The following is a 144,179-nucleotide window of genomic DNA, read 5'->3' as shown; positions in this document are numbered from 1 at the left end:
AAAGAAGCCTAAAAGTATTTTTCCACTTTTGTGTTATAGCACTTAAAAAATAAAAAATTGTAGGAATCAGGTCAAATTAAATTAAATTAAATTAAAAATTATTTCATTTCATTTCATTTAGATATCCTGATTTTTAGCCATAACAGCCATAACCCTTAATACCTAAATATATTTACAAGGAAAAAAAATAGTAAAGGCAAAATAAATACAGTAAAGACATAACATAAAAAAGACTGGACTAAAATAAAAAAATAACCATAAATTAACTAAAATAATTTGAGAAATAGCTAAATAAAAAAATAGACAAATAAATGAGAGCAAAAAATAAAATAATAGAAATTATTTCTCCCCTTTAATACCAGTTGCTGTTGAATTATTCATGATTAGATGGTCAGATTAGTCACCTTTACAACGATGTAGAACTTGTAAAGTTGGTGCTTCTGTGGAAGGATCAACATGGTTAAACATGAGGGAAGCTCCCTAAAAAAAACACACAGAAATCCTCTTTAATTTTCATCCAAGAGATGTCTTGATCATGTGAGAGGTGCAGATCGTTACAGTCCTGGATCATCAGAGTGGAAATAGAAACTGGTTGTGACCTAAAGCAATCATCCTCAAGGTAGATGGCATGCACGTCAGGACCGAGGTTATCAGCCTGATGACATCTGAACAAGATAAATGAGGCTTTTTTCTTTATTTTGTTCACTCAGATGGACTTTGGTGGCAAAAAATTTTATGCAGTTTTTTTAACTAGAAGTTAAAAACAAAATGTGAAAGAATCATGAGTTACTTTGGAAGCCACATTCATCACAATCTGGCCTCCAGTGGGTCTGCCCAGTTAAATAACAGCATAAAAACCTATAAGTAATGAAAACTTCTAATTCTTCCTATTGTTTTAGTGCAAAGAAGAACAAGCACATTATCAAAAAAACAAACAAAAAAAACTGAAATTATATTCAGTTATACATTTACATATTTTATTTACTTTATTGATTTACACATTTTGATATTTTAATTGTATATATCTGAAAATGATAATCTATATTTTTCTAAATGTCAATATATGAATGTGTTTATAAAATAAAATTTTCAATTTTTTTATTTTATTTTTATTATTTTTATTTATAAAGTTTTATCACTTTTTTAAACTTCACATATAAAAAATATTTTATGTTTTCTTTAATCTATTTTACATATTTACTCATTTATAAGTATATTACAACTTCCAGGTCAGCATGGATCTATAAAACCAGCAAACATTTAATTCCATGTATGTGGAAGTGAAAAATCCAGGAATTCATATGATGAGCAGAGTAACTTTTCCTGAAGTTATTTTAAGTGTACATACGTGTACATGTACACACGTGTGTATTAATCCTGACCACCTGAACTGACTCACGTCATCATACAAACTCAGGTCATGTCTATTAGGCCAGAAAGAAAGAAAAGATGGAACCAGTTCTCCTCCTGCCCTGGAAATGTTTTACATTTAAACAGAAAACATGAAACCTGGAAACATTAGAAATTACAGTTACTTTTGTAATATTACAGTTAATGTCTTCTATGTTATTTTCTTTACTAAATTCACCCTGCTGGCCTGGGTGGAGGTGTGCTGATTTTGGCCCCCAGGCCGTATGATTGACACCACTGATCTTCATCATCTACACCACCAACATCTCTTTCCAGCAGCTTATAACCCCCAACTTTCTTCTTCTTTCATCTCCACAGCAAAGCCCTGAACAAAATGTTTGCATACAACCACAAGCAGTCAGAGTGGAGGGAGATGGCGGCCATGAAAACACCCAGAGCCATGTTCGGAGCCGTCATCCACAACGGCAAGATTGTTGTGGCTGGTGGAGTCAATGAGGAGGGCCTCACTGCCACGTGTGAGGCTTACGACTTTACAACAAACAGGTAGGAACAAATCATGTCAAATTCTTTATAGATGATTTTAATCCCATCCAAATAACATCCCCACAGCATGATGCTGCCACCGCCATGCTTCACTGTGGGGCAATAGGTTGGTGCCAGACATGACGTTTCCTGATGGCCAGAAAATTCAGTTTTAGTGTCCTTTTAGCAGAAGATTTTGCCCAGATGTTTCCCACATGCTTTGTTTTTTCTTCCATACCTTGTCCTGTCCAGCATCACATCAGCTCAAGGGCAGTGAATATGCTTTTGTGACTTGAGAAAAAGAGTTTATTGATTTTTATTCAGAAATAACCATTTTTCAGATTTGATGAAATATTGAACTGAAAATTACAGCTAAAGTGATCATCTAATGTAAAAAAGCAAAGAAAAACTTGCCAATGATATAATTTATCAACAGTTGTTGATTAGTTGAAAAAACTGTTTTTATCCAGGTCATCAGTTTTATCAGAGTTTCTTCATCAGTATTGGCTGTTTAACTTCAGTCATCACATTTGGTATTTTTTATTTTTATGATTAATTTTAAAATAAGTTTTATTGATTGATAATTATTATCTAGAACATGGTGGAGATGATTTAGAACAGCATATAGAAAGAAGTATGTATTATATGCTGTATTTACTGACCATTGGACATCTGGTGTTTACCCAAGGGAAAGTCAGTTAACAGTAAATATTTGCAAACATTGGCTCTTTATGTAAGGATCGGACATTTCAGGCATATAAAAACTCACAAATGGTGATTAATCTGATTAAAAACTTTTATCATTTGACAGCCCTAGTAAAACACCTCCATTCTCCATGGAGGCAACATTCAGGGGTTGCTCCAGTAATGATGTGTGTATTCTCAAGTCCGTCCATAGAAACACCTGGCTGATCTCTTCCATCTGGCTTCTCCACATTCCGTGGTCATAACGGAGAAATGGTGGATGTACGGGGCTTGTCATGCCGTGTATGCATTACTTGCATTTTTTTTGTTTGTTTGTTTGTTTGTTTGTTTGTTTGTTTTGTTTTTTAAACCTGTCCTGTCCAGCATCATAGCAGCAGAATGATAGTCTAGTTGCTGTATTGTGCTGAACAAATTTGCTTTGCCAAGGGGAGGCTTATGGGTAAGGCTCCTCCTGATAATCTGTTTCATTTATTTATTTATTTACTTTGAGTCATGGAATCTATGTAATCTTGCTGGACCTGATCGGAGGGGACAGAAAAAGAAGGAAGACAGCAAAAAGAAGCAAAAGGGAAAGCAGAAAGAAGAAAGAGGAGACAAAAACACCACGGACAGAATTCAACGACCCTTCAATCCACACTATCACCAGACAACAAACTGCTACATTTATATATAAACACACCAGAAATTTTTCACAGAAAAAAATCACCAAATCACCCCTATGATGAGGAGAAAGCAAGAAACAAGATTTCCCTTGCCCGGACGTGGGTCACCGGGGCCCCCCTCTGGAGCCAGGCCTGCAGGTGGGGCACAGAGGCAAGCGCTTTGTGGCCGGGCCTTTTCCAATGGGGCTCGGTCGGGCTCAGCCCGAAAGCGTGACATGGGCCTCGCCTCCCGTGGGCTCACCACCTGCAGAAGTAGCTATAGGGGTCGGGTGCATTGTGAGCTGGGCGGCTGCCAGAGGCGGGGACCTCGGCGGTCTGATCCTCGACTGCAAAAGCTAGCTCTAGGGACGTGGAATGTCACCTCTCTGGCGGGGTAGGAGCCTGAGCTGGTGCGCGAGGTTGAACGGTTCCGGCTAGATATAGTTGGACTCACCTCAAAGCACGGCTTGGGCTTTGGAACCACTGTCCTTGAGAAGGGCGGAACCCTCTCCCATTCTGGAGTTGCTCCCGGGGAGAGGCGCCGAGCAGGGTTCATCCCGGTGGACGAAAGAGTAGCCTCCCTCCGCCTTCAGGTAGGGGGACGGGTCCTGACTGTTGTTTGTGCTTATGCACCAAAAAGCAGTTCAGAGTACCCACCCTTTTTTGGAGTCCTTGGAGGGTGTGTTGGAGAGCACTCCTTCCGGGGACTCCCTCGTTCTGCTGGGGGACTTCAATGCTCACGTGGGCAATGATAGCAAGACCTGGAGGTGCGTGATTGGGAGGAACAGCCCCCCCAATCTAAATCCGAGTGGTGTTTTGTTATTGGACTTCTGTGCTCATCATGGACTGTCCATAACGAACACTTTGTTCAGACATGTGCACTTGGCCCCAGGACACTCTAGGCCGCAGTTCGATGATCGAACTTTGTAGTCGTGTCGTCGGACTTGCGGCTGCATGTTCTGTACACTCAGGTGAAGAGGGGGATGAAGCTGTCAACTGATCACCATCTGGTGGTGGGTTGGCTCAGATGGTGGGGGAGGATGCCGGTCAGGCCTGGCAGACCCAAGCGTGTTGTGAAGGTCTGCTGGGAACGTCTGGCAGAGTCCCCTGTCAGAAAGAGTTTCAACTCCCATCTCCGGCAGAGCTTCAACCATGTCCCGGGCGAGGCGGGGGACATTGAGTCCGAGTGGGCTGTGTTCCGTGCCTCTATTGTCAAGGCAGCCTGCCGCAACTGTGGCCATAAGGTCGCCGGTGCCTGTCGTGGCGGTAACCCCCAAACTCGTTGGTGGACACCAGCAGTAAGGAATGCCGTCAAGCTGAAGAAGGAGTCCTTTTGGGCCTTTTTAGCCTGTGGGACTTCAGAGGCAGCTGATAGGTATTGGCGGGCTAAGCGGAGCACAGCTTCGGCGGTCACTAATGCAAAAACTCGGGTATGGGAGGAGTTTGGAGAGGCCTTGGAGAATGACTTCCAGACGGCTTCGAGGAGCTTCTGGTCCACCATCCGGCGGTTCAGGAGGGGGAAGTAGTGCGCTGTCAACACTGTGTACAGTGGGGATGGGGGGCTGCTGACCTCAACTCGAGACGTTGTGAGGCGGTGAAGGGAATACTTCGAAGACCTTCTTAATCCCACCAACATGTCTTCTGATGAGGAAGCAGAGTCTGGGGTAGCTGGTGTTGGCTCTCCTATCTCTGGGACTGAGGTCGCTGAGGTGGATAAAAAGCTCCTTGGTGGCAAGGCCCCGAGGGTGGATGAGGTCCACCCAGAGTTCCTTAAGGCTCTGGATGCTGTAGGGCTGTCTTGGCTGACACGCCTCTGCAGCATCGCGTGGACATCAGGGACAGTTCCCCTGGACTGGCAGACTGGGGTGGTGGGGGGGAGGGTGTGCTCCAACTACAGGGGGGATCACACTCCTCAGCCTCCCCGGTAAGATCTATTCAGGGGTGCTGGAGAGGAGGTTCCGTCAGATAGTCGAACTTCAGATTGAGGAGGAGCAGTGTGGTTTTCGTCCCGGTCGTGGAACAGTGAACCAGCTCTACACCCTCTTCAGGGTCTTTGAAGGTGCATGGGAGTTTGCCCAACAAATCTACATGTGCTTTGTGACTTGGAGAAGGCATTCGACTGTGTCCCCCGGGGACTCTTGTGGGGGGTACTCCGGGAGTATGGAGTGCCGGACCCGCTTGTAAGAGCTGTCCGGTCCCTGTACGACCGGTGTCAGAGCTTGGTCCGCATTGCCGGCAGTAAATCAGAATCATTTCCAGTGCCGTTTGGACTCCGCCATCGCTGCCCTTTTTCACCGATTCTGTTCATAACTTTTATGGACAGAATTTCTATGCGCAGCCGAGGTGTTGAGGGGATCCGGTTCGGTGGCCTTAGGATTGGGTCTCTTTTCTTTGCAGATGATGTGGTTCTGTTGGCTTCGTCGGGCCGTGGTCTTCAGCTCTCACTGGAGCGATTCGCAGCCGAATATGAAGCGGCTGGGATGAGAATCAGCACCTCCAAGTCCGAGAGCATGGTTCTCAGCCGGAAAAGGGTGGAGTACTCTCTCCGGGTCTGCAATTGGGTCCTGCCCCCAATTGCAGAAAAAGTATGTCTTATTGTATAAACCCACTGGACAACTCAGTGACTGTGTCAGCATGCAGAGGATGTTAATTGCGTTAAAAATATTATCACAATTACTTAAATTAGTTACCGCTGTTAACGCGTTATTTTTTAAAGCCCTAATCGATATACATAAAATACACTCACATCACCTTGTGTCACAAGCAGAGCAACGTCTGATGTTGATGTTTGTGACGATGATGATGATGAAGAGGAGGAGGAAAAGCTCTGCCAAATGACTGCAGCACCTACATTTTTACCTTCAATCATCAGAGGAGGTTGTATGCCGATACTAAGTTAACCAGCCATGCTTGCATACAGTTGTTAACCTCTTCACTACCTTTGTCACTTTACTAGGGTTGCCTCAGCATACAGGAAGTGTTGTTGTTATAGCCAAGCTCTTTCGAACACAAAAGACACTTCACATTAAAAAAAAAGCAAATGGAATTAAAACTATGCAAGACAACAAGATAAGGTGAACTATGTTGTCATCAATATTTTCAAGTTTTCAAGTTTTTTCAAGTATCAATATTTGTTTCAAGTACTTTTATTAGAAATAAATGAATAAATAAAAATACTCCCAAACAGAGGAGTTTGTTGGCTCCTATTTAATTATTTAGTTAGTTCGATATGTACATAATTATTTATTTATATTAACTTCATTTTTATTTAAGTGATGTAGACTAATTTTAAAATATTTTATATTAATTTAATGTCTTTATTTATTTATTTATATACATTTTTAAACTGATTTCTATTAATGTATTTATTTATTAACATACAAAAAATCTCCACACAAGTCTTTAAAATCAACTATATAAAAAACTCTTCCCTCACACGGCCTCCCATCTCTCTTGGGTAGACTTGGTGGCTGTTCATCTCCAGCTCGGGTCCTCTACCAGAGTCCTGGGATCTTGAGGGTCCTCCAGTACCTTAGCTGTTCCTTGGACTGCCCTCTTCTGGATGGAGATGTCTGATGGTTCTCCAGGTATCTCTTGGAGCCACTTCTCCAGTGTGGGGGACACGGCCCCCAGTGCTCCAATGGTAATGGTACTACTGTTGCCTTCACCTTACAGGTTTTCTCCAGGTCTTCCTTGAGTCCTTGGTGTTTCTCCAGTTTCTTGTGTTCCTTTTTCCTGATATTTCCATCATTGGGGATGGCTGCATCCATCATTTCGACTTTCCTTTGCTGCTTATCCATGATCCCACCTCCCAAGGTGGTGAAGAATGAGAGGGCTAAGATCCTGTGGAACTTCCAGATACAGACCGACAAAATGGTGGTGGCCAACCAACCGGACATAGTTTCCCATTGTGACCTAGGGGCCTCCAGTCCATATTCTGCACAGATGTTTCTGTACACTATGCCAGCTACTTGGTTGTGGCATTCCATGTATCCTTTGCTTGCCAGTATCTTGCACTCTTCTGGGAGGTCCTGGATTGTTTCAGGGGCCTCTGAACCTGGGGTCCTGCCTGGTGTGGTAGATCTAGGCCTCCATTGCCCTAGTACTCAAGGCTGGCTCCTGTAGGACTTGTTCATATCCAGGCATATCTGAGGCATTCACTCCGTGCTTCATCCCTTGGGTCCATCTTCTGGATGTATTCATGGTGCTTGAATGTTTCATTTTGCATAGTGGCCCTGATCCTCACTAGTCCTCGGCCTCCCTCTTTGTGCTTGGTGTATAGCCTCTGGACTCTGGATGTGGGGTGAAACCCTCTATGCAGGAACAGCTTCCGTGTTTGTCATGGAAATTATAGGCAATTGGCAAGACAACAGTAAAGGAGAGGTTCTGCAGGTGGTGACCACAGACCACTTCTCAGTTCCTATTCTTTCTGGCTGATGTTTTGGTCACTTTTGAATGCTGGCGGTGCTTTCACTCTAGTGGTAGCATGAGACGGAGTCTACAACCCACACAAGTGGCTCAGGTAGTGCAGCTCATCCAGGATGGCACATCAATACGAGCTGTGGTAAGAAGGTTTGCTGTGTCTGTCAGCGTAGCGTCCAGAGCATGGAGGCGCTACCAGGAGACAGGCCAGTACATCAAGAGACGTGGAGAAGACCGTAGGAGGGCAACAACCCAGCAGCAGGTCCAATAGCGCTGCCTTTGTGCAAGGAGGAATAGGAGGAGCACTGCCAGAGCCCTGCAACATGACCTCCAGCAGGCCACAGATGTGCATGTGTCTGCTCAAACAGTCAGAAACAGACTCCATGAGCGAGGTATGAGGGCCGAAGTCTACAGGTGGGGGGTGTGCTTACAGCCCAACACCATGCAGGATGTTTGGCATTTACCAGAGAAAACACCAAGATTGGTAACTTGGCCACTGGCGCCCTGTGTTCTTCACAGATGAAAGCAGGTTCACACTGAGTACATGTGACCGACTTGACAGAGTCTGAAGACGCCTTGGAGAACGTTCTGCTGCCTGCAACATCCTCCAGCATGACCGGTTTGGCAGTGAGTCAGTAATGGTGTGGGGTGGCATTTCTTTGAGGGACCGCACAGCCTCCCATGTGCTCGCCAGAGGTAGCCTGACTGCCATTAGGTACTGAGATGAGATCCTCAGACCCCTTGTGAGACCATATGCTGGTGTGGTTGGTCCTGGGTTCCTCCTAATGCAAGACAATGCTAGACCTCATGTGGCTGGAGTGTGTAAGCAAGATGAAGGCATTGATGCTATGGACTGGCCGACCGTTCCGCAGACCTGAATCCAACTGAGCACATCTGGGACATCATGTCTCCATCCACCAACGCCACGTTGCACCACAAACTGTCCATGAGTTGGTGGATGCTTTAGTCCAGGTCTGGGAGGAGATCCCTTAGGAGGCCATCCGCCACCTCATCAGGAGCAGGCCCAGGCGTTGTAGGGAGGTCCTACAGGCACGTGGAGGCCACACACACTACTGAGCCTCATTTTGACTTGTTTTAAGGACATTACATCAAAGTTGGATCTGCCTGTAGTTGTTTTTCCACTTTAATTTTGAGTGTGACTCCAAATGCAGACCTCCATGGGTTAATAAATATGATTTCCATTGATAATTTTTGTGTAATTTTGTTATCAGCACATTCAACTATGTAAAGAACAAAGTGTTTTTTAAGAATATTTCATGTATTCAGATCTAGGATGTGTTATTTTAGTGTTTCCTTTATTTTTTTATTATTATATTATAATGAGTGAAAATTTCATGATAAGGTATTGTTGGAAGGATCATTATCAATAATACATTTCAACAGTAGGAGTCTGAAATGCAATTTATATAAAATAAAGGATTATTTAATGCAGAGCAAAAAAAGATTTAGTGTAATTGCAGTAACTGAAACATAGTTAAAAGATGGAGAAATGGATGAAGTTCAGATAGAAGGATATGAGATGTATTATTTAAATAGGGAAAATATAAAGGGTGGGTGGGTCGCTCTATTTCTATGTGCAAATTTAAAATGTAATATTGTTGGCAATATGACAACTGCCGTCAACAATATTATGGAAATTCTAACAGTGGAAATTGTTGGTGAAAAACTAAAAACATTATAATCAGTTGTGTTTATTGCACACCGGGCTCCTGTGTTCAGTCATTTACTGATAAAATCACTCAGTTGTTTGATAGGATCTATAATAAGTGTCTAAAAAATTTTTCATGTTCTTTGAGCGTTCTGCTAAAAGCTATTATGTCGTCAAGAAACACGATGACAACGGCTTTCTCCATAAGTCGCTGAAAAGTGGCAGGAGCTCCTGTAATACCTGCAGCATTCTTTCAAATTGATAGAGTCCCAGGGGGCAGATACAAGGAGTTTTTTTTCCTTATCCTCCTCTGACATGGTCATCTGACAGTATCCACTCCAGAGGTCAAGGACTGAAAACCATTTGCTGCCTGAAAGACAATCTAAGGCACCATTGATGCGAGAGATGGTATACTGGTCTGGGATGGTACGACTGTTCAAGGTTCTTTAATCAATGCATATTCTTATTGAGCCATTCTCTACTAGTTCCAGGCTGACCACTAGTGTTTTAACCTTATATTGCTGCATTCTGTTTACTTGCTGTTTTGCACGTTATAAATTACTAGTTTAAGATTAAAGGTACTAAGTTGAGGTTAGTTAATTAAAATGAGGTGCTTGTGTTTAGGAAATGTCACAGCTTCTATTAAAAGAGAAACAAATGAAGTGAAAGCAGAAACGTTTTCTGTCATGTGACTGTTCTGGTTCACATTGTGTCTCCTCAGGTGGGAGCCTTTTACAGAGTTTCCTCAGGAGAGAAGCTCCGTCAACCTTGTTAGCAACGGAGGCCTCTTGTACGCCGTGGGCGGCTTTACCATGGTTCAGATGGAGAACAAGGAAGTGGCTCCCACAGAGGTCACTGACGTCTGGCAGTAAGTCTTCCTACGTTTTGGAACTGATGCTTTGGGACGTTGTGTTTGGAAATGTGACTCTGCTCTTCCTTTTGTTAGGTATGAGGATGACAAGAAGCAGTGGACCGGCATGCTGAGGGAGATGCGCTATGCTGCTGGCTCCTCCTGTGTGTCTATTCGACTCAATGCTGCAAGGATGCCCAAACTGTAGACACACCAGCTTCTCAAACACTTCATCCTCCAGTAACTATCCTCTGAACTCATCCTGCTGCCATTTACCACCACCTTTCCCACAATATAAAAAAAAGAAGTCTTGATTCGGCTGATCTTTAAATCTCTGTTTACATCATTTCTATTTCTTCTTTTGTAAAAAATAAACATTTGTACTTCGTCTTCTTGCAGCTGCTTTTGTTTTGTTCAACCTTTAGAAAGGTGACCTTCAAAGAAACGAATGGCATGTCAGCTTCAATTTATGGCTACATTTCGTGCAAACAAGGAAATGAAACTCCATTAATACTAAACGTCAGCTTGATTCTTAAAAACAGGACATGCATTTGTACTGAAGTGATAGTAGGAGACTGCACATAAAGCAGCACAATCATACCTAATATAAAAAACTGAGGTAGACATGTATATATTTGAACCCTGACAGTGAATAAAATCTATTCACACTGAATTTTAAAAGTGCTTGCAAATCATTTTCCATCATCAGGACAATTAAACTATGAAACAGAGGAAATAACACTGAATCTTCATAAATTTACACTTGTAGCTGTATACAAGGTAGGGTGTGTAAATGAGGATTAATTTTCCAAAGAAAAGATGGAAAAAAGATTAATGAAATTAAACGTCAGGAAAGATGAAGCTGAAGGCAGCCAAGCTTAATTTTACTATATCTATATCCATATATATATATATATATATATATATATATATATATATATATATCAAATCATCAATAAATCAATAAGCCTCAGAAAGTGACGGAATACCACAACAGAAAAATGACTTTGACAAAACTGGAGCTATATGCGGTTCAGTACGGCAGTGTTTTAACTGGAATAGTGTGGATGCGCGTGGTGGGGGATTGATCTAAATATAAATAATATTGATAGCGTTGGTATCTATATCAGTCGATACTACTGCAATAACAAAGATACTTTAATGTGGCTTGAAAACTGTCAGAATCAGTAAGAACGCCAAATTCCCATTTTTATGGTTTAATAACTTTGTTATTTTGCTTTTAAGAATTTAATGTTTTAGTTTTACTATTTAATCTCTGCATTAACCTGCAAATTTTGACAGCTGTTTTAAAAATTATCAATATCGACTATATAACCCTTCATTATCGGATCAATACCAAATCTTGCATTATTATTATTATCACAAAGATGCTGGAAAAGCTTCCGTCTGTTTTTAAAAACAAAAATTATTTAGTCTCTGTGTGGATGTGGACTACCAGGAAGTGGCATCTTTAAAAACAGCATTTATCTGCTTATTAATTCATTTTCTTTACTAATATATAGTTAGCATGTTCGCAGTAAGCATGTATAATTAGCATTACATTCTCCCCAAGTGGTGAGAAAGAAAATGACTAAATAATGATAAACTTCCGCTTCAGTAACTACATTTATTTTCCTACATTTGTAATTAAAAAGACTGAAACTGTGACTTAAACTTCCTTCAGACCAAAGTCTCTGTGGATTAAATTTAGCTCAGCAGTGTCACTCTGAGAGAGAAATAACAAAGACCTTAAATAAAAAGAATCACACATGAGTTTAATTACTAGATGAAATCGTTTTATTGCTGAACAACCACTTCTTTTTCCAGCTACTAATTAATCTGAAACCTTATCTGTTTACATGAAGTGAACCATCAGCTCAAGCACGACACCAGGAAGTTCGTGTGCCTGGATTAGGTGACACACAAAAGTTTATATTCAGGCAGAAATATGCAGGAGTTTCCCTCCTGGGTGTGGAAGGTTACAAGGGGAATGTGGGAGGGATGGAGGTGAAAACACTGACAAGACCCTGAAGACAAGCAAGCACTGATGAAGACTCTGTAACTACAAGTGAGTAAAATATATTTTTCAGTCTTTACCTTTCAGAACTGTCACATTCTGAGTGGTTTTCAGAAACCAAACTATTGTCGTGGAAACAACCTTCTTTCCCACTGAGTTGGTTAGATTGCTTCTTTCTTACCTCGTCTGGGTGTCTGTCCGGCTCTCTCCTTCCTTCCTCTGGTAGTAATTGCTGCAGACAGCTGAAGGATAAAGAAATGATGATTTGTTGCAGCCTGTTTTTTTGCTTACGCAACGTTTTGAGGGAGCTGTGGTTTCATAGTAGTCGACCACTAAGTGGAAGGTGGGCCTATGAGTGAATGTGTTTTACGTGGTCAACAGTATTAAATAAAAGACTGTATGAATGCAGTTCATTTACCACACATTATACATTTTAGGCTCTTTGTTACTACCTGCTTGTCACAAAGACATATCATTTGTTCCCATTTCTTTAGTTTCATCTGTGAAAACCAGGCATGATCAGAAAGTCTGACAGACAGAAAACAGGATTTTAGCAGCAACACGGTGATTCCCAAAGACCTGGTAGCTGGAAACTTGGCTTATCTCAGCAAGGAGGCAGAAACTGGACATGTGGAGAACAAAAGAAGAAGAGTCAGGACCAAAAACTATCTACAACAGATGAAAAGGATCTGAAATTCAGCAAAGACCTGAACCAGGACCTGGGAGACCTTCAGCTGATCCAAAGCTTCATCAGTAATGGTCTCCATGGAAACGTGGTTGTCAAAAAGCCATTCTTAAGGAAGGGAAACAGAGAGAAAAGGCTGAAGTAGATCACATGAGACAAAAACTGGACTGAAGATCAGTGGAAACAGGTCTGATGGAGGGACAAATCCTCTCCAGAACCCGGACCTTAACGGGTCTAATGGAGGGATGGATCCTTTCCAGAATCCAGATCTAAATGGGTCTGATGGAGGGATGGATGCTCCCCAGAACCCAGACCTCAACGGGTCTGATGGAGGGATGGATCCTTCCCAGAACTCAGACCTCAACGAGTCTGATGGAGGGACGGATCCTCCCTAGAACCCAGACCTCAACGGGTCTGATGGAGGGATGGATCCTCCCTAGAATCCAGACCTCAACGGGTCTGATGGAGGGATGGATCCTCCCCAGAACCCAGACCTCAACGGGTCTGATGGAGGGATGGATGCTCCCCAGAACCCAGATCTCAATGGGTCCGATGGAGGGATGGATCCTCCCCAGAACTCAGACCTCAACGAGTCTGATGGAGGGACGGATCCTCCCTAGAACCCAGACCTCAACGGGTCTGATGGAGGGATGGATCCTCCCTAGAACCCAGACCTCAACGGGTCTGATGAAGGGATGGATCCTCCCCAGAACCCAGACCTCAACGGGTCTGATGGAGGGATGGATGCTCCCCAGAACCCAGATCTCAATGGGTCCGATGGAGGGATGGATCCTCCCTAGAACCCAGACCTCAACGGGTCCGATGGAGGGATGGATCCTCCCTAGAACCCAGACCTCAACGGGTCTGATGGAGGGACAAATCCTCTCCAGAACCCGGACCTTAACGGGTCTGATGGAGGGATGGATCCTCCCTAGAACCCAGACCTCAACGGGTCTGATGGAGGGATGGATCCTCCCTAGAAGGAGCCATTCCTGCTTTGTTTTATGCCAGATCACATGTGAAGTGACTTTTTTTTCTCAACCAATCAACAGATTGCAGTGTGTCCAACTTTACCTTTTTGGGTTGGGTTGGTTAGACTGGTACCCCAACGGAAGGAACTCAAAAGGAGAAAGTGACAATTTTTGAAAAATTATCTTTTTAACCTCTTTTGTCCCAATTCTCAAGAATGAGTGATTATATCACTAAGACCTTCTTTTAATGCCTAATTTAACAATAATGAAGGGTTTTAATTTTCTATGCTAAGTGTTGGGGAAATTTCATATTTTTCCCTTTATTATATTGTGTCTACTGATCACTCTCTTGTAATCATTTTTCACTTCAGAACAGACTCATCCTTGACAGAGTAACTTTTTGCCTCAACACTAAGTTTCACCAAGTTTAACTTACTATCAAGCCAAAGAAAGAACCAAATCTTTTAAAAGGGGCCAAAACTTTCCACCCTCAAATCCAGCAATATGATTAATGTAAATTAAACAACAAAAAACAACAAACCTTCTTTCCATTTTAGTATATATTCCTGCAGTATTTATTCTTGTTCTAATAAATTGTCTTTCATTGTCACCAGGACTCCAATATGGCCTCCATCAGTAACTGCACTGATGTGGATGGCCTGATGAAACTCTACTACCTACCTGTCGCATACAGCCTCATCTTTATTGTGGGCCTGGTGGGAAACATAACCTCCATCAGCATCTACTTAACAAAGTTACGTCCCTGGAAGAGCAGCAGCATCATCATGGTCAACCTGGCTCTGTCCGACCTCCTCTATGTCCTCACTTTGCCCTTCCTGGTCTACTACTACAGCAACAAGGAGTCATGGATACTCGGCGACTTCATGTGTCGCTTGGTGCGCTTTGGCTTTCATTTTCACCTTTATGGGAGCATCCTCTTCCTGACCTGCCTAGCTGTTTTTCGCTACGTGGTGGTGATCCAGCCACTGAGGGCAGCTCAGGTGCAGCAGAAGTCTTGGGGCATCATTGCATGCTCGGCCGTCTGGATGATTTCCGCTGTTGAAATCATACCAATGTTTGAAATTATATCCTTAAAAAATGAGAACAATACCTGTTTGGACTTTGCTAGCACAACCACATACAGTTGTTTGCAGCACTATGGCTGGGTACTCACTGCTTTAGGGTTTGCGCTGCCCCTGCTGGTGGTGTTTATTTGTTACATCGGTATTGTAAAACAGCTGGCAAAAGGTCCCGACCCAAGCAGATCGTACCGGATGCGAGCCCGACGCATCACTGTACTCATCCTGGTCGTCTTTGTCATGTGTTTCCTTCCGTATCACATTTTACGTGCATTGTGGATAGAATTTCAAATGAATACAACAACTCAATGCACGAAGCGCATCGTGCATGCAGCATATATTTTCTCCAGGCCTTTGGCTGGACTCAACACGCTCTTTAACCTGGTTTTGTACACTCTCTCAGGTAATAAATTCAGGAGGGCCTTCCTGAGTGTTTTATACTGGGAGCAACAAGGCCAGGTCACTCCTCCCCCTGCCCATCATTAACAAGGCAGGTAGTGACAGACTGGATGCATGACATCATGTATTTCTTCCTCATTCTTTGGCACACAGTGCAGACAGCCTGGAAAGTGACTCACTCATGCTCGGAAAGGTGCATGGCCCTGTGAAAACAGGCCTGCCTATCAGGCATGACTCAAGTGTGAATACAGTGTGCACAAGTTAAAGCTGAATTATTTCCTTCTTAGCAATAAATGAATTAATGATCTGACTGGAAGTCTGACTTACCTGACAAACAATGGATTATTTTGTTTGTAGCTTTAAAAGTAGTTTCATTTTGTTGGCCTAAAGCTGACAGTGAGTTACATTTAAAGGGTTTTTCTTTCATTTCCAAGTCGAATTTCTGGTAAAAAAAAAACAAAAAACACCAGTAAATAACCAGATGCTTTAATGTTGTGTTCTAAATTATCTATGTATGCTGTTTTTGTTTTTTTCTAAATAATCTATATGAATGATAATGAATATGATTTATTATTATCAAAGGTGATGATTTTTTTGTCCTCCTGACCTGCCACCTCATCACAGTAGGGGAGTTTGCATGTCCTGAAGATAGGAGCTATATTGTTGGTGGGTTTTACAAACCGGTCTCTAGAGGAGGGACCAGACAAGGCGTGGCTCAACAGACTCCTATGATGAGTCAAATCAATGGATCCAGGTTCCCTTGCCCAGACGTGGGTCACTGGGACCCCCTCTGGATCCAGACCTGGAGGTGGGGCAAGGAGGCAAGCGCTTAGTGGCCGACTGACTGAGGGACAGCTTAGTCCACCAGGCTGACAGGATGCAGAACTTTCTCCCTGCTCTGCCCCCCTTCCACACACCCTGGACTCTGACGCCCCCCATCAACACTTTAACATTTTACACCCTCAGGATGACAAGCACACAGCCACTTTAATCCCTTTAACCAGACCACAAGCTAACTCAATCTTCTTTTCTTGCACTATAACCATAAACATATATTGCACTGACTGCCTTGTCTGTTTATTATTGTGTTTTATTTATCTAGAAATAGTACTTGTTTTGTTTGTTTGGTTTATTAGCTTACATTCTTGTATTTCATCACACCAAAGTGTGAGAGATAATTTCAATTCTCTGACCTGTACATGCTGCAAAATTGACAATAAAGCTGACTTTGATTTTGACGTAAGATTCATCATAGAGACAGTTTACAGAACAGTTCAGGTGACATTTATTATAAATTCATATTTTGTCAGGTCTGATTCAGAGAATATAGAAGGAAAGGTTTATTTATTTATCTGTCCCGGCCCACACTCCTTACCAGGTGGTGGCGGTAATGCACCAATATAAAGTTACACCAGAAGAAGAAGAAGATATTGGAGCATGCTCAGTAGCTTCTGCAGCATATTCATGGGTTCAGTAAAGATGTTTATGAGTTGCAAACACAGAAATGAAACAATGATATTTTCAGTTTAATTCAGTTTGAAATGTGTGTTTTCAGAGCCCAAAAAAGAAAAGTAGGACACATAAACTGATAAAAACTGTTTCATTAAACAACACAAGGTTTTAAAGGACAAAGGAGATGTAATAATGTGAGTTGGGCCAGTGAAGAACACCTGAAATGTAAGTAGGAATTTTCATTCACCCTTGTTTTGCTCACACAGTACATTTTATTGTCTCGTTTTAGTTTCTATTTGCAGACGATATTTTACTGTTGCTGATGGAATTTTTACACTCTGGACCTTTCTTGTGATGTTAGTTGTGAGACTGAGGTGTTTGTCAAATGGTCTCTGGTAACTAATATGCTTTTATCCTGTCTGAAAATGGTCAAATATATTTGGGGTATGCATTAATTTTATAGAAATTAATATATTTTGTCCACATTTTCATGCTGTGGCTACTTTAAAACCAGCTAGCAGCCTTGCTAGCCTCCTGTGTAAATTAAACTGGCTCATGTAGTGCTAGCTTAGTCAGCGCTAAGCTAATCCTTGGACATCTTCATGGTGTATTTTCACCTCCAATCTTGACTAATGGAGTTGATGTGTTGTCCATAAATACACTCATTGAGAACTAAATAAAATGGACCTTGAAGCAGACTGGAAGCCAACGTAGAAGGATGGGAGTGATGTGGGTACTCGTTCTGGTCCCTGTCAACAGTATCTGTAGTGGTGCTAAAGTGTCCATCGGGAGATTAGTGTACATTTTCACATGTATGTAGTAATCCTGACCACTTGAACTGACTTACCTCATAATACAAACTGAAGTTAGGCCTGAAAAGACACAAGGTTCACCATTTCTTATTTTCTAATGTACCCTCTGGAGTTTCTCCAAGTACCCGAAGGACAACGTGTACCTCCATTTGAGAAACACTGCTTTAGAAGAGTAATCCATAGCTTTATTAATACTCAGCTGGATTATTACAACTCTTTGTATAAAAGGTCAGTCGGGCTGCAGTACGGACGAGAGAGCACATTCCCCCAGTTTTATCCATGCTGCACTGGCTTCTTGTCCATTTTAGAGTTTATTTAAAATTCTTTAAAACATTTAAAATTTTTAAATGGTCTCACTTCCTCCTTCCTCTCTGAGTTGCTGTACTCCCGTTCCCGGTTGCTCAGGTCAGATGACCAGCTTCTCCTGTGTGGACACAGGGTAGAAGCTCAGAGGGGAATATGGATTTTGCTGTTACGGCTCCAAAATTGTGGAATTTGCTGCCATTACAAATCAGAAAAGCTTCTTCTTTGGCTGTTTTAAATCTGATCTTAAAATCCACCTCTTTTGTTAGGCTTTCCATCCTGTGTGAGCTTTTACCTAACTTCAAATTTTAGATATCTTTTACATTTACTGTTTCTAAAACATTTTATTCCTTTGGTCAGTGGTTGCTGCTATTTTTAAAGTTTTCTTTGCTCGGTGGTCTGTACGGCCATTAAATACGTTGTGGCTTTTCTTCTTTGTTTCTTTTGCTGATCACATGTTAGCTGTACTGCTCAACACTGCCCCCATGGTTTCCAGTGGTACTGCTCAGTTTGCTACGTCTAGCTATGCATTTGCAACTCTCTGAAACGGATTATTGTAATGAACATGGCGCATAAATGAGTCTTTAGTGGTTGTAATAAAGTATTGTTACCAGGTGCTGGTTTCACTAAGACAATCACATGTTGAGAAGATAAACTATAACCCATCCTTATCAAGGGTTTTTTTTAGTGTATGTGGTCAATCATTGAGGAATTTTTCATCACACCTTCAGAACATACTGACCATTTTAATAGTAGCCTGATAAAATATCTGGGAGGAGTTTGTTCAAATGCCAAAATGGCATCTTAGAACCAACATGGCCAACTTCCTGTTGGTTTGAGCCATTAATCCAAAGGATTCTTCACTTGCCTCGGCATGTAGAATACATGTACCAAATTGAATAAAAATTAATGAGGTGCAGTGACAAGGCTGCAACAAAAGGTGGATGTGGAGGCAATTCCCCCCAAATATGTCTGAGAACCCTAAAATACGTAAATTTATACATTCCCATGGAGTAGTATGCCAACTTTGAGTTTTAGGGCATGTTCAGGCCCCCGAAAAGACATTTCATTTAGCATAAAAAAGATTCTGTTTGCATTCAGTTGGCCTTTGGTGCTCAGCCGTGAATATCTGAGAAACAGCTTAAAACAGGTTGTAAAACAGTTATTTAAAGCCCTTCACTAACAGAGAAAAAAAAACATTGATGCTTCTTTCTTACTTTGAGAGAAAATATCCTAAATGATCTTCCTGCACTGGCAGGAAATTTCACTGGATTATAGTCTGAGTCTTCTCATGATAAATGTTTTATATTACAACCGCTTATCTTAGCCGTGTGTCCCAGAAACCAGAACAACAATACTAATAAAAAGCAATCATCCCAGCCTGGCATCTCAGAGGTTCTGCTGTCTGTGGAAATTTGTTAAACAAGATTGTTTTTCTGCCGCGCTGCGAACGTCGCTCGGGCGATGTTTCTGTTTGTAGAACGAAGGTGTCCAGCTTTTTCTATTTTCAGCTGCAGCAGACTCGCGTTCAGTTGAAGCTTAAATGATCAGTTTGGAAGCAAAGAGCCCTGTAATCAATGTCCTGATGGTAGAAATACCCATGTTGTAGAAGTGATGTAGAAGTGCTGAAACCAGTTCTGACAGCCTGTCCTTCAGGCCCACTGCTCCCCATTCCTTTAAAACACATGAAGCTTACAGATGTTTATGAGAAAACAAGCACATGCATGCACATGTGCAGCAGAGTCCATCAGATACAAATTAACATCAATGGATGCTTCATATTTTTTATTGAACACATTTCCAACCTAATCAGTCATGAGGAACAAAAACACACTGCAGCTTGCCAAGTTTGTGCTTTGATGCTCTGACGGGGCCAAACACCACAAGATTTCACTGATCAACACAGCGTTAGCTCACAAACATGACACAGGATCCTTCAGCAGGGACCTGGACAACAAAACCGGTTCAACATATCCAGGGTTTCTCTAATTGATCTGGTTTAACTGACTGACAGCTAAGTGGCACCACCACGCTGGTTATTAATTTCCACTGGGGTTTTCTGGCCATGTGTGCATTCATGTAAAATATGCAGAGATGACAACGGATCATCATTCCAGTCGTATATTCCTGAAAGGCTTAAAAACACCCAAAGCAGGAAGGATCAAGAATTAGTAAAATAATAATCCATTTAATCAACACGAATTAAAGCAGTCTGGGGATTTATTGTGAATGTCATGGTGTTGAAGTTATATGCATAAAGAGCCATGTCACTACTTTTTTTTTAAACCTAAACCACATTGGTCCTGCTTACATGGCGCTTCCATGCAAAACCCAATGCAAAAACGCAAGTAGAAAACAATGTAGTGGGCAAGCCCGGCCTGAAGTGGGCAGTAAAACTTTGCAAAACCTCATCAGACCTGAAGACATAACATCCCCTTGTTGGTTATCTAGCGCAGACTTTTCCAAGGGTTAGATTTTTGGGAACAACTAGCAGATGTTATCTCTGCATTTTCACTGATGGCATAAATTTTACACAAAAATACAGGTTTTGCTCTAAGAAACCAAAAGAAGACGGATGTCGTGTTGTTGTCGTCTTGCTGTTTGCGGGTATAAACAACACCTGAGAGCGCAAACGCAAGATGACGTGACAGATGTCATCGTCACTAAAAGGTTCCCATTCATGAGGAAAACTTTACTCTGTAGCCTGTTCTCAACCTTTGTGGTTTTGTCCACCCACAACTCTGTTACCGTGGAAACGAGACGCCAAAACGCAGTAAAACTTAAGCGGGGCCTTAAACTTTCAAATCTGGCCTGAAATATGGCACACCACGTAGATTCATTAAAACACACGAAGCCCTAATTCTATTTGTGGAAATGGAAATTGGAGTAATTGAGTAGGATGTCGTTACTCATTTGAGTCAATCTGCCTTTTACATCGACTTCAATGTAGAAAAAAAAGTAGAAAATTAGCTGACATGTAAAGACTGCTAAACTAATAATATATGGAGGTGTTTCCCTCTTTAATCAAGAGTGTAATTGTTTCATTTGACAGCAAGATTTCTAGTTTTCAGGTTTATAAATATCATCTCGCTCTCTCAAAACTCTGCTCGCTCACTCTTAAAGTCCCCTCTTGCTTTTAAATATATCATCTTCCTTTTAAAACTCTGCTCCTCTTCTCAAGGTTGCAGGTTCTAATCTCCTGCGCTTCAGCGTGGTCTCTTTCCCTTTCACTTGATTAAAGATGGGAAATACCCCATAATAATAATCTAAATATTAAAGGATATAAAAGTGATTAAATGTTATTTTCTTTTTTTTCTGAGACTAAAGTCTTTGAAAAGGCAGATTTTTAAATGTATCCAAAAGTAGTTAAAAAGCAAGTTTAAGTGTTATTTTACTGTCATTTATTATGCATATAAATTCATATGTGCTAAAGTCTTTCGTTAAACATTAAAACCTTCCTACAGGTGCTCTTGATGATTGTCTATTGTGTTTTCTTATAGAGGCCGTAGGATGTTTTCTGTTTCTTCACAGGTGAAGCAGCTGTTTATGTTTTATATCTTTCTTTCCCCTCTTTGTCCTTTCTTTTGTCCCTTCTGTCAAGCCCAGCATTAATATAAATTAACAAAAAACTCATTTAAAAATAAAAATAGTATAAGTATAAGTATAGAGAGAAGCCGTACATCCAGAAAGCTCCTCTCGGCACAACATGGCAGCTGGACCATCATCCTGCTGTCATGATGCTGGACAAATGCTAATGTCTTTTTCATGTCTAAGAGAAAAAATCTGGTCTGGAGACGGGGCTTTTACATGTGCTCGTCTCTTACGTCTGGAGACGAATTTCCAGCATCAGTTGCCATGGTGATGCAACCCGCTAACAAGAGATCCAGTTACATCATAGGTGTCACACTTCGGTCCTCGAGGGCTGGTGTCCTGCAGGTTTTCATTGTTTCCCTGATCTAACGCACCTGACTGAAATAAATGGGTTATTGTGAGGACGTTTCCAAAGAGCTGTTGGATCCATTTGTTCAGTTGTGTTGGAGCAAAGAAATAACTAAAACCCTTGAGGACTGGAGTTTGACACCCCTGAGTCACATTATCTTAAATAATAATCCAGAGCTGAATCTGAAGTTATCTTGATGAGATGTTAACCCTGCTTCGTGGTCCAGGCCCCAGAAGACTAATTTGATAGTGGATTAAAATGAGCTTTTATTCTGAAGCATTTTACCTTTTTTTCCCCAGATATTGTAAATTTTACCAGAATTTATAGATTTTTTTGCTTCTTTGAGAACATTAAAGCACTTGCTAACAAATAAATAAATACATTTTACAACTATAGTGCCAAAAAAAGCCATAAGATTAAAAAAAACAAACAATATATACAAAATTTTCCTGTTGCCATGAGAAATACATCCATCATAATAAATATAAAGACACAGTTCGGCAGTCCAACGAAGATGCTATGAGGCGATGAGGGCTGGAGGTTTTTGTGGAGTCACAGAGAATAAAACACATAATCAACCAGTAATTAGTCAGAACTGGAGTGTCCTCCTCACCACCGCACCACCTGGCTACTGTAGTCCTCTGTTGTGACTACCTCCTCCAGCTCCTTCACCTCCTCTTCCTCCTTCTCTGCTGCTCCTCCCAGTCTCAACAGCTGAGCCAGATAATTCCTGTGCAGCTGCTGCCTCTCCCGCCGCCTCCTCAGCCGCTCCTCCTGATGCTGCCTCTGCCGGTTGGACTGGTAGCGCTGCAGGAACAGCTCTTTGGCGTACTCGTACAGCTCCATGTCGAGGGCGTTAAGCCCCTCGATGCGCCACCGCACCTTCTCGCTGATCCCCACACTGGCGGCGCGCGTGCTGTTGATCTGGGTGAAGGCCCGGATGAAGCGCAGCCCGAACGTCCTCTCGAACAGGTACTGGGTCTTTCGCTGGAACTCCGTCAGCCCGAAGAAAGCCATGTTGCGCAAGTTAGCCTTGGCGCTGGCGAGCAGCACACGGCCTCGCTCCAGCTCGCTCATGGACGACATGTTGTAGCAGCCCACCAGGCTGAGGTCGGCCAGCATGCGGACCTGCCGGTTGTTGGCGAGGTTGGACGGGCAGTTCATGAAGTCTGCTAGTGGCACGCCCGTCCAGTCTTCGCCGCTGTAGCAGGCAGGAAGCTCATCCTGAGTGGGAGGACGGCCATCGCACATGTGAAGGGCAGTTTTCCACGTAGCTCCACGCTGGACGTGCTTCCACTCGCTGAGATAGCGCGACACAGGGTCGCGTAACATCGTGATGTAGTAGAAGTTCCTGCAGAGACGGATAAAAATACACAAGTTCATGGTACACAAATATTCAGATTTAAATTTAGAGGAAAAAATAAGAAGCAAATGTAGAGTTATTCTTTGAGAACTCCTCTGACAAACGTTCTACCTTTTCGTAATAAGGATTTATTTTATTAATTTACTGATGGATTGATTTTCTTTTGGTGTCTCCAGCACCTTTCCCATCTGTGGTTCACTCTGATCTGCCAACCACTGAGCTTCAGAAATTGCTGTGACCTGGTGGCTCAGAAAGCTTTCAGCTGACAAACACAGAATTTCTCTTATCTGTGGAGTTCAGCGACAAACAGAATCACTGAGGAAGCTGGACGAGCAGAGGCAGAAGAAATTCAGCTATTTTCGTTTCTTTCTTTTTCAAACCAAGACGAAAACATTGACAAAAGGAAAATTGAAAATCTTCTGTGCACTGATCAGTGTGACCTCACGATATGGTACAGAAATCACATTCATGGGGGGTTGCACATTTTATTTCTGGGATTCTTCAGAGCTGCAGTCTTTCTGGAAGGTTTCAGTCAACACAAAAAAACAAACAAAAAAAAAATGCAAGCTTCAAGGTCGTTTTACAGCATCGTCTCTCTAGAAAATGAACTTTTAAACCCCTAAATGCCACAATTTATTTACACTTATTAAAAAACTAAATAAGTGAAAGATGAGGAAAAACATAATGAAATAAAAATAACATAGAAATAAATAAATAATAATAGTAATAATAATAATAATACAAAAAAAATTGTAAGCTATTGTTTGCCATCTGTGGTCCTTTTTTCTTTGTTTTTTTTAATTTACTTATTTATTTTTTTTTTTGTTATGTAAACCAGACTATAGCAGCTGAAGCTTTTAATCCCAGTCAGCATGCAGACATGATGTTTCCAGGACAGCCTCAGACTTCAGAATATGAGGCTAAAAAGATGTAAAATGAATGTATCAATAGATACGCCAGAATAAAGACCGACCAAACTGCAATGAACTGAATGAACTCTTCAGATTTTCAGGGTGAACAACCTGCACACTGCAGTTGCTTCAGCTGGAAAGTAGAAAGTGGATTTTTTTTTATATTCTCGCTTTTTGCTCTGCGATCAACTGAAGAAATAATTGATTGCGTGTTATTTCGACCGAAGCATGTCAGACACTTCATTAAGACTTAAATTGTGTCTGCTGGCAGAAAATAACTTATTATGTCTCCTATAAAACCAATGCAGCTGTTTGGAAATTATTCTAAAGGTTTCAAGGCGTCTGATAATGAGTAATAACATACACAACCACAAGTCAGATAAATTTAAAATTTCTTTAAATTCAATGTGCAGTCATGTAAAATACTTGTGGAAGTACCTGTAAATTGTCAACAGGGTGGTTGTGGGGAGAAGATTGTCTTTTAAATGGTCAAAACTTTATGTATATTATGAAGGTTATAGGACAATCTGCAGCTATGCAAGACGCCACTACTGACCAGTGCAGACAGGCCAGTAGCAAATACCTTCCATAGTAATGGAAACCAGAAGATGGCCCATAAAGAAAAAAAGTGCTTGTTTGGAGAAAAGAAGATATTACATGTGCAACACATTAAATAAACTGTTAGCTTTCTGTTGTTACTGCCGTTTACCTAGTCGTGCCCTCGTTTGCTATCCTCTTAAGCTACGGTTCTTTTAGGGGTTTCTGCTTGACAGTGACATGCACAAAAATAATTTAGTATTTCACTGCGGTTATAAACTCTATGCAAACCATCTAGGTGTCAAAATAAAGCTAGCACTTGTGAGATTTCATCAGAGGTGGAAGCATCATCAAAGATGACACTGTGTTAAGGGAAGTGATATTTGGAACATAGGAAAAAATCTTCGCCCAAATATTTTTTTACAATATTTTAAATGCATTGAAAATTTGCTATAATAGACAAAAAAATAATTCCAAAGTAGCTAAAAAATGGACAAAAACCAAAAACACCTTAAACAGTTGCATAATATGGTATGGTACCACTCATAACTCCTGATTCAGCCAGCTGATTTCCATGATTAATTCCTCCTATTAATAGTGTGATCCAGTGGAATTATACTGATATCGCCATGGTTACGTCCATCTCACCAGTCATCAACGATAAGGAGGGAAAGATCTATGATGCAGAATGACTGGCACCTGTCATCGTCCAATCAAATCCATGTATCTAGAAGAGAAAACTGTCATTTTGCCCCCAAAGCGCAATGACAAACGTAGTTTCTTTACTTAATGCGGTTTTATCCCGGTGGATAGAAGTTTTAGAGATAAGACAGGATTTGTGAAGAGTGTTTTACAAACTTAAAAAAGTATTTCGGCCTTCTTCTGCTTGGTCATAGCAAAATGAAATCGGTGAGATTCGTGCTTGCAGTAGAGATGTTGTTTGTTGGTGTTCATGCCGTCGGGTGGACACTGAGATCCATAATTTGTGTTTACATATTTTTGTGGATTCTGTTTACCTGCTTTTAAAATTTTGTTTTCACTGGTTTTTGGTGGTGATATAAATGGTTTAAATGAGCTTTTAGCCAGAATTCTGTATTTTCTGTGGATACCACACATCTATATTAGCATTACAGACGTGCCCAGAGGTTAACCCTTTAACATCGGTACCTGGAGGGTGCAGGGCCCAAGAGGCTTTGCTGAGCAGCAATAAGTGAGATCTCCTCCTAAGATTCTTGGTGGTTTTTCAACAAGTTGAATTGGGCCAAAAAAGAAGTCACATTAAATTTCTTCGGACTCCTGAGCCTTATCAGAAAATTATGAACCATAGATGTTGAATGATGTAAAAAGACAACAGGCAGTAAATTCTGGACCTGGTTATCTCTAAAGGGGTTGATATTTCCTCTGTTGCTGTCACTGACTTGGCCTTTTCTGAACATTTTTGTATTTTGTTTGATTAACTGATCACTCAGATTGTCCAAACAAGCTGCTTCCCGGTTAGAAGAATCATGAGCAAACAGAAAACACCAAGCAGAAACACCACTGTGGTCACCAGCCTAAAAGGAGAACTTCAAATTCAGTCTGAGCTGTACAAACAAAGCCTGCGTAACTATAACAGTAAGCTGTGCAAAACCAAAGAGCTGCATTTATCAACATTTCTCTCTCTGTTTGCTATGATTGAAAAACTTAAAAATCCTCCTGAACAGTTCAGCCCAGAGCTCCTTTCCACTGAAAAATGCATCTGATTTGCCAACTTTTTTAGCCAGAATTTAAAACAATTAGAAACAAATATTAATGCCGCATGGTCAAACAAGAAAAGTAGTCTGTGTCTAAAACCTGGAAATTTAAAACAGTTGATTTAAAAATCCTACAAGAAACAGTTTAGCATTTGAAATCAACAACATGCACTCTGGACATGATACCATCCGACTTATTAAAAACAGTTTTTACCTCAGTAGAAAGTGGTCTACTGATAGTTAACAGCTCACTGGCATCAGGCACTAAATATAGCTGCCATTAAGCCCCTCCTCTAGACGCCTCTATATCAACAACTATAGACCAGTCTCTGACCTCTTTTATGTCCAAGATTACTAAGAAAGTTGTGTTTCACCAGCTGTATGACTTTAAATAAAAGTGGAAACCTTGATTAAATTTCAGTCGATCTCCAACCTCATCACAGCACTGAAACAGCTGTTAAATGAAAAAAAAAAAGAAGCAAATGTGGAATTGTGTTAAATTTCATTAAGCTGAATACTGACTCTGGTCTAGTATCGGTCCTGGTTCTGCTGGATCTCAGTCCTGCGTTTGGTACTGCAGATCACAGAATCCTGTTGCACAGGCTGGAAAATTGGGTTGGACTTTCTGTAGTGGTCCTTAATTGGATCAGGTCCTATTTACAAGGTCGGAGGTATTTTGTTAGGATCGTCTGCTATGAATCTGAGTAAATAGCCATGACTTGTAGACAGGGTCCGAAATTAACACTCGCCAGGCACCAAATGCGATTAATTTTTCATTTGGCAAGTAAATCTCAGAGGGCTATCCTCCAAATAGCGAGTAAATGTTTGTACCAAATTAGTCATGTTTTTCAGTCTTCCTTTTGGTGGATTTCTTCTTTATGTTCCTCTCTGTCTGCATGTATGAACGAAGCGCACGTCCACAAACATGCACTGACGCAAACACTCACACGTGACACGAGAACGCGCTGCACTGTTTCAGTTCTGTTTACCGTTTAGTTCAGGCTAATGAAGCAGGTAAATATGTGGAGATTTTTAGCCGGAGCCGGCAGCTTTCCAAAAGAAAGCTCAGTGAACTGGAGGATAAATCAGCAGCTTACAGCCCCAACCAGAAAGTTCAGCGAAAAGTGATGGTTTGGATAAAGCGGCGCCTTCTGTCTGTATCACGGCCCGGTTCTGCTCGCTTCTCATGCGCCAACTGTAGGCGGTAACACACCTGCCCGTGCCGACTGTAGGCGGTAACACACCTGCCCGTGCCGACTGTAGGTGGTAACACACCTGCGAGTGCCGACTGTAGGCAGTAACACACCTGCCTGTGCCGACTGTAGGCGGTAACACACCTGCGCGCGCCGACTGTAGGCGGTAACACACCTGCGCGTGCCGACTGTAGGCGGTAACACACCTGCGCGTGCCGACTGTAGGCGGTAACACACCTGCGCGCGCCAACTGTAGGCAGTAACATACCTGCGCGCGCCGACTGTAGGCGGTAACACACCTGCGCGCGCCGACTGTAGGCGGTAACACACCTGCCTACACCTGCGCGTGCCGACTGTAGGCGGTAACACACCTGCGCGTGCCGACTGTAGGCTGTAACACACCTGCCTACACCTGCGCGTGCCGACTGTAGGCGGTAACACACCTGCGCGTGCCGACTGTAGGCGGTAACACACCTACCCGTGCCGACTGTAGGCGGTAACACACCTGCCTACACCTGCGCGTGCCGACTGTAGGCGGTAACACACCTGCGCGCGCCGACTGTAGGCGGTAACACACCTGCGCGTGCCGACTGTAGGCGGTAACACACCTGCCCGTGCCGCGCTGTCAGCACAGCAGCACTCATGATAGACTGACGTGATGTTAGCCTGTTAGCTTAGCTTAGCTGTTTTCAACCTGAAGGGTGACGACAGCTGCATAACGGGCGTGACATGACTCCGTCTGTCAACCGATTAACTTATCAATATAATAATAATAATGATACTTATTATTGTATTGATCAGTTATTAAGTTCATTATTATGATAAATCAGCTTTTATGATTATTGATAAGCAATTTATATTCAGTATTACTGATTTGTCATGAATCAGATTTAGCTTTAAATTTATTCATTATCAATTTTTGTTAAGTTTATTTTTTAAACAATAAAATAAAAAGCAAAAATCAGGGAGTATGATCCCACCAAGGCTGTAATGCTGTGGCGCAAGGAATGTGAGGAGCAGGAGGCCAGACGAAGAGTAGAGAGGGACGAGTCTGATCAGGTTTTAGTTCATGAATTCAGACATTAACACTTTATCAAATAAAATCATTTTTCTTGTTGCTATTCTTTAATGTTGCTGTGACTTCCACTTTAAGTTTGGATACAACAAATCATAGTATTATAGAAAAAAGATGTGTGTAGAGGAATGTGTGTAAAATAATTTAATAATTTGGCCAGTAAAAAATATGTTTGGCCAGTGGATTTTTTCAAACACCGGTCAACTTGGCCAGTGATTAAAAAAGTTAATTTCGGACACTGCTTGTGGAGTCCCCCAGGGTTTAGTTCTTGGACTTCTTCTGTTCAACTTGTGAATGCTCCCTTTGGGTCAAATATTACAGAACTGTAACATTAATTATTATGTTGAAATGGGAGAGTATACATAAAAAATCTGTTTAATGTTTACATTAATGACATATTTGATGTATCACAATCACTAAAACTCGTACTATTTGTAGATGACACCATCTTCACCGTCTTTAATAATTATAATGAACTTGTAACCACGGTAAACAAGGAATTAAACAAAATGAAAAGTGTATGGATAGTAATAACTTATTATTTAAGCAAGACTAAGGCACTGATGTTTGGAAACTCTACAAAACCACAGATTATCATTGAAGGTGTCTAAATTGTTGAAAATGTACATGAAAATACATTTTTAGGAGTTATAATAGACAGTAAATTATTATGGCAAGCCTACGTCAGACCAAAAAACCAAAATCTCCAAAAACCTCTCAATCATATAGTCATATATAGTCTCAATAAATAAAGTGCAAATGTACTTTAATGTAAATGCTCTGTACTTTTTGATGCTCTTAAGTACCCATACTTCACTTATTGTGTTGAAAATGTGGGGAAATGGTTACCAGTGCGCATTTAATCCAATAGTTGTACTACAGAAATGAGCAGTCCTGATTATTCATGAGGTTGGGTTTCTAGAACTCACTCATCAGTTTATTCAATCTAAACTGTTAAAAATGAATTATCTTGTAGCGTATTGAACATTAATAACACTATTCAAAGTATTTAACTACCCAGTAATATGCAACATTTTTTCACAATTCGGGAGAGTTCTTATAAATTTAAAAGACATGAAAATTTCCCTTAACCAAAATTTCAAACTACTTGTAAGCATTTTTGTGTGACCTTATGAAACATTAAAACAGTCTGAAGATCCAACACAAGCAATGCCCAAATATCTATAGATTTAAACTACTATATAAATGTATGATTTGGTCACAATATAAGGATGGACTTGTTCTCCACCGTTAGTGGTATTGTCATTTCTTACCTTATTGGTACTTAATTACCATTTAATGTAAATAATGGTTGGTTGTTACCTTTGGCTACATCACCATGAATGTACCTTGCTTCTGTTTTCACATATTTTGGTTAATGTACATTATATTTTATGTCTCTCAAATTTGGTAAAAACTGTCAATACTGTTGCATAAATTAATGTAATCTGGTGAAGGCCTTTTGGTCATTGTCCTGGTTTGAAGATTGGGAAACAGGTGTGAGTATTGAACTTATTATGTAAAGCTATTGATGAGATTTGGGGTGGGATTAAATAAGTTCTCTTCTTTCAGCTCCATTTTGAGCATTAAGGATTTGCATTTATTCTATAGAGTGAAATTTGACTGTTGTATATCAGTTATGTGTCATAAATGCTCAAAATAAAAATGAATGAATGAATGAATGAATGAATGATCGATCAAAGTTATGCAGATGATACACAACTTTATGTGTCTCTGTCACCAGATGACTGCAGCCCAACAGACTTACTGTGTCGGTGTGGAGCAAATAAACACCTGGATGAGGGAGAATTTTCTACAATAAAATGAAGACAAAACTGAGATTATTCTGTTTGGTAGCACAGAGAAGAGGGTCAGCACTGGTAAAACTCGGGCTCTTAAAAGCACCGACCAAGTTCATAACCATAGAGTGTCGATAGACTGAGATCTGACTTTCAGCAGCCACATCAAAGCTTCACTAAGAAGCTTTTTACCAGCTCAGAAACATCAACAGAATTAAAAGTTTAGTCTCCCAGAAAGACCAAGAGAAACTCATCCATGCATTCATCTCCAGTAGACTGGATTACTGTAATGGTCTTTAACAGGACTTCTTCAAAAGAGCATAAAACATCTGCAGCTCATCCAAAATTCTGCTGCTGGAGTTTTAACCAGGACTAAGAGATCTGAACACATCACACCAGTTTTGGCTTCCTGTCAGTCACGGAATAGATTTTAAAACCCTTCTGATCGTTTACAGATCCCAGAACAGTTTAGGCCCAGAATACATCTGTGATGTGTTCAGAGAATATAAACCTAGCAGAGCTCTTAGATCCAAAGACTCTGGTCCAGACCAGAGTCCAGACTAAACATGGAGAAGCAGCATTTAGATGTTATGCTGCAAATAAGTGAAACAAACTGCCAGTGGAGATTAAACTTTAACCAAATGCTGACATTTTTAAATTCAGGTTAAAACATTTATTTTCTCCTAAGCGTATGCATGATACCATATTGCTAACTTTTAACTTATCTTGCTTTAAATGATGTTGTAAGGCAGTTTATGACTTTATTGTGATTTTTGCTATTTGTTATGGAGTTATCTGTTTTGTATTACTTTGTTCTTTCTTTGGGTAATAGCATTTTTTAAAAATGGTTTACCATGTTTTACTCGAATGTGATAAATTACATGAAAAGTGATCGATAATCATCAATTAAATCCCTCATTATAAATCTGCTGTTTAGGAGGTAAAAGTTGTAACTATTTCATTTCATGGCTAAACTGAGGAATCTGATTGAGCGGGGATGTTATTGAATGAAGAGCGCACAGCCAAACGGCCTTAAAAGGTCCACAATTTAGCAATTATAGCCGGACAGTTGATATCAATCAACTGTGATATATGCTTAAGTGAGTATTATGATGGTATCATGGCAGAACACACACTTGCAGGCAGACACACCACCCGGAGATAATGGCCATCCACAGTGGAAACTAAGTGAATTACCCATCCATCTTTCCCGGGTTGAACAGACAGCTCTAGATGGATGGACACGCATGAGCGGCTCACAAAAGAGCCCTTTGTTGGACTTCCATGAAAACAGCTCAGTCTTTCCTCCTCCTGTGCCTATCATCTATCTGTACAGCTAACCACAAGACAGCCGGATCAATACATGTCCATGCAAAGCTGCCGTTTTGCTTGTGTGCTTTCATCGTGACTTATTGACAAAGAGCAGCAAATGTCAAAGCTCTCCTCTTACTCGTGTCAGGGAAAGACGCAGGGTCACGTTAAGAAGGTCAAGAGTAATTCCTCGTTGGATGTTTGGCTGAAGTCTTCTAATGCAGGAAGTTTTTAACAGCATTGTTTAATTAGAAAAAAGGGAAAAATACAGTAAGTGTTCATTCAGGAAAAGCAACACCTGATAATTTACTGTCTAACCTGCTGTATACAGCAGTCAGTTCACTTTGAAGACAAGCATTGCTCCAAACATGGTCATCAGTAAAGCTTATTTTTACTATTTTAAACAACTAAAACCACAAAACTTTTGAGGTTTTAGGTTGACGTTAGATTGTGGATTTGTACTCTAAGTTAACCCTTAAACTCCAACAGTCAGCATGCAGACATGAAGTTTCCAGCCTCAGCTGTCAGATTATGAGGCTAAAATGATGTAAAATGAATGTATGAATAGATGTAGCAGCATAAAGGCCGACCAGAAGAAGAAAGCAGAATTTATTACTAACAGAACTTTGTAGAAATAACACACAGATCAGCAGTGACCAAGAATTTTCTCATCTCATCGTTCTCTCAAGTCTTGGCTTTCAGGATGAAAAATATTGGCATGGAAACAAACATTTAATCGACGTTGTTGACAATAAAAATAGTCACCAACGAATTTAACAGTCGACTACTGACGGCAAAAGAAAAGGGGGGAAAAAAACCTACAGAGTGAGACATCATCTTTTTTCCTATCTCTGCTGAGAGTTACACATGTGCAATAACGTCCACCAGGGAAAAATATGGCAGCGGAAGACGTCAAAAGTCTGGGACTACTTCACATTAAACTTAAAAAGTAAATTAAGTACATGTGAGATTTGTACAAGCGACGTTTCGTACCGTGGAAGTATGTCTGCAATGCGCGAACATTTAAAGAGGAGGAACGTCTGACTTAAGGATGAGTCACACATGACATACTGTCATGTAGTTAGTTATCATTTTTAAGACGCCTTTTTTTTTATGGATATTTGGTTTGTATTTACTTTTTCTGTTATCAGTATTGGGTTAATATCGGCAGCAAATGAATAAAGTGTCCATCTTGTCTTTTCAGTTGGTACATTTAAACGACCTCATGCAAGATTTAAAAGCTGAAAGTGAAATACGTTGCCATTTAATAATTATGAAACACATAATCCGATCAGTGGGCGGCTGATGTGATGATGGCTGATGGGGCGGCAGTGGCTCAGGCAGTAGAGCAGGTCGTCCAATGATCGGAAGGTCGGCGGTTCGATTCCCGCTCCCGCAGTCATCTGTCGTTGTGTCCTTGGGCAAGACACTTAACCCTCCTTGCCTCCAGTGTTGGCATCGCTGGTGTATGAATATGTTGGTGATGGTCGGAGAGGCCGTAGGCACAGACTGGCAGCCACGTTTCCGTCAGCCTGCCCCAGGGCAGCTGTGGCCACACAAGTAGCTTACCATCACCAGGTATGAGTGAGGAGTGGATGAATAATGGATTCACACAATGTATAGCGCTTTGGGTGCCTTGAAAAGCGCTATATAAATCTAATCCATTATTATTATTATTATTATTATTATAATCCGATCAGTCGACTAATCGACTGTCAAAATAGTCGATAGCTGCAGGCATACTAACAACAGAAACTATTTCCATGTTTCCTCTTTTTCCGCATTTCCAGTTATTTCTGTTAGTATTTACCTGCTATCCTCACAAACTTTTTAGACACACATAGAACTTATATTATGTTTCACATGTTTTCCCCATGTGAATCACATGTGAATTAAAGCTCATTTACAAATATAGTTCACATGTGTTTCACATATGCGTTTCAGATGTAAATCACATGTGGCTGACACGTGTTTCACATGTAAATTGCGATTTTCACATGTGATTCACAAATAAACTGTGTGTACACCACACGTAAAACATGTGATTTACACATGTGAATCACATGTGAATTAAAGATGTTTTACAAAGGTGTTTCACATGCTTTTCATTAACTTTTTACTTGTAAATCACATGTGGCTGACACGTGGTTCACATGCAAATTGCGTGTTTCACGTGTGATTCAGACATAAACCACATGTACATCACATGTAAAACACATGATTTACACAAGGAACACATGTGGTTCACATGTACATGTGTAGCACATGTGTTTTTCTGTAAGAGAGTCCAAATCTGACTTCCTAAGTTAACTCTAAGTGAACATGTGCAAGAGCCACCGTGAAAAAACACAAGCAAAATCACCGTGAAGAGACGGTGCAATTCTTCCTAAAGCTAAAGTTAAATCAACGTGTCGCATTTAGCTTCCGATCAATCCCACGATTCGTCGATACCCCTCTTGCAGCCTGTCACCTTTCTCCACACAGTAGAGCTGCAAACACTATTGATTGTGTCTCACCATTTCTCCCTGATTGTCTCTCTCACTCTCTAAATCAGCATCAAAAAAAGCTACAGAGGAAACTAGCAGCAGTAGATCGATATCTGCCTTGTTAATTCACTCACTGCCTTCAAGGACACCATCAGACTGATGATAAAAGCCTTGATGGAAACTATTTATACCACTGAAGAAGCAGCCACACAAAAAGGACGTGGATCCGCCATAATCACATTTAATTTATCCTTTTAAAAAAAAGAAAAAAATAATTTGGGATGAGTCTGAAAAACCGCCTCATTCCTCAGTCTCGACCTCATCCTGTTTCAATGAGCTCCATCAGTGAAGTATCCACTTTCCAAACCATTTCTATTAGAGGACATCTGCAGATCCACATTCATAAAGCTGGAGTTTCATCCTCTAAAAACCTAAAGAACCAAACCAGCTCATTTGTGAGAGGACATTGAGGCTAGGTTCACACTGCAGGCTAAAGTGACCCAATCTGATTTTTTTGCCCCTATGCGACCTGTATCTGATCTTTTCATGACAATCTGTCTCTCCTCTTTTGTAAGAAGGAGGAATCTAGTTGTTCATGGTTCTTACCAAAGTTTTTATGTTTGTTTGTTTGTTTGTTTGTTTGTTTTGTTTTGGTTTTTTTTTTTGGTTTTTTTATAGGACCTTCTCTAACACAGTAGCTGGCAGGTGGTAGACAGAGTTTATACTTCAGCTATGCAGGGGCGGGTCTAGAAAAGTTTTGAAGGGGGGCACTGGCCAGGAAAAGGGGGGTACAAATGAGACCTTTGTGTTTTTAGCCACATCATCAATTTCTTCATCAATATCAGCTGTTTAACTTCATTTGTCAACATCTGGTGGTTTTATAACAGATATGTGAGATGATGATATGTGAGTTCTGCATTACGACCTAAAACATGGTAGAGATGATGCAAAACAACATATAGAAGTACATTACATGCTGCATTTACTGACTTTTGGACATCTGATGTGTACCCAAGAGAATCAGTTAACAGTAAATATTTGTAAGTATGCAGTAAAAATGTGCAAATTTCAGGCATGGTTGTGAATGGTGATTAATCAAGATTAATTAATTTGTAAGCTCATTCATTTGACAGTCCTAACATATATATATATATATATATATATTTGTATATATATTTACATATATTGATGCATCCTCACCCATGCACAGCAAATTTACTGACTTATGTACACAAAGAACAGATTACAGTCTTCCTCAGCCTTAATCGATACCAGCTGTATACTCTCTTTTGCAGAGCATAACCCAGTTGATCCGAATTTCAGCAGCTGATAGCTGGTGCAGAAACACAGATTTATAGGGAGAGAGTTGATGAGAAATGAGATGCTATTTCTGGTGATAAAAGAAACGCCCTGGGGATGGAGGTGTAAAGACCAGGGAACCGAGGACTCCACCAGAAAGACGTTGTGTGCAGGCAAGTGAAGGCGTGAAGATGTGATGGAGCAGTGAAATGAAATCATTCATGTTCAGTCTTTCAACAAAGAACCTTCATTTGTATCTGCTTTTATCAAAAAGTTGTCAAATTCTCTTGTTGGTATGCTCCTCTTGAGTTCCTTTAGTTCTTTCAGTTATCAAAACACACCCACGGCATGCACAGCATGGAGGCCAACCCTACACAAAACAACCTGGCATGTGCAGCTTTATACGCTTTACCGTCTTAGCCTTAACCTTCGCTTGATATCTTAATCTTTTACGGCTTTGTGAGGTGTCAACCATTCTTCTAGGTCAGCGTAGATATGGGGAGTATAAATGGAAGATTGCACTCTGCAAAGGTCACATCTACCCACACACACAAGCAAGAAATGTCTAAAAAGGAAATCCACTTTTTAGAGATGTGTGAAGGTCGCCTCCTTCTCTGAGCTGCTTTGAAAGTAGTGATTGGATTCCAACTTTTATCTCCATATTTGTTGATTTTAAAAAGAGATGCACTTGATTCTTACTGTACCATAAAGTAGTTTAGCTTCTGCGTCAAACGTCCTCCAGAAAGTCTGGCAGCATCAAAAAGAGAGGATGCAGCCTGGTATCTGACACACAAGCTGTTCTTCTGGTCAATCCGGTCCACAGGTTTGAGTGCAAATCCGGACGCCTGGATTATCACCCTCCTGCCCCTCCTTGGCAGTATAACACAACCTGTTTTAGACTGTCCCTAATCTGTGTAAGAAGTGTGGAGATTACCAAGATATCCTGAATATCCCTCAGTTCTCAGACAGGACACTGCTTTCTGTCCTGAAGCCAGCATGCTTGTGTGTTTGCTTTCTTTAAATTTATTTTACGTCTACCATAACATTATTTTTTTTAACCATTTATAACCCGAGGTTTCCCAGGTGGGGAACAGATGGGGCCAAAATGGGTTCAAAATGGCCATTTTGGAGGCCTGAACTGTCTTTACTAAAAACCCCTCGTCCCTTTATCAGAGCTGGTCTTTGAAGAAATAATGTTCACATATTGTTCTATGATCTGAAAGAGGTTTAGAGCCACAGCTGCATCTCCAAAGAGATATTCAGATTCATCCTGAAAGGTTTTTTTTAAGGCAAGCCTGCAACTTTTTTCATTTGTGCTATGTGCCATCTTCATTTAATCATCACCAGTAACACATATACTGATATTTACACATGATCTGCTACTGTAGTAGATAAATTACTTTTGTGACTGGTGAAAAATAAGTGTTTACTGAATCTACAGTTATGATTGCAGCCTGGGATGGTATACATCGTTCATATCTCAAGAATCTTAGCTTTCTAATGGTGTATAACGTGTGGAGATACTACTTGGAAGAGAAACTGAAAAAAATACATATTTATTTGTCACGTCCCGCCAACTGGACATCTGGTACTAACGGGTTAATGAATCTTAGAAGTGTTCCCTTCACTATGAGTCCAGAAATATTCAGGTAGACCTTGTGGTTGCAGAGATATCCTTATTTTATTATGGGTATGCAATAGAGATGCATCGATCAGCTTTTCTGAGGTTCCGATCTGATGCTGACTTCTGAAATTTGGATATCGGCCGATAAAGATATTTTCCAATGAAAAATAGTTGTTTTTTTTTACGTTACTGTAATTATTGCTTTTTTTATTGTGTAAGACTAATTGAAAGACTAAATTAATCCAATTTAAATGTTTTCTAAAATAATTTATAAGAAAAAAACCTTCTATAGTAATTCAGTGTTTGTAGTTGCTTTATAATCTTACTACCATTCCTGAGAAGCTGCTGATGATAGAAGTGATAGCACCGGAGTTTTAAGGGTTAAACCGACAAACAGAAATGACTGGAAAAGGGCAACGTTATAATTAGGGGGAGAAAGCTGATGAAAACCTTTATCACATATAAACTTTTCTTTGGTAGCTGAAAGTCATTTTTGCTGTTTTAAAAATTTAATCTATCAGCTCAGACCTAAATATGTAAAAAAAAAAAAAAGGTAGTAAATAGCTGGCTTTCATATGCCTGCACACAATGCCCAATTACACTTTTGTTTGTTCCATTTTTCTTCTGTTTGCTATGTCTAATTTTAGTTACAAAATAACAAACAATGAGGGATTTTAGTCTTTGATATTTTCAACTAAATGTGCTCATATTTTTATTTTTGGCCACAAATCTCTGTGGTTTATTCATACAACGCTGCCAACTACAAAACACGTCCACATCGGCCTCCTTGCAGTAATTACTTGTGGGATTTCACAAAGTTTTCCCACTGGTCCTCCTCAGATGGTGAAGTGTGTCAAGACAAGCGGAACGTGCAACAGCAAAATCACTAAAGCTGGGCTTAGAAGCTTCAGAAATCATTATAGGGAACGCAATTTGGCTATATTCATTCCAGTCATGCTCCGGTTTGCACCTTTAACACGAGCAGAAAGCAGACGACTATAAGTATTCAGAGACTATAACCGAAAGACATCAACAAAGACAAGTAAGAGAAGAAGAAGAAATATGTGTTGCTAAATGACTTCATAACTCTAATAAACAGAATGTAATAATTTGCAAATATCATCAAAATTTCATTGAAACGTTTTGCTATTTCATGATAAATATATAATTTTTAATCTAATGTGTGCAATGTGTCTCAGAAAAGTGGGACAGGGTGATATTTACCATTTAACAGAGGGGTAAACATTACCTGGACTCTGTATCAGAGATGCAGGCTTTTGACCTAGGTACTAATAATAAGCAGGATGGTCCATGCACGATTTAAAAAAAATCTAATTTTGTTGTTTAATCGCAGAACAGTTTTCCAATTTACCCTTAATTGTGTTGTCATTGACATTTCAGCTGACATTATTTTAATGTTATCTCTGAATTTAATAGCACTATAAGGTTTATAAAGAAAATATCACTATTTAATTTTAGAGAATGATAGAAACAATACTTTATAAAACACAAATTACTACCATCACAGACTTCTGACTTAAATTAGCATATGTGACATAACAGATGATATAATGTTAGACAGACGTCATTGACAAGCTGGTGCTTTAACACATACCCTGAGATGGAAGGACCAAATTTCTCATGTCATCTGTGGTGGCCAGATCAACGTCACGTAAGCCAGTTTTTATTTATTCCTGCTCAGCCTGCATCACAATATCAGGCTGCATCAAAGGAATTCCCCCAAAAGGCCTGTACATTCACCCTTTTCTTAAAATAAAACTGGTGTTGGGCTGTACATCTGCTTTTCCACCCACAAGATGAGACGAATCAAAACTTGAGTCTAGAATCAAACTCAGTTATGTTCGATGTCTTTCTTTTAGGTGTTAAAAATGTTTTTAAGAGAATTTAAATTTTGGTTAATGACAGTTACAACATGTAAAATATTTATTTGTACTAAACAAACTTAGTATTTTAATATTATTTTACAAACACTCATAAGGAATGCTATTGCAACTTAATGTTGACAGTAAACAGCAGCATTAACTTAGCCTATAAAGTTAAAATACTTCAGTAAGTATGATTGGGTAGCAAACATGGTATATTCCAGAATTACACTGACGCTAAAATGTTGCAGTACTTGTCATATGGGACTTTTATGACTTCATAATGAATGCTTGTTGTAATAGTTGTAATAAAATATCCAAAGGTCAACAAATCTGAACTCCTGTCCATCAATCCAATGTTAGAATGCCTGCAGCCAATGTTGATGTTAGCTTATTATTTCTTTTATTTTCTAGCATTAAAGAAAAGTGGGATTTATTTTATGTGAAATGTAAAGAGTTTAAAAATGATTTAAACTTTTTTCTCCCACAGGTAGATTAATGTAACACTAGAATAGTTTGGGAACCTTTTGGCATATTAAACAGAGAAGAAGACTCAAGAATATGCTAATGGTAACAGTGAAGAACAAGTGTAAGAGGAAGAAAAAAAAGACAACTTTTAGAAAAAAAAGTTTAGCTCTTAAGCATATTATCCTAAATTAGCTTAAAAAGCTTTACTAATCTACTATTTATTATAATCTCCTCCCTGAGCCGCCACCTTACCGCGGTGGAGGAGTTTGTGCATCCTGATGATCCTAGAGGCTACGTTGTCGGGGGTTCATGCCCCTGGTAGGGTCACCCATGGCAAACAGGTGTCTAGGGGAAGGACCAGATGAAGCGCGGCCCAAAAACACCCCTATGATGACGACAAACCAAGGACCAGGTTTCCCTTGCGTGGGGTACGTGGGTCACCGGGGCCCCACTTTGGAGCTAGGCCTGGAGGTGGGGAATGGAGGCGAGCGCTTGGTGGCCGGGCCTTTGCCCATGGGGCCCGGTCGGGCTCAGCACAAAAGGGTGACATGGGGCCCCCCCTTCCCATGGGCTCACCACCTGCAGGAGGGGCCAGTGTGAGCTGTGAATGTCATCCCTCTGGCGGGGAAGGAGCCTGAGCTGGTGCACGAGGTTGAGCGGTTTCTGCTAGATATACTTGGACTCACCTCAACGCACGGCTTGGGCTCTAGAACCAACCCCCAAACGTGTTGGTGGACACCAGAAGAAGGAGTCCTATCGGGCCTTTTTGGCCTGTGGGACTCCAGAGGCAGTTGATGGGTATCGGCGGGCTAAGCGGAGCGCAGCTTCAGCAGTCGCTAAGGCAAAAACTCAGGCATGGGAGGAGTTTGGAGACGCCATGGAGAATGACTTCCGGATGGCTTCGAGGAGATTCTGGTCCACCATCCTGCGGCTCAGGAGGGGAAAGCAGTGCTCCGTCACCACTGTGTACAGTGGGGATGGGGCTGCTGACCTCGACATAGGATGCTGTGAGGCAGTGGACGGAATACTTCGAAGACCTTCTCGATCCCACCAACACGTCTTCCGATGAGGAAGCAGAGTCTAGGGACCCTGGTGCTGGCTCTCCCATCTCTGGGGCTGAGGTCGCTGAGTTCGTTAAAAAGCTCCTTGGTTGCAGGGCCCCGGGGGTGGATGAGGTCCACCCAGAGTTCCTTTCTATACTTTAGAGCTAAACCTTTATCTAAAGTTTAGTTCTTATACTTCTTCTAATACTGTTGATAATTATACAAATTGTGTTAAATCAGTATTTATACTTATACTTTATTTTCGTACTGTCTCACCACCTCGATCATTTGTTAAGGCCTCAAAAAAGGCCAAAAGCCAGTTTGACAAGGCACACAGATCTTGAAAAATTATTATTGTGAAATTCCCTGTGTCTTGTCTCAGTGTCCCTTCCTTTGTGTAGTTGAGTTGGTTCCTGTTTTATTTTAAAGTTTCTGTTGGTGCTTTAAAGACCTAATAGTTCCTGCTTTGCTGCTGTACAGACTCTTCCTGCTTTTGCTCTCCCTTCTGCTGCATTCTTCCTCTTTTTATTTAGATTTTTACACTGATTTTTCCTCTTTTTTACCTACAAACCCACCCACAGTAGTTTTTTTAAACCTATAAGTTGCTGGGACTAAAGAATTTTTTACCAGAAACCGCAACATTTTTCATACCTCTTTTATCTGCAGCGCTCCACAGCTGAAGCCTACATGTAGCACTCAGCTAAAGTTAAGTAGCTTGGAAAGGTGCTAACGCTAGGCAAACTAGCAGGAAGATGCCTTCCATCTCCACAGACAACTACCAAGACCTATTTAAGAAAATAACAGCGCTGGAGGCAAAAGTTTGTCGCCTTGAAGTCAATATTGAAGTAAATGGACTGCATGGAAATTAAACAACCTTGTCATTGGCCCACAACAGCGGAGGTGAGCAAGCTAACAGATGGCTAAGAAGCACAGATAACATTACTAAAAAAAGAAGCAGCAACAGGTTCAGGAAATACACTGTGTCCATTGAAAACCAGTTTAAACACCATGATACAGTTTAATCCCATTAGCAGCAAAGATCTAGACGATATCATACGTGAGTTGAACTCCTCTTGCTGCTTGGACATCCTGCCCACAGGCCTTTTCAAAAAGGTCTCAAGAACTCTGGAGCCAGATCTGTTACAATTGTTAACTTATCTTTAATTTCAGGTGTCTTCCCAGAACTTCTAAAAACAGGTGTAATCAAGCCTCTGCTAAAAAGGGACAATCTAGAGAAGACACAAATGAGCAACTACAGACCGATTTAAAATCTTTCTTTTATAAGTAAGATCATTGAAAAAGTCGTTTTTCATCAACTACATGACTTTTTAACACAAAACAACTGCTACGATGTCTTCTAGTCAGGTTTTAGACAGCACCACAACACTGAGATGCTCTGACCAAAGTCATTAATGACATATGTTTGAACACAGACGATGGAAAAATGTCAGTCTTAGTCTTACTGGACCTCAGTGCTGCATTTGATACAGTCAACCACAATATATTACTTAAATGACTGGAGAACTGGGTGGGCCTCTCTGGCACTGCACGACTCTGGTTTAAATCTTATTTAGAGAACAGGAAGTACTTTGTGTCAATAGGTAACTTTACATCTGAGCAGACAAGAATTACATGTGGAGTTCCCCAAGGTTCCATCCTGGGGCCTCTTCTGTTTAACATCTACATGCTCCCACTGGCACAGAAAAACAACATTAGTTACCATAGCTACGCAGATGACACACAGATTTATATTACAATATCACCAGGAGATCGAGGCCCCGTACAGGTTCTTGGTAAATGCATTGAGGAGATTAATGACTGGATGTGTATGAACTTTCTTCAGTTAAACAAAAATAAAACTGTGGTGATGTTTTTGGAGCCAAATAGAAACGATTAAAAGCTCACCACAGAGTTTCAGTCTATACACCTAAAAACCACCAACCAGGCCAGAAATCTGGGTGAATTGATGGACTCTGACCTTAACTTTAAGAAACACATTAAGGGAATTACAAAATCAGCCTACTATCACCTTAAGAATATATCAAAGGTAAAAGATCTGATGTCTCAGCAGGACCTGGAAAAACTAGTCCATGTTTTCATCTTTAGTCGGCTTGATTATTTTAACAGTGTCTTCACAGGTCTACATTAAAATCAGTTAGAAACCTGCAACTTATTCAGAACTCTGCTGCTCGATTCCTCACTAAAACCAAGAAAGTGGACCACATCAGTCCAGCTCTGAGGTCTTTACACTGGCTGCCTTTTTGTCAGAGGATAGACTTTAAAGTTCTGCTGCTGGTTTATAAAGATCTGAATGGTTTAGGACCAAAATACATCAGTGACCTCTTGACCCAGTATGAACCTGCCAGAACCCTCAGGTCATCTGGATCCAGTTTATCAGTCCTCAGAGTCAAAACCAGACATGGAGAAGCTGCATTCAGCTTCTATGCTCCACATGTCTGGAACAAACTCCCAGAAAGCCTCAAATCAGCTGAAACACTCAGTTTATTTAGATCCACCTGTTCTCTGCTGCATGGACTAGTTTTTATTTAGAGTCCAGATCTGCATTTAGTTCATTTACGACGAAATCTTAATTTTTTTCCTTTTCTGAGCTGTTTTTATTTAATCAATTTTATCTTTTTTAATCTTTGTTTTTCTAATGCACTTGTATTTTTTCTCTCCACCTGCACCTTGCTGTAATGTTTTTATGTTTTATGGCACTTTGAATAGTCTTGTACATGAAATGTGCTATACAAATAAATTTGCCTTGCCTTGCCTATAATTTTTTTTACATTTTGTTACTCCTGGGTGCTATTTAATGGTTAAATCTGCACAAAATGAGTCAAAATGAGTCAAAATGAGTCTTACGTCTTGCTGCTATGTATGTGGCAAAATATTGGTTGGTTCCACCAAATCTCACTACAAGGATAATTGAAAAGTTGGCAGCTCTGATTGTTATGCTGTTTACTGTGAGACTTTGGCATAGCATTAATAATCATATTATTGTTTTCGTAGTATTTTGCAGGGGGTATATCATGACTTTGATCATCCAGTCAATGGATAACGATCCAACATTTACCATTATAATACAACTTCTGCCATCGTATGATTATGATTGGATTCATTTCAGGAGCCAAAGACTAAAGACGCAGTACAGAACTTTTTTAGATTTTCTCGTTGAGGCGCCCCTATCACGCAAAAATAATCTACTTTGTCTGTTCAGCTCAACAGGCACAATAGTCACAATTTACTTGTCTGTGATTTTGTTTGTATGATTAAAAGTCATCAGGGAGTGACTCTGACTCAAGAGGTCCGGAGCTGGACAAGCTAAAAGTCTTCCAGTCCAAGATCAAGCCTTTTAAAAAATACCTAGGAACAAAAAAGAAAGAAATATATGACAGATTTTTAGTGTGGTGACAGGAATACTGGAGGTGCTACAGTCAAACATTCCAGTTTAAGTGTCAAGGCGGTTGTAAATGAACTGACACTGTAATGTCTAATATATTTGGAGCAGTTTCTATGATTTCCAACCAGTTGAAGGTCACATCCTTGTTGTCACATTTAAATTTTCACAGCATGTGATTGTCAGCAGCCTGAAATAACTTTGTATAAACAGACATTGACATCATTATCAAAAAAGGTAAAAGGACCCTTTGAAGGGTAACGTTTCCTCAGAGAAAATATTCTTAACAGATTTTTAGAGAGAATTAAGAGAATTTTTAAGACTGTAACCTAAACTTGCAACAACCTGTTATTCTGTTTTTATTAAACATGAAATGCTTCAGCTAAAAAAAACTATACGTTTAATTAAAATCTTCAGTAATATTAACATTTATAGACCTAACTGACAGAATAGCTCTAACCAGAGACAGTGGTGTCAAATATACGGCCAGCAGGCCAAAATTGGCCCTCCAGAGGTTCCGATCTGGCCCGTAGGAGGAATTTGGTAAACATGAAATTTACAAACTGTCATTTTATTAATATTACTAACTTTTTACCTAATTTTCCCATGAGAGGTGTCATTTTTTATCTTTAAATCTAAAAATTTTCTAAGGTGGATAACTTCTATCTTTTCTATCTTTCTTACTTAATAGATGTGTTTCAGTTTGTATTGACAGCTGGGCAACAACAGGACTGAAAGTAAGCCGGTACAGTCTGGACCACTAAAGGCAGATATATGCTCGTGTAGCTGCATCACCGCCGTAGGCTCAGCGTACTCCACACGCACCTCTTCCAGACCTGACATGCACCCCTGATACGCAGACGGTTACGCGGTGATTGGTCGGTTTGGGATCATGTCTTGCAGGATATCTGGGTCTTCTTGCTGAATTTGTGTGGTCACCACCGTTTTTAAAAACAATAACCAGTGGATCAAGTTGATGAGAGGCTGATCAAATTATTTCTTCGTTGTCTTCCGCAAGCTAATAAAAATACTGAACCATACTGGACTCCATTGTTGTTTTAAAACCGAATATATATATATATATGTATATATATATTCTTATTTTATTTCACAGCTCCTGTCCACTTCAGATCAAACATGTGGCCCCTGGACTGAAATGAGTTGGACACACCTGGTGTAGAATAAACCAAACCTAATAAATCTCAGGTCGGGTTGCATTATGGCCGGCGTGTATTCGCTGCTCTAATCTGAAGTAATGAGTTCAGTAATAAGGTTCCAGTCTGACTGCTCACTGTGAGGTTCGCTGCCGAGCCGAAGTAGGCCAGCCCGGCAAATGAAGCAGGTTTGACGTCTGACCTTTAGCAATTTCATATCCCACTGCGATGCAAGTGCTGTAGCCCCATGCTGAGAGCAAAGCCCTGATGGAGCCTTCGCAACTGGTTCACCTTTTCGAAAAAGTCTTGAATTGACCACGTATTGCTTAGCAAAGTTTTACATGTTAGGAGGGAAACTATGTAAGGAGGGACTCATGCATCCTTTACGTTAGAAGAAATAATGCAAAACCTTACAAGATCTCTGTAGGTGAGCTTTAACCAACCCAGAACCAGACAACTCTCCTGTTATCTGAGAGGCTACGACCTGAGCAACATCCTCACCGATCATACTGCAGGTCTGACCATGTTTCTATAAAACGGTGCCTAATGTTGTGCTGCAGTCTCTGTTTTTTGACGGCATTATTAGTCTCCTCACTGAAGAGATGTGTAGGAGAGAGGTGACTTCAAGGTGACTGTGTAGTGCAGCTTAAAAGCAGACAGATGGTGGGTTTGTATCTATAATGCTTCAACAGGACCAGCAACATACAGCAAATATGTAAAAAGCTCTTCCTGATTTAGATGTGATAAATCCAGGCAGAAGACATTATATTAAGGTGTACATCCAGATGAAATCCAGTAATCATCACACTTCACCTCATTTTAAAACCCTTCTGAGACCTACATGTTTCTTTAGGGGATGGAAAGTGGGAAAAGCAGATTGATGTATTTCCTCACCTGTTAACTGACTGCCCTGCAAAAACATGTGACTGAACTACTTGCTTAAAGGTCCCATATTATACACTTTATTCCCAATCTGAGACCATTCATTAATATCTAAATGAAATATTTCCGCCATGGTATGGACAAATCGACCCTCAGTTTGAGTGCAGCGGCTTCTCTTCACCTCCCTCTTTTTAGCAGCTTCAGAAATGTGCTGTTTATGGTGGGCGGAACCCTGGTGGAGCAGCTCAGCTGTTGGCTCCGCCCATCGCATCGCCCGTCATGAGGTGATTGACAGGTTAATATATTTTCAAGCTATCAGACTAATAAGGCCGAAACGATAAAATAACTGCCAGCTCTTACCTCTCCAGCTGTGTCACGGACAGTTGGTATTGAACCTGGCTTCAGCTTCAAACGGTTGGCGAAGCCTGCTTTCCATGCCCCCATGTTGTGGAAACAGTCCTCTTTGAAATGCTGGCCACAGACATGCAAAACCTTTGGAAGTTTTCCGGGTACATTTCCTCCAAAAATAAAATTAATCCACTCAGTCCTCGTGGGTTCAGTGGATGGAAGTAAAAAAACGTTTTCGTGTTCATTTATGCAGCCACAAACAGAACAGTGCTTCTGTCGCTTAGCCATGTCCGCTAACGAGGGTTGCCGAAGAGGGAAAAACACTGGGCGCTAGGTGATTTTTAGAGGGCGGGCTTTGAGAGCCGGTAGACGGGGCCATCGCTCTGTGGGGAGTGGTTATTGTCCCTTATGACGTCATAACGTACACGCTTTCAAACAAGCTCATTTCAGCGCTTACTTCCCTAGAGGTGGAGCAGGGGGGAGAGAGAGCGCCTGAAAGAGTTTCACACTTACGGGTCTCCTACACATGCGGGGGGACCAGTATGACTGTTCCAAAACCATTAAAAAGTGAATTTTGCATAATATGGGACCTTTAATTAACTTTATTACTTTATAACTACTAGAGTCATAAGGTTCCATAATATGTTCCATAACATATTTATTTATAGATAAATCTACCTTTTATTCCCCACCATGTTTTTTGAAGTACGTCTTTAGTAAAACCTTTGATGCACTTGTTTCCGGATTCTGATCCCGAGTCATCAAAAAGCTTCTCCAGAGCTTATCTACTTATCTGAATGAGGGTTGGTGGAGCAGGAAACATCTAAGGACAGATTCATGAATCTGTCCATCTGTGTGGATCCTCACCCCATGCAGCACAGGGGATTTTGGGAAATTAAGCAAGACAGAAAGGTTTCTGTGCAATCCTCCAAAAAACTAGCGAAGGATAGTCCTCGGAGATTACGCTGCATAGCAGTGATGTGCGATATCACAGATTTTCTTCCAGATCCGATACCAAGAAAATTTCAAGCCAGTATCGGCGATACAGATCCAATACAAACACTTGATGTGTTTGGAAAATCACTTTCAAAGCAGCCTATGCTGAGGGGAACAGAATTTAGTTACATTTTTGTTGAATATGCAGTGATTCAATTTAAAATTACCAGTAAAATAAATGAATAAATGCTGCAATAGTCACACATTTGTCTACACCTACATATTAAAATATTCGGTTACCCATCAGTGTAAATATTAAATATTTTTATTTTGTAAAAGCCCACAACGTGTGTTTTACTGAATATTTAGTGATGCCAGCCTCTGCAGCATCCTCACTGACTAAAGCCAGACCTGTTGTACTGACGGGAGCTGATCTGAGGGACACATTTCACTCCAAGCTGAAACTTATACAGATATTTATAGTAGTATTTACTTATTTCATATCATATTTATTAATGTACATATTTAAACAGGACACCTTAGACTTAAGAATGAGGGGAACTCAACCTGAACCCAGCAGATGAAAATCACTTTCCCAGAATTAGCATCAAAGACACGTTACACCTGAATACTAGTTAGTAGTTGGATAGTACCTGATACTAGCTGATATAGTAGCTGATAGTACCTGATATAGTAGCTGATAGTACCTGATATAGTAGCTGATAGTACCTGATATAGTAGCTGATAGCATCTGATATAGTAGCTGATAGTAGCTGATATAGTAGCTGATATAGTAGCTGATAGTACCTGATATAGTAGCTGATAGCATCTGATATAGTAGCTGATAGTACCTGATATAGTAGCTGATATAGTAGCTGATAGCATCTGATATAGTAGCTGATATAGTAGCTGATATAGTAGCTGATAGTAGCTGATAGTACCTGATATAGTAGCTGATAGTACCTGATATAGTAGCTGATATAGTAGCTGATAGTACCTGATATAGTAGCTGATAGTACATAGCTGATAGTATCTGATATAGTAGCTGATAGTATGTGATATAGTAGCTGATAGTACCTGATATAGTAGCTGATAGTACCTGATATAGTAGCTGATAGTATCTGATATAGTAGCTGATAGTACCTGATATAGTAGCTGATAGTACCTGATATAGTAGCCGATAGTACCTGATATAGTAGCTGATAGTATCTGATATAGTAGCTGATAGTACCTGATATAGTAGCTGATAGTACCTGATATAGTAGCCGATAGTACCTGATATAGTAGCTGATAGTATGTGATATAGTAGCTGATAGTGCCTGATATAGTAGCTGATAGTACCTGATATAATAGCTGATAGTACCTGATGTAGTAGCTGATAGTATCTGATATAGTAGCTGATAGTACCTGATATAATAGCTGATAGTACCTGATATAGTAGCTGATAGTATCTGATATAGTAGCTGATAGTACCTGATATAGTAGCTGATAGTACCTGATATAGTAGCTGATAGCATCTGATATAATAGCTGATAGTACCTGATATAGTAGCTGATAGTACCTGATATAGTAGCTGATAGTACCTGATATAGTAGCTGATAGCATCTGATATAATAGCTGATAGTACCTGATGTAGTAGCTGATAGTATCTGATATAGTAGCTGATAGTACCTGATATAGTAGCTGATAGTACCTGATATAGTAGCCGATAGTACCTGATATAGTAGCCGATAGTACCTGATATAGTCGCCGATAGCATCTGATATAATAGCTGATAGTACCTGATGTAGTAGCTGATAGTATCTGATATAGTAGCTGATAGTACCTGATATAGTAGCCGATTGTACCTGATATAGTAGCCGATAGCATCTGATATAGTAGCTGATAGTATCTGATATAGTAGCTGATAGTATCTGATATAGTAGCCGATAGTACCTGATATAGTAGCCGATAGTACCTGTTATAGTAGCCGATAGTACCTGATATAGTAGCTGATAGTATCTGATATAGTAGCTGATAGTATCTGATATAGTAGCTGATAGCATCTGATATAGTAGCTGATAGTATCTGATATAGTAGCTGATAGTATCTGATATAGTAGCCGATAGTACCTGATATAGTAGCCGATAGTATCTGATATAGTAGCCGATAGTACCTAATATAGTAGCTGATAGTAGCTGATAGTATCTGATATAGTAGCTGATAGTACCTGATATAGTAGCTGATAGTACCTGATATAGTAGCTGATAGTATCTGATATAGTAGCTGATAGTACCTGATATAGTAGCCGATAGTACCTGATATAGTAGCTGATAGTATCTGATATAGTAGCTGATAGTATCTGATATAGTAGCTGATAGTATCTGATATAGTAGCTGATAGTATCTGATATAGTAGCCGATAGTACCTGATATAGTAGCCGATAGTACCTGATATAGTAGCTGATAGTATCTGATATAGTAGCCGATAGTATCTGATATAGTAGCCGATAGTACCTGATATAGTAGCCGATAGTACCTGATATAGTAGCCGATAGTACCTGATATAGTAGCCGATAGTATCTGATATAGTAGCTGATAGTATCTGATATAGTAGCTGATAGTATCTGATATAGCAGCTGATAGTATCTGATATAGTAGCTGATAGTACCTGATATAGTAGCTGATAGTACCTGATATAGTACTTGATAGTACCTGATATAGTAGCTGATAGTACCTGATATAGTAGCTGATAGTATCTGATATAGTAGCTGATAACAATACAGAATATAAAAAGTGGAGAGAGCAAAAGAAAACAAATGTTAACTGACAACTTCTTGACATTTGGAGTTATATCGTACTGTTATCAACATGTTTTTTGTTTGTAGGAAACCTGTGATCAGAGTTGAGCTTTATTTATAAAATGAAAGCTGCCATGACAACCTGATGATTATATATATTGTCATTATCTGAGCTTTGAGTGACACTCTGGCTTATGTCCATTTTCTTCTTAAATGGTTTGAACCACAGCCGCCATCATGACCTACTTGTCATTATGGTTGTGATAACAGATTACAAGTTTAGTCAGAAGTTTTCTGAGTGCACGCATATATATGTGCCATACGCCTCTCCCTCCAAACATCATCACACCATGCTGGATGTAGCCTGAAGATAAGAGTGGGCGTCATCATTCCCATGACGTCTGATACTGCACTCATTCCTATATGTGATTTGTATAAGACAAAAGTTATCCTTAGTATCAGCATCCAGGTTTTAAGTTGGATTTTCTGCTGCAGTCTGACTGGGAAAATGCTTTGAGAGCTTTATGGCTTCCTCCTTCTGATTATGCCTGAACATCAAGTACAAAGTACAGCATAAATGGGGATTATGTATATTTGGAAAAAGCTCTTTTACAGTAGGAACAAGGGGATAAAGGCTGAAATACAAATAAATCTAGTAGAGCAAAGTGAGATGACAGAGCAGTTAAGGGTGGCATTAAAAATTTTAGCAGAGCTATAACATGACTTTACAGATTCACAAATCCAGTTCCCTTTGTGCTGCTACAATCCATCACGGAGAGGCTACGTCACCCAAAGTGACAGGACAGGAGTATTTCAGGACTGGCAGAATGGCCCTGTGTCGTCCTTATTCAGCAGTTTTAATCTAAAATGACAAGAAGCCTTCAGTTACGTGGTCCCTTTCCAAGTTGACCCTCTCTAGGGCTCCTCTGGGAAATCAGAACTCCAAGTGACAGATTAGTGGTTGCTGTGTGAGTTAAGACTCACAAGCCATCCGACAATCTAGAAATTAGAAGCTGGGTTATAAGTCATGATGCATTTAGCTGGAGTATCGTTCCTTCTTCTATGAAACAATAAAACTAACGAACTTCTGCATCTCCACTGATGCTAAAGTTCAACCAGGTGGCACAGATAGTCTTAATGCACAGCTGATGGAGGCAGTCAGAAAGTAAGAACGTGTACATGTGACACGCGAACATGCGGAGACGGTCGTCCTGCCATGATGACGTTTCTCGTTATGTTTTCAATGAGCTGCATTTTTCATGTGAAAATATGAATCTGCTCTCCAGTAAAATAAAAGCACAATAACCTAAAAATAACGAAAACACCTTATTTGTTTCAGAGTAAAGAAGTACAAGTACATTATCAAGATATTTACATGTAATATTGTAATATAGATATAATATTTTAGAAACATGAACAGCCTGAAATTCCTGGAGAAAAATCTGTGAAGATTCTTCAATATTTTGTATGTTACACATTTACATAATTTAATTATTTTATTCATTTACATATATTATTTCTATTTATTTTATTGTATCATAGACTGTATATAAAAGATGGGCGGAGCCTTCATGATGTCATCAGTAGCTTTCTGAAGCTTGTTGACTGGTTTCTTCCGTCGCCATCTTGGCAGCGTCACGCCTGCCGTCGCTCCCAGAAAATACAAAAACGGGCAAAATGTCGGAGCTGAGAGGGGGGCTGTAAGCGTGGGGGTGGATGATTGACATCTATCAAACTCCGAGCTGCCTGTAGCTAAGAGCTAACTGAGCAAACTCAGGTCTAGCATGAGCTAACCTGCTAATGAAGGTAGGCGGGCTAAAGCTAAGGCGCACTGTTAGCCGGCTAAAAACCACAGTTGTGCTGCAGTCTCCGTCTCAGTTTTTCCGTCGGTTGCCACGGCAACACGCTTTCTCCTATTAGAAAGATTTGAATAGCTTTTGGTCCCCAACTTGTCAGGAAGGTTCCCACCAAGTTTGGAGTCGGTCGCACGAATCCCCTCAGACTAGTTCGTTCAAATGGCAGTGAAATCCAAGATGGCTGCCACCCCGTTGCCATGGCAGCAGGTGTTCGATTGCCTTCTTTGCTGGACTTGGGGTGTTACACGTATGAATACTGTGAACTTTGGTGCAGATCCCATGTATTTCTATGGAGATATGAGCAAACCGTGTTTCATGGCGAGAAGGCATTTTTCCGTCAGTTGCCACGGTAACACGCTTTCTGCTATTAGAAAGATTTGAATAGCGTTTGGTCCCCAACTTGTCAGGAAGCTTCCCACCAAGTTTTGAGTCAATCGCACGAATCCCCTCAGACTAGTTCGCTCAAATACGATGTGTGTAAAGTGCAAAAAATGGCAAAAAAATGGCCGCACACACCAAGATGGCAGGTACGCCGTTGCCATGGCAACAGATGTTTGATTGACTCTTGCTCAGCTTGGGGTGTTACACGTGTGTGCTGAGTTTCGTGTTCCTACGTCGAAGTAGACTTTTGGGACCCCATTCATTTGGGGATTTTTGGGGTGTCTAGGTGGCGCTGTTGAGCCACTTTTGCATTGAAGTGTATGCGGACCTTATAATATCGCGATTTTCACCGGGCTTGATGTGTGTGCCAAGTTTCACAACTTTTCATGGGTTTTTAGGGGGTCAAATTTGGCGTCGAAGCGCTTAGAAGGAGTATAATAAACATTTCAAGCACAATAGGGTCCCTCCATACTTCGTATGGCTCGGACCCTAATAACATCCAAATGGATGAGTTGGAAAAAAAATTCACCCCGTGTGTAGCGGATGAGGGATGAACAGCAATTTTTTGCACTTCCGCACAGGCTTCACATTTCACCGCCGGAGGTCGCCGCTTGGTCCCGATACAACTATTTCACTTCCGATACGAAACTGATATTGCAGCCTTCAGTATTGGTCGATACAAATATTAATTTGATACGATATTGACACAAATCATACACACTTTCTTATTTTGTATTGGAATGTGAGGAAAAGGCTTGAAAAAGTGATTTTACTCAGAGAACAGAAACAACAGATAAAATGGATCCATTTGTTTTTAACCATGGGTCACATTTTGCACCTTAAACAAAAGAAAATACAACAAATGAATAAAATAAAGAATAAAATAGAAAAACCTCAATAAACAAACATAAACAAAAAGTTATATTTATATTGCAAAATAACAGTTCAAGTTCAGTTTATGGTAGCAACAAGCCAGCGTGGGGACGCTAGAAACCACACAGTAATGTCCAACTTTTTAACGAGCCCACGGCTTCAATTTCACTGGCTGCCCAAAACAATGAGGTCATTGCTCTTCATCGTCACATAATAGTGTAAACAAATCAAACATATCAGTCTAACAACAAGCAGAAAATAAATAGTTAACTGAAAGGATGATGCGGGCATGCTCAGCTGTCTCCCAGTCAGCTTTTTGTGATGCTGCTTAAAATGCGTGATGAGGTTGGACGTATTAAACTTCCCGGATGTTGTTAAACCACGGGAAACGTGTGCATGACAGGTGCTGCAACGTCTTTTTCTGACTTTTACGAAAAATACTGCCACGCTGCCGACATCACTCCTGCTACCTTGTGATCAGGTGCATGCTGGAGCAGAATGGACTGCTCATGTCGGAGATTCCTGATTCAGGCCGATATCATCCAATACCGTTTATTTTAGCTGATATCGGACCTATTTCTGATATCAGCTAACGAATCAGGACATCCTTAAATATAAATGTATCAAATATGTTTATACATTTGCATTTAAATTAAAATAGATTTTATTAACTTTATATATCAAACGTGTTTCTTTTTATTATATATATATTTCTATTTTACATTTATCTCTCTCTCATATATATATGATCTCCGTACAGTGGACTCCTTCCTTCTCTTCAAATCCAGACTCAAAACTCATCTGTTCAGACAGTCTTATCCCCCCTAAGTCCATATACATCTTTCCACAGTGTTTCCTTCCTCTATCACTTATTCTGTTTTGTGCTTTTAATGTTTTGCTTACTTTTAGTGTCTTATGTTTGTACAGTGTCCTTGGGTGCTTTGATAAGGCGCTTTTTTAAAATAAAATGTATTATTATTATTATTATTATATATATATATATATATATATATATATATATATATATATATATATATATATATATATATATATAATCTCACAGAAGTGAGTACACCCTATATATTTATATTCAAAATCAGCAAACATTTAATTCCAGGTATCAGGAAGAGGAAAAATCCAAAATTCCACATGATCAAAGTATCTAGAAGTTATATTAAATGTACATACGTGTACATTTCCACATGTGTGTAGGAACCCTGGCCGTCTGAACTGACTCACCTGATCATAAAAACTCAAGTCACATATATTAGGTCAGAAAGATGGAAAAGAGTGTCTCCGAGTACCCTGTGGGTACATGTCTGCCTTACACTGCTGATATGTCTCTGAGGTGTTTCTTCAAGACTATTTCAAAGTGTTAAATTAGGTGTGATGACCACCACTTAGGGCAATGAATGGATCTGGAGGATTCTTAGAGGCGTGCGCCGTCCTTGCCAACCACTCTTCACACCTCTAGTAACATATGGAGATTTGTACTCTGAACTAACAGCGAGACAAATTGGATTCAGACACAGGCTGCAGACCTCAGAGGAACCTTCCTACTTAAGTGATTTACTCCCTTAAGCTTAGCATCTGTAATTACTGGAAATTGAAACAAACCTTGGGATCAGGAGGCGGCCTGTCTCCTGGCATTTTGTAGATGAGGAGTCGACTCTTGGCGGTGGTGACGTGGTCCGCTTTATCAACTCTATAACCCTGAGTCAGGGCCTAAAAATTCAAGTTAACCCTGATTTGGTGTCTCCAGATAATCAAATTAAGCTGATTTCATTATAATAGAGTGAAACAAATGGAAAACAACTATTAAAACAAACAAACTATTAAAAAATAACTATTCACCAACCAGTTTATTAGGCACACCTGTTTAACTGATTGTCAACACAAATATTTAATCAGCCAATCACATGGCGGCTACTCAACACATTTAGTCATGTAGACAAAATCCTGAAGATCAAACTGAGCATCAGAAATGGGATTTAAGAGACTCATCTCCACCTGCTTTCTAGAACATGACGATGAGTTCACTGGACTCCAACGGCCTCCACAGTCACCAGATCTCAGTCCAGTAGAGCAGCTTTGGGATGTGGTGGAACGGGAGATTCTCATCATGGATCTGCAGCAACTGTGTCATGCTGTCATGTCAATATGGAGCAAACCTTCTGATGAAGGTTTCCACCACCTGGTTGGATCAGTAACAGCAAGAAGGTGGCAGAGCAAAATGAAACATCACACGTCAAACGGTGGAAAATGAAGCAGAGAGGGAAGCTGGACATCTGGAGACGAGCACCGTCGTATCCCAGCAACCAGAAAGACTAAAGTCCAGGTGAAAGAATTTCAGTTTCCAATAAAACTCATGCTCAGAATGGAAGCTCAAATGTCATCTATTGGTTTCTTTACCTACTTAACCAAGTATAAATTGGCTGTATTTTAATATGATTAAATTGAATTGAGCTGATCTAGTCTGTTTTAGCCATTACAGCACCGATTCACAACAAAGTCGTCTCAAACCACTTTACAGACTTTTACCAATTCAAACCAATTCACTGTGATCCAATCAAAACACACCCACAATAGTCCAATTTATGACTTCATTCACGTTCATTTAAATTCAGCCGTATTTCTATAGTACAAATTCACGACAAATTCCTCTCAAGGCCCTCTACAGAAACGTTCCAATTCAAGCCAGTTCATTGTGATCCAATTAAAACAATCATACATTAATTCAATTTATAACTGTGATTATTAATAAACCAAATTCATAAAAAATAATTACCTAGCTAAGGAAACCAACAGATTGCAGTGAATCCTGTCTTGGACCCCCCCCCCCCCCCCCTCATATATATATATACATATACATATATATATATATATATATATATATATATATATATATATATATATATATATAGCTATCAAAGAGTGGGACCAGATGGGTGGCCTGGGCGGGGGCTCTGGCCACCCCAAAGTTTTGACTGGCCCTGCCAGTGCCTCCCCAGGAACAAACAAATTTCAAATGATGTAAACTGACTTTTGTAAAATACTTTATTAATCCCAGAGGGAAATTACAGTGTTTAACCTGACTAAACCTCAGATTTCCAGGTCCAAATGAATGCAGCATGTCATGTACATGAATATGATGTTCTGTATCAACACTGCCATGTTCTAGATTATAATGCAGCACTTATTTAGCATAATCTCATCAACTATCTACATGGGTGATGATATTTGTCTGTCCAAACTTTATATTGTTAATGAAGATGATGTAAAAGTCATAAAACCACTGGATGTAACAACTGTGCAAAATTAAAAAGCCAATTATGCAGAAAAACACATAAAACTGATTTGGCTCAAAGTTTTTCTTGCTATGAATAAAGTTTTTGTGCAGCTCAGATTAAAGCTGTTAAATGCAGCATCACCTCATCAACAAAAGCTGTTTTTTAAAACTGTTTGCATTAGATGACCACTTTTGTTGTAATATTGTTAAATATGTTCTTTTTAAAAAATTACATACACATATATAATTATTATAATTATTAGTTATTTATTTATTTTTAAGTTCCTATGTGCCATCCTTTTCCTGGTCTATGCCCCCTACCTGGCCCCCCACATCAAAATATTCTAGACCCGCCCCTGTGTGGAGCGACTTTAAATGAGGCGTAAATAACCATTTAGGATACTATAAAGCAGTACTTTAAACAACTCAACGGGTTTATTGTAGCGTCATTTATATGTCAAAACTTTATCATCTATTCAGATTTGTTCATTAATTCGTTCCCTACGTTTTTTCATGAGCTCATTTTTCAGAAACCTAAAGAAACGCTGGATTAAAAACACGTTTAAATTAATTACTGCGCTACAGTTGGTTTGATTTGAGCTTTTACATTTAAATACTGAACAAGTGCTAAAAAGCATGCATTTAACTCACTCATAACAGAAACAAATTAAAAGTTAATAATTAAAATGGTCGATATATTAATCGTTTTAGATAATTTAGAGAGATAAATGTTCTAATACACGCGTGACTGATAAAACTGGTGAATTAAATGACTTTTTTTTAATGCAGTTAATAAATAAAATTAGGAAGAGCTTGGTCGTACACTTGTCATGCAGACATCCCCTCACCTTTTGCTTTTTGGGGCATTCTTGTTCTTGTCCTTCTTGTTCATCACCACGGGCACGCAGCTCGTGAGCTCGGTCCAGTCCGCGTGCAAGCCGCAGCTCCAACCCGTGGAAAACCGGGAGAAGAGCCACGACTCAGCTTTCCCGGGCCGGTGACAGGTGCATTTTCTCTGGCCGGCCATGCAGTCGCAGGGCTGCTCCAGCTGGATGTTTTTAACCAGGTGCCTCCCAAACGTCGTCCCGCCGGTTTTCTGGATGTGCAGGAACACCATCACATCGTCCCCTCGGATGTTGAAGTCGACGTGCCGGTCCAGGTCCCGCTCCGTGAAGTTGAATTTGGATGTGATTTTGGTGGGGAAGTCCTCATCCGCCTCCGGCTCCGTATAGACCAACTCAAACCCGGATGAATACTTCTGGAAAAGCCCCTTGTCGTCGCTCCTGAAGTAGCAGGTGTTGCTGTCCGCCGGACACACGTACTGGTAGCCGATCATCAGGAAGAGCACCGCAGCAACCAGGATGAAGATGAGTCTGTTTAACTTCTCGTCCATGGTGGAAAACTGTGACTCACGCCGTCCGCACAAACAACGTGATGCCCGAGTCGCTGTCCTCGTCCCCCGGTCTCATCCTGCGCGCTCAGCCCGAGTTTGCGGCGCTTCTGTGGGCTGAAGCTGCAGCTGAGGTCCCACCGTGACCATTTCCAGCAGCAGCAGCTCTGACCGGCCTCTGCAACACTTCTCAAACTTCTGTCACCAAACCCTCAGATATGTTTCCAAAGCTGCAGACACACGCGCTTGCTTAGTTATGTGAAAGTGTTGGCATTGCTCCTGGACAACTCGACCTTTCCAGACGCGCGCGCGAGAAGGTTCATCCCCGCGCTAGAGCGCTCCAGCTCGGCAGTCCTGCCAATTGCTGATCGGTATCTGAGACAGGAGCGCGAGCGACAAGGCGACCAGAGCCAACACTGCTGCTTCCGCTCCAGACTTTCAAAACATAATAGAACTTATTTATTTATTTATTTGTTTGTTTATTTATTTACTTACACTAAGCTCATGTAAATATAAACTACTTTTAGTGTTTTCTTGTTTTGCTCCTTATGTCACACTCAGTATTTGATTTTAGGTGTATTTAAAGTTTCCCCTTGTTAGTCATTGGGGTCTTTTTTTGTCGTTTTAGGTCATTTTCCCCTCAATTTATGGTCACAATTTTTTTCATGGCCCAATATGCAATCTTTTCTTCTTCTTCTTTTGTTATCTTATAAGATGCTTTGCCTTGGAGAAGCTTGAAATTCCAATATAAGTTTGTTTTGGTCAACAGGAAAATTTTACCCTTTGGGTCATTAGAGGACAATAAATGTCTTTTCCCAAAAAACTGCTATGAAGACGTCACTGATTATTTTCTACTCTAGTTCAATGTGTCATTAATTTATTAAAACTGAAAATAAACATATTAAATTAATTAAGAAAGTCATCTAAAAACTACCTTAATGTGTCATTAATTAATATTGAAAATAAATGCATATATAATTAATAAAATAAATAATTAGTTGTTTAAATAATCAGTTGATGAAAATTTGAATGACACATGCTTTTAAGCTATAGAAATGAATGAAATTGATGTAAAACATATAATTATTGAATTATTTTATGTTTCCTGAGCTGCAGTGTGTCGGGAATTAATTTAAACTAACTGAAGCAACAGATTGTGACGTTTGTTTGGTCACCCTGCTCCACAAGTATAAATCAAATAATTTATCCATGTTTTTATTTCCTATTTTAAAAAAGTAATGACACATTTAATTACTTAGTCAACACTGTATTTATATATTTAATTGTGTCACTTTTCTCCCTCCATATCGGCACGTCCATGAAAAGTTGGCTGGTTCTATTTTGAAGGTCCACGTGCTTCATTTCCTGGTTTGTTCTGGCGGGTTTTCCTCAACATCTGCGCCAGTTTTCTGTCCCGGCCTATGACGCAACCGCCTCTCTAATCACACACACGAATACACCAGCTGAATTACCCCAAAAATAAATGCTGGGGAAAGTCAGGGGACCTCAGTTCATAAGCAACTTGAATCATAGTGAAAATAAAGATGCAACTTTTGTAAATTGCATGGACTATAATAAGATTTCATATATTTGTTGTTTCTAATTCTTGTTCCCCTCCAAACTGACTCCAAAATGACAAGTATTTAGTGTTTAGTCAAAACTATGAAGTGGATATATCTTAAATTATTGTAATTGTCGTTTTAACTATGTCTGGATTCCTATAGGTATGGACCAATATAAAATGATAATTATTTCTATTTTTAGGAGTAAAATCATTAGTGGAGTCATTTCAGCACCATGGAAAGATTCAAACAAACCAAAGCAATAATTGACAAAGGGAAATATGTCATCTGAAATTGAGGTTCTTGACTTGGAACGTATGATTGAGCACATATGAGATTTACAGCTCTCTATGGACACTATGGGCTAAAGCTAAAGGCATTTTAGTCCCCTGTAATGGATTTCCTTTAAGCCCACACTGATCAAAAGCTTTTGTTATTTTGCCTAAGATGGCACCCATCAAGGGATTTAACCAGCGAGCTCTCTGGTATGTATTGTATTCAATCCTCTTTCAGCTCTGCGTGCACTCTGCCCTCTTGCACAGCATTGACTTAATCTGTATGTGAGTTTAGTCTCTTTGTGTCTGGGAGGAGGCATCATCTCTCATCCTGGGAGAAGCTGAGGGGGCATAAGAGGAATCATGGAAAGTGTCAGTATTAGAAATATTTAAATTTTTTCATTTTAAAGGTTGGGTAAAAGCGAGCTCATGGACGTTGATGATAACATCCAGTGTCTGCATGTTTTTACCTGTAAGGCCTCTTCCAGTGGGATGCTGCACTCATTATGGTTAACATAATCTGAAGAGAAAGAATCTGCATTGTTTTGAGCCAGCTGAGGCGAGGCTTGTGTTGTTCTGGCTGTGTAGTTGGGATATTTACAAGGTGCCTGATGATCTCCACACATGCCTTATGAGAGACAACCCCCTAGAAAGTGCTGATTCAGCTGACTGCAGCAACGCACTGGCTCCCAGTAATGGGAATGAAGCTTCGTGGAAATAATGATTGGATTGGTTCAGTATTTCTATTTATCTGTTTTAGCTTTTTTTCCATTTTCAGCAGCTGATGCACCTACAGATGCGTATGTAAGGGGTATTGGCTGGAATTAGTATTGATCTGAAAAGGATGTTCAGATGAGGAAATCTTGCAGGGGGATTTGGTTGAACTGAAAGCTTCTAGGTGTTTCTAATAAATAAGAAACCTGGGATGCATTTGATTGAAGAGGATGTGATTTAAATACTTAAATACATAAAAAAAAATTTAAAGCAAACTCGACCCCCTGCAAAAGATAAAATCACACAGCAGCATGTAGCCATGTAGACGTGGTGAAGACGACTTGCTAAAGTTCAAACTGAGCATCAGAATGAAGAAGAAGGAGGATGATTGTTGGTCTGAGTATTTTCTGGGATTTTCACCCACAACCAGAGATGGTCTGAAGAAGAGAAATTATCCAGCGAGCAGCAGTTGTCTGGACCAGGATGCAGCAGAAGACACACCGGGTTCCTCCTGCCAGCTAAGAACAGGAAACTGAGGCTACAATTCACGCACACTCACCAACACTGGACAATAGAAGATGGAGAAACGTTGCTGGTCTGATGAGTCTCCATTTCAGCTCCACATTCAGATGCTCGGCTCAGAATCTGCTGGAAACATCATGAAAACATGGATCCATCCTGCCTTGGATCAACGCTTCAGGCTGCTGCTGGTGTAATGGTGGGGGGAGATTTTCTTGGTCCACTTTGGGCCCCTTAGTACCAACGTGGCCTGGTTTAACCAGCACAGCCTACCTGAGTATTGTTGCTGACCATGTCCATCCCTTTATGACCACAGTGGAGCATCTTCTGGTGCTGCTTCCAGCAGGATAATGCACCATGTCACAAAGCTCAGATCATCTCCACCTGCTTTCTAGAACATGACGATGAGTTCACTGGACTCAGTTCTGAAGGAAATGCGGGTCCAAAGCGGTAATAGCGTGATGAAGTGGGCGGTGACTGTAATAGTGTAACATCAATACATATATTCAATGATCAACAAGCTAATAGTATCAACCCAAATTACAAATATCAGACACGGATACAGTAAAGATTTGTAAGATGCACTTAAAGATGCAGATTTTTTCCCTCAATGTTTTTGTTTTAACAACCAAAATTCCTGTTTTAATTAGAAGAAGAAATCCAGATTTCCTCACAGTTTTAGATAAAAGTGCAAAATCTGACACTCAAATAAGAATATGAGGCATGTGTTTTACCTTTAAAGAAAAGAAGTCTGCTTTTTTATTATTTTCCAGATGATAGATCTCAGCTATAATCAGGAGAGAGTCAGGGGACGGACCCTCGGCTTCTGTTTACTAATCCCGTCCCCGGACTGGGATGGGGAATAGTGAACCAGTTCCAGCTTTTCCATTTAATTGTGTTCACATCACAGAAACCCAATCTACAGTTGGAAGCTCCATAGTTTAGAAAATATGTCTGAAATAGTGCAGATAGCAGCGTTGTCATGGCGACAGCTTCTCCTCCTTCCCCACCTGCCCCCTGAATGCCTCCAGCTCCTCTCTGTGAAAACCTTTTCCTGTCATGTCATGCTTCACCTCGTCATTAGCCGCTGTCACTGATCACATGACATTTTAGCTGCTCTTCATCACCTCATCAGCTGCTGCGTTTAGATGACCTGCGTTTGTTTATCAGATGTTTTGTGGCTCGTTTTCTGGATGCGTTCTGACAGCCATCTGTTCAAGGTTGAGTTAAAGAGAAGCAGCTTTGGTCACAAGCTAACAAGCTAACCATACCACCCACCGACGCAGCCCACATCTAGGTAACTGTGCTGCTTTCATCTTGCAAATGCATCTTTCTTTTATGTTAGAACACTGCAGAAATTAGGCACCAATAGTTTTATTTTTAAGCTGAGAAAACAGGATAATAAAATTAGAGTTGTATGAGCAGTGTGACAGAATTTTATTGATCCACAATGAGTTCAGTTCTCCAACAGAGCAAACGTAACACTGGACCAGAACAGAGTCCGTTCCTCTACTGCTTTAGTTTATTGCTGGATTAAAGAAAAACTTAACTGAGTATAATTCAGTGGTTTCAGGAAAATGTAGCATTTCTGACTCCAGTCAGCATCATCGAATATTTAATATTATTATTATTATAATATTACAATAATAATCTACATAACTCTGTTCTGTATTTCTTGATCTAGTTAATATTTTTGGTCTTCCTTCCGTTTCCTCGTTTAAAGATCTCCCCTCATTTACTGAGTTTCTGATCACCAAACCTGTTTCATTCATCAGCTCCTGCAGAATAAATACTCCTGGGTTCCTTTGCTCGTTGCAGGTCTTTGCCTGTTGGGTCCAGGTTTATCTTTATCATGTTACCCCCATCAGTCAGTCAGTATGTCAGTAAAGAGGAATAACTTTCTTTTTCATGACTATAAATGAAGTGAAACTGCTTAGTTATTTTTCTTTTGACTCTTTAGTTTTTCGAGGTCCCTCTAGCTTAAAACCGATAACAGGAATTAACTCTAGAGCCTGTGTACCCTTTAATGTGCTAATAAAACCATCTTGGCCATCATTTCTCATAGACTTTGCACTATTAGCTAGGATTCTCTCTTCTGCTTTGCGAGGTCAGCGAGACCAGACTAACATGGTTTGGGCTTCTACAGTGCAGAGATTGTTAATATACCTGTAGTGGATGCTAAGGTCGGAAATGCCAATCAGGAGGCCTAGAGGAAGACCAAAGAGGAGATTAAGTTAGAAAAGAGGGTGCAGATGCAGGCAGATGATTTACTGTGGCAACCCCTGGAGGGAACAGGTGAAAAGGAAAAGATTAAAATGGTCCGCTTTGATTGTAAATCACAGCGTTAGACATCATACAGCATCTTCAGTTTTCCTGAATTGACAGATTTGGCCATTTGCCTTGACTGCATGTGGTGCGAGTGACTGAAGCCGTGTGAACGCTCCACCAGCCGGTCCACAAACCTGCAGTGCAGCGATGGCACCCCACCAGTCTGTGCTGGGCTCGCAGCGCAGCCTCGTCCAAAACGTTTAATCAGAAGGGACGCTCACTGCTTGGTCCTTCATGAAAAGGGAGCTGTTGGTCCATGTTGTGCACTTTGGCAGGGTGACAGCAAAACGCCCAGTCTGGGATACGAGCCATCGCACAGTGAAGACACTGGAGAAGAGACCAGTTTATTTCTTGAGAGTCGCGGGTCTGGGTTGCACTTGATGATAAAATGTCCTACTGAGACCTAATCAGCCCTTTTATCCTCAACACCATCAGTGATGGATGTTTATTGTCTCCTCCAGCCTACATGTCAGTTTTAAGCATGAAGGAATATCAGAGTGGAAATTGCTGTAATTTAAATCATTATGTTTTATTGTACCCAAACATTAAGGTCCCATTTCTCTGGTATCCTTCATTCATTAACATACAGGCATGCAATTTCTCTGTCAAACACGCCACATGCATTACTACTGCTAATTTCTACGTTCAGGATTTTTTCTGGTTTCATCCTGCCTAATATAAACTCCAGAAGGAAATATGAAGTATTTTCTACTTTTTTTGTGTCAAGGTGATGCTTTTTGTTTTCTTTTCTTTTTTTTCCTCCTGCAGCTTCTCATTTAATCACTGTGCAGTGGGAGTCAAATAATGAGAAAAGAAACTAGGTCCAAACATTTGTAATTTAAAATTTTTCCATTTTCATAACACTTTTTGTTTGGTATCAAATGACAATTTCATCCACTGAGCAAACTTCCTCTGTGAGAAAGTAATGACAACATAATGACAGGAAAAATAAAGCCCATGGCAACAGCAAATATCATGAAAGCACAAACATCTTTTATATCCTTGCAAATGTGGCGCCCAGCAGTAAGCCGTCCAATAAGTCTGAGACAACAGCTGATAGCAGCAGGATGCATGCATGCAGCCACCGTGCACACAACAATGCAAAGCAACGTAAACAATCTTCAGCTGCAGTAAATAACTGACATCAACTTCTGTGAGGAGAACAACAGCAGAACAAGGTGACAGATGAGTGGTCAGAGAGGAAAAAAGGTCCACCTTCTAGTACCAAGTTAGATCCAGAACTGCCTTCATTCTTGGTGTCATAGATTCAACAAAGTGTTGGAAAGATTCCTCAAAGATATAGCTCCATATCGACATGATAGCATCATCTTGAAGAAAGAAGAAATGTTGTCCCTGTGCATACACTGTACAACTACTAATGTTATGTTAGGTTATTGACCTGATGTTAGCATGAAGCTATGTAGCAGTGCTAATCTAGGTGTATGCAGGGCAGCCAAGTCTCACGCATCGGCCGTGAGGCTTCATGTGCTCTTATGTCACATCTCCCATTTCTCACACTGAAATAGACATCAAGAGCAAGGCTGGCTAATCAGGAGGTTCGGGAGGATTCCTGGTGGGGAGCACTAGTCTTGGTCCTGGTCCCTGTGAAACAAATAAAAAAACAAATGAGTGGGAATGGGCCTTTGATTTAAGTAATTATCTGAGAAGAATAAATAGTAGTGACGTGCGGATCAATACTGAAATATCTATTCCTCCTATATCAATATATATATAGCCTAACTAAACTTTCAGGATAAGTAGGAACTACTGATTCGTCCGCCTGCCATAGACATATATGAAAAAGGCGCACTGTCGCATCCCAGCAGCGGTTCATCCACTGCTCAGTGATCAGTCCGACACGCAGTGATGACGGGAGAAATTTTAGCTCCACAAACAGCAACGATGCGCAGTGTGATGTGTGAAGCCCACAAACGTCCTTAAACGTCTGAGAATCCGTCGTAACACAGAAGCAGAGGTGGTGAGGCAAACTAAAGAGGCGAGGAGGAGGACAGGTGCTGCCAGGGAGGAGACAGACAGTACTCTGAGTCTTGGTGCTGCAGGCAGGTACTATAAGGTACTATCAGGTACTACCCAGGTACTATCAGAGGGAGAAAATGTGTAGCACTGACTATAACTAGTTTTTGGGAAAATGGCTGCCAGTAATGGGCTGCCTGCCCCCAGGCCATACCCTGGGTCCCGGGGCCGCAACTAGACACCAGGACATGCAGCGACCCACGTCTGGGCAGGCCCAGACCCCCGGCACCAACTGACCCCTCCATCCCCAGAGTGAAGGGCCCAGGGCCCCAAGAGTCCTGAGGCAACCCCAAAATTCTCCAAGGATTATTGAAAAGCTGGCAGCCCTGTGTATGCTAGCACAAGATTAGTTTTGAGCTAATGCAGGGAAACCATGTCATATTTCATTTTCAGTGAGTGTACTTAGGGACTAAACATCAACTAAGTTAGTGGAGAGGAAGTTTTTTACCCAGGTAATGTTGAGCCAAAGTTTTATAAAATCTCAGGTAAAAGGACTAAAGTCACTTGAACCCCTTTCTTCTTCATTCTAAAGCTCAGTTTGAACTTCAAGTCATCTTGACCATGTCTACATGACTAGATGTGATGAGCTGCTGCCATGTGCCAGGTGTAACTGATAAACTGGTTGGTGGGTGTAGATGCACGAATGGGAGGGAATCAAATTCTCACTGAAGCATGTTTGACACATTGTCTGACTGCATGCAATGCAGATTTACTGAACATTTAGTTCTGAGGATCAGAAATAGACTGTGACATGATGTCAGAATTTGATCCTGCAGTCTGAGAGAAACATAGAATTAACCCTTTAATGCCGTATGTACAATATTTGATACAGTTTCTGAGACTTTTTCATCACTTTATGGTAAAAACTTTGCTCAAAACCCAATCTGATACTCAACTTCTGCCCCCTGCTGGATACAATAATAATACGATAATGCACCACAATATCACATATTATATCGTAATAAACGATAAATATACAAAAATTATTTAAATTTTTTTAATGTTTTGTTAAAGGGCCAATAAAGACTTGAATGAAAAAATGAAAAAAAAAATACTTTTCATTTTTCTTGGTTCAGGCTTCAAAGGGTTAAACAAGAATTTAGAGAAAAATCACATGAATTTCACATCTGACTACATGTGGTTATAAACATGTGAATCACATGTGCAAACATGTTCTTTACATGTAGTTGACACGTGTGGTTTAGGTGAACTACATATGATCCACATGTGAGCTACATGTTCTTCACAAGTGGATCACACAAAATCCTTCCAAAACCCCATGTTCACATGTGGTTCACATGTGGTTCACATGTGGTTCACATGTGCAACATGTGGTTTTTCTGTAAGGGAAGCAGCCTCACAACAACAGGGCATCTAAACAAACCAAGATGTGACGTTTGCTTGTATTTTCTACAGAGACCCAGTCAGCATGGAAGCCTTTAGTCCTCTGAGACGTCTTTTGGATTTTTTATATCTTTTGCAGACACAAACGTCGGTCTTCTCTGGCACCGTTCAGGTTGATTCTGGAAGGAAATGGTCTGTTCTGCCAGTGTGGGCGTCTGCCAACTGAAGTATGCCTTTGAGCTGAGTCAGGACTGTCTGGGCCTCATGCCCAATAACAGCAGCAGTCAACAGTTCACTCTTTAACAGCCACTTTACAGCAGCGTTGTTTAAAGCTGCACGTGGCGTGAGTCCAGTCATCACACATCCCAGCCACACATTAGCTGGAAACCCTTTTCCCCTTTGACTCCATGCTAGTCACCTGGCAGCTGAGCCTCTTTGTTATATGAGCAAGAAGACATGAAATAATTAATGTCGGGGAAAATCTGCCATGTGTGTTTCCACCATATAATTAGATTCAGGTCACATTATTTCCAGGTACTTGAGCCTTTAAGGAAGGAGATTTATGAAGCTGTCTTTGGGTGAAGTGTGAATTGAAATAAGTGATTATCTGCAGAAAACACCTTTTCCTCGGGCTGTGAGGAGAGGCTTCAAAAGGATGCGTTATTGTCGCAATCCAGGCACATTTTGGAAAATAGGAGAGAAGCATTTAAGGAGAATCTCTGACGGGTCAGTTCTGGCAAGCTGCTTAGGTAACCATATTAAACAACCCAACATCAAAGCCTTAAATATTCAAGGAGCTCTGAGATGGCAACAAATAGACAAACTGATTATTTCTACTTGAGCAAACACAGTTTGAATATCAGCACATCTGCACAGGAGCAAATTGTGATGATTGGAGATGATGAGAAATGAAGAAGGCAATAAAAATGAGTCAAATTCAGTTTATTGCAGATCAAAACAAGCCAGATGCTGTTCTCTGCAGCTTTTACTTGCTCCTCACAACACCTGACTGTCACCTCTGACTGGATTATACCACGTCTGCCACGTTAGACTGGAGGTGAGTGAAGCTGTGATGAAACATAAAACCCAGAGCCTACAGGAATGTGTCACCATATCAGAGACAAATGGGGGGAAATGAGTCTGTGGAAGTTCTCGGGATGTCTCGTGATGAATAGCTAACCTTGTTTCCTTGACTCTGCTCCCATGCTGCAGCTTCATCACCATGCAGCTTTATCTTTATACTTCCAACTCCCAGCCTGATTTATTGGGAGGAATGGCACAGTCGCCAGACCTTGCATCAAACACAAATCCAAACGCTTACACGGTGGGATTGTAGGGTAAACGAATGGTCCACATTTGAACTGCAGAAATATTCAGATGCTTGTCCTGTGAATTACATGGATTTGTTGTTTAATTATTTAAATACCACCACTGAGAGGAAGAATCTGTTTCTACTGGTAAAATGCACAAGTTGGCTTTAACAGAGAGATTTAACACAGGAATGATTGATTAGTTCAAGTTCAGTAACCATGCCAGAGGACTGACCTTTCATCACCTGTTAAATATTCATGCTGTCCTGTTGCGGAGGTCCCTTTGGGATAAACCCACATCAATAGGAGATATTTAGTCCGGCATTAGTGGAAGAGATTTTCACCGTTATTCGAGGGGCTGGAGTCTTTAAAAAATGGCTGTGATCCACAGTAAAGATGTGTGTTACAGCCATCTGGTTAAGATTTACAATCGCCCACTCATTAAGCTCAGTGTGTCCTATCCTGTGGCCGACTGTTTAAAATGCACTGCATGCCTGGATTTCTTCTAAGGATAACAGCAGCCCTAATGTACAATCTAAGAAGATTGTTCTTTAAGCCTTAAAAGATCATATGTAATAGAAAAGAGATGAAATCATTTCAGAGAAAGCTTAATGTGAGCCTGAGGTGTTCGACCAGAGGCCGGGTTATTCTCTAATCATTGTGGCCAAAGCTTTTTGGTTTGGTAAAGCATCCCTCCTGGCATTTAAAACACATGTCTGTGATAACATCGTTGGTTCTTTTCTCCCCTTGCCTGCAGCCTCCAGAGAGACTCTCCAGAGCATCTCTAAATGTCACATTAAGTGCTTCTCTTGTCTCGTGTTGACACAAAAACGAGGTGCTCCCTGAATACCAAGGAGTTCATACTGGACGGCAGCCATTGCTCAAAGGGAACCGCAGCACTCAGCTCTCCTCTTTCTTGCTCTTTCTCATTGTTCAAGCTGTCAAAAGTAGCATTTAGTCTCTAATGGGGCTTCCCAAAAGACGACAGACTTAAACTCAGGGCTCCGGCTATGAACCACATATCCACACAGGTTGGGATGCAATGGAAAAAATCTAAATTAAAAACAGAATGCAGGGATTTCCATGTTTTATTCAGAATACAACATAAAACAAAAAACTAAAACGGGGAGTTATCGGTTATCGGACCCCTCTCTGTGGAACCAGCTCCCAGTTTAACTTCAGGAAGCGACGCCGTTTCATACGTCGCTGTCCTTGTACTTCCATGCGTCTTTTGTGTTGCCTTGGTTGTTAAGTCAGTTCCTCCACTATTGGGCAGGGCTGAGTTCAGTGAGCCGACGTCAGTTTCAGACACCTTTTGGTGGCGGCAATGCATCGCTATAAAGTTGTTTCCAACTGCCCAACACGCCCTAAACACTCACATATAGTCTTTCTTCAAAACTTTGCACAATTTCTACAGTTGTTGTCCTCATCTTTATTCTTTTTTGTTCCCTTCCTGATCCTCTTCTTCTTCTCTGGTTTCTTTCTTTTGCTGGTCGTAAATAAACTATTCTGCTCAGCACTGCCCCTGTAATTTCCGGTGGTATTGCTCCATCTTCTGCATCAAGCGACGGATAGCTAAGCTCCAAATTACACGCGTAACCAAACACAGAAGACAAACGAAACACCTAAATCCAAACCCCAGACCATGACACCGTGTAGAAACATCTGACGTTGTTGTTGTCATTCATTTGTGTTTCTCTTCTTCTTTCTCAGCAGGAATCTCTGGCTTAGCCTTATGCTGCTGGTTGATCCCTCTTTCCTGTTCTAACCACTCCCAACTAGTCCAGGAAGATGGTAGTACTTCCTGGTTCTACCCACTGAGCCACGGGGCGGCGTGGCTCAGTGGGTAGAGTGGTCATCTTGTAACCTGAGGGTTGCCAGTCCGATACTTGGCCTGTCGAGCTCATATCGAGATGTCATTAAGCAAGACACCAAACCCCAAGTTACCTGATGGGTCGTAGTTAGCGCCTTGCATGGCAGCTTCTGCCATCAGTGTGTGAATGTGTGTGTGATGTGTGTGTGATTAGGTGAATGTGCGTGTGATTAAAGCTCTTTGGGTATCGTTCCAGGTACAGTAAAAGCGTTAAATAAATACAGACCATTTACCATTTTACCATTAATGTAATCCGTTGGTTTACTTTGCTAGGTAATGATTTTATGAATTAGTTCATATGAATGCAGATAATTATAGTTGGCTTATAGTTGGAACTGAATTTATTCTCTGAAGCTCTGATATTATTTACTCATGATGGTGGAAAATTCAGTCTTCATAGTTTTATTTTCTGAAATTTCTTCTCAATAATGACTAATAATTTTATCTTCTGAGAGACTCTGCCTCTCTAAAATGCTCTTTTTATAACCATGTTACTCACTTAATTTACCTAACTGGCTGGAACATGTTTCTCCAACTGTTTCTTTCACTTTTCCAGCCTTTCATTGTCCCCGTCCCAACTTTATTTAAATGTGTTGCTGCCATGTGATGCCGTCTCCATTGACTAGTTGCTATGGAAGTGTGTTTGCATCTTCAGCTACATGACACATGGCTCTGGTCAGATGGCCACAATTTATTTTGACCGTGCTGGCTTGATTCATCATTACATGGAAAACACATTTTTCTGTACCACATGCATCTACAGGTGTGTATGATCTGTCCTTGAGGTGGCCACAAAGACAGGATCATTAATGAAGAGTTAAAGACATGCAGTGGCTTCCCTGGTCCAACGGTGGTATCTGCTACTGTCAGAGTGGATGACCTTGGCCTCTTCCCAGTCCATGATGTGATTTTCCTGTTTCCAGTGATCCATTACAGCAGATTTTAGGTGTTTTTCTTTTGCTGCATGTCTTGCTCCTGTCTTTTGCTCTTCCTGTTTCTACTTTGTAAATCTTGTTTAATGATAAGCAGGGTATTTTGTAGATAACATTATTTTTGTTTTCTGTGGGTACATAGTCTTTTGGATCAACCAGTAGCCGTCTCAAAGAGCCGTGTGGCTTTACTGGAGTGTATATGTGGTATTTCCTGATTGCTGTTTGTATGCGTTCTGTGGTGCCTTTTATATACGGAACTACGACCATGCCAATGTTTTTTGTTTTCTGTGTATTCTTCTTTGTCCTTCCCTCCCTGCTGTGTTTCTTCGAGTTTGACCTGTTCCCTCCCGTTCTCTATGTCTCATTGTGGATATTGGCAGTTTGACAGCACGGTTTCTGTGTGTTTTTCCTTTTTTTCCCTCTGTATCCTACTGACCCCGTCATATAGAGTCCTAATTACTGACAGTTTGTGTGTGGTTGGGTGTTCTGAAGACCGTAACAGATTTATACTTCATTTTCATGTGTAAATTTGGTGTTTTGTGTGGTCCATTTAACCTCCTTTCCTCCAACGGATCGAGTACAGTACAGGTAGATATTAGTGATGCGCAGGCCGCCCCCTAACCCGTAATTTTTGCTTCACTGCGGGCGGGTTGGTGTGGTTTACTATTCTGAAATATCTAGTTCTATCTATTAATTTTATTTTTTGTCAAACTGAAAATAAAGACTTTAATCAGTGTCTACATTTTGTTACTATAACATGTAAGACAAAATATTTATCAGTTATTTAAACACAGGTCACGTTTTATAACTTAATGTCCACGTAGGCGCGTAGTAGGCTACGCAGGCTACGTGCAGAAAGCGCCAAGCAGACAAGCAACAAAAGATGGAAGAAGAAGTGTTGAATAATATTCGTTCGGGAGTTTACGTCCTTAAAAAGAAGAAGGAGGGTCAAATGGCTAAATCACAGGTTTGGCACAGGTTCAGCGAGGTAATCAGTGCAGACAACAGCAGCAGCGTTGGCTATGTGCTTTATAACACTTAAACGCTTTAAAACACTTTATTTATTTGCCTATTTATGTTTATAGGCTTAACGTTCAAATGAAAATACATTTTGTGTTGCCAGTTTCCAGTGCCAATTTAGGAGACCATATGCACCTTTCTCAGACTAAATAAAAGCATTCGTCAATATCATAACATGTGTTTTAATGGGGCGGGGCGGGTTAAAAAAATAGAAGAGGAGGTGCGGGGCGGTTTGGTGCGGTCACATTTTTTTAAAAGAGCGGGACCCTCGGGTCGGAAAAAAACCCCGACCCGTGCATCACTAGTAGATATGTTTTATTTTTACATGTGTGGATTTTTTTTTTTTTTTTTTTTTGGCACCTATCCAACCTGTCAGGCGTGAATGGTAAATTGTCTGTATTTATAAAGCACTTTTCTGTACCTGGAATGACACTCTGGCGTCTACCAGGTCATGGTACATCTGGCTGTGGAAACGCAACAGAGATCAAGATTTGCCACCAAACCATTCCACGCTGACCCGGACGTGCCGGTGGAAACAAGGCTTTGGTTTCAGGTGACATCCAGAAACTGTCTGTGCCATTTTTATGGTTTTGGCCTTTCGGTCTTCCATGAAAAATCCATTCATGATGGCCGACAGGGCGACGTGATACCAGTATTTCTTCTGGCTGTACTGTCATGTCTTTTAAGTCTTGTGCCAAATGTTTAGGATTTTTGCGATGTTGGTCTGTAAATCCCAAAAGAAGTTTGATTATTTCCACCAGTGTTTTGGATAAGTTGTATGTAACACAGTGGGGTCTTAGTGGAGCGCCTGGTTTGTGGATTTTGGGGGTGCCATATATACAGGGTGTGATGCTTTTATGTGTAGCAGGCATTTTAGTCCCCTGTAATGGATTTCCTTTAAGCCCACACTGATCAAAAGCTTTTGTTATTTTGCCTAAGATGGCACCCATCAAGGGATTTAACCAGCGAGCTCTCTGGTATGTATTGTATTCAATCCTCTTTCAGCTCTGCGTGCACTCTGCCCTCTTGCACAGCATTGACTTAATCTGTATGTGAGTTTAGTCTCTTTGTGTCTGGGAGGAGGCATCATCTCTCATCCTGGGAGAAGCTGAGGGGGCATAAGAGGAATCATGGAAAGTGTCAGTATTAGAAATATTTAAATTTTTTCATTTTAAAGGTTGGGTAAAAGCGAGCTCATGGACGTTGATGATAACATCCAGTGTCTGCATGTTTTTACCTGTAAGGCCTCTTCCAGTGGGATGCTGCACTCATTATGGTTAACATAATCTGAAGAGAAAGAATCTGCATTGTTTTGAGCCAGCTGAGGCGAGGCTTGTGTTGTTCTGGCTGTGTAGTTGGGATATTTACAAGGTGCCTGATGATCTCCACACATGCCTTATGAGAGACAACCCCCTAGAAAGTGCTGATTCAGCTGACTGCAGCAACGCACTGGCTCCCAGTAATGGGAATGAAGCTTCGTGGAAATAATGATTGGATTGGTTCAGTATTTCTATTTATCTGTTTTAGCTTTTTTCCATTTTCAGCAGCTGATGCACCTACAGATGCGTATGTAAGGGGTATTGGCTGGAATTAGTATTGATCTGAAAAGGATGTTCAGATGAGGAAATCTTGCAGGGGGATTTGGTTGAACTGAAAGCTTCTAGGTGTTTCTAATAAATAAGAAACCTGGGATGCATTTGATTGAAGAGGATGTGATTTAAATACTTAAATACATAAAAAAAAATTTAAAGCAAACTCGACCCCCTGCAAAAGATAAAATCACACAGCAGCATGTAGCCATGTAGACGTGGTGAAGACGACTTGCTAAAGTTCAAACTGAGCATCAGAATGAAGAAGAAGGAGGATGATTGTTGGTCTGAGTATTTTCTGGGATTTTCACCCACAACCAGAGATGGTCTGAAGAAGAGAAATTATCCAGCGAGCAGCAGTTGTCTGGACCAGGATGCAGCAGAAGACACACCGGGTTCCTCCTGCCAGCTAAGAACAGGAAACTGAGGCTACAATTCACGCACACTCACCAACACTGGACAATAGAAGATGGAGAAACGTTGCTGGTCTGATGAGTCTCCATTTCAGCTCCACATTCAGATGCTCGGCTCAGAATCTGCTGGAAACATCATGAAAACATGGATCCATCCTGCCTTGGATCAACGCTTCAGGCTGCTGCTGGTGTAATGGTGGGGGGAGATTTTCTTGGTCCACTTTGGGCCCCTTAGTACCAACGTGGCCTGGTTTAACCAGCACAGCCTACCTGAGTATTGTTGCTGACCATGTCCATCCCTTTATGACCACAGTGGAGCATCTTCTGGTGCTGCTTCCAGCAGGATAATGCACCATGTCACAAAGCTCAGATCATCTCCACCTGCTTTCTAGAACATGACGATGAGTTCACTGGACTCAGTTCTGAAGGAAATGCGGGTCCAAAGCGGTAATAGCGTGATGAAGTGGGCGGTGACTGTAATAGTGTAACATCAATACATATATTCAATGATCAACAAGCTAATAGTATCAACCCAAATTACAAATATCAGACACGGATACAGTAAAGATTTGTAAGATGCACTTAAAGATGCAGATTTTTTCCCTCAATGTTTTTGTTTTAACAACCAAAATTCCTGTTTTAATTAGAAGAAGAAATCCAGATTTCCTCACAGTTTTAGATAAAAGTGCAAAATCTGACACTCAAATAAGAATATGAGGCATGTGTTTTACCTTTAAAGAAAAGAAGTCTGCTTTTTTATTATTTTCCAGATGATAGATCTCAGCTATAATCAGGAGAGAGTCAGGGGACGGACCCTCGGCTTCTGTTTACTAATCCCGTCCCCGGACTGGGATGGGGAATAGTGAACCAGTTCCAGCTTTTCCATTTAATTGTGTTCACATCACAGAAACCCAATCTACAGTTGGAAGCTCCATAGTTTAGAAAATATGTCTGAAATAGTGCAGATAGCAGCGTTGTCATGGCGACAGCTTCTCCTCCTTCCCCACCTGCCCCCTGAATGCCTCCAGCTCCTCTCTGTGAAAACCTTTTCCTGTCATGTCATGCTTCACCTCGTCATTAGCCGCTGTCACTGATCACATGACATTTTAGCTGCTCTTCATCACCTCATCAGCTGCTGCGTTTAGATGACCTGCGTTTGTTTATCAGATGTTTTGTGGCTCGTTTTCTGGATGCGTTCTGACAGCCATCTGTTCAAGGTTGAGTTAAAGAGAAGCAGCTTTGGTCACAAGCTAACAAGCTAACCATACCACCCACCGACGCAGCCCACATCTAGGTAACTGTGCTGCTTTCATCTTGCAAATGCATCTTTCTTTTATGTTAGAACACTGCAGAAATTAGGCACCAATAGTTTTATTTTTAAGCTGAGAAAACAGGATAATAAAATTAGAGTTGTATGAGCAGTGTGACAGAATTTTATTGATCCACAATGAGTTCAGTTCTCCAACAGAGCAAACGTAACACTGGACCAGAACAGAGTCCGTTCCTCTACTGCTTTAGTTTATTGCTGGATTAAAGAAAAACTTAACTGAGTATAATTCAGTGGTTTCAGGAAAATGTAGCATTTCTGACTCCAGTCAGCATCATCGAATATTTAATATTATTATTATTATAATATTACAATAATAATCTACATAACTCTGTTCTGTATTTCTTGATCTAGTTAATATTTTTGGTCTTCCTTCCGTTTCCTCGTTTAAAGATCTCCCCTCATTTACTGAGTTTCTGATCACCAAACCTGTTTCATTCATCAGCTCCTGCAGAATAAATACTCCTGGGTTCCTTTGCTCGTTGCAGGTCTTTGCCTGTTGGGTCCAGGTTTATCTTTATCATGTTACCCCCATCAGTCAGTCAGTATGTCAGTAAAAGAGGAATAACTTTCTTTTTCATGACTATAAATGAAGTGAAACTGCTTAGTTATTTTTCTTTTGACTCTTTAGTTTTTCGAGGTCCCTCTAGCTTAAAACCGATAACAGGAATTAACTCTAGAGCCTGTGTACCCTTTAATGTGCTAATAAAACCATCTTGGCCATCATTTCTCATAGACTTTGCACTATTAGCTAGGATTCTCTCTTCTGCTTTGCGAGGTCAGCGAGACCAGACTAACATGGTTTGGGCTTCTACAGTGCAGAGATTGTTAATATACCTGTAGTGGATGCTAAGGTCGGAAATGCCAATCAGGAGGCCTAGAGGAAGACCAAAGAGGAGATTAAGTTAGAAAAGAGGGTGCAGATGCAGGCAGATGATTTACTGTGGCAACCCCTGGAGGGAACAGGTGAAAAGGAAAAGATTAAAATGGTCCGCTTTGATTGTAAATCACAGCGTTAGACATCATACAGCATCTTCAGTTTTCCTGAATTGACAGATTTGGCCATTTGCCTTGACTGCATGTGGTGCGAGTGACTGAAGCCGTGTGAACGCTCCACCAGCCGGTCCACAAACCTGCAGTGCAGCGATGGCACCCCACCAGTCTGTGCTGGGCTCGCAGCGCAGCCTCGTCCAAAACGTTTAATCAGAAGGGACGCTCACTGCTTGGTCCTTCATGAAAAGGGAGCTGTTGGTCCATGTTGTGCACTTTGGCAGGGTGACAGCAAAACGCCCAGTCTGGGATACGAGCCATCGCACAGTGAAGACACTGGAGAAGAGACCAGTTTATTTCTTGAGAGTCGCGGGTCTGGGTTGCACTTGATGATAAAATGTCCTACTGAGACCTAATCAGCCCTTTTATCCTCAACACCATCAGTGATGGATGTTTATTGTCTCCTCCAGCCTACATGTCAGTTTTAAGCATGAAGGAATATCAGAGTGGAAATTGCTGTAATTTAAATCATTATGTTTTATTGTACCCAAACATTAAGGTCCCATTTCTCTGGTATCCTTCATTCATTAACATACAGGCATGCAATTTCTCTGTCAAACACGCCACATGCATTACTACTGCTAATTTCTACGTTCAGGATTTTTTCTGGTTTCATCCTGCCTAATATAAACTCCAGAAGGAAATATGAAGTATTTTCTACTTTTTTTGTGTCAAGGTGATGCTTTTTGTTTTCTTTTCTTTTTTTTCCTCCTGCAGCTTCTCATTTAATCACTGTGCAGTGGGAGTCAAATAATGAGAAAAGAAACTAGGTCCAAACATTTGTAATTTAAAATTTTTCCATTTTCATAACACTTTTTGTTTGGTATCAAATGACAATTTCATCCACTGAGCAAACTTCCTCTGTGAGAAAGTAATGACAACATAATGACAGGAAAAATAAAGCCCATGGCAACAGCAAATATCATGAAAGCACAAACATCTTTTATATCCTTGCAAATGTGGCGCCCAGCAGTAAGCCGTCCAATAAGTCTGAGACAACAGCTGATAGCAGCAGGATGCATGCATGCAGCCACCGTGCACACAACAATGCAAAGCAACGTAAACAATCTTCAGCTGCAGTAAATAACTGACATCAACTTCTGTGAGGAGAACAACAGCAGAACAAGGTGACAGATGAGTGGTCAGAGAGGAAAAAAGGTCCACCTTCTAGTACCAAGTTAGATCCAGAACTGCCTTCATTCTTGGTGTCATAGATTCAACAAAGTGTTGGAAAGATTCCTCAAAGATATAGCTCCATATCGACATGATAGCATCATCTTGAAGAAAGAAGAAATGTTGTCCCTGTGCATACACTGTACAACTACTAATGTTATGTTAGGTTATTGACCTGATGTTAGCATGAAGCTATGTAGCAGTGCTAATCTAGGTGTATGCAGGGCAGCCAAGTCTCACGCATCGGCCGTGAGGCTTCATGTGCTCTTATGTCACATCTCCCATTTCTCACACTGAAATAGACATCAAGAGCAAGGCTGGCTAATCAGGAGGTTCGGGAGGATTCCTGGTGGGGAGCACTAGTCTTGGTCCTGGTCCCTGTGAAACAAATAAAAAAACAAATGAGTGGGAATGGGCCTTTGATTTAAGTAATTATCTGAGAAGAATAAATAGTAGTGACGTGCGGATCAATACTGAAATATCTATTCCTCCTATATCAATATATATATAGCCTAACTAAACTTTCAGGATAAGTAGGAACTACTGATTCGTCCGCCTGCCATAGACATATATGAAAAAGGCGCACTGTCGCATCCCAGCAGCGGTTCATCCACTGCTCAGTGATCAGTCCGACACGCAGTGATGACGGGAGAAATTTTAGCTCCACAAACAGCAACGATGCGCAGTGTGATGTGTGAAGCCCACAAACGTCCTTAAACGTCTGAGAATCCGTCGTAACACAGAAGCAGAGGTGGTGAGGCAAACTAAAGAGGCGAGGAGGAGGACAGGTGCTGCCAGGGAGGAGACAGACAGTACTCTGAGTCTTGGTGCTGCAGGCAGGTACTATAAGGTACTATCAGGTACTACCCAGGTACTATCAGAGGGAGAAAATGTGTAGCACTGACTATAACTAGTTTTTGGGAAAATGGCTGCCAGTAATGGGCTGCCTGCCCCCAGGCCATACCCTGGGTCCCGGGGCCGCAACTAGACACCAGGACATGCAGCGACCCACGTCTGGGCAGGCCCAGACCCCCGGCACCAACTGACCCCTCCATCCCCAGAGTGAAGGGCCCAGGGCCCCAAGAGTCCTGAGGCAACCCCAAAATTCTCCAAGGATTATTGAAAAGCTGGCAGCCCTGTGTATGCTAGCACAAGATTAGTTTTGAGCTAATGCAGGGAAACCATGTCATATTTCATTTTCAGTGAGTGTACTTAGGGACTAAACATCAACTAAGTTAGTGGAGAGGAAGTTTTTTACCCAGGTAATGTTGAGCCAAAGTTTTATAAAATCTCAGGTAAAAGGACTAAAGTCACTTGAACCCCTTTCTTCTTCATTCTAAAGCTCAGTTTGAACTTCAAGTCATCTTGACCATGTCTACATGACTAGATGTGATGAGCTGCTGCCATGTGCCAGGTGTAACTGATAAACTGGTTGGTGGGTGTAGATGCACGAATGGGAGGGAATCAAATTCTCACTGAAGCATGTTTGACACATTGTCTGACTGCATGCAATGCAGATTTACTGAACATTTAGTTCTGAGGATCAGAAATAGACTGTGACATGATGTCAGAATTTGATCCTGCAGTCTGAGAGAAACATAGAATTAACCCTTTAATGCCGTATGTACAATATTTGATACAGTTTCTGAGACTTTTTCATCACTTTATGGTAAAAACTTTGCTCAAAACCCAATCTGATACTCAACTTCTGCCCCCTGCTGGATACAATAATAATACGATAATGCACCACAATATCACATATTATATCGTAATAAACGATAAATATACAAAAATTATTTAAATTTTTTAATGTTTTGTTAAAGGGCCAATAAAGACTTGAATGAAAAAATGAAAAAAAAAATACTTTTCATTTTTCTTGGTTCAGGCTTCAAAGGGTTAAACAAGAATTTAGAGAAAAATCACATGAATTTCACATCTGACTACATGTGGTTATAAACATGTGAATCACATGTGCAAACATGTTCTTTACATGTAGTTGACACGTGTGGTTTAGGTGAACTACATATGATCCACATGTGAGCTACATGTTCTTCACAAGTGGATCACACAAAATCCTTCCAAAACCCCATGTTCACATGTGGTTCACATGTGGTTCACATGTGGTTCACATGTGCAACATGTGGTTTTTCTGTAAGGGAAGCAGCCTCACAACAACAGGGCATCTAAACAAACCAAGATGTGACGTTTGCTTGTATTTTCTACAGAGACCCAGTCAGCATGGAAGCCTTTAGTCCTCTGAGACGTCTTTTGGATTTTTTATATCTTTTGCAGACACAAACGTCGGTCTTCTCTGGCACCGTTCAGGTTGATTCTGGAAGGAAATGGTCTGTTCTGCCAGTGTGGGCGTCTGCCAACTGAAGTATGCCTTTGAGCTGAGTCAGGACTGTCTGGGCCTCATGCCCAATAACAGCAGCAGTCAACAGTTCACTCTTTAACAGCCACTTTACAGCAGCGTTGTTTAAAGCTGCACGTGGCGTGAGTCCAGTCATCACACATCCCAGCCACACATTAGCTGGAAACCCTTTTCCCCTTTGACTCCATGCTAGTCACCTGGCAGCTGAGCCTCTTTGTTATATGAGCAAGAAGACATGAAATAATTAATGTCGGGGAAAATCTGCCATGTGTGTTTCCACCATATAATTAGATTCAGGTCACATTATTTCCAGGTACTTGAGCCTTTAAGGAAGGAGATTTATGAAGCTGTCTTTGGGTGAAGTGTGAATTGAAATAAGTGATTATCTGCAGAAAACACCTTTTCCTCGGGCTGTGAGGAGAGGCTTCAAAAGGATGCGTTATTGTCGCAATCCAGGCACATTTTGGAAAATAGGAGAGAAGCATTTAAGGAGAATCTCTGACGGGTCAGTTCTGGCAAGCTGCTTAGGTAACCATATTAAACAACCCAACATCAAAGCCTTAAATATTCAAGGAGCTCTGAGATGGCAACAAATAGACAAACTGATTATTTCTACTTGAGCAAACACAGTTTGAATATCAGCACATCTGCACAGGAGCAAATTGTGATGATTGGAGATGATGAGAAATGAAGAAGGCAATAAAAATGAGTCAAATTCAGTTTTATTGCAGATCAAAACAAGCCAGATGCTGTTCTCTGCAGCTTTTACTTGCTCCTCACAACACCTGACTGTCACCTCTGACTGGATTATACCACGTCTGCCACGTTAGACTGGAGGTGAGTGAAGCTGTGATGAAACATAAAACCCAGAGCCTACAGGAATGTGTCACCATATCAGAGACAAATGGGGGGAAATGAGTCTGTGGAAGTTCTCGGGATGTCTCGTGATGAATAGCTAACCTTGTTTCCTTGACTCTGCTCCCATGCTGCAGCTTCATCACCATGCAGCTTTATCTTTATACTTCCAACTCCCAGCCTGATTTATTGGGAGGAATGGCACAGTCGCCAGACCTTGCATCAAACACAAATCCAAACGCTTACACGGTGGGATTGTAGGGTAAACGAATGGTCCACATTTGAACTGCAGAAATATTCAGATGCTTGTCCTGTGAATTACATGGATTTGTTGTTTAATTATTTAAATACCACCACTGAGAGGAAGAATCTGTTTCTACTGGTAAAATGCACAAGTTGGCTTTAACAGAGAGATTTAACACAGGAATGATTGATTAGTTCAAGTTCAGTAACCATGCCAGAGGACTGACCTTTCATCACCTGTTAAATATTCATGCTGTCCTGTTGCGGAGGTCCCTTTGGGATAAACCCACATCAATAGGAGATATTTAGTCCGGCATTAGTGGAAGAGATTTTCACCGTTATTCGAGGGGCTGGAGTCTTTAAAAAATGGCTGTGATCCACAGTAAAGATGTGTGTTACAGCCATCTGGTTAAGATTTACAATCGCCCACTCATTAAGCTCAGTGTGTCCTATCCTGTGGCCGACTGTTTAAAATGCACTGCATGCCTGGATTTCTTCTAAGGATAACAGCAGCCCTAATGTACAATCTAAGAAGATTGTTCTTTAAGCCTTAAAAGATCATATGTAATAGAAAAGAGATGAAATCATTTCAGAGAAAGCTTAATGTGAGCCTGAGGTGTTCGACCAGAGGCCGGGTTATTCTCTAATCATTGTGGCCAAAGCTTTTTGGTTTGGTAAAGCATCCCTCCTGGCATTTAAAACACATGTCTGTGATAACATCGTTGGTTCTTTTCTCCCCTTGCCTGCAGCCTCCAGAGAGACTCTCCAGAGCATCTCTAAATGTCACATTAAGTGCTTCTCTTGTCTCGTGTTGACACAAAAACGAGGTGCTCCCTGAATACCAAGGAGTTCATACTGGACGGCAGCCATTGCTCAAAGGGAACCGCAGCACTCAGCTCTCCTCTTTCTTGCTCTTTCTCATTGTTCAAGCTGTCAAAAGTAGCATTTAGTCTCTAATGGGGCTTCCCAAAAGACGACAGACTTAAACTCAGGGCTCCGGCTATGAACCACATATCCACACAGGTTGGGATGCAATGGAAAAAATCTAAATTAAAAACAGAATGCAGGGATTTCCATGTTTTATTCAGAATACAACATAAAACAAAAAACTAAAACGGGGAGTTATCGGTTATCGGACCCCTCTCTGTGGAACCAGCTCCCAGTTTAACTTCAGGAAGCGACGCCGTTTCATACGTCGCTGTCCTTGTACTTCCATGCGTCTTTTGTGTTGCCTTGGTTGTTAAGTCAGTTCCTCCACTATTGGGCAGGGCTGAGTTCAGTGAGCCGACGTCAGTTTCAGACACCTTTTGGTGGCGGCAATGCATCGCTATAAAGTTGTTTCCAACTGCCCAACACGCCCTAAACACTCACATATAGTCTTTCTTCAAAACTTTGCACAATTTCTACAGTTGTTGTCCTCATCTTTATTCTTTTTTGTTCCCTTCCTGATCCTCTTCTTCTTCTCTGGTTTCTTTCTTTTGCTGGTCGTAAATAAACTATTCTGCTCAGCACTGCCCCTGTAATTTCCGGTGGTATTGCTCCATCTTCTGCATCAAGCGACGGATAGCTAAGCTCCAAATTACACGCGTAACCAAACACAGAAGACAAACGAAACACCTAAATCCAAACCCCAGACCATGACACCGTGTAGAAACATCTGACGTTGTTGTTGTCATTCATTTGTGTTTCTCTTCTTCTTTCTCAGCAGGAATCTCTGGCTTAGCCTTATGCTGCTGGTTGATCCCTCTTTCCTGTTCTAACCACTCCCAACTAGTCCAGGAAGATGGTAGTACTTCCTGGTTCTACCCACTGAGCCACGGGGCGGCGTGGCTCAGTGGGTAGAGTGGTCATCTTGTAACCTGAGGGTTGCCAGTCCGATACTTGGCCTGTCGAGCTCATATCGAGATGTCATTAAGCAAGACACCAAACCCCAAGTTACCTGATGGGTCGTAGTTAGCGCCTTGCATGGCAGCTTCTGCCATCAGTGTGTGAATGTGTGTGTGATGTGTGTGTGATTAGGTGAATGTGCGTGTGATTAAAGCTCTTTGGGTATCGTTCCAGGTACAGTAAAAGCGTTAAATAAATACAGACCATTTACCATTTTACCATTAATGTAATCCGTTGGTTTACTTTGCTAGGTAATGATTTTATGAATTAGTTCATATGAATGCAGATAATTATAGTTGGCTTATAGTTGGAACTGAATTTATTCTCTGAAGCTCTGATATTATTTACTCATGATGGTGGAAAATTCAGTCTTCATAGTTTTATTTTCTGAAATTTCTTCTCAATAATGACTAATAATTTTATCTTCTGAGAGACTCTGCCTCTCTAAAATGCTCTTTTTATAACCATGTTACTCACTTAATTTACCTAACTGGCTGGAACATGTTTCTCCAACTGTTTCTTTCACTTTTCCAGCCTTTCATTGTCCCCGTCCCAACTTTATTTAAATGTGTTGCTGCCATGTGATGCCGTCTCCATTGACTAGTTGCTATGGAAGTGTGTTTGCATCTTCAGCTACATGACACATGGCTCTGGTCAGATGGCCACAATTTATTTTGACCGTGCTGGCTTGATTCATCATTACATGGAAAACACATTTTTCTGTACCACATGCATCTACAGGTGTGTATGATCTGTCCTTGAGGTGGCCACAAAGACAGGATCATTAATGAAGAGTTAAAGACATGCAGTGGCTTCCCTGGTCCAACGGTGGTATCTGCTACTGTCAGAGTGGATGACCTTGGCCTCTTCCCAGTCCATGATGTGATTTTCCTGTTTCCAGTGATCCATTACAGCAGATTTTAGGTGTTTTTCTTTTGCTGCATGTCTTGCTCCTGTCTTTTGCTCTTCCTGTTTCTACTTTGTAAATCTTGTTTAATGATAAGCAGGGTATTTTGTAGATAACATTATTTTTGTTTTCTGTGGGTACATAGTCTTTTGGATCAACCAGTAGCCGTCTCAAAGAGCCGTGTGGCTTTACTGGAGTGTATATGTGGTATTTCCTGATTGCTGTTTGTATGCGTTCTGTGGTGCCTTTTATATACGGAACTACGACCATGCCAATGTTTTTTGTTTTCTGTGTATTCTTCTTTGTCCTTCCCTCCCTGCTGTGTTTCTTCGAGTTTGACCTGTTCCCTCCCGTTCTCTATGTCTCATTGTGGATATTGGCAGTTTGACAGCACGGTTTCTGTGTGTTTTTCCTTTTTTTCCCTCTGTATCCTACTGACCCCGTCATATAGAGTCCTAATTACTGACAGTTTGTGTGTGGTTGGGTGTTCTGAAGACCGTAACAGATTTATACTTCATTTTCATGTGTAAATTTGGTGTTTTGTGTGGTCCATTTAACCTCCTTTCCTCCAACGGATCGAGTACAGTACAGGTAGATATTAGTGATGCGCAGGCCGCCCCCTAACCCGTAATTTTTGCTTCACTGCGGGCGGGTTGGTGTGGTTTACTATTCTGAAATATCTAGTTCTATCTATTAATTTTATTTTTTGTCAAACTGAAAATAAAGACTTTAATCAGTGTCTACATTTTGTTACTATAACATGTAAGACAAAATATTTATCAGTTATTTAAACACAGGTCACGTTTTATAACTTAATGTCCACGTAGGCGCGTAGTAGGCTACGCAGGCTACGTGCAGAAAGCGCCAAGCAGACAAGCAACAAAAGATGGAAGAAGAAGTGTTGAATAATATTCGTTCGGGAGTTTACGTCCTTAAAAAGAAGAAGGAGGGTCAAATGGCTAAATCACAGGTTTGGCACAGGTTCAGCGAGGTAATCAGTGCAGACAACAGCAGCAGCGTTGGCTATGTGCTTTATAACACTTAAACGCTTTAAAACACTTTATTTATTTGCCTATTTATGTTTATAGGCTTAACGTTCAAATGAAAATACATTTTGTGTTGCCAGTTTCCAGTGCCAATTTAGGAGACCATATGCACCTTTCTCAGACTAAATAAAAGCATTCGTCAATATCATAACATGTGTTTTAATGGGGCGGGGCGGGTTAAAAAAATAGAAGAGGAGGTGCGGGGCGGTTTGGTGCGGTCACATTTTTTTAAAAGAGCGGGACCCTCGGGTCGGAAAAAACCCCGACCCGTGCATCACTAGTAGATATGTTTTATTTTTACATGTGTGGATTTTTTTTTTTTTTTTTTTTGGCACCTATCCAACCTGTCAGGCGTGAATGGTAAATTGTCTGTATTTATAAAGCACTTTTCTGTACCTGGAATGACACTCTGGCGTCTACCAGGTCATGGTACATCTGGCTGTGGAAACGCAACAGAGATCAAGATTTGCCACCAAACCATTCCACGCTGACCCGGACGTGCCGGTGGAAACAAGGCTTTGGTTTCAGGTGACATCCAGAAACTGTCTGTGCCATTTTTATGGTTTTGGCCTTTCGGTCTTCCATGAAAAATCCATTCATGATGGCCGACAGGGCGACGTGATACCAGTATTTCTTCTGGCTGTACTGTCATGTCTTTTAAGTCTTGTGCCAAATGTTTAGGATTTTTGCGATGTTGGTCTGTAAATCCCAAAAGAAGTTTGATTATTTCCACCAGTGTTTTGGATAAGTTGTATGTAACACAGTGGGGTCTTAGTGGAGCGCCTGGTTTGTGGATTTTGGGGGTGCCATATATACAGGGTGTGATGCTTTTATGTGTAGCAGTGTGAGTAGAGTCTTTAATGGCCTCTTTTTTTATTCTCTGTTGGATTCTTTTTTTTAAGTATTTGATATGTGGATATGTGACAAAGCCTGACAGTAACATCACGTGACCCTTCTGAGGAAGGCTACAGGTGTAGTCCAAACATGTCAGGGTAAAGAAAACGAAAACTTTTGTTTCTTATCTGTCAAACAAAAGAAAAACTAGATTTTTAGCCTGAGTAGATGGTATGAATTTGATCAGATGATGTTATAATGTATTTAAATACACAAGGTTTTAATAACTTCCCCTTGAATATTCCACTTTGCTCTTCATAATTTATATTTTTGTGTTTTTCTTGTAAAATAGGTGGTGCTGTTATAACAAAAATAGCATAAAATGGTAAAATTAATGAAAAAATTCTGACTGGGGCTGAAACTGAGTAAAAGATTTAAGGTTTGAAAATGTAGAAACTTGTTAAATTATAGGATTTTTATAGCATTTTTTTCTGAAGGAACCAGTTTTGATTTGTGTTTTTCTTGGGGGACCCTGGAGGGTTGAATAATTTTGAATTCAATCCACCCCTTACTATTTTTAACTTTATGTTAAACACTTTGAAGGCAGTTGCTGTGTATCATACCAGCAGGATTATGCTGAGAGGATGAAAACTACCTGAAGAGACAATCCTGTAGTGTGTCCCACCAAAAATAAGATTATTAGCAACCTTCTCTCAAGTGTTAGTGTGTCTGTTCAGATCCTTCAAAGGAAGAAGCCTTTATAAATATAATTTTAAAAAATGGTCGACGTAACCAAAAATATATTTTTATCTGATGAAGAAAAATGTGCAGGGCTTAAATGTGCAGCACATTAATGTCATACCCGTGAGCGCATTCATCATACATTACTCTCTCCTATATATTTCAGCTCTACCTGTGTTCTCTTCAAAGCCTCCCCTGCTGCTGGGGCTGATTTTCCCTATAGAACCGAGGCCTCTTCACTCAGTAGGAGGATGAAAAAAAAGCAGTGCAAACCTCGTCATTTCTCAGCTATATATAATTCTTTAGTGCTGGGGTCTTTATGACCTGAGCAACATTCATAAGGGACAATGAGAAGAAATGCTGGGATGCTTTTCTTTTTCGCCCCTCTGCAGCACTCTTTCATCTCAGCTTCCCACAAAGCTGATTCACCACGGGTGACCCCGGCTGCTGCATCATTGGAAATAGACAACAAAGTGTCTGCCAGGTAAACCAGTGGGCAGTTGGAGGCTCTGTTTTTAAGCTGCAGTGTTGAGATCTCTTGCTGCGCCTGTCCTGTAGAAAGGTAGCAAGCTGGCAGCACCAGGCGCCCACATCTGTTGGTATTAAGAGGCCATGATGGCAGAGGGAGCACAGGAAAGCACAAGTTGTAACCATCCAGTTCCTGCCAGTTCCATCCACTTCACTACATGACACTGCCTGGCTATCCATCCCTTATTTCCTGTCTGTCTTCACTACTTATAGCAAAAAAAATGGATATTTAGAATGGAAGAGTTGATTAAACAGACAAAACAAAGCTATAAATTTAAAGAAAATCCACTGAATAATCTTTTCTGGATTAAACTAGCTAGTGTTTATTGTTAGCTAATGCCAAGGGAGAGACCAGACGCATTGTGGAGGAAACTCATTATGGCTGCTTGTATGTGGAGTCTCATTCTTTCTATCACTACCTACAGCTCCAGGCGATAGGTAAGGGTTGGACCGAAGATTAACCTGTAAATCAAGATCCTTGTCTTTTGGCTCAACTCTTCTTTCAATGTGCAAGATTAATACAGAGCCCGCACCACTAACAAATGACTGTTTAGTGCCTAAATCTAACTAATAGTTTTTAAATCACAAAACTTAACCAATATTTTCTAATGACTAAATGTAACCAAATTCCTCAACCAAATATACAACCCGCTTTCCTAAAATGTTGAGACGCTGTGTAAAATGTAATAAAACCAGAACACAATGACTTACAATCTCATCAACTCATATTTTATTCCAAGTAGAACAAAACAAAGTGTCAGATTTTGAAACTGAGACATTTTACTTTTTAAATGATGTGATGTCTCAGCAGGACCTGGAAAAACTAGTCCAGCTTCCATCTTTAGTCGGCTTGATTACTGTAACAGTGTTTTTACAGGTTCTACCTAAAACATCAGTCAGACACCTGCAGCTGATCCAGAACTCTGCTGCTCCAGTCCTCACTAAGACCAAGAGAGTGGACCACATCAGTCCAGCTCTGAGGTCTTTACACTGGCTGCCGGTCCGTCAGAGGATAGACTTTAAAGTTCTGCTGCTGGTCTAGAAAGCTCTGAATGGTTTAGGACCAACATACATCAGAGACCTCTTGACCCAGTATGAACCTACCAGAACCCTCAGGTCATCTGGATCCAGTTTCTTATCAGTTCCAGAGTCAGAACCAGACATGGAGAAGCTGCATTCAGCTTCTATGCTCCACATGTCTGGAACAAACTCCCAGAAAACCTCAGATCAGCTGAAACACCCAGTTTATTTAGATCCAGGTTAAAGACCCACCTGTTCTCTGCTGCATTTAAATAGATTTTATTTAGAGTCCAGACCTGCATCTGTTTCTGTTAAGCTGGAATCTTTAAACATGTTTCCCCAGGGGTTGATTTTAGGGCCTCTGCTCTTCTCTTTGTATTTACTGCCCCTGGGCTCAATCCTGAGAAGGCATGGCATCTCCTATCACTTTTATGCTGACGACAGTCAGATATATATGCCCCTTAAAAAGAAACAGTCTTTCTCCCTTGCCCCTCTTCTGGCATGTCTCAAAGACATAAAAGCCTGGTTGGCCCTAAACTTTTTATTCCTTAATGAGGAAAAAACTGAAGTGATGGTGTTCGGTCCCAGTAGCTTTTGTGAACCCTGCACCATTGATTTGGGTCCTTTGGCAGGTTTTTTAAAGCCAACAGTCTCAAACTTGGGTTTTAAGATGGACAGCGTTTTTAAACTGGATTGTCAAATAAGCTCTGTAGTGAAGTCCAGCTTTTTCCACATCAGGCAGCTTGCTAAGGTCAAATCTTTTCTTAATAAACAAAAACTTAAATCAAATTTAGGCACTTAAGTACCTTTTTTATTATTATTTTTGTTATAAATGCCAAATCTGAAAAAGGTTAGTAGCTCATTATCTGATTTCTTCACTTTAGTTTTAGGAAACAAAAGAGGAAAAAACAACTTACTGTCCATTTATTTATTTTAATTTATTTTTTCTTTTTCATTTCACAGACCTGGCTGAGAGAGCACAGATCTTTACCCAGATCTAAACTAACCAACCCAGTCCAGCTCCCAGGCTGTAACGGGACAGTTGGTTTGATAAATGCCACATTTGTCATTTACACAAGAATGTGCAGCATATCAAGTGATTCAGCTTTTAGACTGAATACAAAGAAAATGAGAGCATCCACCTGTTGATAGAAGAGCGCTTTTGTGGTTAACACAGCAACGACATATGAAACTCAATCAACAAAACAATACAAACGGTGCCATTTCAAAATATATACGTTTATAAAACCACAAATAAAACTAAAACAATTGTTTCAGTGAACTAAACTAATGATAAAATGGGAATAAATTTAGAAATAATTTTGCACCTGAGAAGATTCTGTAATGTTTGACACGTGGAAGAGTTGGTAGAGTTTCAGTGTTTGTGGGTCTGAAAATTTGTGGTCTGAAGCTGTTTTCCAGCTTGGTTTGCTCTGGCCTTCATGTACAGCCTTCCTCCTGAGGGGGAGGAGGGTGAACAGTCTGCGAGCAAGGCTGGAGGACTCCTCTGTGGTGCAGCCAGCCCTTTTTCCAATGTGTGCTGTTGTAAATATAAAACCTAAAACCTTGACTTTGGGGTTTTTTGGGTTTCCATCTTTGTCCTCTTGGAGTCAGACTCGGCCATATCTAAACAAGAAGATAGGGCGGGGCAGCGGCGCTTGAAACATGATAGGACTAAAAACATGTCTGTTTAGAGGTCTAACATTTATTCCTGTAGCATACTATTTTGAGACAAATCCACAAAAACTCTAAGTTGTTAATATCTTACAAAATGTAGCTGTAGGTCAGCGCTTCTATCTTATATATATGCCCCCCCACCATTAAAATGTGGGGTAATGTTATGCTGACATTTTTTTGTTGTTGTTTACATTATAACTTAAACATGGCCTCCATCACACACCAGTGTGACCAGTCTACATCCACACAGACACCACGTTGTGTTTATGAATGTAAATGTGGATGCTACACGTGTCAGCATGTGCTGTAGGTTGTTGTGGAATCAGAGCCGACGAGGTTCTGATTTAAAGTTGTTTTAGGCAAGGCAAGGCAAGGCAGTTTATTTGTATAGCACATTTCATGTACAGGACAATTCAAAGTGCTTTACATAAAACAAAGGCATTACAGATATTTAGAATAGTAAAAGGCATCAACACATAATCAACACATAATCACAATAAAATAATAAATTACATTAAAATGATTAAAAGCAAGATAAGTTAAAAAAAAAGTTACCGTGCAGATTTCATGTATAGGCGCATGAGAAAAGAAAAGTTTTTAACCTGGATTTAAAAATGTCTACATTTGGGGAAAGTTTAATCTCCACTGGCAGTTTGTTCCATTTGTTTGCAGCATAACAGCTAAATGCTGCTTCTCCATGTTTAGTCTGGACTCTGGTCTGGACTAGTTGACCAGAGTCTTTGGATCTAAGAGCTCTGCTAGGTTTATGTTCTCTGAACATATCACAGATGTATTCTGGGCCTAAACCATTCTGGGATTTGTAAATGATCAGAAGGGTTTTAAAATCTATTCTGTGACTGACTGGAAGCCAGTGTAAAGATTTTAAAACTGGTGTGATGTGTTCAGATCATGTGTTTTACTGCATCCCGCCTCCTCTGGTGCAGATTGAGACGTCCGTCTCACTTCACGACATAAAGGTGGGATGAAATGTGACAGGATCACACAGACCGAGGCCACTGAAAACATCAGATGTGGATCTGATTTAGGACAACACAGAAAGTGGACTGGACCCAATTTAGAAAAATTAGATTTTATGCTGTTCAAACAAAAAATTCAGATATAAGTAACATATGGAATAAAAAGTAATATTTATCTCCAGTGTGAATGTAGTTTGTCTTCCAAGAATATCTAATATTGATTATTGTGAGTTATATCCTAAAAAATCGTGCAGTGAAACTAAAACCACGTAAATATAAACGGAGACGCTTAGTAATATAAAAATTAAACAAATTTACAAACAGCATAACAAGCATCCAATAGAAATCAGTGATGCTGCACATGAATCACACGAAGTTAGTGTGATGAAAAAAACAGACATGTCAGCATTAATTTAGTCATTTGTCATGTTTCTGTTGACCAGGAAAAATAAAAAATGTGTATATTCGCCAGCATGGAATATTTTTGTTTTTACTTAATTGGACAGTGAGGGAAGTTAAATAGAGTAAACTTATGTTTACTTTATAATATTGTATGTTTGTATGCAAGTGTGTATATATATATATATATATTGTATTTTAATGTGCAATGTACCTTTTTACTGTCTTTGTGCTTTGTATTCTTAAGTGTAATGTGTATCTGTGTGTTTTAGGAAATGCAGATGGGAATTAGCTCAGAGAGCTACAATCTGGTAAAATGCAAATTTTCCTTTGTGCTTAATGCTGCTGTACATGGTCCCTGTTCAATAAACTACATAAACAAATAAGGAAGAGCCCAGAAACCTTACAAAGGAAACTAATTTGGGCCACTTTTATCCACAATTTCTCTACCTACAGGTGAGGGTAGGAACTTAGATTGACCAGTAAATCAAGAACCTCACCAGCTCATTTTTCCCCTTAAAAGGAGCACACATCATTAGCAAATTAGTCTTTTATTCCTAAACCTAACCAGTCAGATTTTAATACAAAGACCTAAACACCAGTTCATTTTAATATACACACCCGACAGCTACTTTATAATGCCTAAACTTAACCAACATTCTTCTAATAACTAAACCTAAACAATATATTTCTAATGACTTGATCTTAATGTTATTCTTCTAAACCATAAACGAGACCAATATTTATTTGATGCGTGAACTTAATCATTGACTGAAAATGGAAGAAATGTTTAAAAACAAGATTAGTTTAGAAACATAGACTTGTTTAACTCTCCCAGTTTCTCCAGGTTTCAGAACTTTATTTCCCCTGTTGTGCTCATTTAATTCGCCTTTGCACATAAGGAGGACAAAGTTAATCTCTGTTCTGGTTAGCTCGTAATTTAGGCATTTAAAATAATATTTAACTGTTATTGTCTGCACAAAGAAGGACAAACTCAAACAGAGAGTAGTCTCTTGTTGAACTACATCTCTTTACACTCTTTCAAAAGACAAAAAATGAATGTATTTAAATACATTTTCTTAATTTAAGAGATTTCAAAAGTCAGTCACTCACAATATGTCAAGATGTCCATCTGAAAGCAGAGATACAGTAAACAAAAGTGTATCCTGAGTTTCAGTATGGGGTAGTCTGAATCTTTCTGGTCCTCTGCATGGGAAGATAAGAGCTTCCTTCATGAATAAAGATGCTTAGGCGTCCTCTCCTCTCTGTGTTCAATGTGTACTTGTTACAGAAGCCATTATTTATAGTCCCACTAAGGCCTGCAGTGGTGAGAGTGGGTCTCCCTGGGAATTGGGAAGTGGAGCCACTGCTACCTATAGTGGGAAGATATACCACCTCTCCCCCGCTGAGAACTTGGTGCAGGAAATGAAGTCATAAATCAAGCAGTAAATTGAGAAGAGGGCTACGCTTACTCATCTCAAGAGGTCTGCTCCTCTTCCTCTGCACACCCCTGCTCCTTTTATTGCATGACTAATACAACTTCGCAGCTCCTCTGCAGCATGCGTGTCTCGCTCTGGTAAACTGCTATAAAAAAGTGTGGATTTTATATTCAAGTAAACATTTTAAAGGTCTCGGGGCTTCAGTGAGTGAAGGAACATTTGAAAATGGTGAGAAAATCTCCACAGAAATGTGAGTGTGGCAGAGAGCTGGCGCCTGAAGGAAGCTCAGCATCAGCATCTTGCCCTGCTGCTGAACTTTACTGCCTCATTGGGATGCCACGGGTGAGAGCCTGCCTTCAAACGAGGGAGAGTCTCCTCTCCTTGCTTCAGGCTATGCTGACAGCCACAAACCTCGTCCAGAAGAATTATAATCTATATTTATCAGGACTCGACCTTAGCTGTTCTTACTGATCGGGGAGATGGCAGCCACTCGGCCCCGTTCAGGACACCGATAAGTTCAGCGCAATGAGATTTTCGTTTTTTCTTTCATCCCAACTTCTTACCTTTTTACTTTCAGCTGCTGTTTCAGCACCAGCACAGTCATGAATATGAAATTGTCCCTAATTTTATGCTACAGGCCCAAAGAACAAACTACCCATGATCTTAGCATACACCCCACTGAAGTCTTCTCCATCATAAACCAAACGGTCGCCTCTGCAGCTGCTGTTGGTGGAACTTCCTCTGACAAAGATCAGATCATCACCCACCTACATGAGCTCAGATCAGATCTCTACTGACCTCTGCTGGTGAGAAAGAATCATGGAAACTACAAACATGGGCCCAGATGCCTCTTTCTTTTTTTTTTTTTCTTTAAGTCTTTGAAAATATTTTTCATGCTTGGTCATTACACCATCTTTCTTTGTAATAGACATGCAGACTTTCATGGACCTGAAATATAATTAATAGAGCAGAAAGAAAGCGAAAAAGGCAGATAGGAGGAGGAATGGTGAAGGTGGTGGTCCTCAGGGCCCCTGCTAGACATTTGGACTTAAACTAATGAGTCATTGTCCTTATAGGCTGTTGGATCCATTTAATTTGAGTCAGGTGTGTTGGTGCAGGGATGCATGGAAAACCTGCAGGATTGTGGCTCTCGAGGACCGACGTTGGCCACCCCTGTTGTAGGTTTAAAGTTCTTTTTGTTCTCTAAGTAAAGTTCCAGATACATGTCAGTAACATCCCACCCAGCCCAAAAATATCACACGAAAAATGTGATTTTTATACTGTTTGGTCAATGATGTGCCAACCATAATATATCCACACTTTATCACAAAATAATGCTGGTTTAATCCATTCCTGGGGCTGCTGCCTCTGTTATACAGTGAATGCACAAATGCAAGTTCAGTATGCAACACTCAAACATAACTAAACACATTCATGCTCAACATTTTTCTACATTTTCTACCCCTACAGCATTAATCATGGCCATAATCAGTATGCTAGTTTTATATTAATTCTATTAACACAGTTCATGTTGTTTTGTGAATTCATTCCACCACGGCTGAAGCTCATGCGCAGACAGGAGGTTGCAAACTTTTTCAAATCTCATTTTACGTCTTTCCGGCTGTGATGATGACTCAGTGTTGTTTTCCAATCCCAAAGTTTCCCGTTTCCTTCAATGGGAACGTCGTGCACCCCGGAATGATAGTTTTAAAATGACTCCTTCTCCCCTTTCGTCCTTCTCAGTACAGCTGCGTTAAGTTCAACAGAATCACACCGGAAGTGAAGAGCTCTGCCTTCAAAGTAAAACATGCGTCATATCATGTTCGCTTTTAGCTCTTTGGCTAAGAACAGTCACAGCAGGTGGAGAAGGGAAGAGAAAGAAATTTAAGGGGAAAAAAAACTGGACCTAAGGCTAGTTGATGTTGTTTGTTTAGATGTTGTATTTTATTCTCATTGTCTTGCTTCTTTTTGTACACATAACCTAAATAGTAATTTTAGAATGGTGTTTCCATGCTAAAGCTTTCGTATCAGCCTCTAAGTGTTTATCTCAGTTCATTTCTAATCCTTAGACAAAATGTATTGTGGTAAACCACAATATAAAATACAATATGGCATCTATAATTAAACCAAGATGTAACATAAACTTTACATTCTTTAGGACCAAATTACATTCAGGATCTTCTGGTTTGTTATGAACCAACCAGATCCCTCAGGTCATCAGCGTCAGAACTGAACGTGGAGAGGCAGCGTTCAGCTTTTATGCTCCTTGCATGTGGAACAAACCACAAGAAAACTGCAGGTCTGCTGACTCAGCAGTTTTACTTCAGGGTTAAAAACTTTTCTATTTGCTGCCTTTTATCAGAACAACTGTTAATTTCCCACACTGGAACTTTATTTCTAGAATTTTATCTATTTTATTTTAAATTGTTTCCTTCTGTTTTTATTTCATTTCTTTTATTTCATTTAAAGTTTGTTTTTATGCACTTTTTATTGCTTCCTGTGCCCCACTATGATGATTTTAATGTTTTACATAAAGCACTTCAAATTGTCTTGTACATGAAATGAGCTATACAAATAAATTTGCCTTGCCTTGTCTTGCCTTACATGAGATGACATCTGGCAGAAGTCAACTTCATTTTTTGCCTTTTTTTAGGCCTATGTTTATAAAATAAATATTTTTTTTATAAAAAAAAAAAAAAAAAAAAAAAAAACGTAGAAAAGCATTACAATTTTCCTTTGCCAATAAACAAAGTTTTTAAATTTTGTTTAGTTTAATTTCAGCCAGATTATGGAACAAAATGTGGAATGTAAATTATGACTTTAAAGTCTAACTGCACCCCCTACTTTCTGCAAAACTCCACCTCTATGTCACAAAAACAGCCTGGTTTCACCCTGTAGAGGCCATCATGAACCATTTTTTCCCCACAAAACCCTGTTTTTAAAATAAATGGGGAAAAAATACAAATTTTATCAACAGTATATGTTGTTTTCATCACAATTAAGTAATGCTGTGTTGTTTACAACTTTTAAAAAACATTTTTGGGTGCACTACCCTTTAAAAAAGAACAAAGAATTCAAATAAATACTTGGGGGCAAATATCAATATATACGTAATGCTATATTTTTTATTTATTATATATGTAATAAAGTAGTAAATAAACTGTTTAAGAGTACGTTTAAAAGCCAATGTTTTATTTTTGACATTTTCCAGCTCCATAAGTTTTACTTTGAATGTCTTATCCGGAAGTGCCGAGTTTCTCCAGTTAAACCAATGAGCGGCCTCGCTGCTGCCTCCTCTTCTTCTTCTCTTTTTTCCCTCTCTCTCCCTCTCAGGGATTTAGGAATGTGGAGACCAGCAGCTACGTCACCCGCAAATCGCCTGGGGTCCCGTCGATGGAAAACTTTTAAAAAGGCTCTAAACCAACAATAAAAACTCACATTGTAAGTTTATTTAACGGACAAGTCCTTTTTAAACCTCCATATTTAACTTTAACAGTTGTTAGAGATGTTTAAAGTTTTCTGTTAAATGTTTTCTGTTAAGTGTCCGTTAGCTCGGCTGCATGAAGGGCTTAAAGAGGTTTTAGCTTGTTTGGGTGACTTTGGGTTTGGGTGACAAGCTGCCTGCTTTGTGAGGTGTTTTTTTTGTATGTCGACGTGGTGTTGAGGCTCAGATACTGAAGTCAAGGCAAGTTAAAGCTTGTTTGCTGTTCTTAAGGTTGAAGTATGAATGTGGGTACAAAAAAAACAGGAAAAAAAACTGCCGACATGATCGCTTCGGAAACGTGATGCCTTGAGATTAGCGGCGGTTAGCAAAGAAACGGTGTTCTCTGAACTCTCATGCAGATAAATTCGGTCTCTTTTCTCTTTATTTGTATTTATTTATTTATTTTCCTGCAGTTATTATTGGTGGAGGCGAGGTGTACACAGCTCACAGTAATTCTGATCTATAGGGACGCACATTTGCTGATTGCCTGCTGTGTTTTGATAACATTTACCTCCCTAGGGACGCCCGTCGCTGTCTCCATGGTAACGCGGCGGACGCCCTGCCTCGCCGTTGTCGCTTTGAGCTGCCTGCAAGGAGGCGGAACCGGAGAGGAACGACGGATCTAGGATTTCTACTCCCCGGATTAAAGGCAGAATCGGTGTGAGATGGTAAGGAGAGCAGGGCTGGATGAGGACAGCTGCAGCAGAGGTAGATGGAGTCTGAATCTGGAGGCATCTCAGCCTTATTTTTCACTCTTGCCTTCTTCTGACTGTGTGATGTGTGTATGTGGGGCATTTCATGCTAATGTGAATTGATCGGTGTCTGTTTTTAGATCTAAAGCCTGTCTTTGGTTTGTGTTTCAGCCATTTCACGACGGTGTATACTACCCGTACACCAGTGACACCCAGGGGACCCATTCATCTGCAGGGATCCCCTCCCTCCTGAACTCACCGCTCAGCCAGCACTCCGTAAACGGCCACGCCATGACTCCTTCCAGCGGCGTCTCTACTGTCCTCCCCTTCAAGTTCCGCCCCCGCCGGGAGAGCGTGGACTGGCGGCGGATCAATGCTGTGAACATAGATCTCATAGTGAGCCAACTGGACGTGGACGCCCTTCAGGAGCACATCGGCATGGTAACCTTCTGCAGCTTGGATGGAGAGCGGTGCCAGCGGTGCCAGAGCCCCGTGGACCCGGCTCTGGTCAAGCTCCTGCAGCTGGCTCAGCTCACCGTGGAGTGGCTCCTCCACTGTCAGGAATTCCTCAGCCTCAACCTGCGAGCAGCAGAGGAGCGGTTGTCGGCAGCCGGCAGGGAGCACGAGCAGCTGCTGGCTCAGCAGAAGAAGCAGGAGGAGAAGGTGACGGTGCTGAGCACCGAGCTGAAGCAGAGGAAGAAGGTGATTCGCACCCAGCAGTCCCTGCTTGCTCCACGAATCATCAGCAGCCAGAAGGTACTTCTGATGGGCTAAGTGCTCACCGTGGGGGGGGTTATTATTTGCATTCAGCAACTCCATCACCCCCACCTCCTTTTCTCCTCCTCCTGGCCCCACTCTATTGTTGCTAAGATCTATTCAAAGCTGTTTGTAGGATTTGAAGCTGCCGAGCCGACTGCATAGATTTGTTTCAGTCAGTTGTTTTCCTTTTAACTGTTAAAAGTCCAAGACATTTTTTTTTTGGTAATTCTGGTCTAGTCGTTTTTTATTTTTTTATTCAAACCAGTCTGTAGCAGCTGAAGCTTTTAATCCCAGTCAGCATCAGACATGAAGTTTCCAGCCTCAGCTGTCAGGTTATGAGGCTAAAATGATGTAAAATGAATGTATGAATAGATTTAGCAGCATAAAGGTCGACCAGAAGAAGAAAGCAGAATTTATTACTAACAGAACTTTGTAGAAATAACACACAGATCAACAGTGACCAAACCTTTTCTCATCTCATCGTTCTCTCAAGTTTTGGCTTTCAGGAGAAAAAATATTGTTATTGAAACAAACACACAACAGAAACTATTTCCATGTTTCCACTTTTTCCTCATTTCCAGTTATTCCTGCTACTATTTACCTGCTATCCTCACTAAACCAACTCCAGCTCAGCTGCTTTGTGGCGCCACCGTGCATCAGAAACGTCTTCTTGGCTTTATTCCAGCCATAGAGGAGCATTATTTTTCTTCTTTTCACACACACATAGAACTTTCTGCTCACTGGTTGATCTTTGGCTGCTCCTGATTGGACGTTACCGTCAATCTAAGCTCTCTGATTGGTGGAAAGTCTGACAGGAAGTGGCTTCATCATCATGTCCAGGTCTAAATAGAGGTCTCTTAGCAACATAGTAGTGATGGTGATGTTTTTATGATGAAATGTGATAAATAATGCTGTTATCATGGATCATTGTGGATTTACCAGATAGAGTCTCTGAATAAAACTACGTTTAGTGGCTGGATTGTAAACCTCCTGGACGGGATAGAAAACTTCCGTAGATCAGCTAAAGGGTAAAATATCTATCACATTTTATCCCACAGAGCTACACACCACCGCTCCTGAGACACTGGTGATGGTAGAAGTGATAGAGCGAAGGTTGAATCCACCTCCTCCCATTTATGTTTTGTCACCCGAGTGTGTTTTTGACAACATAAAACATGCATTTCTCTTACTATCTTTTTATGGTCCATCAGGCTATTTTTAGCAGTCAGAAATCTCCCTGTGAACTCGGTCTGTCTGCCTCTGACCTGGCTGAGCAGTTGCCACGGCAACAGTTGGAGCGTGTCTTGACAGCATGTGGTTGCTAGGTGTCTGCTAGAAACTCAGCTAACAGACAGCTTAATAATTCATAAAGAGGCCACGTGTGTGTGTGTTTCCATCACTGTGAGTCTGACATGAACACACACACCTCCTGCTTCCTTGGCTAAATTTAATTTAGCTCTAATTTCCACAGTTATTCCAAAGTGGTAATTTAATTTCAGCCAGCCTTTAGGCGCACCTCTCCATGTCACGTAGTTTGAATCTTTTTGCTGCCGTATGCCGGTGACAAGATATCAGTGGCAGCCGGTTTAATGTTGAATGAAGTCTGGAGAAGATGAGTGGCGGCGTTAAATGCAGCGTGTGATGTGTGTGGAGCATGCCTGTTTGTTAGCTGTTTGGGAGCATGGTCACGCTTGCTGCAGGGAGCACATGAACATCGCCCGCGCTGTCAGTCTGTGTGGAAACGCATGCCTGAGCTCAGCCGATGCTCTGACTGGAATCTGACTGTTGACCTGGGTTTTGTCTGGATCCCTTTCACACGTGACTAATAGATTGATCGAGCTGCACTCGGCTTTATGTTGCTTACTATCACATTAAAACCTTTTTTTGCAGCCAGTTTAAATGTAAAGAGACTAAATTGGCTGCAGATTGTTGTTTTTCTGAGCTTTAAGCCTCAGAAGTAAACTGTCGGTATAAAACAGAAATGATGCTGCAGAACACACCGCAAGACATGATCAGTACAATTACACCCACTCTCCACCTAGAGCTGTACGAAATGGCCTAAAAATAAAATTTCCTCATTTTTTAAACCAGGGCCGATTTCTGATATTAATAGAATTTTTTTCTTATTTCCTGCATGTAATTGTGCCTCAAAAAACAAATCAATAAGTCCAGAATAACATGAATAAAGGCCGTCTTATCCACCGTGTAAAACAGCTGCATGTCTTGCGAAGTGATGTGCCACCTCCGTGTTTTCTTTCCACTCTGATTATTTTTTCACCGTACAGAATAATGCAGGTTGTCTCTGTTAGGGCTGGTATCACCACTAATAACCCAATCCCAAATCAATTCATTTATGCATATTTATGTAACAATAGCAGGTATTTTGTGGATAGTAAAGACATTCTCAGATAACCATTTTTATAAAACAATGAGTCCATTTACATGACCAAGAAAATCTGATATCTGGGAGTAATCAGATTACTGAAATAATCTGATTAGACACTACATGCACTAAAATATTCTAAAGATCATTGTCTACATTTACTGGTCATTATCAAATTTATTTCGAGTATATACGTGGTTGCTGATGTCTTTTTTCCCCTAATTAATTCCATTTTTTTCTCCTTTAAACGGATAAAAACCTCCATTGAGATTAGAAATCTATTTTTTGAGAGTGACCTGGCCAAAAAGTTAACACAACCACAAGTCAACCAGGAGACATGATGGGCCGAATCCGGGCCACTTCTGGCACTTATGACTCAGTTACGGCACTGGCAAGTGTTGTGTGGGCCAGAAGTGGTCCTGATATGGGGCTTCCCGTATTAGGACAGTTTCCCTGTGAGCCACGTGTGGTGGTCGTGTGCCTGAGTTTCTGCAGCTGCACTCACATTTAGTCCATTTAGTGGAGAAGGGTTGCATCTAAAAGTTGCAGGATGGTAGATCTCCAGGACCAAACTTGGGCCCCCCTGGATTACCCGTTGTAGGCAGACTCAGGGGATCCTGGTATTTTTGACAGTCACCAAAGGGTAACACATATTTGACAATAAAAGACACTGGATTTAAAAACAAATGTCAAAAAAGAAGAGTTATTGCAAAAATTCATGATCACCAACCAAAAAAGTCACGTGGAGGGCATAAGGGTTAAATACCGATTCACAGAGACTCACCAAAATTGGACAATAGAAGATGGAGAAACGTTGCTGGTCTGAGTCTCCATTTCAGCTCCACATCCAGATGCTCGGCTCAGAATCTGGTGGAAACATTCAAAGGCTTCAAAATTACCAACACTGACAAGACCAGGGGTCTCATTTATAACCGTTGCGTACGCACAAAATGGGGCCTGAAACTGGCGTACGCCTCTTTTCACGCAAAGGTTGTGATTTATAAAAAACAAACTTGACGTGAAAATGTGCGGTCTTTCACGGCAGCTCTGACCCATGCGTACGCTGGTTTTGGAGGCTGGGGGAATTGGCGACACAGATGGAGAGGTGGGGAATTAACAACACACTGCATCCAGAGTCCTCTTGTGGCAGCGTGGGGTCCTGTCACCATGTCTCCAATTAATTTTGCGCTCTGGCTGTATGACCGCAGATGTGATTTCGGCTCACTGGTCAGCGTGCATGACTTCAACCCGGCAAGAGTTCATAACCCGTCTCCGCTGTCTATGCGTCCTGCTACACTCTTCCACATCTAATTTCCCTAAATATCAAATATTAATAGATAGAGAATAGATATACTTTAAAGTATAAGAAGGATTCATAGCAGCAGTGTTATATGCTGCACAGGTGAGCTATAACCACACAGCCTAAGGACCTTCCAAATAAATAGAAAGCTAAGAAAAATAAATCTCCTATCAACATATAATCAATTTGCCCACCAACGCATTCTCCTCCCCAGTGATCACCAAGGCTCTGTCCCGCTCACAGAGTTAACTGAGGTAACTATGTGTTGCCACTCACGACACTTACTCTTATTTGTCACGCCACTACTGTGGCTACCAAACAAAATAATTTTTCGACTCTCCACCTCACTCACTAATGCATCGATTTCTGCCTCTGTGAAGTTGCGTTTTTTGGTTCGCTTCCCTGCGGTTGCCATTGTTCATGGATCACAACATGGATCAGCTGGCTCATTTTAATACACGCTGAGGTACTTTGCATTGACCATTTATGGTGGAAAGTGGGTGTGTAGTGGGCGGAACATGAGCCAAATTCACCTGCGCAAACTTCAAGGACGAGTGTGATTTATAAAGGGGAAATTGCTTGCACCTGTGCGTACGCACGGTTTTATAAATCAGAATATTTTATGGCGTACGCCAACTTCCGGTTTTGGGCGTAAGTACACTTTTAGTAAGAATCCTACGCACAGTTTTATAAATGAGACCCCAGGTCCTGATGTTGTCCTCTCAGCTGGCCATTGGTTTGGGGTATAACAGCTTTAAAAGTAATGAAAGAATTAACGTAAATGTGTGTTTTCTCTCTTCTAGTGTCAACATTGTGATAAATCCTTCCTGAATGCCTCGTTTCTTCAGAATCACATGCAGCGTCGGCACCCAGACGAGTATCAGATCCGTGAGTCGATCAGACAGATTGATCCCTGGAGGTAGAAGTTCCTCATGCAGGGGAGAGCTGGATAACCATTTCCTTGTTTTACCTTTCAGAGCTGCAGTCTGACAGCGAGAAGAAATCTCAGATTGACAGCCTCAAAGTGGAGATCAGCAGCCTGAAGGAGCAGATCGCTCAGCAGCAGCAGGCCTTGCAAACCAAAGTAGTTCAGGTGGGACCACCAGTCAGCTCTGTCTCTGAGGACTGGTTGTTAACTGGTAAACGTTGCTTAAGACTCTTTTTCAGAAACTGAAGGAAAGTCTCAGGTGTCGCTGACAGAGGTTATTTTTAATGTGTGCAAACTCAGGAGAAGGAGCAGCAGTCGATGCAGAAAGACCTGCTGAGGGAGCTGGATCGGTTCAAGGCGGAGGAGATGGCGCGAATGGACAGGAAGTTAGAGGACAGCAGGGACGGCATACGCAGGGAGATGGAGTTCCTTTACAGCCGAAACATTCAAGCTCTCAATGTACGAACAAGACCTTCTTCTTTTCAATGCAGCCTTTCTTGTTCTTTAAAACTCTGATGTTTGACGTGTTTTCATTCACAGGAAGTCAATCAGAATCAAACAGCCAAGCGTGAGAAAGCAGCCAGTCCTGTGAGCTCTCAGCCGGAGAAAGATGTGGACGTCTACAAGGAGATGTATGTCCAATCCGTCCAAAAGCTGGAGCACCAGATGAAGAAGCAGGTCAGAAACGAGAGGAGACATTTGGCTAAAACCTGAATTTATTTTTACCTCTAACATGATAAAACCTTCTCTTTCAGGATAAAAAGTGGGAATCTAGACTGCAAGACATTAACACCCAACACGAGACTGAAAAGAACCAGGTATGCATGATGAAAAGGACACGCGTCGCCTTTTTAAAGCATTACAATGTCAGTTTTCCATCATTCAGCACATCATCTGACGCAGGAGAAGCCCTGCATGTGTTGTGGTCTGTGGGACTGGGGGTGTTCGGTCTGTCCTGGGCCAGGCTGTTAGCATGTAGCCGCCTGTTAGCATGTAGCCCCCTGTTAGCATGTAGCCCCCTGTTAACATGTAGCCCCCTGTTAGCATGTAGCCGCCTGTTAGCATGTAGCCCCCTGTTAGCATGAAGCCCCCTGTTAACATGCAGCCCCCTGTTAGCATGTAGCCCCCTGTTAACATGTAGCCTCCTGTTAGCATGTAGCCCCCTGTTAACATGTAGCCTCCTGTTAATATGTAGCCTCCTGTTAGCATGTAGCCCCCTGTTAGCATGTAGCCCCCTGTTAGCATGTAGCCCCCTGTTAACATGTAGCCTCCTGTTAGCATGTAGCCCCCTGTTAGCATGTAGCCTCCTGTTAGCATGTAGCCCCCTGTTAGCATGTAGCCCCCTGTTAACATGTAGCCTCCTGTTAGCATGTAGCCCCCTGTTAGCATGTAGCCCCCTGTTAACATGTAGCCTCCTGTTAACATGTAGCCTCCTGTTAGCATGTAGCCCCCTGTTAACATGTAGCCCCCTGTTAACATGTAGCCCCCTGTTAGCATGTAGCCCCCTGTTAGCATGTAGCCCCCTGTTAGCATGTAGCCTCCTGTTAGCATGTAGCCCCCTGTTAGCATGTAGCCCCCTGTTAACATGTAGCCTCCTGTTAGCATGTAGCCCCCTGTTAGCATGTAGCCCCCTGTTAACATGTAGCCCCCTGTTAGCATGAAGCCCCCTGTTAACATGCAGCCCCCTGTTAGCATGCAGCCCCCTGTTAGCATGTAGCCCCCTGTTAACATGTAGCCCCCTGTTAGCATGTAGCCCCCTGTTAACATGTAGCCTCCTGTTAGCATGTAGCCCCCTGTTAGCATGTAGCCCCCTGTTAACATGTAGCCTCCTGTTAACATGTAGCCCCCTGTTAACATGTAGCCCCCTGTTAGCATGTAGCCCCCTGTTAGCATGTAGCCCCCTGTTAGCATGTAGCCCCCTGTTAGCATGTAGCCCCCTGTTAACATGTAGCCCCCTGTTAGCATGTAGCCCCCTGTTAACATGTAGCCTCCTGTTAGCATGTAGCCCCCTGTTAGCATGTAGCCCCCCTGACTTGTGACCTGGCTTAGTCTGTAGGTACACGTTTGTTTACTGTGATTTCTTTTGGCTTTGTGAGGGACTGAGCTGGTGAAGAACAGGGACACAGTTGGTTTTAAAAAGGAACAGATTTTATTTACTCAAAAAAATACTCACGAAACTATTTGGGCGCTTAAGAGGTCAAATGAACAAAACTAAACAAAGTATAACAATAAGACAGAAAACTTCAAACTAACTATTTAACACGTAACTCAAACGAAACCAAACTGATGCAAGAAACATGAAACAAAGGGGCACTTATATACTGACTGATCAGACCAGTCTAACACATGAGGGGTTAACAAATATTAACAAATACATTAAACAATGAGACAAAACCTAAAACAGTTAGTTCACTTTTTACTTCACAAAAGGAATTACCAAAAATTAAACAAGAAATCAAACTAATCAAAATCCAAACAAATCTAAATATTTAAAGATATGGAGGCCATGGATCTCCCCTCTGGAAGGAGCTGGCTTGGTCTCGGCCCACGGTACTTCCTGCTGCTTGGCTTCTACCGGTTGAGCTCACTTCTGCTCCCAAGCGTTCATAAGGCTCCCCCAGCACCATTAAGAGAAAGGAATAAATGTTAAATACACAGCACTGGAACAGAATTGAAAATACACTGGTGCTCTAATGTGCGCGCTAACAAAAGAGAACTAAAGCATTTCAACCTAATTTAAACCAAATATAAACAAAATAGTGTTAACTCAAACTAACATAAGTGAAATGTGATGGTGTGGTGGGGGCTACCGCCTTTAAATGTGTGGCTGGAGGTGCCACCATCACAGGCTCGTAAGACTTGTTTCTTGTCTTCCTTAAATCTTCTTCTACTACTTTTTTTTTACTTTTTGCTTCTTTATTTTTCTAATTTTTCTGCTTCTTTTTTGTTGTTTTTTAAACTATTTTTTTCTATGTAAGTTTTCTTTTTTTTTCCTTAAAAAATTTCTTTTTGTTTTTTTTATTTTCTATTTTTGTCTTGTATTTTTCTTTGTTTTCTTCTTAATTATTTTCCTTTTTTCTTTGTATTTATTTTTATTCTTTTTTGTATTTATTTTATTTTGATTTTATTTTCCTTTTTTTATCTTCTTTGTTTTTTTCTTTTTATTATTTACCTCTCATTCTTTGTTTTTCTTATATGTGGTAGTAGGTCAGTAGTGTTACTATTACAAGTCTGATCATACTTGCGATAGTGGCTATTATCATCATTGTAAATATCATTATTATTTTTCCTATTATTATTATTATTATTACTATTATTATTATTATTACTATTATTGTTATTGTTATTATTATTATTATTATTATTATTATTATTATTATTATTATTATTATCTTCAGTATAAATAATCCGAAGCTGTCATGCTATAAATCTCCATCATGTCTGCAGCATTCATCAAGCTTTCATTGAACTGATTCAGTCTGGATCATTCTTCCTCCTCCTCCTCCTCCTCTGTTGTCTTCCAGTTGCGGAACGAGCTGAGCAGGATGCAGTCGTCCGTGTCGGAGCACCGGGATTGCAGCCAGAGGCTACAGCAGCTGGAGAGGAGGCTGCAGGAGAAGGAGCAAACCATCAAGACTCAGAGGGAGCAGGTCTTTTCCTCTCACTGTAATCTCCTCGCTGTGCGATAATGTGGGGGGGAAGTGAGGTGGAGCGTTATCCCTTGTTCAGGATTTCCTGTATTTGCTTCCCAGGCTTGTGTTGACACCATGATACTGTACATTTGGCAGGAGCTGTAGAGCACAGGAAGTTTTTCAGGCTTTTCCCCAACTAAATCCTCCGCGTTAGTTAAGCTGTGAAATGACTGAGATTGTAAAGAGAAATCAGTTTAAAGAGGAAAAATGTGTTACTGTGTTCTTCCACAGATAAAAAGTATCTCCTCCAATCCACCCACCAAAGTAGTGGAAGTTCCAGGTATGCTCGCTGCTCTTTGAGTGTCCACCGATCCTACAGCTGGAGCCGGATTCTGCTTTGAAACGGTCTTATATTTCTGTTGCTTCTTGTTTTTCAGTGGCTGTCAGTGCACCGGTACAGGAGCTGAAACAAAAGAAAGTTGTACTCGGTGAGTTAAAGGTCATGAAAGTATAAAACCTCGTCACTGGTGGAGGTTGAGCATGTGCTTCTCTGCATGAAGGATTCACCCAAAAGCATTTCTGAGAAAAAGCATTAGTGTCACCACATCCTTGTCCCCTTTTAACACCTGTTTTATCTGACTCCCTGACAACCAATGACTGCTCACCTCACGTGCTGTCCAATTAGAGGAACCAGTCTCTGCTTTAAAGCTGGATCCTATACAGGAGTTGTCAGAAGAGGAGAAAGGTAAAGAAGCTGAACTCATCCGAGCCGGTCGGCTGCATGCTGCATGGATGCATCGGTCTGCTCTGAGCAACCTTTTCCCCTCACTGTGTTGATTTTTTGTGAAAAGCAAAGTTCATTTTAATTTGAGAGATTTTTCAGACTGATGTGTTTTTTTTTTGCCGTCTTTCAGGTGTAAGGTTTTATGTATGAAGACAAATTAAAGCAATCATGCTTCATTCAAGGTCAAAGTCAGATAAATGCAACCTTAAATGAACAAAAACGTGAAACTTTTTACGTCATTCTTTTGGAAGGTTGGTCAGTTTGCAGCCCTGCAGCTATCAGGTGTGTTAACACAATGCCAAGAAGGAAAGACATCAGCAATATTCTTAGAAAACAGCTATTCCTCAGTCTGAGAAGGGTTATAAAGTCATTTCCAAACTATCTGGAGTCCATCATTCAGAAAGATTATTCACAAGACAGCTGGCAATCTTCCCGGGCATGGACGTCCCAGCAAATTCAGCCCGAGGTCAAACCCCAGACCTCCATCCCAGAACCTCCAAGCCTCGGTTAGCAGGTAAATGTTAAAGTTCATGACAGTCCAGTTAGAAGAAGACTGAACCAGTATGGCTTGTTGGGAAGGTTGCAGGAGTTTGGCAAAGCTGCATTTGAACAAACTGCCAGACTTCTGGAACAATGTCCTCTGGACAGACCAGACCAGAGTGGACATGTTTGGTCAGAATGCACAAAAAACCAAACACCTCATAGCAGCTGAGAGCGCTGTGGTAAAGGATGATGATCTGGGCTTGTCCTGCAGCCGTTGAGTGGACCATGAACGTCTTCTGGAGTCAGTCCAACAGCTAAAGCTAAACCTGTCTCATGCAGCAGGTCTACACCAGAACCAAGGCGTTGACCTGGTCCAGTCAAAGTCCAGACCTCAACCTGACTGAGATGCCGTGACTGAGACTGATGACGTGATCCAGAAAAATCTGCTGAAGAAGGTTCTGTTAGCTGCTGATTAACAGGATTTTTCACACACTGCGTCTGCATTTGGACGTGTAATATGTCACATGTTGGGGGTGGTAGCCTAGTGGTTACAGAGGTGGGCTTGGGTCTGGGGACCTGGGTTCAAGTCCCCCGGCCTAGCAACTGAGGTAAACCACCGTGGGCCCATGAGCAAGGCCCTCCCCGGGCGTTGGAATCTGGCAGCCCACTGCTCCCAGCAACCAGGATGGGTTAAATACAGAGAAAGAATTTCCCAGCTTGGGATTAAATAAGCAGAATTAAAATAGAAATAAAAAAATGTTGTTCATCTCAGGTTGTATTTACTAAACTACAACTTCGATTTTTATCTATTTGTTGTGACACTTGAAACTTTAGGATTTGGAAAAGGAAGTGCTTCATTTTTCACATTAATGTACATCTTTTTGTTTTTGTCGACATTTCTAGTCATGATCCATCGTCTCGCTGCTACTTGTTTTGTTTGGTGTGTTTTAGTTTTTTTTTTAAGGGGTAAAATAAAAACAACTTGCAGGTATTCCCCTCCTCTTCCTCCAAACTGCAGTAACGTCCATTTACCGACTGAGTCTGTGGCTTCCTGTGGAGGTTTCTAGATGCATGCTCACCTCTGTGTCTGCCTGTCATTTATTTAGTTTGTTTATGACTGAGTGGGGTTTCTTTTCCAGACTCCAGCAGCATCTCTGAGAGGAGGCCTGTGCAGAAGAAGCCTGAACCCGAGAGGAAACCGAGGACTGACAGCAGCACTCTGAAGAAAAACCCCAACATCAAGAAGGAGATGCGGCCAAACATCGAACACTCTGTCATCAAGAAGCTGGAGAGTCTGGGGGTCAAATCTGTACGTTCCAACAAAACAAAGATCCTCCTCTGCTCCGTCGCTGCATGAACGTTGATTTTATTCCCATCACTGCTTCCCAGGACCAGAGCGGCCTGAAGAAGACCGAGTTCAACTCTGTCCTGGCCAAGGTGCAGTCGAAGAGGGAGAGCGTCGCCAAGACGATGCCCGATTACTGGCGTCATCGGGAGGAGATAGTCAGCATGGTGGAGGAGAAGCTGGGTGGGCCGAGAAGCAGCGATCTGGCTCCAGAACCACAGACCAGATCCAAACAAGGTGCTTTCAACTGAGTCATCAGAAAGCCTCTTAACACATGACCTCATCTTTAAATCTCCAAATCTGTCCCACACACCACTAGTTAACTAGTTATTCTCACCACCGCTTTAATCTGTTAAAGCTGATTTACTGAAGTTGGTGTCTGATCTCATTGTTTTCATATCGTCTCTGTACAGCGTTCCAGATCCGGCCGAGGTCCAGCAGCCTGCCCTCCAGGGCCAGCCAGGCTGCATCTGGACCTGCCATCAAACAGCCCAAAACCCCGCAGCCAGCACCCAGGTCCAGAACCACCATCCAACCCAAGACGTCCACGCCCAACTCCAAGACAGTTTTCAGGGTCAGAAATAGGTAAGAAGATTTTCTCCCTCTGGCTTCGAATAAATTAGTACAACATGATTCAGTAAGACTTTTTAAGATGGAAAATATCGATATACACGAGCTCTTCTGCTGTGTTTATAATAGTAATAGTTAACCCGTAAAGGTCACATATTATGCAAAATTCACTTTCTAAAGGTTTTCTAACAGTCATGTGTGTCCTAGTATCCTGTGTGGGGCCCATATATGAGAAATCAGTCTCCTCTCGCTTGCTCCAATTTTTAGTGAATGTGTGCTCAAACCGGTGAGTCTGAGATCTTTCCCTCTGTTACCTCACGAAGGGAAATAACCACTGCTCCCGGTAGTAAATATTGTCATTGATCCGCCCGCCGGCTAGCTGAGTCTGCCCTTTAAAGTCACCAAGCTGGCACCAGTGAAAGCCGGATCCGGGGCGTGGACAGGTACCACTCATGAACATTTAAAGGTTCAGAAACAGTCCGTTCTCAGTAGAGCTCAATAGAGACACAATGAAATGGCTGAGATTAAGGACCAAGGCTGAATTTGGGGAAATACACTTTGAAAACACAGTTGTTGTAAAAGCCATATGAGATTGTTGAAAAAATGTATGTGACCTTTAAAACTCCACTATTTGCTATTTTTGATCCTCTTGTTTTTTATTTTTTATGTAAAACTTCATGTAGCAGCTGGAGCTTTTAATCCCAGTCAGCATGCAGACGTGTTTCCAGCCTCAGCTGTCAGATTATGAGGCTAAAATGATGTAAAATGAATGTACCGGTGGGAGCAGTAGTGTGTAACTACCGTTCCTGAGAAATACAGGAAATATAGTCTATGTAAAACTACAAGAAAAGAAAACAGGTGGACCAGAAATAGCAAAAAAAAAAATGCTTTAACAGAGAAGCTTCTATTAATAAGACATTATTTAAACACTATTCAAGTCGAGAACTGAAATGCTGAGAAAAGCAGCGCTTAAATCTTCCTAAAAAGAACTAAAATATCTGATTCTGCAGGGTCCGTAAAGATAGAAACGTTATTAAAAACTAAAAGTGCAGGTTGTGTGTGGAGAGCTTTAAAACCAGTTTGAGAAACATCTTTTAGACCATGTCTGAAGCTGGATGAAGACTTTCTCCAGCGACTTTGAAAGAAAACTCATTTCCAGATTGACAGAACTGCAGGATCCAGATTTGAATTTTATAAAAGAGGCTGAATATGTATAGAAGCACAGACTCCCCAGATCCAACTGCAAATGGCAGAATGTTTTCTTCTCCACCACCAGACGCTGAAAAAAGTGTGTCATGCTCTGTTCTGTTAAGAGAAATGGAGATCATCACGTCCTGCACAGGCCACAAAGCTGTGGTGCAACAACTAGGATGAAATCCTGGGCCGACATGTTTTATTAACATGAGGGAAGATGTAAAATAAAAGCATCAGCTTACGTTGATCAGGGTTTATGAAGTTATTTACTGATGTCTGCAGTGGTTTGACCAGGATGCCTGTCAGCCACCACATGCAAAGCAGGACTCGTCCTGACGTGTTTTGGGCATTTTTAAAGAAAAAGGGTAATAATTTAAAGCCGTACATGTGTGGTTTTCTTCAGGACTCCTCCCTTCAGCTCAGAGGAGGAATCTGAGGAGGAAGACACAGAGGAGGAGGAGGAGCCCCTGAAGCAGCTGACGGGCAAGTCAGCAAAGTCCAGGTTTAACCAGGCGACTCCGGTCCAAGTCAGAGCTCACCACACCGGTCCGGTTCTGACCAGGCAGGCTGCAGTCAGACAGTCCTCCACCTCTGAAACCTCAGTGGGAGGCACGACCAGGACGGCAGTCACTAAGATGGAGAGCGACGAAGACGAGGATGAGTGGTCAGACATCAGCGAGCTGCAGGAGATCGATCCAAAACAGCTTCAGGGTCACAAAGACCTGAATGGAAATGTGGAAAAGAGAACCTACGGCAAAGGTTGGTTCCTCACCGTGTCTGAGCTCTCCATGTTCTCACCAGTTCCCCCAGTTTGAGCTCCTCTCTTTTTATTTTAGAGAACAAAATTAATGACTTGGCCAGAAAGATGGAGAAGCAGTTTGCAGAGCGAGTGGTGAAGAAACCAGCAGGGGGCGTCAGCATCTTAGCCGAGAGGAAGGACGAGGTTCAGGATCTCCTGGTAAGGGACCTCCTGCAGCAGCTTTGACTGGGAAAATCTTATTTTAAGCTTTTTAATACATACTTAATATCATATTTATATTTTTATATTTTCATTTTTTTTTTTTTATTATTATGAATTATAGTTTTTTTTTTTTTTTTTTGCAACTTCCACTGCAGACTTTGACCTTTTATAGTCGGTGACTCTCAATATGTATTGATGCCCAGAAGACCAGTGAGGTCCCAGACAGCAGATACCTATCTGTAATATAAAATAATATTAGACTGAATAGTAAATTGCAGCTCATTATTAAAAAACAGTTCATTATAAGAGATGGGATCTTAATGCAATGCAAGTTTTCACTGCATCCAGTGGTGGTCCAGCCACATTCAGATATCTTAAAATAACAAGTAGAAATAAAAAATAAGCATGTATGTTCGCACAATAATGCACATTTCTATTTATGGATGAATGAATTACTATTTACCCATTTCTCTATGTCCATCGTCATGCCTTACCAGTAGAACCATGAACACATGGCAGCTCATGTTTTAATGGGTCCAGTGTTTCCTCTGATTGGTGAGGCATGAAATTCTCCTTAGTCCTGGTACACACACAAAGATTATCGACTGTTTTTGTCCCGATTTGAACCTTTCCAGACCAAGGACGGCAAACGCCCAATTATCTTGAGTCTTATAAGATTTTCCTATAAATTTTTTTTTTTTTTTTTTTTTTATTATTAACCTGTCTTGTCCAGCATCGTTGCAAACAGAATGATTGTCTGGCTGCTGTCTGGTGCTGGGCAATTTTACTCTATCAAGCAGGGATTTATACTACATGTATAAAGTCCCTCTTGATGACATGAGAAACTTTATTAAATCAGACTCTTAATGCTGGACTCGACCGGAGGGGACAGAGAGAGAGAGAGATAGAAAAGAAAGTAGAGAGAAGAGGGAGGGGAGAGAGAGGGACAGAAAGGGTGTGGGGAGTGCGGGTGGGGACTTGAAACATCATACAGAAGACCATGTAATCCATACTACTTACAACATATATAGCTAAGATCATCCTAGCCAGTAGGTCATTACACAACTAGTTGATAATAGTAACAATAATAATAATAAGAGTAAGAGTAATAATAATAATAAGAACAGAAATAATAAAAAAAAGAAAAAAAAATATGATAATAGATATAAGTGAAACTGCTGTATTCAAGAACACGCGCAGAGAAACCTGTGTGGATGTGTTGGAGAACTCGGCCACACGGCGACGCAAAGACTGTGTGGAGACGTTCGGGAAGGAGTGACCATGCAGAGTGATCATGCAGATGCCACCTCACTTGAACAGAGGCCAGAGTCAGGCCAGCGGTCCCGAGACCCAGGCCACCAGCCCCCCCGCAGGCAACAGATCCCGACCGGTCCACAGAGACGACCACTCGCCCGCCCAGGAAAGCAGCAGCAGGAGACCCCAGCAGGAGCCGCCCCGCGGACACAGGGCACCGGCCCCGGCGGGCCAAGGCCAGCAGTCCCCGACCCCCCCGGGCACCGGCCGCCCGGGACAGACGGGGCAGAGGGCCCGGGCCCAGGAGCGCAGGGACACCCCCCCCCCCCCCCCCACAGGCCGAGGGCCAGCACGCCACCCGGGGGGACCCGGCCCGCCCAGACGGCCACCACCAGAGGCCAGCCCCACACCCCAGCACCCAGCCGCACACCCCTAGAACCAGTCCTGCCCCCCCCCAGACCAACACACACACACACAAACACACACACTCTCCTTCCACTCCTCCATTCATCCTCCCATGCATACACCATTCAACCCTCACATACTCTGTCCTCCCACACACACACACCATCCTTCCACCATCCATCCTTCCACACACACACCATCCTTCCTCCCACACACTCACCATCCTTCCACCATACACTCTCCCACACCTACCCCATCCTCCCACACACACATCATCCCTCCACCACTCATCCTCCCACACATACACCATCCTCCCTCTCATACACCATTCATCCACCTTCACACCTCCCACACACACACACACACACCATCCTTCCACTACCCATCCTCCCACACATACATCATTCTCCTACACATACACCGTCCTCCCTCTCCTACACCAAACATCCACCTTCACGTACCCCATCCTCCCACACACACACACCACCCCTCCATCACCCACTCTCCCAAACATACACCACTCCCCCACACACACACCATCCTCCCTCCCATACACCATCCATCCTCCCGCACACACACCATCCTTCCACCATCCATCCTCCCACACACTCCCCCATCCCTGCACCATACATTCTCCCACACATACCCCATCCTCCCACACATACATCATCCCTCCACCATTCATACTCCCACACCCACACCACCCCCCCTCCCACACACCACGCATCCACCTCCACACACCCCACCCTCCCACACACCATCCCTCCACCACCCATCCCCCCACACCCACACCCCTCTCCCCCCCCCCCCCCCCCCCCCCCCCCCAACACACACACACACACAAACACCATCCCCCCACCACCATCCTCCCGCCACCCCACGCCGCGGGGGGACAGCCCCAGCCAGGAGGCGAGGAGACACGAGCCAGGCCCCCACCCCCCCACCCCGCCCCCACCCCCCACTCCCCACCCCCAAAACAGCACCTTCCCCCCAGGGCCAGCAGCCAAAACCCCCCGGGACAGCCCGCCTACGCCCCGGGCCAACGCGACAGGCCACCCGGCCCGCCCCGCCCCCGGGCCATCCATGGAGACAGGGGCGCTTGAAGACCCCATCCCCCCTCCCTCCCCCACTAGTGATGGAATATATTATGTGCTGTTTGCAATTAAAAAAAGAGGGTTAAAATTGGGGGGCAGTAACTGCATTGAGGAGGGGGCGGGGCCACCTGAGCAGTCCCACCCACCTGACCTCGCATGTTCCACCCCCCAAAACGTGTTTGTATGTTGCAAATGTTATTTGTGCTCAGTGACTAAGTGGAATTAAAAGCTGGGAGGCATGCTGCCGCTCGGCGAAGCAACGGGGCCACTATGATGACCCCCCTGCCCCGCCCAGCGCAACAAGCACACCTCCCACAGCCCTACCTGTGTATGTAGTGAAGAGTGGGGGAGGGGAGGGGTCAGGAGATGTAGGTCCAGAGGGGAGTAAGCCTCCCCCCTGGAAGACGACCCGCCAGTGGCTTAGGGCGCCCCCGTCCCCCGCCGGCCCCGAAGGGCGTCACAGGCCCGGAGCAGGCACCCCAACCCAGGCACGCCACGAACCCCCCCAGGGGCCAGCCACCAGCCCAAGGGGCCACTTTCCTCTTTCTGAGTGGGAGGGGGGCGAGGCAAAGGAAGGGAACCCCAGGCCCACGCCCCCAACACCCGGCCAGGGCGCCCCCCAGAGGACACGTCCTTTTTCCTATAAAATTAACCTTTGGGCTGATAATGGGCTCCGAAACGGGCCATGGCCGACAATCAAAAAATATTCAACATCTTCAATATTTACGACCAAAAATCTTCACGCGTGGGGAACGCCGATGACTCCTGAGTTGTGACTGCGTGGATGGTAACGTGGTACGGACTGTAGCCAATCAGAAAGCGAGCTGACTGGAGAACAAGGAAGTAAATAAAGTCCGCGTTCACGTCGTCTCCAGTCTGTTATTTTTTTCAGTTCTGGATTCTTCTGTTAACAATAGTCCCAAGACCACCATCATTCCACCGTCCTGTATGTCCTCTCCCACACTGGATGATGTGTTTTCTGGTTGTTGCTATGATTCTTCTTCTTGGTTTTTTGTTAGATCACGTTTCATCCCAACAGATTTCTGGCTCGGAGGACTAGATTCTAGGTCGGTTGCAGGACGGCATCGTTATGTGTGTGTTGTTCTGTGAATAGATCAGCGGAGCCACCACACACAGTACGATCAGAACCGTTAAATGCCAGATTTTTTTTATCTTCACGTGTGAGGTCTCGACCAGATGAGAAATCTCATCAGATTAAAAATAAATCTTTATGTGTACCAGGCTTTAGTCTTAATCACTCTTCGGCCACTTGAACTGCCAAAGAATAGTTCTCCATCTTTATGAAATCAGTTAAATATTAATACAAAAACAGCCCTATCAATCATTTTTCCCCCAGTAAATCTGTATTTTCTTAGGCTTTGCTTTTGCCCCTTATTTGTCCCTGGTGGGTATGACCCCTTCATCAAGTAAATAAAAATGTCTTGCCACTTGTTTTCTATGGTTACACTACAAATACAAAAATCCAGGCAGAGAAAAAAGAGAATGAAAGAAAATGAAACTATATGATTAAAAAACACTACATGTTCAATGTCACTCAGTTTGAGCTGGATGCTAATAACACGTTACAATACGTGTTTAAACTACCTTACAGCCACTTGCAACATTACAGTAAACTGTAAACGTCATAAAGAAAAACAAAATTAGTTACCATAGCTACGCAGATGACACACAGGTTTATATGACAATGTCACCAGGAGACCGAGGCCCCGTACAGGCTCTTAGTAAATGCATTGAGGAGATTAACTGAAGAAAGTTTAGACACATCCAGCCATTAAACAAAAACTAAACTGAGGTGTTGGTTTTTGGAGCCAAAAAGAAATGTTTAAAGGTCACCACAGAGCTTCAGTCTATACACCTAAAAACCACCAACCAGACCAGAAATCTGGGTGTATTGATGGACTCAGATCTTAACTTTAAGAAACGCATTAAGGGAATTACAAAATCAGCCTACTATCACCTTAAGAACATATGAAGGGTAAAAGATGTGATGTCTCAGCAGGACCTGGAAAAACTAGTCCAGCTTCCATCTTTAGTCGGCTTGATTATTGTAACAGTGTTTTTACAGGTTCTACCTAATAAATCAATTAGACACCTGCAGCTGATCCAGAACTCTGCTGCTCCAGTCCTCACTAAGACCAAGAAAGTGGACCACATCAGTCCAGCTCTGAGGTCTTTACACTGGCTGCCGGTCCGTCAGAGAATAGCCAGGCTACATCTGCTACACTGCTGCTGGTCTATAAAGATCTGAATGGTTTAGGACCAAAATACATCAGTGACCTCTTGACCCAGTATGAACCTACCAGAACCCTCAGGTCATCTGGTTCCAGTTTTTTATCAGTTCTCAGAGTCAGAACCAGACATGGAGAAGCTACACACCACTACAGTGGTGTGTGTGTCTGCAGATAGCAGAGTGGCTGCAGCCGGGCAGTTCCTGCTGATCAATTTCATTTCAGGCTTAGAATATAGAAATTAAATTAGATGAGAAATAATCTATGTAATTTTATCTTTTATTTATTTTTTATTTAGATTTTTTATCTTTATAGATATCTTGATCTTCAGTATATTAAATTTACTACTTACATTTCATATATATATAGATATCATGATATAAATTAAAAAGAACACTTTACAGACAGATATAACATTTGTGTTTGTGGTGACAGTACACAGATCTCGAGGACAGCAGCGAGTGGGTGGTCTCCTCCTTAGAGGACAGACAGGAAGCATCTAGACCAGCACCTGTCCACGGTTCTGGGTCCACGAGAAAGAGCCTGGACTCACCCAGCACCAGCATCTGGGGAACCTCCACAGGAAAGGCTCCTAAATCAGGTCGGTGTATGAAGATGTGAGAAGGTTCTGGTCTGAAAAGCTGTAATAATCACGGCTCGTCTTTCTGCAGCAGGTCTGACTGAAGCTGGAACAGGAAGCACCCTGAAGAGCAGCCTGTTGTCTCTCGGTGACATCAGTGACTCATAAACAGTAAATATCTGTAACAGCAACGTAGCGTACACAAACACCTCCAATAAAAATCCCAAAGAGCCATATTTTACTTATAAAGGAAAGCAATACGACAGGGAGAGCTGCTCAGATTTTAGTAGAGAAAAGATGTCGAAAAACATGTTAGAAACACATGAAATCAGTTTTTCTTTACAGCTTCACTTCATGTCGCGTGCCAACGCTTCGTTTGCCTCAGATGTTTTCACGTGATTCTTTTTCTAGTTTTTTACACCTTTTTGTTAAATTGTATGTCAAATTTTATACATCTAATTTTATATTTCTGTGTGATGTTGTATAAAAGTATTTATATGAGCAATAAAAGATTTATTTGTCAAACACAAGCTTGAAATAACGTCAATTTCTGCCTCTAACCTCTGATTTAATAAGAGAATTCACATTATTGACCATGTCAACTGTACTAAAGTCAGACAAAGTATAACAAAAAGTCATTTTGGCCTTTTTTTCTCTATAGATCAGTTTGCAGAAATAGAATTAAATGAATAGTGACTCTAATGTGAGGAGAAAGTCCTGATCCAGCCCTCATTTCTCAGATTCTGCCTCCAAGCAGCCGGAAATAAGAGTCCTACACTGTCTGAAGATCTGTCAAAGTTTTTCTTGGGACATTTAATGTTTTTTAAATTTATTTAAAGTCCTGTCAAATATTTTTAATTTATTTTTATAAACAACGCAGCGAACTCAAAGAACCAGTTTAAACTGGATCTTTAGGCTTATTGTTACAGTCTGTTGTCACACATATAATTTGTTCCCATTTCTATTAAAAACCAGCAAACATCAGACAGTCTGACAGAAAACAGGTTTTCAGCAGCAACAAGGTGATTCCCAAACAGCTGGTAGCTGGAAACCTGGATTATCTCAGCGTGGAGCCAGAAACTGGACACGTGGAGGACAGAAGAAGAGTCGGGACTAAAAACTATCTACAGCAGATGAACAGGATCTGAAATCCAGCAAAGACCTGAACCAGGAACTTCAGCTGATCCATCTACTGTTTCCTCATCAGAAATGGTCTCCATGGAAACGTGGCTCTTAAGGACGGAAACGGAGAAAAGCATGAGGTAGGTCACATGACACAAGAACTGGACTAAAGATCAGTGGAAACAGGTCTGTATTAACAATTTTATTAACATTGAAGTAATCTTTTATAAATATATTCAGTTATTTTAATATTTATTTTTAATTAATAATGTATTTTTATTAATAACCATATATTTATGTATTGGAATTGGGGCACTTGATATTTATGTAGTTTAGAGTAAAAATCCCTGCAACCTGTAGCTAGCAGTGTGGGCCTTTGACTCTTCTACTTTTGGATCTCTACCATATGCTCTCAGCTTGGAGCTTGGAAAGATGTGTTTTCCCATCATTGTGATCTCATAAACCTCATGTGGACCCAGCTACTTTGCAAGGTAATAATATAAAACCAGATTAGCTGTTTGATTGTTTCTTGAGTTTATGCTAAGCTAGCCACAGCTAGCTTCAGTTTCATACTAAATGTCTTGATCTGGGGGGAAACATTTTCTAAAACCACTCTATGCTTCTCTCTCAGCTTGATCGTGTCCGGCTCAGACGAACGTGTCCCGGCTGAAGCTTCGACTGAGCTGCCCCGTTGCTCCGGGTGTTCGGCTCTTCCTGCCTGAGTAATACAACGGCGGCTGCGTGTATGTCCGTCTGGTACGGGCCGTGACGTAAGAAACCCGTCTCCCAGGTCTTCTTGCTGGGCTGATGTAGGTATAAACAATACACCTGTCATGGTCTGAAATATATTTAATAAATGGATTATAATTTAAGGAGGATTTTTTTTTTTTTTTAGTTTACCCAGATTGTAGACCTTCTTTTCCAGAGAAGTACATGAGCACCGCCCCTCCAGAGATGAGAAGGATGGCGCCTCCCCAACCAATGAAAACCGCAGCTCCAAGTTCAAATCTAAACAGGAAACATCAAGGTATATAAACAGTTTCTCATGCACTCTTATTCATTTCTATGTTTAAATATTCATAAAGTGACAATAAGAACTCACTTCTGCTCCTTGAAGTTTGGATCCACAAATTCTGACACGAGTTTGTTGGCCCACCAAGAGTAAGTGATCATACCACAAAATCCTACCGGAAAATATTGATTTATAAATATTGTTTACATATTTATTTAAAGTTTGAATAGTCTTAAATAATACTAAGACACTAATAATAATAATAATACTTACCTGAAGCCAGGTAAGTTACACCACCAGCGAATGTCACCCTTGCATTGATAATCTCTGTTCCGCCAATTTTAGTGCATTTCATCCCGATGAGGGTGAGGACGCCGCCAAAGAAGCCGCTGATGATGGCACAGATCGCAAGCGCCCTGCAGGCATGAAGGAACGCTGGAAAAACAGAAAAGCTACAGAATAAATTCATTATCTTACTTTACTTTGCTTTTGTGCACATGTGCGTATTACATTCACTTTTTTCTTTTTTTTAAAGGGAAGCTGTTTTTCTGAATTAACAAGATAATTTTGCAGAAAAAAATATATGAGATATTTTAAAAAAAATCTTTGGTTTATGAAATTTACAAACTATTTCCTACTTCTACGATTATGAGAAATGATGTCCACCATGATGAGTCGGGGGAATCTGCAGGAAACCTCATTTTAACCAACAACTGCTTTACAGTGTGAAAGTGATAAAGTTCATGCTGTGTACTGTGAGAAAATGCCTGGTTTGTATGTTTATTCACATTATAATTTAACTCTTTACAGCTAATATAAAGGTGAAAATGATATCATGATATTTGGTAATATATGAAACTATGTATTTAATCTGATGCTTGTCTTCTGTCCCCTGGTGGACACCATTTGATATGACAGTAATGAACAGTACATAAATGCAAATATTTATTTATTTATTTATTTGTGCATTTACTTAACCCTTTAAAGCCAGATTTTAAAAAGTGGGGAGGAAAGTCAATTTTCTTTAACTTGAAGTCTTTCATTTGACGTTTAAAAAAAAAGTCAAAAAATAGTTAACAAAATTATTTTTGGTATATTTTTTAAATATCACCGTGTAATATGTCAAAATTATTGTAGTGTAGTCTTCTAGCTCCTGGTCTTCATCAGGAGGCAGAAGGTAAGTATGAGTATTTTACCACAAAGTGATGCAAAAGGTCTTAGAAATTATATGTATCATTTATGATACATATGCAAAGGGCTAAATAAAAACTTAAGATTTTTTTTTTTTAAAAATGTCTACCCATTTTTTTCTTGGGTCAGACAGGTATAGGCTGTGTCCAAATGTGCACCCTACGCCCTGCATAGGGCCCTATATATGGGTCACGCCATTTTGAGTGTCCCAATATCCAGACAGAAAAAGTAGGGCACTCAAAATTACCCACAATGCATCTTGAAAAGTAGTGAGCATTGATGGTCACTAGATGGGTCAATATAGACCACAATGCATTGCGGGCAGAAGCTCAACATGGCGCAAGGAGGAGAAAAAATTTAGCTGCGAGAAATTACCTATAAGCAAACAAAGAATAAAATATAACATATATATAAAAATATTTACACACAACTTTGGATTGGATTTGTAATGACGTCCACAACCACGCGGGTTGTGGTTGCCGTGGTGACGACGGTGGTCACATTGTTTGCGGCGAGGAAAAAATAGGCAGCTTCGTGTCTAAATCGCCAAAAGAACGAGTCACTATGTAGTGCAGCCCTATGTAGTGAGCGAGCGGTTAGGGAGTAGGGTGGACAGTCGGACACAGCCCTAGACTGTATTTAAAATATGGACGGAGCCTGCGTGACATCACCCTGTAGTTGGAGCACACCCTCCGGTCCCCCCTTTTGAAGAGGGGGACCACCACCCCAGTCTGCCAGTCCAGGGGAACTGTTCCCGATGTCCACGCGATGCTGCAGAGGCGTGTCAGCCAAGACAGCCCTACAGCATCCAGAGCCTTAAGGAACTCTGGGTGGACCTCATCCACCCCCGGGGCCTTGCCACCGAGGAGCCTTTTAACCACCTCAGCGGCCTCAGCCCCAGCGATGGAAGAGCCAGCACCAGCTACCCCAGACTCTGCTTCCTCATCGGAAGACGTGTTGGTGGGATTGAGGAGGTCTTCGAAGTATTCCACCGCCTCACAATGTCCCGAGTCGAGGTCAGCATTAAAACAATATATTTATACATATTTATATTTTATATATTTGTCGTTCAGAAAAACATATTTTTTTCTGAGGGGGGGTGTATTTTACATATTTAAATTTTAAAAAGTACCAATGATGACCAGAACAAAAGCTTTAATAGATTCCTGTTCAAAAAGCTTCTGAATTCAGTTCACTTTTCCTTGATCTCTATCTCTACATTTTATGAAAACAACAAAAATCAACCACCAGACAGGTGCTTTTATTAAATTAGCTTCAAGTCTAGCAGTCTAATACGATGATGGCTTACCAATTATCTTCCCACCTCTTTTTAAATGTCCAAATTATTTATTTCCATTATTAAATGGTTCAAATTATGTAGTTTATTTAAATGGACATTATTTGTCACAACAAAACTTGTTGCAAGAGCTAAGTTTAATCAGAGACTGATGGGAAATGAGTGGGGTAAAATAGGATGCTTTTTTTATTAAATTAAACTTGTAAGTGTCCCACCTTTCAAAAATCATTTTCACACGGTCCCTAACTCTGTTCAGCATTTATTTACTTAAAGGATTGTTGGTAATTTAAATCGTTCGGGGTTCCTTACCTGGCAGAGCAAGCATGGATGGGAAGTCCTTACAGTCGGACACCCCTGTGCTGTCCGTAATGCAGTCCCTCCACAGATTGGAGTAGTGATGGAAGGTCGTCAGCACCGTGCTGCCCACCTGTGAGAACCTCCAGTACTCTGTGGGAAGAGTTGAACATACCAGGATCCAGCCACACAGGCAGGACACAAAGCAGCCGATCTCCACATACATCACCACCGTTCGGTACCTCATGATGGATTCTGGTCCTCCACCTAGAGGTGAATTAAACTGAGAACGTCTCGCTGCTGGAAATGGAACTGATGTTGTGGTGAAAGACCAGCAGTGTGGATGTTTGGTGTTCTTCGCATCTTATCTTTTAGATAATTTTGTCCAGTAAGCATCCCTTATGTTCCCAGCAGGGAGGGGGAAAGATAACATTACACCACCATATCCTAACAGTTACACTTAGTTTTACATGACCTTGACTAAAATGTCAAAATAATAGTAAACACAACTGTTTTAAATCCATTATGTAGATAAATAATGAAATGTTATCTACAAACCATGTTTACACATTTATTACGGAACTAGGATAGGGACATAAGTTTTCTAACTCGTATCTCCATATTTAACTACGACAACAAATACACGAGTACATATTAATTCTAGAAGTCAGAAACTAAAAGTAAATTTCAAGTTAAAAAAAAAAAGAGGCTATTTTAACAGCTTTTAAATGACATTTTTTAAGTTAGAAAATTTAAAAGTCTGGAAACAAGTAAATTTTTTAAATCTGAAAACAAGTTATTTTTTAAAGCTGGAGAGAGAAAGTAAATTGTATAAGTCTAAAAACACAAGTCAATTTTACAATCTGAAAATCCCAATAAGTTTTAATCATTTGAAAATTATTTCCCTGAAGTTGGTAAATGTAAGTTTTACAAATCTGCAAACAAGTAAAAATTAAAGGGACATTGTGTAACATTTTCTATCGTCTACTGGCTAAAATCGATGTCTGCATGTGTATATGTGTTATCATTGGTGCATTATGACCTCCGCTAATAATCTGACACGTTCTCATGAGTGAAGTTTTTAGATTTGTTTATAGATATGACAGGTAAGCCGGTAGAGCAGCATCATGACGGTCTGCCATCTTAAAACTACAGCGGCCAGCAGAGGACAAACAGCACCAACGCAGAATCCCTGCGAGCCAGCGCACAGTGATTGAGAGGAGAAGATAAATGAGAGGCTTACTACCCCTGCAAGTTGGAAAATCAGTTAAATTATTCACAAACATGCAGGACCACGCATATGCAGCAGCAGCATGGTTTTCACCATCGTCAAGAAAGCGAAAAAGAGGACTTAAACGGCAGCGTGACCAAACCAAACAAAAAGGAGGATCAACATTAGGTTAGCCTTCCCTGGAAGGAGCTCAAGAAGAAGAAAGATTTTAAAAGGGATGTTTAAGTTGCAGCGTTCTCATCGACAATTAAGTCAATGGTTCTGCCAAAATGAGCCTAATGCTAACTTTTTTTATTTGGTTTTGTTCGTTACCATGGTTACCATGGGCAGCATAACAGTAGTTTCTTCTAAAACACACCATCCTCATTGGTACAGAAGTGCACGTTTACATGGTCTCAGTCGCTGTCATTGTCACGGTAAACGCCGGCTTTCGGTCGCGGTAAAGCCGGACTAACAGCTGGTGGGAAAGGCTTTATAAGCTGGTTTTACTGGGACATAAAACCAGTGTTGTGTCAATGCCAGTTTCCCCTTCAAGATCCGTCCCCCCTGTGAGAACCGTTCTTCCTTCTAAACACAGAGGAACCATATCTGACCGTTTGATGGGAAGCAGTTTGCAATATTTATGAAATCACAAACCTCCTTTGAGTGAACTCTCTATGAACTATCGGGTGACGTGCTTTTATCGGTGTTGTCGAGGCTTTTTGACACACGGTGGCTACTGTTGTTGTTGTGAGACGCTATACGTTAGAATGTGACACACAATTCCACGATTCCAACGTTACATGGAAGTAATTCTTACACAATGCCTCTTTAACAAGCTGGAATATTCAAGTCTGAAAATACATGTAAGTTTTACAACTACAAAAAGATTGTGGTACATTTTAAAAGCCTACTAAAGAACCAGTCTGATTCTTCTAAGTCCTAATTCATCACAGAGAGAAGGGCTACAATTCTCCCTCCACAACCAAGCTTTCCAGCGTACCCTCTTCTCCAGGACCCCCGACTTAACCTTACCAGGGAAGCTCTTTCATTCTTGTTTTAATCCAGACTTTTAGATTTAGTTTGGAGCTGTACAGTATTTGTTTCACAAATATGGAGATAGAAGTCGTAAAACGTATGTCCCTGACTTTGATCCAGTATGTATTAGGTGACAAAATGCCAGTGATTATTTTGATGACGTTAAATAAATACGAATTTATCCACTTAAACAATTATATTCTTTATTCTTTTACAGAGATGCCTTCATCTATAGCTACAACAGGGATTTTTTTTTTCCATGATCCAAAAATACGATGTTTGAATATTTAAAGAACAACAAAAAATTAACAAAAAGTGCAGTTTTTTTTTTTACATTGTTTATTTTCATGTTCATTTTGGGCACCAGATTAAATCACCAAAAGGTTTACATTTGGAGCATAAAACCTGAGAATGACCCAGTTTTTTTTTACCATAAACAGAATGATTCTGGAAACTGAAGCTGATGCTCTTTATGTTCATGTAAAAGTGCCCTTTTATCATGTTTACTGTAAACAACTTTCAGCTGTTAAATAATCACAACAAAGGCCATCTTGTACAAGGTTTGATCCTGTGTAAAAAAGCTGAAGTCAGCTTGTTTCTATATAAACAATATGCAGCCACATCTGATACGCCCGCATGAGAAGCTGATGACACACAAAAGGAAAATAAAAGACAAACCAGTGAGTTGATGTTGCTCTCAAAGCAGCTTAAACTTTATAGATGCAAACAAACTACTGTCCTCACAGCCGAGTAGTCGGAGAAAAGACGCTGTCTTCTGATTTACATTAAATAATTTCGTGTGGTTTCTGGCAGAGGTTTTTCAGGAGGATGGATGCTGACGACACACAAACACACACCCCAGGCTTAAAACTCCTGTAGCTTCCTCTTTGTATCACTGATATGGCTCAGCATCTTTTACCCACATTTATTTACCCACAGCTGAGGAGTCTTCATAGCAGTCCTTCCACAGGCCTGACTAATACCAGGCCGTCACTACCACAGAGGAGCCCCTGGACCCCATCACTGGGCCACCCTTAAATAGAGAAATGCAGCATATTACAACCAAATGTACTAAAATGTAAATATAAACAGAATCCCAACCCAAAAAAGCATAAACAACATATCAGATGCTGAAACTGAGCCGTTTTACAATTTCTTGGAAAATATGAGCTAATTTTTAATGTGATGGCAGAAACACATCAGTAAAAGTCTAAAACACATTTAGATTGGCAGCAGGTTGGTAACAGGACTGGGTATAAAAGGAGCATTTCAGAGTCTCTCAGATGGAAAGATGGACAGAGGTTCACCAATCTGAGACAAACTGGCTCTAAAAGTTGTGGAACAATTTCAGAAAAATGTTGAACATCCCACAATCTCCAGTGTGTCCTCAAGTGATTCAGAGAGTTGCAGGTCAAATACTGCCATCTTTGCTACTTCATGGAAAATATAATAAAAGTACCACTACTTTCCCCAAACTAAAATAATGCAACTTATCTTGGTTCAGGATTAACTTCAGTTTTTTTTCGCTTTTATGTTGAGTCTTTGATTTATTAAAAGAAAAGCAGAAATATATTCTGTATATTGGGACTGTCAAATAATGGATTAATTTACAGCTTTCCAATTAATTAATCATGATTTATCACACCTTTCAAATTCCTCATGATTAATCACAGCTTCCAAATCAATCATGATTAATCACAACTCGTTTTATATGCCTGAAATTTCTCAGTTTTTAATGTATTTTATCAACAGAACGAGCCGATGCTACAAATATTTACTGTTAACTGACATTCGCTTGGGTGAACTGCAGATGTCCAACGGTCAGTAAATGCAGCATGTAATGTACTTCTACATGCTGTTCTAAGTCATCTCCACCATGTTCTAGATCATAATTCAGAATTAATAAAACTTTTTTTTACTAATTATAAAAATCAAAAACCAGCAGATCTGTTGACTGAAGTTAAACAGCCGACATAGATGAAGAAACTGATAAAATCAGGATAAAAACAGCTTTTTCTTTTTATCATTGAAGGGTGTTTGTGATAAACGTCCTACAGCAGCTTCACCCAAAGTAAACACCTGCTGATAAATTATATCATTGAGAAGTTTTTCTTCACTTTTTTACATTAGATGATCACTTTAGCTGTAATAATCAGTTCAATATTTATCAATTCTAAACCTACAGAAGGTCTAATTTGTGCCATCTGTGCGGGTGTGGGACCCTGGAAGAGTTTGTGTTAATACACCCACATTCTCCACGGAGGTGACAGCCATGGTTGCTCCATTAATACTGGTTATTGTCAAATCCACCCATAGAACCAGCCAGCTGATCTTTTCCATCATGCTGCTCCACGTCCCGCTGTCATCACGGAGAAATGACGGATGTCTGGGGCTTGTCATGCAGCACATGTGCTAATTACGTTAAAAATATTACAATTAATTACATAAATTAATTCTTGCTGTTAATGCATGAGAGGCCTAATATCTATCTATATATATATATATATATATGTGTGTGTGTGTGTGTGTGTGCAGTCCACGAGCAGGTCCAGGATTTGAGTCGGCCTCCTCCACATTCTTTTAGTCTACTAACAGCTTCTTGGAGCATTGCGTCTAAAACTTCAATAGAAAAAGGTTTCTAGCTGAATTAAGTGAAAACACAAAGATTTTATTTTACCTTCATATCTTGTCCAGTAAATAAATTCTCCTGTCGCTGCTTCAGTGGTTGAATGAAGGTTTAAATAAGTTTTTACTTTTTTACTGTTTACTGTAATGTAAAGGTATTAAAAATACAAAATGCGCGTCTTAATGCAAGTTTTAATAGAATATAAGCAATAAACAACAACGAGTAAAAGATGTTTTTAAACAACTTTTTTTATTAACATAAAACAATCCGGTAATATTCATTTGTTCATACATGTATTAAAATGCTGCTGATCCCATGTATTAGTTTGTCTTTCCCTTTTTTACCAAACTGACTCAAATGTAGGAATTTTTGCTGAACGATTGAGTTTTATTCCTTAAACGTTGCGACATCAAGGACACAGTTTGACTTCTGCTTGACTCTGACAAAACAGACTGGCTGGTCTTTGAAGATATGCTGAACTGCAGCTCAGATCCTGTTCCAGATCTTGATGATCTTGATGATCTGGATGATCCTGCAGACCCGATAGACTGAACAGTCCGGCCTGTCGATGACGACCTCCCTGAACTGGACGTGGACTCTGATTTGGTGGAGATGGAAGAGACGTCTGAGCTGCCAGATCTGAAGGACCGCTCAGTGCTGGAGGACAGTTTGGTTTTGGAGGTGACCCCTAATACTGTGGAGAGGGCCATGGTGGATTTGTTTTGTTCTGGGTCTGGCTGTGCCTCCATGGTGATCACCCTAATGAGAGACAGATTGTGATAATTAACCATGTACAATGTGCATTTTTGCCAATATCCAATTTCTTCCCAACAATATTTTGATTGATAAGTAATCTGGTGTTGCCATGTGTTGGTGCCATCAAGATTAAAAATGAGCTAATATATCCGTTATATAGAGAACATAAAATTATCAATGAAGAAAACAACAAATTAGTTATCTCAGTTATAGAAAACAGTTATGTTTATGTCAAGATAATGACACTGTTGGCCAATTTATTTTAAGATACTGATGTTTTTAAGAAAAAAAATTCAAGTATGTCACCATCGGCTTTTGTACAATACGGATAACATACCGATAATATTGTACATTTCCACTGTTAATAAGACAACACCAGTTTAAACACTTCAAATTTATTAGCTTAAGGTAATGGCATAAATTATTCAAGTGTCTCTTGAGAAAAATCTGTTATATTTTTAAGAGGATAATTATTCCGTCATCCAGAGAAAACAGTTCTTATTATCTTGGGGTAGTTAACTTATAATGAGGTTAAAAAAATTTTTTTTTAAAATTCTTGGCTGCCTCCATATTCTGTACATTACAGATAAAATAGATAAAATGCCAATAATATTGCACATTCCTTAATTTTTATATATATATATATATGTATGTATGTATATAAATTAGATATAAACATTTTAGAATTTTTACTTCAAGATAATGACATAAATTATTCTATTATCTCTAGAAAATAATCAGTCATTAAAAAAAAAAAACATGAATTATTTTGTTATCTCAAGAAAACAATTTTTCTTTTGCGATAACATGACAGTTTACTCATTATTTCTAGAAATTACATTAGCCTTTTGTTTTCCCAAATTTGGCCACCCTCAGCTTCCATACAATGCTGATATCATGCATTCCTATAAATATTGTCAATAAAAACTATTTTTAGACACTTAAAAACAGTGAGTTTAAGATAAAGACGAATGTTATTCTGTTATCTCTAGAAAAGTCCTTTTTGTCTCAAGATAACGAGATCGTTTAATATTGTTTTTAAAAAAAATTACATTTGACCGCCCTCTGCCTCTGTTCAATACAGATAGTGTGGGTAATATTTTACATTCTTACTATAAGTAAGATAAGAATATCAATTGTGAATATTTTAGACACTTTAAAATTGTTAGCTTTGAATAACAAGATAAAATACCCCATTTTCTCTAGAAAATAATCCTTGTCATTTTTAAAAACATGGATTATTCTGTGATCTTGATTAAACAATTCTTGTAACTTTGACATAAGTAGAAGTAGAGACGGCCAAGACTGTTTTTAACCTTGAGATAATTTCAAGGTTAAAGTCAATCCTGGGCTGTCCTCAGCTTATAACATGGCTGTAATCATGTATTTCTATCATTAGGATACAAATATAAATTATAACTATTTTAGACACTTCAAAATTGTTAGAAGATAACATTAATTATTCCATATTATATGGAAAATAATCACTGTCATTTCAAGAAAACAACATGAATTATTCCATCATTTTGAGGAGACCTTTCTCCTGATAGAACAAGATAATTAACTCAAAATTTACAGAAAATAATGTTTTCAATTTTTCAATCTTGGCTGCCCTCAGCTTCCATACAATATAGATGACATGCCGAAAATACAATGCATTCCTATTATTAATAAAGTAAAACAAAAGTCAGTTATAAGTATTTTAGACAATATACATTTGTTAGTTTAAAATAATGATATGTTATTTTGATCTCAAGATAATAAAGTTAAGAAGATCAGTCCTGTCTGTCCTCGGCTTCCAAATATATAACATAAGTCCCAGGAAATATCTCAAGTCTGGACACAGGAGCAAAAGGTAGAAAAGTGAAAGTATCTTGAGGATAAAGATGAGTCATGAGTTAGTCAACTTTGCTTCCATTTCAGCATTGAGGCTATTTCATCATGACTTTGTTCTCTTGTTAATCTAACAAAAAAATAACTTAATCATTGTTTGTACTGAAAGCCTGATTGTTAACTTCTGCTTCACCCTCTGCACACACCCACCGTTTCCAGACGTCTAAGCACTGACGGAGCTTGTCCATTGCCAATAATGAGTCACTGCTTAAACACACCGTGGTCATAGTTTATTCACGTCCACGGACATGTTACTACAGATATCTGTCTGCACTCACGTGGCTTCCTCTCCACACAGCGGTTTACACACCGACCACAGATGGAAGAAACCACCGGCCACGTGAAAGACCGAGCCCACCCAGCCGAGGAACACCGGGGTGCCGAGGTTAAACCTGTTAATATTAAACAGAAATACTCTTAGATTACTATAGAAAGATTTCAGCTGTGATACCTCGGCCTGTTAACTTACCTGAGACCTGTAAAATCAGGTGTGAAGAACTCTATTGACACGTACTGGGCATACACAGCATAACCACATGAGGACAACACACCTGAAGAAAATCCAAAAAGAAGCTTAGACTTAGATTTTTAAAAATATATTTTTAAAAAATCTAATAAATTAAAAAAAAACAACAATTTTTAAAAATCATCTAATAAATTTCTAAAAATGTTTTTTTTTATTGATTTCATAAATTCATACAAATTGGATATAAAATATATATATTTGTAAGAAAAATTGCTGGATTCAGTTTGTTTCTGTAAGTTCACCAGCAAATAAAATTGAATTCCTCAAACGGCTGAATTTTCATTATATAAGAGGGCAACCCACACAGGTAACTGAAGAGTTAATTAAAAACACTTGTTCAGCTTTATTCACACCATAAGAAATAAGATAAAGATTATAAATTGAATTATTTATCTATCGTGAAATCGAGACATTTACCACTGATGATGTGGCACAGTCCACCAGAGTAGATCTTCTTGTGCTTTGACCGGTCTTTACCACCAATGTAGGTGCACTCCATACCGAGCAGACTGAGGATAAACCCCAGCATGCCGAGGGAAAGCGCTGCCATCAGCAGACCTCGCACTATCTGGATGTGGCCTGGAGTCACACAGAAGGACAGAAAGATACTTATAAAATCTGCAAGACAAAGAATCGATGCATTAATATATGTTCGCGTACCCTCCACAGACCAGAGCATGGGAAAGTCGTAACAATTGGTGACGGCGGTTGAGTCTGTAAAACAGGATTTCCACAAGCTGGACCAGTACCAGGCCACAGTCATGACGGACCGGCCCCCTTGGCCGCTGACAGCAGAGATTTTCCATCTCTCCATGGCCATAGTACAGGCCACAAAGATCCAGCCCAGCACCGTCATCAAGAATCCCCAAATCTGGACCACTCTGATCTTCATCTCTGGACCTCTCTCTGGCTGGGCTCTTGTAGATTTCAGACACTGAAGCAACTGATTTATTTTTTGATTTGTCTTCAGTATCTACTCCCTCAGTTGTGAAGAAATAGAGTTGATCCCGAGTCCTACAGATGTGTCCTTCTCCTCAGAAGCCCTCTGCAGACAGCTGGAAGGACATATGGACTGGTACAAAGATGTGGAGGACGGTTGTTATGCAAGTATTTCTGTATATGTGGGTGAGAGACAACAATCTTGTTCCCATGGGTCACAGCTCAGTGTTATTAGATCTGAATCTAGACTGAAAGTGCACATCCAGACGTGCATCTCAAATTACTGGACTTACCCTCATATACAGTTATAGTTTATAAAGAGGAACGTCTTTTTATATATCAATTAGTAATTCAACCCATTAAAGCCCAACCTAAGAGAAAATGGGGAGAAAAATTTAGTGTTTTTTATTCTGAAGTTTTTATTTGGCCCTTTAACAAAATGTAAAACAAAATAATTAACAAGAATAATTTTTGTATATTTATTGTTTATTACCATGTGATATGTCAAAATTATAGTAGTTCAAAATGTGTCCACCAGGGGGCAGAAGATAAGTATCAGATTGTGTTCAACATGGTTTAAAAGGCTAAATAAGTAGCACTGACACCTAGTGTTTCAAATCAGAACTGCAGTAAAAAAGAAAAACAGGGAGAACGTTCTTCCTCCCTCCCTCGCCCCGGAAAGTTTAGCACAGGTTGCCGGTTTGTGAGAGGACGGCTCTTCCGTCACATAACTCTTACTTTGAAAGGAGAAAAACTTGACAAAAACCTTGTTGATGTAGATAGAAATATTGTTTTATCCCTCTCAACAAATGAGAACATTTTAAAATATTTTTACAGAAAAAATCCTAATTATTTAGCCTTTAAGTAAAGTTTTTACGTAAAGTGATGCAAAAGTTCTCTGTATAAAACTGTATGAATGAGGTATGATCCATACGGCATTAAGGACTTCATTTAATGTATTTTACTTGTTTGGAGCAATAATTTTGTAATTCTGTTGTATTGCACTCAGGAAGCCTGTAGCTAACAGCTAAATTTAATCGAAAAATGTTTACTTTCCTACTTTTTTTCTGAGTAGGAGAGTTAGGATTATGACTAGGTTTCTAGTTACAGATGCCCAGTAACTTACACGCGAATTATTCTGTAACAAACAATTTTTCTCCTGACATAACACGGTAAGAAACTTTTTCTACTTATTTTTTTAGTTCTCTTTTTATACATTTTTGTCTAAGTTTGGCCGTCGTCAGCTTCCATACAATACATGTAGAACGCTGATAATAAAATGCCTTTTTATCATTAATGTAATGAAATTGTTATAATTGTTTTAGACACTTTGAAATGGTTAGCTAAGGATATAGACAGATTATTATGTTTTTATTCCATCTATAAAACTGTGGGATCAGTACAAACACATTAAAAACAATATAAAAAAAACACAAAACAGTAAACGCAGGATTTTTTTCTGAAACTGAAAAATCATTCATCAGCTTTATGAGTGTCCAAATCTATCCAAATACAGGATTTGTTAGAAGAGAAATAACTCAATCAGGGTTTATTCTCTCGGACTTCAACATTACCCTGAAAAGAGATTCACGTGTCATTGGTCTCAGTGATGCAGGAGGTTTTTGTAATGTTTAAAGAAAAAATTACTTTATTCATTTACATGTGATTTTACTGCCACTTATTTTCCCGTATTGTTATTTTAGACTGACGCATTAAAAGCTACAGATAGGATTAAAGGTATAAAATGAAATACCAGTGAGCAATTAGCATCTTCTTCATCAGGTCCACCTTCTAGTACCGGGTCGGACCTTTTTAATCCTGGTGTGATAGATGAAGCAGGTGGTGGAAACCTTCCTCAGAGGTTTTCTCCATATTAACATGACAGCATCACACAGTTGCTGCAGGTTTGTCGGCTGCATCCATGATGAGAATCTCCCGTTCCACCACATCCCAAAGCTGCTCTACTGGACTGAGATCTGGTGGCTGTGGAGGCCGTTGGAGTCCAGTGAACTCATCGTCATGTTCTAGAAAGCAGGTGGAGATGATCTGAGCTTTGTGACATGGTGCATTATCCTGCTGGAAGTAGCATCAGAAGATGCTCCACTGTGGTCATAAAGGGATGGACATGGTCAGCAACAATACTCAGGTAGACTGTGCTGGTTAAACCAGACCATGTTGGTACTAAGGGGCCCAAAGTGGACCAAGATTATGAATGGATCCATGTTTTCATGATGTTTCCACAAAATTCTGATCCTAGCATCTGAATGTGGAGCTGAAATGGAGACTCATCAGACCAGCAACGTTTCTCCATCTTCTGTTGTCCAGTGTTGGTGAGTGTGTGTGAATTGTAGCCTCAGTTTCCTGTTCTTAGCTGACAGGAGACACCCGGTGTGGAAATGCAGCATAGCTAAAACATGTTAAGGTAAAGAATTACAACGCATCTGTCTTACCATAATAAAGTACAATGTATTAGTCCTAGGAGACCAGGAGAATAATCTATATATATATACATATATATATATATATATGTATATATATATGGTCTGTATTTATGTATCGCTTTTCTTTACCTGGAGCGCTTTACATTATACACCACATTCACCCATTCACACACACACATATATATATATATATATATATATATATATATATGTGTGTGTGTATATATATATACATACATATATACCTTATATATTAGTAATTATTTTTGATGGAGAGTATAAAGATATATCATGAATGTCTGTTCATATAAACATCAGCTTTTTTTTTATTTAAATTTCTGAAATTGTCTATTGCTTGAAAAAATAGTTTATATTTGTGACTAATGCTGAGCTCACACCAAACGATTTTCACAGTCGCAGACTAAAAACAAAGTCTTTAGTAAATCTCAGGAGTCTTACTGGAGTCACAGCGTTTCCGTCATCTCGATCGCTAAGTTTAAGCTGCTAATCTGCGCTGTTTCATGTCAGTCTTTCCCCAGACTTGGGTCTTTGTGATAATATCAAACGTGTTTGATATTTTTCGCACGTCACAGTGACGTAACACAATCAACAACCAATAGATGAGCTCTGACAAAAGCAGAAACAGGAATCCTGACAGTCAGAACAACGACAAACATGGATGACAAACAAATAAATAAAATAACATAATTAATAAGAAGAAATAAATAAGGACAAACAAGAAGCGGTGATGAAACAGAAAGAGGAGCGGATGATTATTACAAGTAGACGTCTGCTGTGTTACAGTATACTGATCTAACAAAGGAGAGAAGAATAGAAACTCATTCATCCCTCCAGATGCTGATGAGTCGTGTAACACCTGGTGTAGATGTGAAGCCACACTTAATGAAATAATAATGATGAGTAATTCCTTATTGATCCTGGACGGAAACTTGTCACTTGTCGTTAGATGTGAGCAGGTGTGAGCTGGTAGTTTTCTAGAGTCTTTTTAAAGTCTTCTGGTGTAAGCCCAGCATTTCTGACCTTTATATGTTCCATGGAAGAGGTCATAGCAGGAGTGTTATTACATAAGCTGCTCTAAGCATCATTCTTGACTCTGCCTCGGGCTTTAAGCTGTTAGTTATTAGCGGCCTCATAATTACAACATAGCGTCTTTGTCCTGTTCTAATTAGAGGTAAATCTGGGGTAATAGGAGTTCCTGGAAGTGAGGAATTTTCTTTCGGAGGGGATGAAAGAGCTCCTCTTTGCTTCTCTTATGACAAAGTTATTGGTAGTGATATTGAAAATGATGAACTGGTCAGGACCTCCAGATTGTTTTGTAAGAGGAGCTCAGATAAGGTTATACTAGCATGAAACCCAATCCAAGGTCCAAAAGCAGACAAAAAAATAAAAATAAAAATTTTTTTTGTAATATATATAATATGTACATATGAAGAATGTAGTCTTTTAGTCTAATTCAGCAACAGTTGGCTGAGGATAGTAGAAGTTATTTTAATACTTTATTATGTGGAGAAAAACCGTAGTCCCAAAAGGCTTGGCATGCTGTGTGAAATGTAAATAAAACAAATTAAATGATTTCTAAATCTAATCAATTCATATTTTTTCCCAGTAAAAGATAAACAACCTTTCGGATGTTGAAACTGAGCCATTTAACCAGCTCATGAAGAGTGAATCTGATGGCAGCAACACGTCTGTAAAAAGTTGGAACAGAAGCAACAAGAGGCTGAAAAAGTAATTCAGAAACAGCTGGAGGAGCATTTGACAACTAATCAGGTAAAACCCATGACTGGGTATAAAAGGAGCATTTCAGGGTGAACTGTGTTCACAGACAGTGTAGAGAATCATGTCTGCTTTTAATACAGAAGATCATCTGCATCCAGCCTTGTCCCATGCACACAGAGATTCCTCCTGATTCTCGGAAGCTTTTGATGATATTATACAGTATAGATGGTGGGATCTTTAATGGCTTTTTTTACATCAAGGAACATTTTTCTGAAATTTTTAGAGGCATTTTGTCTCAGCCTGGTGAACCTTTTTACATCTTTCTATCTGAGAGACTCTGCCTCTCTGAAATGCTCCTTTTATACCCAGTCATGTTACTGACCTGCTGCCAGTTAACCTGATTAGTTGTTAAATGCTCCTCCAGTTGTTTTTGATTCGTACCAGTTACTTTTCCAGTCTTTTGTTTCAGCTTTTTACCACCGTGTTGCTGCCATCAGATTCACAATTGGCTCATATTTTCATGAAATGGAAAAATGTCTCAGTTTCATACTCTGATATGTTGTTTATGTTCTGCTGGGAATAAAATATAAGTTGATAAGTTTTAAAAATCATTGCTTTCAGTTCTCATTTATATTTTACACAGTGTCCCAACTTTTTTGGACTTGTGTCCATAGATTAATAACTGCTCATGACCCTTGTTTGTGGAGTCAGTGGAACGAACAGGGCGGCTGCTCTCTGCCAGCTGGTCCAAGGATCTAACCTCTGGGCCAAGAAGTTCTGCATAACTTAGCCTGGGCTTCCTATTGATAATAATTCCTAGGTGGAGATGGATGGCTGATAGGAAGAGAAACCTCGGTCCAGCCGCCAGACCTTCACAGCCATTTCTGGGGTCAGATGTGACCTGGTGGCTTCTGTTGGTCAGACTAGTGAAGTAAAAGAAAACTCATACATGCTTTTCTTTTCTGAGAAATATTAATTAGTGCAACCTTTAAACTTTTTTTATGTGATTGGAGAACTTTAATTGCAATGCACTCCACCTGAACACAACAAAAACAAACGATTTTATAAAAACAGGTTCAATGAAAAACTAGAATGCATGTAGAAAGAAATGTTATACATATAAGCTTCAACAAGAAGCTCCAACAGAAGGCATACGTCCAGTTTGAGCAACATTCTCTGTTTGTAATATAAAAAAATGCTAGAAAAACGTTGTGAAATCCACATAAATTCCTTTAAATAGTTGGTCTTTGACTTTAAAAAGGAAAACTGTGGGTCCGTGTGCAGCAGCTTGTTGAAGGTGACCGTAAAGTTTTAATGTTGTTTTGTGCCAAATCAAATTTCCTGCCTTGAAAGAAAAACAAGCTTCTCTTTCATAAGTTATTGACAGAAATGATTCAATAAGCTGCCATATTTACAGAGTAATCTGGCTTGTAAAAGCTACTGAAGTATGTAAACCGTTATACAAATGATATTCTCCAGATATTTTTACATTTTTGAAGCACATCAGTTCATCACAGTGAAGCTTGCCCTCAGCTTCTACCACTGAAATAGTTGCTGATCTTCAAATATGGTTAAATTTTCAACAATAATGTCGTGGAAGTTGAAGAAGGATTCCAGTTCTACACGTATGCATTTTTTCCAAACTGCCCCAGCTGCTGCCGCGGTTCCTTCTGCAGGCTGTTGGAAGTCTTGTGTTTCTTGTTTGTCTTCACAAATGATGTTGCTCCAGTGTAAGAGTACTCACCTCTGCAAAACCAGAACATTAATTATATTATATTATATTATATTATATTATATTATATTATATTATATTATATTATATTATATTATATTATATTATATTATATTATATTCTTATATTTGGAACCTTAATTCCCCATTGTGACACTATATAAAATGTAAATAAAAACAGAGATCCATAATTTATTCCTAGTAGAAGATAAACAACATGTCAGATGAAGAAACTGAGACATTTTACCATTTGATGGAAAATATGAGCTGATAGTGAATCTGATGGCAACACGTCTGGAAAAATAGTTCCAGGGTGATGTTCAGCACGGTGTAAAAAGTAGTTCCAGGGTGATGTTCAGCACGGTGTAAAAAGTAGTTCCAGGGTGATGTTCAGCCTGGTGTAAAAAGTAGTTCCAGGGTGATGTTCAGCATGGTGTAAAAAGTAGTTCCAGGGTGATGTTCAGCATGGTGTAAAAAGTAGTTCCAGGGTGATGTTCAGCACGGTGTAAAAAGTAGTTCCAGGGTGGTGTTCAGCCTGGTGTAAAAAGTAGTTCCAGGGTGATGTTCAGCACGGTGTAGCATCTCTTCTTCTAACATGTCTGTAAACGTCTGGGAAGTGAGGAGACCAGTTGCTGGAGTTTTAGGAGAGGAATGTTGTCCCATTCTGGTCTGATGCAGGGTTCTAGCTGCTCTACAGTCCTGGACCTTGGTTGCTGGATTTCTGCGTTCAGGATGCTCTAGAGCAGGGCTACTCAATTCGGTCCTACGAGGGCAGCAATCCAGCAGGTTTTCCATGTATCCCTGCACCAACACACCTGAGTCAAATTAATAAGTCATTGTGTAGAACCTGATTGGCTGTTAGAGCCACCTAATTTGACTCAGGTGTGTTGGTGCAGGGATACATGGAAAACCTGCTGGATTGCTGCCCTCGTAGGACCGAATTGAGTAGCCCTGCTCTAGAGGTTGTCTGTCGGTGAAAGACCATTTTAAATGAGCTTTGGTCCAGAGAAGACGGCGCTGTTTCTGGATCCTGTTCACATCTGCCTTCTTCTCTGCATGATGGAGCTTTAACCTGCATTTGTGGATTTCAGGGTAAACTGTGTTCACAGACAGTGGTTTCTGGAAGTCTTCCTGAGTCCATGCAGTGATTTCCAGTAGAGAATCATGTCTGCATTTAATACAGAAGATCATCTGCATCCAGCCTTGTCGCATGCACACAGAGATTCCTCATTATTCTCTGAATCTTTTGATGATATTATACACTATAGATGGTGGGCTCTTAAAAGTCAGAGGAACTTTTTTCTGAAATTGTTCCTCATTTTTAGAGCTAATTTGTCTTAGATTGGTGAACTTCTGCATCTTTCTATCTGAGAGACTCTGCCTCTCTGAAATGCTGCTTTTATGCCCAGTCATGTTACTGACCTGTTAATTAACCTGATTAGTTGTCAGATGCTCCTCCAGTTGTTTCTGATTTGTACCAGTTACTTTTCCAGCTTTTTGTTGATCCTGTTTCAACTTTTTCCAGACATGTTGCTGCGTAAAATGTCTGTTTCTGCAATATCCCAGCTTTTTGGAATTGGGGTTGTAAAATTAAATGTTAAAAGATTAATTTTGATGTGATAGTATAGATAAAGTTGGTTAATTCCTGTTTATTTTTTAAGTTATTTTATATTCCATAGTTAAAAGTCAGGGGTGCCGACATATTTGATCTTTCTTATCTTAGTTTAAAGTGTGAGCAGGCATCCAGTTGGCACTGGACGAGTCAGTGGTACTTTGCAGAGATTTAGTTCGAAACTTAATTATTAGACAAATTAACCTTACACTTTGGGACATTTGTTAGAATTTGTTAAATAAATTTTTGAATATTTTTTCCTTGCATGTAGCATCCCACATTTAGTTCAATCTATTTATTAGCTCTTAAGATATATTTAAAATTCTAGAGGTAAACTTCTTCATATTGCAGAAAGACAAATCAGGGGATCAGAAATATCTATAAAACGCATCCTAAAAGATCCATGAATGTCTGCACAAAGTACCAAGGTTGTAAGGGAAGAGATAAATCAGTCTTGACCATATTAAGCATATATGCAAAACTCTGTCAGTCACATTTTGTGGGTTGTTAATCAAAGAATTATAGAAATTTTCAACCTGTATTGACAATGTAAACCCTCATCCTGCCTTTATTCCTCTTTTCTGTTCACTACATTTACTATATAGGCATGTTATTAAGTGGGTTTCATTTATAATTTATTAAGCTTTAACTTTAAATTAAATAAATAACTAAATTCTTTGCCTGTCTGATTCAGCACTTCCCTACATCTGCCCTCAGTCAAGGTGACTGGAACAAAGAAAACATTCAGACAGTGTCTTATCAGAACAGATACCCTACAGTGCGTACAGTACATAAATCAGTTATGATACAAGATGCTGAGAGAGATTAATGAGTCTTTTGTTCTTTATTAACTCTCCATTCTAGCTCAAGTCATTATCTAAATTGTTATAATTCAGTTAGGAACCCAGCATATTTCCTAATGAAGTTACCACTAAGCCCTTACTGTCAATGACTAGAACCAAGCAGCTTGCCTGATAGTGACGCTTTCAGAGAGGGAAAAACAGAAGACAAGTCCTCCTAACATGCACAGCACAGATCCAGCCCAGCCAATGAAGAGAGCTGCCCCTAGCTCAAACCTGCAAAAAGACAAACAGAAAAAGACCAGGATTTTGCTTTCTGGGTGTAAGTTTGATCAATAAAATTAGTCAAATCTGCCTTTTGGTTCTTTGTACGTACTTTTGTGCAACAAAAAGGGGGTCAAAGAAGTCAGTTGTGATCCTGTGTGCATATATGGAGCATGCAGTCATGCAGCAGATGCCTGCAGAGAGAAATAAGCAGAGTTCTACTCCAAATCAAGGTAGACTGAGATAGAAAATGCTATTTATATTCAACATGTGGGATTTACCACTGAAAATGAAGTGGAAGCCAGACAGGACAGTCAGACGAGCCTTGGTGGTTTCTGAGCCCCCTATTTTTGTGCATTTCATTCCTACCAAGGCAAGAATGGCACCAAAGAAACCCAGACACACAGCAGCGATCATCAAACCCCGACACACCTGAATGTAGGCTTTAAAATGGGAGCACAAAGGAGAGTAGAAGTTTGCTTTTTCCCAGCAAGCTAATTTTCTTAAGCAATGTCTTACATTTACATTTTTATTTTTGTACAGGTTAGACAAATAAAATCTAATATAGCCATTTGTTTTTTTTTAGTGCTGCATGTTGGATTTCTTCTGATAGAGCCAAGCTAGATGCTAACTGGCTGCTAGCTTTAGCTTCAGGTTCAGCATACGACACGGGGGTTCTATTAATCTCTGATTTCTTGTCAACATTTAACTTTTACCATTACTTTTGCTTTAGTTGGCATTTGTTTTCTGTGAAAAAGTTTTTGTAAATCTGCTATATCAGCCTGTTAAACACTGAACCAAATACAGTAAGTTAATAGCTATTGTATACAGGTAGATGTAGGCTTATACTAAAATGGGCATAATAATGTGCTTACAATTTCTTTCTGTTGGTCAAACTGGAAAAAAAAAGAGAGAACTGATTTTAGGTCTGAATTTTAACGCAATATGTTTAATTTGTTCTGATGGAGCCAAACTAGATGCTAACTGCTAGCTTTAGCCTCAAGTTAAGCATACAGCGTGGTAGTAATTTTTAATCTAATTTCGTGTAATCTTTAAATTTTTACCCAAAAATTTGCTTTTGGGATGTTTGTTTTCTGTGAAAAGGGTTTCATAAACCTGCTGTAATCAATCTTTTAATCACCTAACAAAATACAAAAGTAATTTATTAGATATTGAGTATAGACAGTATAAGGTCTGTGTTTTATAGTGTGCCGATACTTGCTGGTCAAAAAACAAAAAACAAAAACACAGATTTTAGGTTTGAAGTTTAGCGTGGTGGTAAAATATCTGAAAGACATTTTGTACAGGTGAGAGACAAGTAAAATATAATAGAACTATTAGGGGTTTTTAGTCCTGGACATTGAATTTCTTTGGACTGAGTCACACTAGATGTTAACTGGCTGTTAGCTTTAGCTTCAGGTTTGGCATACAATTGTGTGTATATATATATATATATATATATATATATACATATATTGTATTATATTAACCTCTTATTTATTGAAATATTTTCACTTGTATTCTTATTTTTGCTTTGGGGTGTTTGTGTACCGTGAAAAAATGTTTTTTTTTTTTTAAAAATAAAAAAACCTGCTGTATTTTACTTGCAGTGTCAAACAAAAAACTAGAAAGCTAAAAGCTATTGAGTACAGACAGGTGTAGCCCTTTGCAAACACGTTTTCTTAATTATGTGCTTACACTTCCTTTTTGCTTGTCAAACTGGGAAAATCAGATTTTAGGTTTAAATTTTAAGGTGTTTAAGATAATATAAGGATTTTTCAGCAATGAAAGTGCTGAAACAATCCAGTATTACACAATGGATTTAAAATTACCTTGGAGGCTGTAGGATTGCTGCCATAACTTATTCACATGCCACCTCAAGTATTATAAAGTTAAAACCAAATGTCTTGTAAGAACTGATAGGTGATGTTTTAAACATAGTTAAAATGTAAAAGGAAGCAGTGAACTCTGTTGTTACATGACTTTCTCAAATTGCCTCATTAAGACACATTAGGAGGTCGTATTGGGCAACTCTTTTACTGAAATATGCCTCGAGTGGCCTTTAGCTTTAAATATGGCGCTTATTTATCAGCTGCATCAGGAAGATGAATGTGTAAAGATCCATATTTCTCTATATCTGCTCTCTGGTTTCAGTAATACAACTAGAATCCACTGAATTACTACTAAAGCATAAAATAGATAAATTACTGCCAACCTACCATCCAGAGCCAGCATTGATGGAAAGTCCTTGCAGTTGGACACACCAGTGGAATCAGTCACACATGTTTTCCACAGATTGGACCAGAAGGTCGCTGTCGTGATGACCGTTCCATCCACAGAGGACACCTTCCAGTAGTCTGTTGGCAATGTGGATGACACCAAGATCCAACCTGATATGGTTAAAAGAAAGGCGACAATCTCCGTTGCCATGTTGCTCATTTTTTGCTCTGGATTGGAGGTTTGGATTGTGATAGGAAATACATTTTTCCCTCGGGATAGACAGAGAGAAGGTGGGAGGGTCAGTACGAGGCAGGTGCGTCAGCTCTGGCAGTTCTGTAGAATTTTGCTTCTACTTTACAGCCTGAAAATCAATAGTTTCAAATATGTATTGTTAAATGATGCACGGCCTTTTGCTGCACATTTTGATTGGGAGTAATGGTGGAGGGACTACACATGGCATGTAAAGGGTCTGCAGGAGAGGGAAGACTTAAATGAAAATATCTTAAATGTAAAAGACAAGAGTGATATAGAATATTTAGTGGACAGCAAGGATGAAGAATTAAATGTGTATATTCTTAACTTTATCAAGCTGTACCTGAAGTATTTTCATTATGTTTAAATGTCCTAAATGTGTCCAGATAGTAATAACAACTTTACTACAAATCTGTTTTCATTTTACAGCGTTACAGCTCCATCAAGTGGTGGGAAGGACTAATAATTTGTGCATTTTCTCATCATTTCATTTCGGGTATTCATCAATCAGTCAGCCTTATTAGGATTAAATCAGACAAAATGGGATTTATCACATATTTTGAATGATAAAAAAATATTCAATATCAGAAGTATTCAATTAAAATCCTGCAGAATTTTACTTCACTAAATGTGTAGTTTTGGAAGTATGGCTGTGCTTTACTATTTCATTCATTTATTTTTTTCTTGTTCTTCATTTACAGAAGTCTAAATTTCTGTTACTGGAAACTCTAAAAACGATTGAGTTAAAAATGTCAACATTTTCAATATTTAAACCAGATTAGTGAATTAAATTTGTTAGGAACCATGTAAAATTTAAACTAAATATTAGCTTTTAGGAGCCACAAAGGTTCAAGAAAGGCGGTTGTGTCATTTTTTATTGATTATTCAACAATCAGCAGCTAAAACAGCTGCACAGAACTCTGATAATAACACGATAAGAGCCCACGGAGCAGCGAAAGGCTAAAAGAAGACAGCCGTGTCTTTTCAGGATTAAATGGAAGTGCAGACATATCCGATACTGATTCATGACTAATATTTCCTTTTCACCTCACCATACACAAAATAAATCCGATAATGGGCCAGTAAATGTAGTAAACAATCTTTAGTTTTGTATTTCAGAGGCGCAAATATCAGATTATTACAATAATCTGATTCCTCCCAGATATCTGACTCTAACGGTCATGTTACCACCTGGTTACATAACCAACAGTTATTAATATTCAAGAAAAAAATGTGTTACATAAATATCTATAATTAATTAATCTATACTTAATCATATCAAATATCATATCAAATCAGATTTAATGGAAATAAAATTGCTTGTTGCATTTTGAACCATGACCAGAAATCCTCCATGTCATGTCTTCAACACAAAAGTTCCAGGTGGACATCTGAGCAGGTCTAAACATGTCATCTGACTTTGTAAGGTTACTATGTCACATTCAGATAAAACATGAAAACATGGTGCAGGATTTCAAGTGCAGAACCCCCCTACAAGTGTTAAGCATGGCAGTGGATGTATAATGGTTTTGGCCTTGAGTTGCTGCCTTTGGCCTAAAGAAGATTTCACTTTCAGATTTCACAACATCTGTAAGAAAAAGTTTGAGAATGAACAGAAGGTGATTTATAAATCAGAACGCCTCAAAATCCGCACCAAACCCGATGTTTGGAGTTTACCAGCATGATCTCAGGAAAACACTTCACAGATGTTGACTGAAGGATCTCCAAGATTTCTGCCGTAAGAATCTGTGTAACTGACCTGAGAGACTCTTGGTGGTAATTAGAGTCAAGAGTTTAATCATATTTAACTTTTTGTCCCTCAGAAATGAAGTTGTCACTTGTTTAATTTTGAACAGGGGTGTCAAACTTTTGCATATCTCTGTCTGGGCTAGGCTGTTACTCATCTGTCAGCCCTGGTGTCACACACTGTAATTGTTTTGTAACAGTACGGTTGAACTTTGAGCGGGATTGGGAGTTAAGGGGGTGAAGAAGCGTGACGAGAGAACATGCAAAAAGCTAATTTTCAAGCAAGAATAAAACGTGTTTACAGCTGAAGAAAAGCCAACATCATCAACCCTCTGGGTGCAGAGGTGCAGCGATCCAGGTGCCTGTTATCCTGCTCTGCTTTTATTGCAGAGCAGTTCCAAGGAAAGATTGGATCTAACGTGTTTTTAGAGGAAAAGGTTTTTATCTGGGTCGCATCATTACCAGAAAAATGTCAGAGTCCTGCAGGTGTTCTGTTTAAAAGCGATCCCTCTACAGTGTGTGGGGTTGTAAAACGGGGACGGGTGCAGTTTTCCCATCAGAGGCATTCCAGAAAAACCATGCCCAGGTGTTTTACTGTCGCTAAATGAGAAGAGGGAAGAAGCTCTGAGCATTGTTAGGAAACCTCCTGGTGGTTGAAGCCTCAGTGCTGGGTTTCCATGACTGCTGTTGCTGGGATATGTGAGAAGGTCCCCTCTGCTAATCCTTGAAAGGGGCTAATAAAAGGAGAGCAGCAGGAACAGGTTGTTATCTGCATGACAAGCTTTACTTTTCCATCAGCTGGAGGATCCATTTTAATAATAAAAAAGGACATTAGCTGCCATTAAACATTAATTAAAATTTGATTTAAACCTCGTTTGATGAGAAATGAGTGGACATTGACTTTAATATGTTATGCACACACACATATATATATTATTTTGTTTGTGCATATAAGTTATATCTTAAAGTAATTATTTAAATATTTAATTTATTTTAATAAATTTAAATAAATGATAGATAATAAAATGGATGATATTATTTTGTTTGTGCATATAAGTTAGATCTTACAGTAATTATTTAAATATTTAATTTATTTAAATAAATTTAAATAAATGATAGATGATAAAATAA

General features: G+C 40.5%; 7 protein-coding genes and 1 long non-coding RNA gene across 12 annotated transcripts in view; 4 read left to right on the top strand and 4 right to left on the bottom strand.

Annotated features, from left to right (window-relative positions):
• The window catches only part of LOC121635481 (kelch-like protein 41b), a 15,511-nt gene extending 4,943 nt beyond the window's left edge, over nucleotides 1–10,568 (top strand). The window contains exons 4-6 of the mRNA XM_041978645.1: nucleotides 1,729–1,914; nucleotides 10,052–10,198; nucleotides 10,277–10,568. Coding sequence (XP_041834579.1) covers nucleotides 1,729–1,914; nucleotides 10,052–10,198; nucleotides 10,277–10,388 — 445 coding nt within the window. The 3' untranslated portion in view covers nucleotides 10,389–10,568. The remainder of the gene's footprint in view (nucleotides 1–1,728; nucleotides 1,915–10,051; nucleotides 10,199–10,276) is intronic.
• A 3,908-nt stretch (nucleotides 10,569–14,476) lies between these two features.
• LOC121635519 (2-oxoglutarate receptor 1-like) lies at nucleotides 14,477–15,489 on the top strand. The gene is given in 2 exon segments (XM_041978724.1): nucleotides 14,477–15,378; nucleotides 15,380–15,489. Coding segments are annotated over 2 exon segments (972 nt in total). The 3' UTR covers nucleotides 15,450–15,489.
• Nucleotides 15,490–21,297: 5,808 nt separating this feature from the next.
• On the bottom strand, nucleotides 21,298–58,225 carry LOC121635195 (heparan-sulfate 6-O-sulfotransferase 3-B-like). The gene is made up of 2 exons (XM_041978278.1): nucleotides 57,310–58,225; nucleotides 21,298–23,189 (listed from the first exon to the last, which is right to left on the bottom strand). The coding sequence occupies exons 1-2, from the start codon at nucleotides 57,852–57,854 to the stop codon at nucleotides 22,448–22,450; spliced, it is 1,287 nt and encodes a 428-aa protein (XP_041834212.1). The 5' UTR covers nucleotides 57,855–58,225; the 3' UTR covers nucleotides 21,298–22,447.
• A 37,339-nt stretch (nucleotides 58,226–95,564) lies between these two features.
• dzip1 (DAZ interacting zinc finger protein 1) lies at nucleotides 95,565–116,834 on the top strand. 5 transcript variants are annotated; one of them, XM_041979089.1, is made up of 19 exons: nucleotides 95,565–95,682; nucleotides 96,245–96,433; nucleotides 96,589–97,173; nucleotides 101,663–101,747; nucleotides 101,837–101,952; nucleotides 102,088–102,246; nucleotides 102,328–102,465; nucleotides 102,543–102,605; nucleotides 105,312–105,437; nucleotides 105,711–105,759; nucleotides 105,857–105,907; nucleotides 106,105–106,164; nucleotides 107,826–107,995; nucleotides 108,076–108,268; nucleotides 108,445–108,616; nucleotides 110,199–110,554; nucleotides 110,632–110,753; nucleotides 116,194–116,359; nucleotides 116,430–116,834. In XM_041979089.1, exons 2-19 carry the CDS (start codon nucleotides 96,413–96,415, stop codon nucleotides 116,504–116,506), a joined length of 2,709 nt encoding a protein of 902 aa, XP_041835023.1. In that variant the 5' UTR covers nucleotides 95,565–95,682; nucleotides 96,245–96,412; the 3' UTR covers nucleotides 116,507–116,834. The 5 variants fall into 5 exon arrangements, with proteins under 5 accessions (XP_041835023.1, XP_041835025.1, XP_041835024.1 ...); XM_041979091.1 differs by having other exon boundaries at nucleotides 95,575–95,682; nucleotides 96,245–96,393; nucleotides 116,430–116,833; XM_041979090.1 differs by having other exon boundaries at nucleotides 95,575–95,682; nucleotides 116,433–116,833.
• Nucleotides 116,835–117,642: 808 nt separating this feature from the next.
• Nucleotides 117,643–121,613, bottom strand: LOC121635770 (claudin-10-like). Its single transcript, XM_041979096.1, has 5 exons — nucleotides 121,270–121,613; nucleotides 118,746–118,907; nucleotides 118,563–118,644; nucleotides 118,361–118,468; nucleotides 117,643–118,264 (listed from the first exon to the last, which is right to left on the bottom strand). The coding sequence occupies exons 1-5, from the start codon at nucleotides 121,499–121,501 to the stop codon at nucleotides 118,108–118,110; spliced, it is 741 nt and encodes a 246-aa protein (XP_041835030.1). The 5' UTR covers nucleotides 121,502–121,613; the 3' UTR covers nucleotides 117,643–118,107.
• On the top strand, nucleotides 118,166–126,671 carry LOC121635771. Its single transcript, XR_006009529.1, has 3 exons — nucleotides 118,166–118,269; nucleotides 118,356–118,487; nucleotides 126,580–126,671. It is a non-coding gene; the product is annotated as an uncharacterized LOC121635771 (long non-coding RNA).
• Nucleotides 126,365–130,380, bottom strand: cldn10e (claudin 10e). The gene is made up of 5 exons (XM_041979095.1): nucleotides 129,964–130,380; nucleotides 129,721–129,882; nucleotides 129,247–129,328; nucleotides 129,056–129,169; nucleotides 126,365–126,887 (listed from the first exon to the last, which is right to left on the bottom strand). The coding sequence occupies exons 1-5, from the start codon at nucleotides 130,193–130,195 to the stop codon at nucleotides 126,482–126,484; spliced, it is 996 nt and encodes a 331-aa protein (XP_041835029.1). The 5' UTR covers nucleotides 130,196–130,380; the 3' UTR covers nucleotides 126,365–126,481.
• Nucleotides 130,381–136,042: 5,662 nt separating this feature from the next.
• Nucleotides 136,043–141,269, bottom strand: cldn10a (claudin 10a). The gene is made up of 5 exons (XM_041978723.1): nucleotides 141,050–141,269; nucleotides 139,112–139,273; nucleotides 138,943–139,024; nucleotides 138,738–138,842; nucleotides 136,043–136,169 (listed from the first exon to the last, which is right to left on the bottom strand). Exons 1-5 carry the CDS (start codon nucleotides 141,267–141,269, stop codon nucleotides 136,043–136,045), a joined length of 696 nt encoding a protein of 231 aa, XP_041834657.1.
• Nucleotides 141,270–144,179: the final 2,910 nt, after the last annotated feature.

Source organism: Melanotaenia boesemani, chromosome 24 (assembly GCF_017639745.1).
Source record: "Melanotaenia boesemani isolate fMelBoe1 chromosome 24, fMelBoe1.pri, whole genome shotgun sequence".
NCBI classification, from domain to species: domain Eukaryota; kingdom Metazoa; phylum Chordata; class Actinopteri; order Atheriniformes; family Melanotaeniidae; genus Melanotaenia; species Melanotaenia boesemani.
The sequence above is the reverse complement of the archived record's forward strand: the minus strand, read 5'-3'. Positions and strand labels throughout refer to the sequence as shown.

Coding starts and splice junctions, on each gene's coding strand:
- LOC121635195 (XM_041978278.1), bottom strand. CDS start 57,854: ATGGACGAGAAGTTAAACAGACTCATCTTCATCCTGGTTGCTGCGGTG. Junction 23,190..57,309: donor AATGCCCCAAAAAGCAAAAG/GTGAGGGGATGT, acceptor CCGTCTCTGCAG/GAACTTCTACTACATCACGA.
- dzip1 (XM_041979089.1), top strand. CDS start 96,413: ATGAGGACAGCTGCAGCAGAG. Junction 101,748..101,836: donor CCCAGACGAGTATCAGATCC/GTGAGTCGATCA, acceptor TTTACCTTTCAG/AGCTGCAGTCTGACAGCGAG. Junction 101,953..102,087: donor TGCAAACCAAAGTAGTTCAG/GTGGGACCACCA, acceptor GTGCAAACTCAG/GAGAAGGAGCAGCAGTCGAT.
- LOC121635770 (XM_041979096.1), bottom strand. CDS start 121,501: ATGAGGTACCGAACGGTGGTGATGTATGTGGAGATCGGCTGCTTTGTG. Junction 118,908..121,269: donor ATCCATGCTTGCTCTGCCAG/GTAAGGAACCCC, acceptor CTGTTTTTCCAG/CGTTCCTTCATGCCTGCAGG. Junction 118,265..118,360: donor AAAGAAGGTCTACAATCTGG/GTAAACTAAAAA, acceptor TACCTACATCAG/CCCAGCAAGAAGACCTGGGA.
- cldn10e (XM_041979095.1), bottom strand. CDS start 130,195: ATGAAGATCAGAGTGGTCCAGATTTGGGGATTCTTGATGACGGTGCTG. Junction 129,883..129,963: donor CATGCTCTGGTCTGTGGAGG/GTACGCGAACAT, acceptor GTGTGACTCCAG/GCCACATCCAGATAGTGCGA. Junction 126,888..129,055: donor CTGTGTGGAGAGGAAGCCAC/GTGAGTGCAGAC, acceptor GTCTCTCATTAG/GGTGATCACCATGGAGGCAC.
- cldn10a (XM_041978723.1), bottom strand. CDS start 141,269: ATGAGCAACATGGCAACGGAGATTGTCGCCTTTCTTTTAACCATATCA. Junction 139,025..139,111: donor CTTCCACTTCATTTTCAGTG/GTAAATCCCACA, acceptor TTCTCTCTGCAG/GCATCTGCTGCATGACTGCA. Junction 138,843..138,942: donor CCCCTTTTTGTTGCACAAAA/GTACGTACAAAG, acceptor GTCTTTTTGCAG/GTTTGAGCTAGGGGCAGCTC.